This window comes from Mauremys reevesii, linkage group 2 (assembly GCF_016161935.1).
Source record: "Mauremys reevesii isolate NIE-2019 linkage group 2, ASM1616193v1, whole genome shotgun sequence".
Lineage (NCBI taxonomy): Eukaryota > Metazoa > Chordata > Testudines > Geoemydidae > Mauremys > Mauremys reevesii.
The window spans coordinates 175,857,992-176,002,170 of record NC_052624.1 but is presented as its reverse complement, the minus strand read 5'-3'; the positions used below and the strand labels follow the sequence as shown (position 1 = coordinate 176,002,170).

The window sequence follows — 144,179 nt, the reverse complement described above, 5'->3', positions numbered from 1 at the left end:
ATGTTTTGAGATTGTTGGTTTTAATGTCAACCAAACCTGTAAGAAATGTGCATGTGTTTTGTGCAAATAGGCATTGGCATATACAAATCAGCTCCTAAATATTTTGCAGTTGACATTAAGATTTAATTATGCTGCAATTTGCAATTATCTTTCTTTCTGGCTGCTCTAAATCCCTGTTCTGCCTTACAGTTCTCCTTGGCTTCAGTGCTCTATTATTAGGGATGGACTTACCAGTGCTGTAAATCAGCTCAGACAGGACAGGCTGTGGTATTCTTGTTATGCTTGCCCTTTGCCTGACCAGGGACCAGTAGAAGTGATATACATTTAGTACCTAGAAAAGCTGGTTACAAATGGTAGAAGGTAAGATATCACCTGTAGTGCACTATTTATGGTGCATGCACCATGATAAAATGGATCCCTATGGAGACAAAAGCAATCATATTCTGAGCTACTGTATCATTATCCATTGCAAGATATTGGAGTAAATACTGGTTACATTCTATTTGCTTATCTACATTGCTAAATTTATTTGATATTATATAGCAGGGTAGTTATAATTGCTTTCCTTTTTCTCCCTTTAACTTTGTACCATATTGAGCATTGCTCATTAATTTTCTTATACAACCAGACGGAGCAATTGTGGAAGCCCCTTTTCCTTGAAAAGGTTATGTGATTGTCCATGTTTATAAATACCTGGATTTATTTACGTGTCTGTAGACTGCAATAGAAAGCAGTGATTTTACTACCAGGGGGATGGGGAACAGTGAAATTTCATTAACTTTCTGTTGGAGATAAAGGAAGTTACATTCCATGATTTATTTAATCAGTTTTTATGAAACAGAAAGCATTCTGTTACATTGGCAGTCAGTCGCATAGTGATTCAGGGGGAAAGCAGCATGACTTTCATTTCCATTATGTCAGCACTGGGGCTGGTCGAACCCTTGAAAAAAATTCACTGAATAAATTATTCAACAAAAACAGGAATATTTGCTGAATAATGTATGAACCAGAAAGCACAGTTTACCTCCCCTTGACAATATTCATAGATATTTAGCAGACCAGAAACATCCTAGTGAACGGAATGAATTTTCAAAAGAAGAAGACTTAGAGTGGCGACAGCTAAACTGAGCACAAATGTTACCAAGTGGTAACTCTCTTGGGAATTTATTTAGCCATCACTGCTGTAAATTAAGGGAGGAAAGCATGTTTATACAAACACACATAATATTTGTATATCTACAACTGAAAGACAAAATAGTGGAATTCCAAATATTAGTAAATGGGAGATATGCTATTGATTTCAATGTGGACTGGCTCAGGCCCGTTCTGCTGTGTAGCTGTTCTAACTGTGCACATATTACAGACTGATTTTTTTAGTATACATGCACATACATACATGCACACAGAATGGGTGTACCTAACATTTTCTGTGACAATATTTACTCCATTATGAACACTGTTCAATGTCCCTTGCTCAATATGTGGTCTAAACAAAAGAAATGGAATAAGCGCCAATCTGTCAGTCATTCCAACTGTGTGCAGCAGGTGGCATTCCTTGAGTAGTCTCAGTTGTGCTGTGCATGCGCCTCTAGATGAGCCCATCCCAGGGACTCTCATCTTTTTACTGTGATAACATATTCCCGCAGATGGTGTGTGCGAGTTTAGGGATTGTGCTTAGGCGAAGTTGGTTACTGTTATTCTTTAAATACATCTCATCCTTTACTGCCTGGTATTCTGGTGCTTTTACAGTTGTGAATAATATTAATAGCTTATTATGTATATGTACAGGATAATTTACTGCTAGTAGAAGCCAACTGTCTCTCACGTTTTCCTGGTTCTGCAATTGTGGGTACACAGGAAAAACCCCAACAGCTACTTCTTCCTCTCAAGCCATGTTCAGCTTTTCCATCTCCTCTCATCCCCACTGGAGTGGCTGAGCTGTTCTGTACATTTCTTTTGTCTGTTTTTTGAACTGTGCTCAACCTGTGCTCAGCTACTGCTATACCCTCCCCTCCTGAGCTACATTCCACCTGCACCATGTGCCCCTCCATTTCTCCTATCAGGCTGGCTTCTGATTGGGGGAGAAATCAGTCACATGGAGTTTGAGTATTTTCTTGGTGTAATTGTTATGTACACCAGTTCTGCATCAGAGAGGGTCACAAATGACAACCAGTAAATTCCCTCTTGCGGAGATCTCAGCACAAACACCAATGTGTGGTTTCCAGGAAGCAACTCTGCTCCAAGAGTTGACTATAGTTAGGAAGATAAGGAAGACAGCAAATTCCCTTCCTGGTTGCAACAGCGCCCCCCTCCCCAAAAGAAACTATATTACAAAACTAACAACACAGCATTTCTTCAAAGACTGAGCTGAGCCAGCACACTAAAGAAAAGCATTTGTAAGATTATGTGTAGCAGCACCACCTGGTGATTCCTGCTTCTGTAGCAGATGATGAGAGGACAGCTAATGTGACACCAATTTTTAAATAAGGCTCCAGAGGCGGTCACAGAAATTACAGGCCAGTAAGTCTAACTTCAGTACCAGGCAAATTGGTTGAAACTATAGTAACAATCAGAATTATCAGACACATAGACTAACACAATATGCTGGGGAAGAGTCAACACAACTTTTGTAAAAGGAAAACATGCATCAGCAATCTATTAGAATTCTTTGAGGGATGTCAACAAACATATGGACAAGGGTGATCCAGTTGAGACAGTGTACTTGGATATTCAGAAAGCTTTTGACAAGGTCCTTCACCAAAGGCTCTTAAGCAAAGTATACAGTTGTGGGATAAGAGGGAAGGTCCTCTCATGGAGCAGTAACTGGTTAAAAGACAGGAAAAAAGGGTAGGACTAAATGGTCAGTTTTCAGAATGGAGAGAGGTAAATAGTGGTGTCCCCAAGGGATCTGTACTGGCTCCAGTGCTGTTCAACATATTAATAAATGATCTGGAGAAAGGGGGTGAACAGTGAGGTGGCAAAATTTGCAAATGATACAGAATCACTCAAGATAGTTAATTCCAAAGCAGACTGTGGTCCAAAGGGATCTCACAAAACTGGGTGATGGAGCAACAAAATGGCAGATGAAATTCAACTTTGATAATGCAAAGTAATGCACATTGGAAAACATAATTAGCTGTTACCACTCAGGAAAGAAATCTTGGATCATTGTGGATATTTCTCTGAGAACATCTGCTCAATGTGCAGCAGCAGTCAAAAAAAGCTAAGAATGTTACAAACCATTAGGAAAGGGATAGATAATAAGATAGAATATATCATAATACCACTATATAAATCAACGGTTTGTCCACACCATTAACACTGGGTGCAGTTCTGGTCACTCCATCTCAAAAAGATATATTAGAAATGGAAATGGTACAGAGAAGGGCAACAAAAATTATTAAGATGAAACAGCAGCAAAGAGTCCTGTGGCACCTTATAGACTAACAGATGTATTGGAGCATGAGCTTTTGTGGGTGAATACATGCATCTGATGAAGTGAGTATTCACCCACGAACGCTCATGCTCCAATACGTCTTTTAGTCTATAAGGTGCCACAGGACTCTTTGCTGCTTTTACAGATCCAGACTAACACGGCTACCCCTCCGATACTTGACACCATGTAAGATGGAACAGATTCCATATGAGGAGAGATTAAAAAGACTAGGACTTCTCAGCTTGGAAGAAAGCCAATATGATAGTGAAGGGATATGATAGAGGTCTATAAAATCATCATTGGTATAGAGAAAGTGAATAAGGAAGTGTTATTTACTCCTTCACGTAACAAGAACCAGGGGTCACCCAATGAAATTAATAGGCAGCAGGTTTAAAACAAACAAAGGGAAGTACTTCTTCACACAATGCAGAGTCAACCAGTGGAACTCATTACCAGTGGATGTTATGAAGGTCAAAACTATAACGGGGGTCAAAAAAGAATCAGATAAGTTCATGGAAGACAGGTCCATCAATGGCTATTAGCCAAGATGATCAGGGATGCAACCCCATGTTCTGGCATCCAGAGCCTCTGACTGTCAGAAACTGGGAATGGGAGACAGGGGATGGATCACTTGATGATTGCCTCTTCTGTTCATTCCCTTTGAAGCCCCTGGTATTGGCTACTGTCAGAAGATTAGATACTCAGCTAGATAGATCATTGATCTGACCCAGTATGGCCATTCTTATGTAATAATTATCTCTTGTCTTGCTTCAAGACAGTGGCATCTAACTTTTTCAGCCTGAGGGCTAAACTGGCTTTTTTGAAATAATTTGTCTAAGGGCCACAATCAATGCATTGAGGCAGATTCTCTGTCCTGTTCCACTCCCTTTGCACAATGTATATGGCATAAAAGGAGTAGAAACCACCCACAACCCTCCCCTGCCCTGCCGTGAGTTCCTAGCATGGGGAGAGCCCCTAAAGGGCTCAGAGCAGGCATAGTCAGTCCCTGTACCTCCTCCCTCCAGCCTCCAAGGAGGGGGAGTGGCTGGAGATCACTGTACTCTATCCCCAGCTAACAAATGGTTCCTTGGAGGCCACAGCTAACTGCTGCAAATTAGAGGAGCCGTGAGGCTGCTATAACCTGCATCTAGGCTGGGGCAGAAAATTAAGGAGTTATATATAGTGGTTGTTTCTCAACTTCTCTTTTTCACCTCTCCCCCCAGCTACCCTGTGAGTGTGTGTAGGGGCCTCCTTTTCTTTTTTAAATGTATATTTTATTTCCCTCCCCCCTCCAAAAAATAAGGGGAGAACAGAAAAAAAAGATGACACAATCACTAATGAGCAAAGGAATGGGAAGGGAGGGAAAGAAAAGGAAGAAAGAGACAGGCAGGGGAAAGGAGAGTGACATTTTGGTTTCCATTTGCTAGAATTTCCTCCTGGCTCAGATAAATCCAGCTAAAATCTTACCCTGCTCCTCTTTGGGCTCCCACTGATTGACTGGAAACAGGCAATGTCAGATCAGTCAGCAGGGCTGATTTACAAGGGAGGAGTTAGGGGAACATGTCACATAACACGTTGAGTCTTTACCTGAGTTGCTCTTCCTTTGGTGAGTTTCACCTTATTCCCTTGCATCCTCCTCCCACTGTTCATCTGGAAGCTTTCTGTCACCTCTGAAACGAGCTTTCTCCTTTCTGTCTGTGGTTGCCTTTTTTTCTCTTCTTCTTTGTCTGAAATGTGGGCACAGCAACTGCCATTGTCATACTCCTGAGTTCCCTGGAGAAGACAGTAAATTTTCATCATGTATTAGTGATGACATACTACTAGTACATCCTACTTACTGAGAACCAAACTAGGCAAAAAGGCAGCTCACAGACATGTTAATCTGCTAACGTGCTTCAGAACAGATATTGAACAAATGCAACAGGCAGGCCTTTATGCCAGGTTTATGAGATATTTCCAGCACTCTGACCTAATCTCTGTCAGTATCTTCTCTGGGATAGTTGTTATCCAGCATGATCTCAGCACCTCTCCTGGCATCTCCCTAGAGTTAGCTCAACATCACAACACCCATCAGAAGACTCCAAACTGGTGCTGTTACCATGTGGTGCTTCCCCACCACTTCCCCAGTGTTTAACATTCTGCACGGTTGTGTGAGACAATCTAATGTGATTGCATTATATTGTGACAAGGCACCGAGTTAGACTGGAATAGATTTCCCAAAGGCCCTTGTATCATTCATCTGCAGAGCTGTTCTACAGTAATCAGTCACTCTATATCATTATGTGTCACACTACATCACAGAATGTTAAACACTGAGACAGGGATGGGAAAGCATTTCAGTGTGAGTGTTTGTGTTTTGAGGACACTCCCATTGCTGCTCTCTATTTAGAGAAGTAACCAATACGCGCATTCCCCTCAATTCACACTGAAGTTAATAGGAGTTGAGAGCACTCAGAACAACTTTTAAAAGCAGGCCCCAAAGAGGTAAATCCAAGTAGTTAATAGGAGATGATGTTATTCACTCAGGGCCACTTTCCGTGCTGCACCTCATGAGAAACATAGCACAAAAGATGCAGCAAGGGGGCAAATGTGGCCATAAGCTACCATGGTGCTGCCCAAATGCTGGGCCACTCTGGGAGCCAGTGGAGCCCACAGCATAAATTAGAGCAGCTCTGGACTCTATTCTGAATTTGCTGCAACTTTCTTACTCCCCCACTGCTGGAATTGCTTAAGGGTATGGCTACACTTATGGTTTGCAGCGCTGGTAGTTGCAGCGCTGGTCATCCAGCTGTGCAGGGCCAGCGCTGGTGTGTGGCCACACTCACAGCTACCAGTGCTGGTGTGTGGCAGCATTTGCAGCGCTGTTGGGAGTGATGCATTATGGGCAGCTATCCCAGCGTTCAAGTGGCCGCAACGTGCTTTTCAAAAGAGGGGGGTGGAGTGGGGTCTAGTGTGACAGGGAGCGGGGGGAGAAAGAGAGGGGATTTTTGGAGCCAACACTGTGTGTTTAGCTTCCTGCCTTGAAAAATCAGAACATGTTTCTGACCCCTTAGTCTTAACTCTTAATTGCAAACAGCCTGCAGCCAACATGACTCCCTGCTGTTTCATTCACTGCCTGCCTGCAATCTCATTTGATTGTTTACAGCCAGGTACAGATGATCACAGCAAACAGGAGATCTGTTTGTTTTTTAGATAAGCAGCAGCGGCAACGGAGCTCTGCGCGGAGCTCGTTCATAACAAAACAAAGAGAGTAATTTATAAAAGCATTCTGGGATACATCCTTATACCCTGGAGGCCAATCACAGTGCTGGTGTGTGGCCACACTTGATGACCAGTGCTGCAGCACCAGCGCTGGAATCCTTATTCCCCATGCTGAGTGAGGTGTACGGCCAGCGCTGCAGCCAGGGAGTTGCAGCGCTGGAAGTGCCCTGCAGGTGTGGCCACTTACTAATTGCAGCACTGGTGGAGGCTTTCCAGCGCTGCAATTCGCCAGTGTAGCCATACCCTAAGTGCAGAATGGTCTGGCCCTTCCTCTGCCATCTCTGACACACACCTGTTCTGGGGTAACTACCCTGAGGCATACTCCATCTACATGCTGCATGGACCAGCACAAGGGGCTGGAATCCAGCCCTCAATCTCCACAAGCTAGTTACCACGGAAGTTCATTAGCCTATTTTCTGTTTTTTCAGTATGGTTGAGGGTATGTCTACACTACGGGATTATTCCGATTTTACAGAAACGGTTTTTTAAAACAGGTCCATAAAGACTTGTATAAAGTCGAGGTCATGCGGCCACACTAAGCACATTAATTCGGCGGTGTGCGTCCATGTACCGAGGCTAGCGTCGATTTCCGGAGCGTTGCACTGTGGGTAGTTATCCTGTAGCTATCCCATAGTTCCCGCAGTCTCCCCCGCCCATTGGAATTCTGGGTTGAGATCCCAATGCATGATGGTGCAAAAACAGTGTCGCGGGTGATTCTGGGTAAATGTCGTCACTCAATCCTTCCTCCATGAAAGCAACGGCAGACAATCATTTCGCGCCCATTTTCCCCTGGATTGCCCTGGCAGATGCCATAGCATGGCAACCATGGAGCCTGTTTTGCCTTTTGTCACTGTACTGGATGCTGCTGACAGAGGCTACACAGCAGCATTCATTTGCCTTTGCAAGGTAGCAGAGACGGTTACCATCCCTATTGCACTGTCTGCCATTGTAAATTGGTTATCAGTAATTTTGCACTGTTTGCAATTGGAAATTGGCGATGACAGTTATCAATCCTTTTGTACCGTCTGCTGCTATCATGGGTGCTCCTGGCTGGCCTCGCTGACAAAAATGGGAATGACTCCCTGGGTCATTCCCTTCTTTATGTTTTGTCTAAAAATAGTCAGTCTTGCCTAGAATATGGGGCAAGTGTACTAGAGAACCAGAGAGCACAGCCGCTCCATGTCAGAGCCCCAGACATCCCGCAGAAATGATGAGCTGCATGCCATTCTAGGGGGTGCCCCTGCAACAACCCCACCCGTTGCTTCCCTCCTCCCCCAACCCTCCTGGGCTACCGTGGCAGTGTCCCCCGCATTTATGTGATGAAGTAATAAAGAATGCAGGAATAAGAAACACTGACTTTTTAGCAAGATAAAATGAGGGGGAGGCAGCCTCCAGCTGCTATGATAGTCCAGGCAGGACATTAAAGGGTGGGGGTGGGGGAGAGGAGAGCAGCCTCCCACTGCTATGATAGTCCAGGCAGTACAGAATCTTTTCTTTAGACATGAAAGCGGGGGGAGGGGGGCTGATGGAGCTCAGCCTCCAGCTGCTATGATGAGGATGGTTACCAAGCCTTTTGTGCCATCTGCTGGGAATAACCAGGAGTCATTCCCATTTTTACCCAGGTGCCCCCAGCCGACCTCACCAAGGCCAGCCAGGAGCACTCACGGGATGATGAGGATGGTTTTCCACCATTTTGCACTGTCTACCATGAGGAAAGGAAGGGGAGGGGATGCTGCTGTTCAGCGCCGCAGCACCGCGTCTACCAGCAGCATGCAGTAGACATATGGTGACATTGAAAAAAGGCGAGAAATGATTTTTCCCCCCTTTCCTTTCACGGGGCGGGGGGGGGGGGGAGGAGGGGCAAATTGACGAGATATACCCTGAACCACCCTGGACAATGTTTTTGACCCTTCAGGCATTGGGAGCTCAGCCAAGAATGCAAATACTTTTCAGAGACTGCGGGGACTGTGGGATAGCTGGAGTCCTCGGTCCCCTCTCCCTCCTTCCATGAGCGTCCATTTGATTCTTTGGCTTTCCATTACGCTTGTCACGCAGCACTGTACTGAGTCCCTGCTGTGGCCTCTGTCTATCATAGCCTGGAGATTTTTTCAAATGCTTTGTCATTTTGTCTTTTGTAACGGAGCTGTGATAGAACAGATTTGCCTCCCCATACAGCGATCAGATCCAGTATCTCCCGTACGGTCCATGCTGGAGCTCTTTTTGGATTTGGGACTGCATCGCCACCCGTGCTGATCAAAGCTCCACGCTGGGCAAACAGGAAATGAAATTCAAAAGTTCACGGGGCTTTTCCTGTCAACCTGGCCAGTGCATCTGAGTTCAGATTGCTTTCCAGAGCGGTCACAATGGTGCACTGTGGGATACCGCCCGGAGGCCAATACCGTCGAATTGCGGCCACACTAACCCTAATCCGACATGGCAATACCGATTTCAGCGCTACTCCTCTCGTCGGGGAGGAGTACAGAAATCGGTTTAAAGAGCCCTTTATATCGATATAAAGGTCTTTGTTGTGTGGACGGGTGCAGGGTTAATTCGGTTTAACGCTGCTAAATTCGGTTTAAACGCGTAGCGTAGGCCAGGCCTGAGATGCTAGGGTTTGTGTTGTGTCAACAGCATTTGTTAGACCTCTAAGGAAATTAGGGCTTTGCAATGATCACGAAATAGAAAGTCTTTTGCCTTTTAATTAGTAATCCTAGCAAACTTTGAATTCAAAGCAAACTAATCACAGAGAGGCAAAGGCAAGGTATGTAAAGTGGATTTCTGCATGACTGGACAAGCCTTCTTAGGGTGCAATTGGCAAGGTCTGTACGCATTAATAAAACAGCAAATATTTGAAACATTTGGGAAAAGTTAATCAGGCAAAAATACAGGATTTTTTAAAAAAACCCAGCTCTCTAATTTGCTTATAGTTGCTCATTTAAGGCCAACTCTGGTCCCACTGAACTCAGAGAGATTTTGCCATTAACTTGAGGAAGATTAGGATTTGGTCCTATATGCATATTTCTGCTCCCTCCACTGACTACTAAAAGTTTGATTCCTACATTCAATGCCTTGAGGAGCCTTGAGGGACAGTTAGACTCACTCTCAATGGATATGAGCTGTGATTTTCTTCTGATCTACACACAGGCAAAAAATAATAATAGTTAAAAATGAACATTTCAAGAGATGCATTTCTGCAAAAGTAATTTTGCTATGGATACATCTTCCTGAGTAAATGCATCTCATCTTATTTCAGGTCACAGACTTCCTTATAGCCCTCTCATTTAAAAAATGGTCTCTGTCAAACTCATATGTTATTCACATCTGTATGCAGAAATCTGCACTCTTCTTCAATTCAGCACTTCCCTTTTCTTAGCAAGTCAATTCAGGAGTAACCTCTCCGAGCACTTTGCCTGATGTTGAAACCTCATGTGTTTTAATTTGTATGTACTGAAGATTATTTTTATTTGTCTTTTCAGGCCCATATATTGTTATTATTAAAAGAAAAATCTTAAGCATAAAAAAGTGTTTAGGAGTGGAGAAAGGGGTGGACAGCTATTTTTTTTAGTTCCTGAATGTCAACACTGGACTAGTTTCACTGACTTTACTGCTCAAGGGTATAAGTCTACTCTCCATGTGCATGGTTAGCGATCAGTAAGACAGTAAGATACGGTATTAATACGTATACATCGTAGGGTGAGTACCCGGTATATTCCCCTCTGAGGCCTAGAGCCTACACTGTGGCTCAGGAGCACACAGCACAGCTCAGAAGGGGGCAGGTAAAGGCGATCTCTGCTTTTCTCCAATCCTGAGGTGGAAGCGTGCCAGAAGAGTCCCCCTGCATAACTTTGAACAGCAAAAAGTTTCTTTTTAAGAAATCTCCTGAAGACTTTGGGAGCATTCGCTAAAGAAAACCTGCTGACCGCACAATGGGTACAAGAGAAGGCCTATAACAAGGGGGCCCGGCTGCAAGTATTCAAACCAGATAACCAGTCTCAGAGTCCAAATTATTGGCTTGATGGCAGGGATCCTTTGAGGCAGTCAGGCAGGTGGGCCCCCATCAGCTGCTATGAGATCAGGCATGGGGAGAAGAAAAAAAAGAGATTCAGCTCTATCATCTCAATCTATTAAAAGCATGGAAAGACCAAGAGGGGCTCCTCATCACCCCAAATCCCTTTTTTTTCCTTAAGATTTTTTCTTTGGACTCAGAATTAGGACCCCAGGTGCCCATAGCACAAATTGCTGGGCCCATGTAGATGGGATAAGGTCTGCAGACTGAACACAAGACCCAGGAACTTTTTGATTAATTTCCCATCATATTCTCACTCCTACCAGGGCAGACCTATCTAACATTCCACCATATTGAAACAGCCACAGGACCACAGGTCAGGGAAACTCTGCGGCTGCTCCCTTGTAAAATGTGGGATACTGTGTGGGATGAACCCTGAGTCCTGTTGGTCCTGGGAGTGGTTGAAGAAATCACATAGTCAAGGGAGCCATTGTACTAGTGCCAAAGCAGGACAGCATGACCCACTTCTGCACTGATTTCCAAAAGATCAACGCAACATCAAAATCCAATGCCTACCTGATGCCGAGAGTGAACTATTAAAATGGTCGGGAGCTGCCAGATATATATCCACTTAAGACCTCACAGAAGGTTACTGGCAAATACTGTTGATGCCAGACTCCTAGGAGAGGACAATCTTTTCCATGCCCTTCAGCTTGTATCAATTCAGGAGCATGCCTTCTGGTTTCCATGGGACAATGGAGACTTTCCAGAGGCTAATGGACTGGATACATCAACTGCATGGGCAGTATTCAGCCACTTACCTGGATGACATCATTATCTACAGTCCAGATTGGGAAAGCCACGTAAAGCAGCTTGCAGCAGTGCTCCAGGCCCTCACAGATGCCTGCCTAACACCTAATCTGGAGAAATATAAAATAGGGAAATGCAAAGTCACGTATTTGGGCTACATCAGAGGCCACTAGTCAATAAGATACAAGTACTGACAGACTGTCCAGCGCCCATGACGAAGAAACAAGTCTGGCACTTCTTGGGTCTGGCAAGATATTATCAGTGCTTCATGCCAGGATTTGCCACCATCACAGCCCCAGCTCACCCCCTCAGCTTCATAAATTGTGGACACCCAAGGAAGTTCCAGTGGTCAGAGGCTTGTGATAAAACCTTCAAGACATTGCAGGCGTGTTTATGTTGTCCTTTTAAATTTGGACTTGGCAAAAAAGATGCCTCAGATGCGGGAGTAGGGATGGTCCTTTCACAAGAGATTGACAAAGAAGAACACCCACTACACTTTGTATAAGCTGGAAGCCATTTCCTCAAGAAAAAATACGGTATACTCCATCATAGAGAAGGATGCACTGGTGGTAAAGTGAGCCATGGACGCACTACACTAGTATTGTTGGGAAAATCCCTTTTCTTTGGTCAGAGACCACAGTCCACTCAAGTGGCTGCATATGCTAAAAGGCACTAACCCATGGAAAATGTACTGGTACCTGTCATTGTAGTCTTATAGTTGCCAGGTGTTTCACCAGGTCTGCAGGAAACACCAGAACACTGATTTATTTACATCAGAAACTGGCACTCCCAATCCTAATGGATACATCCCTGTGCCAGTCCTGAGGGAGATGGTAGGAGATGGGGTATATAAACCCCACAGTAGCATGGAAGGGGGTAAGAAAAGCTGCTTTGGGTTGGAGTGATTCCACCCCTCTGCACCTGCAAATCATGCCAGCACTGGAGGAGGAATTCAAAGGAGAGAACTCCACTCAGGTGGGGACAACCCTGGGGAGGAAATAGGCTGTTGAAATCATCACCAGATTCTCTGGCTTCACAGAAGGAGACTGTGGATCCCCTGATCTAAAAAGGGGAAAGAGACAGACTTGCATTGGAGACCCAATGAACTCAGAAGTGGACTGTGATACTTCCAGAGCCCTCTGGGGTAAGAGAGGCCCATATCCTGACAGGAGCTGCCTACAGGGTCACCTCACCTTTTCTTTTTCCCTTCATACCTCTATTTCATTTGCTGATTGTGGGCTGTTTTGATATTTTACCTGGGATCCCAAGAGGGCAAGAAACAGCCAAGAGGCCTTGGCTGGATGGATTGAGCACCAGCCCACTAGAAAGACACCCCTCCTCCCCACAGTGCCTGCTGGGATGAGGGTAATTGGACTTCCCCTTAAAGGGGGCACCCTGCCATGGACAGATTTATGATAATAATGAACTCCAGAAAATGGCAGATAATAAATGCTGGACATATTTGAAATAATAAATGTAAATCTGCTGCTGTAAACATGCTTCTCAAATATAGTATTGATCTTAGCTTTACATTATTTAACAGAGCCACCCTCATCTCTATGAATATCACTGTTAAGTGTTGTTGGTTCTACAGAAGGTCCAAATGTTATTGAGATAAGTATTCTCCCACCCTTGACAGCAGAGAACCTATTTGCACAGTGATGACTCAGCCAGCCACTCCGGCTGGCATTTCAGAAGGGCTCACTACTCTTACAATTGCTGAGCACCCTTCTTGAGAAATGTAATCTTCAAATGTTAAACCATTAACTTTGCGTTAACTCATGTGTCAGACCTAAAACCTGTTGAATGGTTTTAGGTTAAACACAAGAAAATAATCTAGATTATTTGGGGGCTTTTCAAAAGTGAACGATAGATTCTGGAAGAGTCTGAAAAACCAAAATGTTTCCAGAAAGTCTTTTGGGTTTGTTTTGCTTTGTTTTATTCCGACTCGTGTTTGCTGTGCTTTGGATGGAGTTTTTAGTGCATTGGGTTTCCTGTAAAAGGAATCCTTCTTTCTTCTCCTCACACCCTGTTCCTTTATCTTTACATTTTCAAACAAAATACTAACCCTTAGCTTTGGTAAGAGTATTGTTTGGTCTTTTCAAGTGCATAATTTCATTTTCCATAGTCAAAGAATTTGTAACCAAGATGTTACACAAGTCTTGGCCTTTTAGTTACAACATTAATGCTCTCATACCTTTGATGGTATTTTATATACAGTAAATTGGTCTTTTGTGGACATAGCAAGGTGCATAGCAGAGCAAGACATCTAAACCCTTTGAGGGAAGGGCCTTTCAACTTCTTTCCTCTAAAAATATGCAGTAGTAAAGCTATTGCTGTCATACCTCAAAGATCGCTCTTCTTTTTTTTATGTCAATAGAAGAAATCTAAACCCCGAGAAGTCTTTTCCAAATGGTTTCTTAGCCACCACTTCTTGGGATGCTGCACCATTATTATATTTGATGAAACATACCAAAATATTGCTATAGAAACATGAACATTCAGGTTTTCCCTCACACTACCTAATGTTTAGATTTTGTTTCTAGGTGGCAGTGTGTACCCATCTTGTTAAAAATGGTGATTGCGTTAAAAGTAGAGCAGAAATATTCTTCATCTCCTGTTGTAACAACAACTATTTCTAATCCAAGGACAGCTCTTTAACTCCCATCAGGGCTCTATAGGGACCACTAGGAGACTCACCATTATTATTGATGATTATTATATGCATTGCAGTAAAGCCTAGAGGTCCAAACAGAGACTGAGGCCCTGCTATGTTAGGCACTGAGGCAGGGTCGGTGCAAGGATGTTTCGCACTCTAGGCGAAACTTCCACCTTGCGCCCTTCCCCCGTGGTAGCTTCCCTCCACCCTGAGGCACCCTTGCAGCAGCTCCCAGCCCCACCCTCTGCCCTGAGGCACCCCCGCCCCAGCTCACCCCTGCTCTGCGCACAAGCACGAGCACCCTGAGCACGCTGTGGCTGCTTCACTTCTCTCGCCTCCCAGGCTTGCGGCGCCGATCAGGTTAGGCGCTGCAAGCCTCGGAGGTGGGAGAAGTGAAGCGGCCACAGCGTGCTCGGGGAGGAGGCGGGGCAGGGGTGAGCTGGGATGGGGAGTTCCCCTGCGTGCTGCCCTCCCCCTTACTTGCGGCAGGTGGCCCTCCCCGCGCTCCCCTGCCCCAGCTCCCTCCACCTAAATGCTGGCGGCAACCGGGGCGGCAGAAGATCCGGCCTCCACGGTCACTGATGAAAAAAATGGTGCCCCCCAAATGCCAGTGCCCTAAATGGTTGCACCGGCCCTGCACTGAGGAAATATATAGTATGAGAGTCAGTCCCTGCCCCTGGGAGCTTAGGTCTGGAGTCACAAAAGGAGTTAGTCACCTAAGTCCCTTTTGTAGGCACCTAAGTCCCATTTTCAGGACCACTACAGTGCACAAAACCACTGCTGAACCCTATAGGCACCTAAATTCACTTGGTACCTAAGATTTGCAGTCAAAGTTCCCTAGGCACCTATGTTTCTGCCTCTGAGCATGCATACTGCTGCCTCCCTCTAGGCACCTAGCTCCCATCTAACGCAACTCCTGAACCAGGGATGATAGACGGGCACTCAGCAGCCTAAGCTAGGGCTGAGAGTCCACTGCTTACACACACATTTGTGCTAGCTCAATCAGAGCTAGCTCGAGTAGAAATCCCAGTGTAGCCATGTAGCAGTGAGTAGAAATCCCAGTGTAGCATGGGCAGCAGCAACAGAGGCACAACTGAGCTGAGCTGAGTATGTACTTATCATTTGTAGGATGATTTGTACTCAGTATGGCTCTGCTATTTGTCTGCTGCTGCTACTTGTTCTACCAGAGCTACACTGCTATTCATACTCACGCTAGCTCTCACACGGCTAGTGCAAGTATGTGGCTGTAAGCAGGGTCTGAATAAATGCTTCCCTGACAGCTAACTGGGAGGGGAAAGACTGCGGGTATGTTTATGTAAATACAGTTTGCTTCTGCTCTGTTTACATATTCATCATTTACAGCTGTGTCAAAGGAGCAACTTTGGCTGGTGTTGGATACAAATGACCTTAGCACTGAATGCAGGGGTAATGAAATATGATTACCAATGTTGTAATTATTGTAGGAATACAGGAAAGCAGGACTGTGCTTAACCTGTCCCAAATGAGGGGGGACACCCTCAGTTGAAAGAACGTCGTTAAGCAGGGGCTTGAATGTCAGCTCCCTGTGAAAGTAAGGGCGGTAGGGAGGTAGGGGACAGGACAGGACAGGACAGGACAGGACTCGACTCGACTCGACTCGACTCGAGTCCTGGGGTCAGGGTCAGGTGGCTGCACATTGTGCCCTGCCCCCCTCCTCTGTAGACCAGCTTAACCTGTTCTTCCCCACTATTCAAAGAATAGAGCTAAATAAGCTTCATTAGGAGGCTTTTTTTGTTATTTTAATTGCTCAATCAGAGCTGAAACCAGTTGTGGTAAGACTGTGTTTCTGCCCTGCCTGCTAAGAGCTAAAATCACTGAGAGCTGAAATCACTTGAGATGGAGCAGTGTTTCTGCCGAGCCTGCAAAAGAGCTGAAAATCATGGAGAGACTGATGTGCAGAGATCACAGCAGAGCGGCAGAAGGTGACTGACAGCTAGCAGGGTGGTGGTGAAGAGGCATCAGGGTGGCAGTGAAGAGGCATGATGAGTGGCCAGCAGGGTAACGGCAGAGAGGTGTGACGAGCCCAGCAGGGCGGCGGCAGAGAGGCATGATGAGTGACCAGCGGAGCGGTGGCTGTGGAGGGGCGCAGCAAGAGCGGTGAGCAGGTGGCCAGTGAGCTGCCAGTGGAGTGAGTAAGATGCCTCTTTACCCCCCACCCACCTGGGATGTGGGAGATGCAGGGTAAAGTCCCCTTGCTCCAATATCTCTATTTATTCACAGTGGAACGGCTTCAGCAGGAAAGACTGTGGGAGCCCCACATCAGAACAGCCCATGGCCAAATGATTAGAGCATTCACCTGAGAGGTGGCAGAGCCCTGTTCTCCCCCTCAGGGAACTTTAAACCAGGGGTCTCCCCTATTCCAGGTGAATACCCTAATCACTGGGCTAAAGAGTTATGAGGGAGGTCCTTGTCCTTTTCCTCTCCCCAGCTTCTTACTAAAATGGCACAGGTGCCTAACTCCAGGAGAGGGTTCAAAGGTGATAACTGCTAGCAGAAATAGGTGTCTCCCTGCAGCCTGAACCTAGATGCCTATCTCTGAGTGGGTGTGGGGCTTAGTACACACCCCTCTGTTCAGTATCTCCCATTAGCTACCTTAGGTGGCTCCCTGCCTAGCACTCTGGCTTCTGTGAATTGTAGTCTAAGGGTACACCACAGTTAGACATCTGTGGCTGGCCTGTGCCAGCTGACTCAGGCTCGTGGGTCTCAGGCTAAGGGGCTGTTCAATTGCAGTGTAGGCATTTGGGTTTGGGCTGTAGCCCGAGCTCTAGGACCTTTCCACCTCACAGGGTCCTGCAGCCTGAGCCCAAACATCTACACCACAATTAAATAGCTCCTTAGCCCCATGAGCCTGGGTCAGCTGGCACGGGCCAGGTGTGGGTTTTTAAATCACAGTGTAGACATACCCTCAAGGTGCCTGTCTCTCTCCATTCACAGTATAGGGAGCATAGGACCTAACTCAGGGCTTGTGAATTGCAGTGGTTTTCTAGGTATCTAACTCCGTTTGTGCAGTCAGGTCTCATAGATGCAGGGTGGAAGGGAAGGCAGAAGCTCAGGCTGGCAGAGAGACTTGTTCAAGATTACACAGCAGATCTGCGGCAGAACTGGGAAAAGAACCCCGGTTTTATTCCTCTCACATCAGTGCCCGATGTGCTAGACCTCACCCCGATACTAAAATGCTTCAAAGCCCAAGCTCCAGTCAGAGCCTCAACTTCAAGCTCTGTCTATGCAGCTGTTTGGAGATTGCTAATGCGAGTCCTGCTAGCCAGAGTCCGTAGACCCCGTTGAGGCTCGCTGCCAGAGGCTGTATAGACATACATGGTGGCTTCCCACTTAGGGTGACAGGTAGGTTTCACCAACCCTGCAGGGATCTTTCAGTGCCACAGCACCAAGTCAGACAAAGGAACAGAATGATGTATGGCTGACATCCATGTATGTGACACATCCAAGACAGAGCACAGTGCTAGGCTAGAGGAAGGGCTCCAAGGCAGAACCAGGTAAACACTTCAAAAACAAACAAACAAACAAAAAAACCCTGAGAAACTTCTTCATATTTTTAAACAAATTTGCTTTCCATGTTTATTCTAGAAAAGGAATGTACTAGCAGAACTGGTAGGTACTCTGTCTAGACAACCCAGGGAGTGCTCTATTGCCAATGACTTGGCTCTAGAATGACTTTACAATGCTAGTTGAGAAATGGGTCCAACCTTCTGCAATAGTTTATTCCCTTTTTTGTCTAAATTTTGATGAAAATTTTCATTAAAATTTTGAATTCTGAAATCTTTTGAACAGTTCCATAGTGGGTCAAAAATGGAATATAATTTTTGTCAAATATTTGGTTCATTCCCTGCCCCTCCCCAGCCTCATCAAATTTTGAAATTTGGACCCAAATAAAAATCACTGAATTTTTGAATTTCAAAATATATGGACCAGCTCAACCCTGCACTTATGCAGCCATTTACACCAGTGCAACATGATTGCAAAGTGGGTGACAAGATGATATGGAAAGCCCTATTCCTCATATATCACATGGTACTCAAAAAGATTGATGGGCTTCATCTGTAAAGCTCAAAGAAATCTGAGTTGCAGCAAGGGCTGGGAAGCAAACACAAACTACTTTTGCAGCTGATCAGTGGCAGGTAGCTAAACTGTCTACATCATATTCCAGCCCATGAGCTACATGCCAAGCAAGGCCATCTCTCTGAATTAAGTGGCCTGATTGTTTATGTTGACTGGATTTTTCACCCTCAAAGGGTTGTGAGCTGATAGCCTTCCTTGGATACTCATGGTCCATCAATGTCTAGCACGGTGGTGTGAGAGTCCAATTCTCAATAATGTAGCCTGGCACCAGTGCACACATAAAAGAGACTGGAAGACTATGATGAGGTATGCAGACCTAAGTACTGTTTTGCAAGTCATTTACTGCTAATTCATTTAGGACCAAAGCCTCTGGCCAAATAGGGACAGACGAAGACCCTGAACATAGTGGAGCTGGTATTATTTTGCGGTGCATAATGAGAGAAGATACGGAGACATCTTGAAATTATATTCTACAAATGCTCTAACTATGTGCCAGAAGGAGCATTCAGGAGCAGCCTGGGAGCACCAGAGCATTGCCAGTGGATTCATGGTTATGTAGATCCACGAGCTAATCTCCTCTCCCATTCATAGCAGACATACAGCTGTGCAGCCATGCTGTGGGCTGGCTTCATTCCTTTTCTGTGTGGTGTAGATTCTCATTCACCTGCCTACCACGGAGCCTCTCTGCAAAGCTTATTTACTTGGGCTGTGAGTCAGGGAGAAGATTTGGCCCTGACTGCGGGTTTTGAATTCTCCAAACAAGGCAGCTGCCTCCTTCCCCATTCTCTAATAGTTCTGCCTGCTGCACACCATCAGCGCTCAGAGCAGGGAGGAGGAGTGGAGTAGACATCTGAGAGCAAGGAGAAGGGAGGAATAGGAGGCACTTACATGTGTAGCAGCAACAGTTGAAAAGACTCTGGAGCCAGGGCTGGCTCCAGACCCCAGCGCACCAAGCGCGTGCTTGGGGCGGCATGCCGCGGGGGGCGCTCTGCCTGTCGCCGGGAGGGCGGCAGGCGGCTCCGGTGGACCTCCCGCAGGCGTGCCTGCGGATGCTCCACCAGAGCCGCAGGACCGGCGACCACCAGAACGCCCCCCGCGGTGTGCCGCCGTGCTTGGGGCGGCGAAATTCCTAGAGCCGCCCCTGTCTGGAGCGGAGATGTTGGATTGATGCTGACTACTGTGGACTGCTGACACACATTGTAGGGCCCCCAAACACCATGTGGATGGGATTTCTGCCCTGGAAGATGCCTTCTTATTTTGCCTAGATGAGGGTTAAAACCCCCATTGTTTTAGATAGCACCCAGATATGCACAGTAGACCACCTGGCTCCAGAGGCTTTGTAATCATCTACCACATAAATAAGATGTGCAGTGAGAGCCATATTATATTTAACCAAAAGACAATTATGGCTTCTAAAGGTTTATTGCTGTTTACTTTACACACTAACATGTACATTTATAAAAGCTTAAATTCAGTGCATGTTTTCTGAGACCAACTATGTTTTAAACTGATAGACTGCATCTGCTCTGACGTGCTGTTACTGTTTATCTCACAAATGCTAATCTAATATACTGCCATGAAAAGCTTTTAAAATCTCTCTCTTTTCCATGACTGTACCATAAAACAAGTTAATTTGCATTTAAAATAAATATAAAAACACTGCTGAAAAGGTAACTTGCCCTGCAAAAAGGAAAGACACTCTCAAGACTACTGCTCAGTGTACAACGTGGCCAAGGTTTTCAAAAGGACTAATGATTTTGGGTGTTTCCAGTTTTTGGATGCTTAATTTGAGACACCTTAAATGGTCCAGCAATTTCTGAAAATCTTTAAGCTTTCTCAAGTTGGACACCTAAAAGTGGAGGTACCCAAAAATCACTCTTCTTCTTATGAGGCATCTCCACTACTGGAGGTTTGCCACCATGGTAGAGCCTTCATTACAGTCTTCTACTAATCAATTTGTAGATGAACAGTCATTTTGATCCATCCAGGATACCACATTGTCCATCCAAGATCTTTTTCTGTCTCATGTTCTTCTGCTATCAACTTTCCCTGTCAGTGGCTGTAAACATGCATTGCCTGCTGAACCCTTTAAAATGTGCCCTGAAAATTTAATCTCTCTTTTCATCAGATCTCTGACTAGCATTTGCTGAATTCCAGTCATCTCCAAGACTTTTTTGTCAGTTACTCAGTTGAGCCATGAATTTTTCAGAATTCTTCAACACCACCATAATTCAAAGGATTGTAGTTTCTTATTAAAGATTGTTTGAATGTCCATGTTTCTCAGCAATGAACTTACATTTGGTCTGTGTTAAATTAAGAGTTGGAATTCAGTCTGCAGATTTATGTCCCTTTTCATCAGACGTTTATTTTCCAGAATGTTTCTTTTGCTCTGGCTATTTTGGTGCTGGAATTCTGTATCCAATCATCATCTTCTGTAATGATACTTCCGAAGTAGCAATAATTTCTCATTTACTGTATTGCTGTGTCATTTGCTGGAACCTTGCATGTTTTCCCAGGATCCTTGCATACCACCATAATTTTGATCTTGGCCACATTCAAGTCTAGACCATATTCTTTGGCATATTCATATATAATCTCCATTAACTTCATTAGACCTTCTTCTGAAACAGTTAGCAGTACTGTGACATCTGCATGGTGAATATTATTCACCCATTTTTCCATTCATCTTAATACTTTCTTCTGTTTCTTCAATTAATTTAATCAAACGCTTGATATAAATGTTGAATAAAGTCAGTGACATTATACAATCTTGTCTCATTCTTCTCTTGATCTCTATTCATTTTCATTTTCATCTGCCATTACAAGAGCCTTCTGATTCCAGTATAATTGTTTTGTCATTTGGTGTTCGTATCCATCAATTCCTACAGCTCTTAATATGTTGAGTAATTTGTACCTGCAGATTCCTTTAAATACTTTTTGGAAATCAATAAAACACAAACACTGTTTTCCTCAGTTCAACTGATCTTTCTAGTATAAACTTAAAGTTCATAATGGCATTTATCATGCCCTTTCCATGTTTGAAGTTATATTGTTTGTTTATTTTCTTATAAAAAACTTTACTTGTATTCAGTCTTGAACAACTTGCAGAAGTATCATAGAGGCATGCAATATTAGGCTGATAGTTCTGAAGTCTTTACGATGATAGATTAGTTTGATATTCAGTTTAATCAATACCAAAGAAGTTACAGAAAGTCAAACGCTATCTACAATGGAAACCTGAAGCTCTGAGGAATCATAAGATGCAAAATCACTATTAAGAAGAAGTGTCGTGGATCATTAGTGAAAAGCAACATCTGAAAGCAGCTGTCAAAGAAGCTGCAGATAAACATGTAGGGAAGAAGTTAACAGCTTTGAAATCATTGTTCTGATAAATGAAAGGAGAAAAGTTAAAGCACAAAGATTGACAACAGAAAAAGAGGAATACAGAAGACTAAATACAAATATAAGAATAAATGCAGATTAGTAAAGTCTGAATGACTGAATGAGAAATGCAAAGAAATTGAACAACTGGATACAGAGAACAAAGTGAGATATATCAAAAGATAAGACCCTTCAATTACAAAAGAAGATGACCAATACGACCCTTATGGACAATATTCAACACACCCTAAAGACAAGAATGAAAGATGGAGAGAATCCATCAAGGAACTATATGGTGATGATAGGCCTGAAAAAATTTCAGCTAGAGATTAATTTAGTAAACCTGCCTGTGATGGGGTGGACTAGACCCACAGGCTACCTTCTGGAGACCTCAGGGTTCTGCCACACCCATCCCAGGAAAGGAGCAGTGGAGAGGTCCTCCAAATGACCTGGAATGGTTGTGAGGAAGCAACCAATCAGAGAGGCTGCTGAAATGGCCAATCGGGCCAGTAGGGTCATATAAAAGTAGCTGCAGAAAACAGAGCAGCAGTTAGTTGCTGCTTGGTGCTGGAGAAGAAAAGACTGTGTGCCTGGCTGGAAGAGCAGCAGGACCAAAGATAGTCTGCTGGCAATGACCAGAGGAGTGAGAGGCTCCTGACTGGCTGCTGGTACTGAGTGAGGACTGAGCCCGGGGAGGGCCACAGGATGATAGTGTCTCCAGGGAGGAAGTGTTGGGGATATGGCCCCATACCAGGGCCAGGACTACTTAAAGGCTAACACCACCAGGGAGACACCACCAGAGGGGTACTGAGATAGGCCCTGGTGGACGTATACCCCAGAAGGGATCTGTTCTGGTTCACATGCAGACAGTGTGAGTGACCCAGCCAGAGGGCTGAGTCGCTGAAAAAAAACACTTGAGAACCACTGAAATGAGTCAGCAGAACTAAGAGAATGGAGACACACCCAATCAGAGGGGGCACTTACAAAAGGTGGGCGTGGACCCCGTTACACTGTCAATAATGGTTGAAGAAATCATGGTAGCAATAAAAAGACTTCTGAATGGAAAAGCACCAGGTTGTAATAGAATACTGGCTGAATTGTTAAAAAGCACAGGAGATGAAAGATTAAAAACCCTGTCAGAGATAATGAAGAATATGTTTGAGACAGAGAATTGCCAGAAGACTTTACAACCTCAGCATGTATCCAAATCCACCCAGGAGAACAATGCTATAGATTGTAAAGATTACAGAACAGATCAGCCTCATGTCACATGTCTGAAATCACAAGTCACTTGAAAATCCTAGGCCATTTGCTTTTGACCCCATTATTCCCTCCCAGGCCTCCATTTTTGTTTGTTTCATCTTACAGTTAAGTATCAGAGGGGTAGCCGTGTTAGTCTGGATCTGTAAAAGCAGCAAAGAGTCCTGTGTCACCTTATAGACTAACAGACGTATTGGAGCATGAGCTTTCGTGGGTGAATACCCACTTTTGCCACCCACAGAAGCTTATGCTCCAATACGTTTGTTAGTCTATAAGGTGCCACAGGACTTTTTGTCACATCTTACAGTTGTATCTTGGCATATTGTAAGTTCTATGGTGCAAGGACTAGGGTTTTTGCTTTAAAAGTGTGTTTAGTGCTGTGACCCAGGAACATCTTGATCGAGCTGGAAGAGAGCACAGGAGGTGAACAGAGTTTTACAGGAATCCCCTGGATTGGATGAATGCCTATTAAGTTTCCAAAAGGTGGCATGTGAGGTCTCTACCAAAAACCAAGAGCCCATTGGTCATAACCATTTCAAAATACATGTAGAGATAATGCTTAAGGAATTATGTGTCTGTACTGAAAATAATGTTCTTAAGGTATGTGAATTAAGACGCGTCACCAGAAGGTGATAAACATGCTCCTGTCGAATAGGAAGGAAGACACACTTCTATCTCTCTCTCCAGCTGGTTACATGTGTATTCTGAATTGTCTGCTTCACAATGGAGGCCTAGCTACAGTCTGAGTTCAATGCTAGCTAATCAAAAGATTGTGACATTGACCGGAAAGAGGCATATAAGGGGAAAAACAACCAACAGGGGGCATCCTGTTTATAGATAAAGACACTGGTTTAGGGGAGTAACTTGGGGCACAGAGAGAGAGAGACTCCCAAGATCTTTTCCACTGAGGAAGCAAGCTGACAGCATGACTCATCTCATGAACAGTAGATCACAGCCAAGTCTGGCTGTAAAATGCTTGGAGGACTTTAGGGGAGCATTGCTCTATAAGATATGAAAGTATCTAGTTAAGTAAGTCTGTGTTCCAGAGTGCAAGTTATGATTTTATTTTATATGTCATCACATGTTCCCAATATTTCTACTTGCAATGCTATCATTTGAAACTCTACTCTTTGCTAAATCAACTTTTGCTTGCATTTGCTATAAACAGATTTAAGTGTTATGTGTTAAGCAGAGCTGTGACTGGTGTAAGGTGTAACTGGTTTGCTGGGGGGTACCATTCCTTTGGGGGCAGCGAATCTGTTAAGTCTGCTTGCATCCGAAGAAGTGGGTATTCACCCACGAAAGCTCATGCTGCAAAACATCTGTTAGTCTATAAGGTGCCACAGGATTCTTTGCTGCTTCTGTTAAGTCTGTGAATGTCCAGTAGATCAGGGGCTGGACACTCAAGAGAGACACTCCTAGGTTGGAGTGTGCCTATCATTAGCCTACAGAGGGACAGTGGAGCCTGTGTAGGCTAAGAGGGGAATTCTTGTGGCTGGGGGGTGGGGGGAGAGGGGGCAAACGGTCTAGGGAGCTGATCCATGGCAGGCACAGACAAGGCTCCCTCATTTTAAGAGCAGGAGGTAGCGAGGCGCCTCAGAACCCAGGGTGCCTCTGGGAAGTGTCACAACTACTTCCTACAATGAGGCCCGGATCCCTCCTGCTGTAACTGCTACAGCTGCAACTAGTGTGCAGATGCTTAGACAGTAAGGGCTTCTCCACACATGAAAATTGTTTTGGACTATTCATATCTGCATTAAGTGATCCAGAACAACTGTTGTGTGAGCAGTAGGTCCACACTACCTTGTTATCCTGAGCTAAGCTACTTCCCTTTGGGACCATTGTGTCTACACAGCACTGCACTGTTTAGAAATAAGCACTCAGCATTACGTGCAGACATCGCCATGGTACAATGCTTCTCCACTAGGCTCTGTGCATTCTGGGATCTTTCTTGCTGCATATTGTGGGATAGCTGCCAGAAGGCACTGGAATTCTGAGACTGAGGAAGACTCATGGTGGCAGAAATTCAGGATGTCAAAGGCCATTTTCCCAGAAATCTGTGCAGAGCTGAGCCCAGAGCTGCAACAGCAGCCGGACAACCCACGTGAGAGCTCCCCTCAGCATGGAGAAGTGCATGGTCAATGCCACCTGGAAGCTCGCTACCCCTGAGTGCTGCTGGTCAGTAGTTAACGGGTTTGGTGTTGGTAGATCAACCACTGGAACTGTTGTCACGGAGGTGTGTGCTGCTATCAAGAAGGTGCTCTCTCTTTCTCTCTGGGTTGTAAGGCATGGCAACGAACAGGAGGTTATTGATGGATTTACATGGTTGGGATTCCTGAATTGCGTTGGGGCCACTGCCTCATGTGCCTGTTTTTGGCCCTCCACACCTGGCATCAAAGTTCACCAATGGAGAGGTATTTCTCTAGGGTTCTTCAAGGACTATTGATCACCATGGAAGGCTCTCCATTATTAATGTGTATTGGTCTGGAGAGGTCCATCCATTGTTTCCCAACTTTACACATGCAGTCACTTGTCACTATCACTTGTGTTGCAAATATTGGGGTAAGTTTATGTACACAAAGTTCTCCAAAAATTACACACACAAAAAATGATTTCATAAGCACAAATGAAGGCTACATAAAAGTAACTTTTTTTAAAAAAAAATTCATCCATCCAAACTCTTCCAAAATTCACAGGTGTTCTGATTCTGTGTTTTGGTTCAGACCCATCTCTAGTTTAAACTGATTTTTCATGGTGCAGTTTAAAACTAGAAAAGGGGCGGGGGAGGGGAAACCAGTGCATATGCCAAACTTATTACTGAATTGCTGAACTAAGATCCCTGGCAATACTGAGACAAAAAAAAAGACATTTTATTTCAAGCAGTAGCAGACATGATTCTCTATGCATCAAATAGAATTGCAGCTCTCCCTCTCCATTAGTCATTATACCACATCCCTCCCCATTGTCATGCATCATGCTCCTCTGCTGAGAAAATGAGGATGCCATTGGACTCCTATCTGCTCTTAACTGACAGCTTGGAAACATTTTTGTATGAGGTAATTGACTGTTATATTGAGCTACAGAAGAGTTTGGGGGTTAAAAATATGTGCAGCTTTACATTTATATAAAAATACTTTAAAAACCTGTGAGAACAAAGAACACTCTGCATTTAGCAGGGATCCAACTTTCATTCTGGCTTCAAAAGGCTCATTCAACTAGGCCTTGGAATACAGTGCAATTTCTCTCCTAAATAAAGTGCCTGCCCTGTACTCTCTTCAGCAGATCGTCAGTATTATAACATCTCTCAGGTCTCCAGTAGTTCATTTTAGAAGCACAAATACAAAAAACAGCTGATATCAGCAAGTACTTACTAATCACCTACTTCAACCTCTGCTCATCTCAGACCTACGGGGACCGACATCACATCCTGCTTTTTAACCCAAAGAACAAAATGTGCAGTACAAGGGCCAGAAGAACATACTGATGCCCTGGACTGACACCTGTGTTTGAGACTAAGCTGATTCCCTATTCTCCTGGTACTTGTTTGGGAAGAGAAGGCAGGGGAGGAGACAACAGTGTTTGAGGGAACGAGGCTAGTTCTATTTTATTTTTCTTTTGTGCTCCAGCTGGTGCTTCAGAAGGAGATGAAAGAGACTATGCTTCAGAAAACACTGCATTATTTTTTTCTGGACATTTCAATACAGTTTAGCCATGCTGCTAGATGTATAGTCAACCTTTCCCCCCTAATACTCTGATTATGTGAAATTCCAGCCATAGATAATGCGGCATTTCTGTCAGGGGAAAAAAACACTACTGTAATATGGTCCAAAACAGAAAGGTGGATCCACAACCCACCTTTTATTATCCTGGCACATTTAGTCATTAAGGGTCTGCCATCATTTCCTTTATAGATGCCCATTTTTCAGAAGTATCTCTGGCCGCGCTATTAACTTGGTTTCTAGCAGGCATTCAAGACTTCACCCTGGGAACAAATATTTTGTTCACAAGTTTTCTGTTAAACCAGTGGAGCTGATGTAAAGGTACTGGTGCAAATGATGATTCCTGGTTAAATAATCTTTTTCTTTGGTCTCTCAAAACTCCAGAATCAACTTTGTTTTTTAAAACGGAATGGTGACCATTGCTCCATAATAAGGATCAGAGGCTTTAGGAATGCTGGGGAAAACTTCTGTGACCCTCATTATATGACTTATAAACATGTATGGCCCTCATTATCACAGGATCTGAGCACCTCTCAGACTTTAATGGATTCATCTTCACAACATCCCTGTGAGGCTGTAATCAGGATGTTACAGATGGGAAGCTGGGGTACAGAGAGACTGACTTGCCCAAGGTCACAAAGGAAGTCCAGGGTGGAGAAACCCAGCTCTCTCTCAAGTCCCAGGCTGGGGCCCTAACCACTGGACCAGAATTCCTCTCCAGTATAAAGCCAACTCCAGAGTTCACTTTAGAAGCATTGTCTTCCTGTGTACGTGCAAGAAGGAGTTTCATTTACTTTAATAGTATGTCCACACTCAAGGCTGGATTAACCTTTTGTGGGCCCTGGTGCCCAGACTGTGACCCCAGCGCCTGGACCATGGCCCGGCCCCCGCTTTGCCCACACTCTGCCACGAGGCCCCACCCGCCGCTCACACAGGGAGGGGAGCAGAGAGGAGCAAACAGGGGGTGAGGGGGTGGAGATGAGCAAATGGTGGGTGGAGCCTCGAAGGGAGGCCCCACCCATTGTTCGGGTGAGGCCTCCTCGAGGGGAGGAGGCCTAGTGGGGATGGTGCCTTGGGCTGGAGAACGGGGCCATGGTCCAGGCACCAGGGCCCCTTCTGAGTGTGGGCCCAGTGCCACTGGCACCATTGTAAACCCAGTACTATCCACACTTATGGTGGCATGTAGAGTACAGACACTGCATGCCTGGCTAACACAGGTATCAAGAACAGTGTAGATGGGGGGCGTGGGTTAGGCAAATAGAAGGGAGTGCGCTACACAACTAAACCTTAGCGTATGCACCCTGCACAGTTCTCTACACGCCTAAGCAGTGTCTCCCATGTCAACATTTCTATTTTTAGCAGTGTAGTGTCCCCCCGACTCCCTGCTGCTGGAGCCTTTCCCCACCACAGTGAAAGTCTCCAGCAGCAGGGAAAGGCTGTGGCATGTGCCAGAGCCTGTCACTGCCCCTTGTAGCTACACACTGCAGTGAGTGTGGATGCAGCCTGCCTTTCACTAGTCTGTGGCATGTAGTTACACATACCCTACATGCTGCCGCAAGTGTAGGCAAGGTTTAAATCAGTCTTCTTCAACTCTCACCTAAGTCACTGGAAAGAATCCCATTGACTTTTATGGGAGCTGGATAGGTCCCATGGTGTGTAAAGAATGAACAACTCCTGTAATCCTTATCCAGGCAAAATTCATATTGATTTCTGTGGAGTTTTGCCCAAGAAAGGACTGCAGGATCCAACTAACATGTGAGTGGAATGACATTAATGTTAGCAGGATCACAGAAATTAGAGAGGAAAAAGACCTGTTAGACTCCTGGGCCCATCTCATGGTCTTTGCGGGATATAGCAAAGGAGAGATCAGATGTTTCACACTCTCAAGACAGCAATACCTCATGCTCAGCGCTATTAAAAAGAGCAGCAAATCTCTCTGTCACTCTCAGTATTGACAGTTATCACTTGGACAGGGTCTTCTTTTGCACATGCACCAGAGGCACTTGCCTGCTTTGTTGGGGCTTGAAATTGGATTGAACATTATGGGGGAGGGGGAAATCCCTTTATTCTCAGATATTCCTGAATTGCTCAGCCACCTTCTTGATCACTTATCTAAAAAAAAGGAGGATTATGAGTCTGAGTAATAGTTGGAGAAGTCATCATGGTCATTTCCAGAGCAGTGGTTAAAACTGAGCATTCTTTTAAGCCAGGTTAGGACTCTCCTCCATCAAGAGGAGAAATGACAGTACATCACAACCAACAGCATAGTGCTTCACCATTCCTTTTCATAAACAATGAGGTAGGGTCCTGCCCGCAGGTCATGGGCCTAAATCTTCACAGAATTCCATGTACATTATGGGACATTGTGAAACCACTTTAGGCACCCTCTTGTTCTTACCCCGTGGCCCTGCTGCAAGGGTGACTGGCTCTAATTCAACAGAGGAACACAAAAATTGTCAAACTGGATCAGACACAATGTCCATCTAGTCCAATATCCTGTCTCTGACAGCAGAGACAATGCTAGTGGGGGCTTGTGAAGGCTATAGCAACAACCTGAACTGGGGCAGTTAAGTCCTTGATCCAGCACCCATTCACTCACTGAAGAAAATGGAAAGACCCTCATTGACTTCAATGAGCTGGGGAGCAGGACCCTAGTTTGCAGCATCTGTAATGTACATACATGGGCTTTTTTAAAAAGCATACTGCAATGGGCTTCCCCTCCCTTTGGGCCCAGGTTGCAGGCAGGTATGGCATAAGAGAGAGGCTGGGGGAATGGGAAATTGAAACCAAATGTTCTTGTTTTGGGTCGGAGCCGCCTGTCATCAGCTCTATTGGCACAGCTGTGTCAGGGCTTTGACAGCATTAAAGTGTGTGGAATTTTTAGATAATGTGGTCTTCCCTCATTCTTTGGGATACTCCTGATGTTACACTATGTATTATTTGATTAAAGGGACAATGTATATTTTTAAATCATATGCTTTAAACAAGCTCATACTCATGTTAAAGATTGGAGGTTTTATTAGTGCAAGTGAAAGAATTGTTTAATGCATTTGGCTTGTCCCATTTATGCTCTTTGTTTACTCTGTGCATCTCTTTCAGCTTGGACAGTGAAGCCAATTCCACTTTTGTTTATAGTCAGTTTCAATGTAGGGCTCTACTCCCAACACCAGAGGGGAATGTGTTTTGAAGCAATTGTTTACATTTGAATTTAAAACAAATAGTGGAAACAGTTTGTTTTCAGTTTTCATTTCATAATTTGTTATGACAATTCATAACAAAATACAAACTGTTAAGGAAGAAAATTAGAAAAACTGGTATCAGCAATCACAACAGTCTGGCCGTGAGGGACACTGCTGGGAGAAGTAGGTCCAAGCTTCCCTTTGTAGAAACATTTCTATAGGGTTTAGATTTTATGAAAGTTTGCTTTTAAACACAAATTTGGGGTCAAGGTTAACTTGGTAGAGTCCCCTGAAATGCATGTTTTGGCACATGTACTGTGTGTATTGTTATTGCTACACGATGTATTAGATTGTTGCATAAAGACATAGTATCTGCAAGATGTGAATATCGGGCATTTTCACAAATGTTGAGTGTGCCAAAATATGCATTTCTCACTTACTCATGCAGTTTATACAGCAAGTAATACAAGTCCACAGTAAGTATAATACACTAACATTTGTTTACTTAACCCTCAAATTAAGGTGCTTTTAAAAAGTTTTCAGATTAGCCACACAATCACAGCAATATATGTCTTCGGGATCAAATTCCTCTGAGGTGCCAAGATTCACATGAGGTTCATTTAGGAGCAGCAATTTGTATGAGGTCTTCAAAGATGAAGTCATATTTATTAACAAATATATTTTCTACAAGGAAGGTTATTTTCTACACTGAAAAGGTTAGCCTACCAGCCACTGCCTCTGGTGGCAGGATATAAAACCCTCCCTCATCCACCAGACACCCGCCCCCAATCCAGCTCAGCTCTGAATTGCACAGCTGGGCACTGGGGTCAGTAACTTTAGAACATTCAGCCATATATGGACTTGTCTAGACTCTAGGTTCCCTGTATGATTCGCCTTGATCATCTAACACACATTAAAATACAACTTGTCCTGGCAGTACTAGGGGTTTAACTCATGTTAGCTAACACATTTTAGATATGCACTTTTTATCCTTAAGCTTGTCTAAATGAACACTTACTACCTGGCATACCAACTCTCTATATGGACTCTGCGGCTGTGCACTAAACGTTCTGTGGTGCGCGCAGACCTATTCATTAGTTAGAGGCTGAAGACTACATCTCTGACTATCAAAACTAGTAGTGGGTGAATAATTAACAATTTATTCAATCACATTTGTCCCTTTCTCTGTTTGCAAAGTGTCCATCCACCGATCACAACCTTCTCAGAAGTGTTGTTTCAAATAATTCATCAAATAATTTCTGTGAATGATTCTTGGTTTGTAGATTGAGTGCGAGCAGTTTGATGCAAGTATTTAATATTCAAAATTTAAGATGTGCTGGTTAGTTTTGATTGAACACAAACATCACATGGTATCTTTCTGTTCCCTCATTGGATGAATAACTCAGGTTTCTGGTGAAAATACTTGTTTATTATGAATTCAAGTTCTGTTGTTTTTGATTATTCTCTAACATTTGCTTGATGTTTTCTGATTCCATGACTCATGTGCCAGTAAACCCATTGGCAGAAAGCAAACACAAGAAGCAGGTGGAACAGTTCAACAAATTAATATAAAAATTGGAATTTACTTTCATCAAATATTATTTTGCATCATTTGCTTAGCTCTGATTTCTCTGCTGGTACAACCAATTAAAGCTGATCTGTAGTGGACAAGCTGCTGCAATTGGTGATGGAAATGTTTTGGAATTATGTTTTTGCCTCTGGCTATGTCTTTGTTGCCTGGAATCCTATCACACTGGGCATATGAATCCATAGCTTGTGATTTTATTTTATTTGTAAGATGTCTTGGAAACTGCCTTGTTTTTTCTGGCTAATGCAAATGCCTTTGGGCTGCACTGTCACATAAGTGTAGCCAATGTGGTGCACGTAGGGGAAGGACTCAAGGAGAAGATTCTCTAGTGCTGGACAGCAAGGATGCCTGGATGACTTTTTGTGTGTTTGTTTGTTTCCTCTTAATTCTATATGGCCTCTTCGGCCTTGGGGCATCATTGTCTTCTAAATCCCCTAACATGTCTAATCTATGTAAAAGAGTACTCTGGAAAAATCAGATACTAGATTGCAAGCAACGCTGTAAATCTTCCATTACAATATGCTTTATTATATTATTATGGCAAAAGGTGCTCATAAAGAGTCGATGTATAAGCACCTAGGGGGAAATGTCCCAAAAGGAAGACTAAAGATACCATGCAATAATTAAAGCTGATTAAAAATTAAAATAAAAGACAGAACTATTTTCTGTCAGAATATATAGTTCTGTCAAAATTGAAACACTTTGTGAAATCATGTAGATTTTGCTGAAGTTTCATGTAGGAAAAAACAAAAAAAATTGGAACAAATTTTGATTTTTCATTTTGAAACAATTTTCTTTCAAATTTTGATTTTGTACCATAATAAAATATACAATTGTAAAAGATCAACATTGAAATGTTTAGATTGAGCCAAAAGATTCTCCCTATCCCCTGAGTTTTCTTTTGTGAAGAATTTCTAAATTTGGGGGTTTCATTCCGAATCTGAACAAAAACAATTCTGAAACTTTGAAATCTTTCACAAGACAGAATTTCCAATCTCTGCCCAGCTGTTCAGGGTATTGTGGGATCAAAGCTCTCTCCTTTTGCCTGGCAGGTGAAGCTCTGAGGCTCCCTTGTGTCACAAAGGGAGGGTGGAAGGCCAGGCTCACCTTTCGAGACCATGTGGTCTCTCCATGAGCAATTTTGGACTAAAGGTTTTCAAGGTGTAAAAGTCAGAGGCCTGTGGCAAGAAGAGGAACACTGAAACCGCGAAAGAGTCAGAGGCACAAGACAGCTATTTCTGGGGACAGGGCAGAGGTGCCTTACCTGAGGTTTCTGCAAGGAGGGAGTTTCCTATTTGTTGTATGTTTGCAGAAACAGGACTCATGTACATTTTGTAAATGAACAAATTACACTAAGGAAATATGTGACTCCGCATCACCAATTTCTGCTCCACACGGGGAAACCAGCCTGGAAGGACCTGAATTGTGCTACTGCTCAGCAAAGGGGCAACAATAATATATACACATAAATATCCCTCCACACACACAGGTAGTAGAGTCACAGGGCCAGAGGATGTCTCCTATTACAAAGGGAAAAAGACTATGTTTGTTTCAAGAGGACAAGGAGATAAACTTAGCCTGGACATAAATTGGCACAGCCGTAGGCTCCTATATCAGAAATGAATTTGGCCAAGGTGTGTAGCTTTGGTGGAATCACAGCTTCAACGAAAGCCCTCTATTCCAAATGGGAATAAAGTATACAAATATAAGGAAAACAGTGTAGAAATGCACTCTCAGAAAAAAGGAACACCTGATATAGCAGGTGGGATCAACTCCATGCTCAGGCTTGCCAATGAATTTCTGTACACAATGCTGCTGCAATGTGGGTCTGTAAGCATGCACCATATGAAGTATTGTTTAAATACCACCTTGGGCAGCCCCGAGAGTACCCCAGGTATGGTATGATGACTAAATAAATACTGCACTTTAGCAGGATGAGTCACCAAATCAGTGGATTTTTCTAAAGACAAGGCTGTGCTGATTGCGCTGGAGTCTTCTCCCACGCTGATGTAACTCCATGGCTTCATTGGAGTTATCCATTATTTAGAGCAGTGTGGGCAAGGCCAGGATCAGGTCTATATAATCTCCTGCAGTATGTATTTTCTACATAACTGGGTGCACACAGAGAAGTCTCTTGCATTTATGTAAAAAGCAGGGTGCTGGGTAAGGTATTTGTCTGCTTTTGCATACACCAGGGAGTTGTGTGGCAATCACCTTTCTGCGCAGAAACCCTTTGTCTCTTGCTAACATGCAGAGGTTGCATCCTGTGGGTCACTGGCTAGTAGAGGGGAGTCTCATTTTCTCCCTCCTCCTCCTCTCTCTCTCCTCCCAGGACATCTCCCCTCCTCACATCTGTTTTTTCCCCATTCAGCTGCAGCAAACTCCCTTCTGAAGCTGCATTCACAGGTACAGAGGAGACGATTGGAACCACAATTACACATCCTTTGTGTTGGTAAAGAATTCTGTTTAATATCACTTAAGCACAAAGCATAATAGGCCAAATTCTGCTCAGTGATGCCCATGTAAACCTGGAGTATCTCCACCTGTGTAACTGCACAAGTATTATAGAGCAGGCTTTGGACCACCTAGCTGAAATCACTCTTGAAATGTGGGTGCAGTTATGGATCTGATTGTACGAAGTGCACTCCTTCAGTGGACAGGCCCAAGCATTTACCCTCTGTTTCATACATATTTTCATTCATACTGCCCTCCTCATCCCTGACTAAATCTGCCTGTCCTCCTGTCACAGGGTTCACTCACCACTCTGGCGCCTCCTGCTGGTTGTCTTGGGAATTAGTACTGCTCTCCAGGGTGCCCTCCTCTGGTGGTGCCTCGTCACCATCAATTTTTGTTCCAGGACCCGTGCCACTGCCCTCCGACTGTGCCACACTCTGTGTTTTCCCCGCTTCTGGGGGACCTGCAATTACTGTCCAGCCACTTCCCTCAGTGGCAACTGCCGTCCATTGTCCCAGGGTTGCTTCCCATGTGGCTCCAGCACCTTCTTCTGCTCTTACCCCAGGGCCTTAGCCTGCAGGCCCTACCAGCCACCCAGGAGCGATTTCTAGCTCCCCGGTCCCTGCTTGCAACACAACTGCACCTGGTGCTGGCGCTCCTTCCTCCTGCTAGGAGCCTGGTCTTCTCCCCTCAAGCTCCAGTCAGCTACTGAACTCTGCTTTGTCCTGCATCCCTTCTTATATGAGCCTGCTGGGCCATGATTGGCTGCTTCTCTCAGCCCCTTTCTAATTGGCTGCCTCTGACACAGCCTCTCTAGGGCTGCTTTTAACTCCTTTTCTACCAGTGAGGGGCAGCCACGCCATCACCGCCCCACCCTAAAGGGGAGCTGACAGAGTCTTCATTGAAATCACCCATCACAGTGACCCAACAACAGTAGATGCAAACCCAAAGTATGAAGTTTTTACATGGTCCTCCACACCTCAAGGAGGCAGCACAGCTCTATGGACAAGACACTGGATTGGGACACAGGAGACCTGGATTTCTTTACCAGCTCTGCCACCGACCTGCTCAATAGCCCAGGGCAAGTTACGTCCTCTCTCTGTTCCTGTTTCCCCTCCCACCTTTTTGTCTACCTATTTAGACTGTAAGTCCTTTGGGGCGGGGTCCATCTTTGGGCAGTACCTAGTACAATCGGGCCCTGATCATACATGGGGCATCTAGGCACTACTGTAATGCAAATAATAAATAAAGGTCATGAGTTCGTGAGTATGATGCTCACTCCCCACTTGGGCTCTGCTCTGTTCTCGAAACCAGGCAGGATATTTAAATACGAGGCTCCTGCTCCCATATATTTCTTGACAAGGCAGCAGAGTCCTTGAATATTACCATACCCTGACTATTCACAAGGAACAAAGCAGGCAAGAAGAGCCAGAGGGCCCACATCACGTGACCATGCACACCCACTCACCAAAACACAGCTGGTAGGTTTAACTTTAGTCCAGCTTTGACAGGGTCCCTTTAAATTTTACTGGCTTTTGTCAGTTTGCATCACAGAGCTAACAGTGTTTAAATGCAGCATATTATTTTTGGCTTGTGAATCACAGAACTCACTCCAAGTTCTCATCATGTAACCCACTGTAAGGGCTATAGCATATTACTGCATCTATTTTGATGGCAGGGGATTGCTGTTAGAGAACTATTCACCAAGAATGGGGATTTGCTTCACAGATTTGAAAATGAGGAGTACGCTATCAAATAGCCTCTCAGGGCTATAAACCACACAACTTCCATTGACTCATGGAGCTTGTGCTGCTAAATAATATCTGACACGCCTTTCATCTGGAGGATCACAAAGCTCTTTACTGACTTACAACCGTATACAAAATAAACAAACTTCACTTCATCCACTACAATATAATGCAGCAGAGCCAGTGCTGAGGAACATGCAAACAGTGAGGTCACACTTGGGAACTTCCCCTCTCCCCTTTGTTGGGGGCAGCCCTTTGGGAGCCAACGCCCCGGGAGCTGTAGCAATCAAGCATTTATTTATTTAGTTAGAAGTTGTTAGGGATGGGAGCAGGGGGAATGTAGTGAGGGAGGGGTGAGCAGCAAGAGACTCATAAGTGCGTAGAAGGGACTGAAAACAAACCAGGGCCCCTCTAGGCAATTCCTGCATGTCCTTTGAAAGTATATTAAGACTAGTACTTAAATGCTGCCATCTTTGAGGTTGGATGCAACAGCTGTTTTATACCACCCACAATAACACCACCCAAGACAGTTTAGGAGAATTAGGGAGGAGGAATACCATATCCAACTGAATTTACTGTAGCTATGCAGAATGTAATAATTACCCAACTTGGAATTTAGCCAGAACATGGGGGTTAACACCCTTACCCTTGCAAAATGTATCATGGATATCTTTAACCACCAGAATTGGTCAGGTCTTGATTTTGCGTGTCAGCCAAAAGACCCCAGACTATGTAATGCTTTGAAAATGTATCTCTTAGTTTTGTTTCTAGGAGAACCACTGTTCAATCATATCATATCCAACAGATTTACAGCATGAGTTGCAGCCGTAATAACAGACTCGTTGTCTTCTGCAGGCATCACCCACTTCAGATAGCTGGGAGGAGAAAAAGAAACTGAGAAGGATACAGATGGGTGAAACTGAGTTCTAACATTTTAACAGCCGCATTATCCCAGTTGTTGTTGGCTTTTTTCAAATTATGCACATTCAAGAATGTCTATCTTAGAGCCTTAGGAAACTCCAAATAATGACATGTGTGTTAAAATGCAAAGAATGCAAATATGGTTATTTATTATTTGGTCTGTGGCTTCTCCTCAACTCTAAAGAAAAATAAAATTGTGCGTAGCTTGTATTTCCCAGGTTGAACTAAAATAACACGTTTGGTATTTTACACTGGGGGATTCCAACGTGGTTTCCCCTTCAATAAGGAGGACCAATGTTGTGATACGATAGTGTTTTAGGACCCAGCTGGGGCTTTGCAACAAATCCTGAGCAAAGGGCTGTGCATCACTGGGTTGTCCCAGAAGCAGGGCAAGAACAAAATGCTGACCTCACCCCTGTGGGGTGTGTGACATGCTAAGAAAGGGTGGATGCACATATCCCCCACACAGCAGGTGCAGATTTAACATTCACCAATTGCTCTACTTCAGTATTTCTCAACCAAAGTGGGTTGCAATGCTATTTCCATGACAGGGGGACCAGAAAAAGGGGAAAATGAGAATCAAAGTATGTCTATACGTGGGACTGGTGGTATAATTTTCCATTCAAGGAGACATACCCATGCTAGCTCTGATTGAGAAAGCATGCTAAAAATAGAATGCAGTTATGGTGGTGCCAGCAGCAGGAGGGGCTAACTGACCCAAGTCCCTGTCTGATGAGATTCTAAGCATGTACTCAGGGCAGCTAGCACCTCCCACCGCTTGCACAGCCCTGGCTACGCTAGTTTTAGTGAGCTAGCTCCTTAAGAGCCTCCTCCAGCTGGAAACCACACCCTCCAGCTCCAAGTGCTGACATAGCCAAAAAGGAATAGGAAACAAGAAGATTGGAGAAACAAGTAGTTGCATAAAAGCCACTCAAGGAATGATAGCTTGTTAAAAAAAAATCAATCCCAAGTGAAAGAAAATTGGTTCATTTTTTAGAATCTAAGATTTCTTTTTTTTCCTAAGAAAAATGAAAAGTTGTTTCTACCCTCTTCTGGTTGCAAAGATCACTTTCCAAATGTAACAGCTACTGTAAGTTGGTTTTACTGAGTATACAACATTGCGGAATGTGCAATTAATGAACTATTGCAACCAAATGTATAAATCATACTTGCTTTCAATATCTTTTTAAATGTAAAATTGTCATTCAGGCCTACTGCATGCAAATGCTATCTTTGGCCATGTATAGCTCAATAATCTTTAAAAAATTAATAAAGTATATATTTGCAGTGCTCCTTTTGGTTTAAATGCCACAAAAAAATTCTGGAATTTGAGGGTTACAAGAAAACTAGTGGTTTGGGGGATTAGGAGTGAGAAAGTTTAAGCAATTTAATGGAAAGAAGAATGGTAATTGTGGTTAAGGCACTAACCTGATGCTCAAGACTTTTGGGTTCAAATCCCACCACTGTCACAAGCTACTTGTGGGACTTTTGGCAAGTTATTTAATTTCTCTCTTGCTGAATTCCCCATATAAAATGAAAATAGTACTGCCTTCTCTATAGTGGTGTTGAGGAGAAATACGTTGGAGATGCTCATGTGCTACACTAGCAGGATGTCTCCCAAGACAGTTGTATCCTCTTAGTGTACTTGGAACTGACAGTCAGAGTCGCTTTCATTTTATTCAGTTTCTGATGGTACTTTGCCCACTGCACATGTGCCTCTCTGCAACCTTTTGCAAAAATGTCATCAAAACATCCTTGGGGATTTGTGGATAAGTTGCTCCATTTTTTAAACAAAAGAAATGAATACTAAATAAAATGGTCACTCTAGTTTAATGTGAAAGGTGTCTTACAGAGAAAAAATATTGGAATTGTGACCTTTTGACGATATATAAAGAAAGCCTACAAAAAAAATTGAGGGGGGAGGAAAATATTTTCTGCTTGTTCTCCCCAAGGAATTCAGGTCTTGCCTATCCTAGAAGATTCTGTAGAAAGTGGAGAACAGCTAGATTATGGCATCAAGAGCAGCGAGGAAGTGAAACCTGATTTACTGAGAGGGGAAGTGATTTGTATGCAGACTGTTAACAACAAAGAGCTTCAAATGCCTACTTAACTTAAAATAACTGAAAAACAAGTAGAAAATAGACATTTTTGTTAGGATTCACTACCCTCCTACTACTTCAATTAAAGCTCACAATTCACATTTCTGAGGCTCCTAACAAGTCTCCTAGATTAAAGTAGGGAAGAGCACACTTTACATACTTGATTTCAGAAAGCAAGCAGAAACCAACCTTTATTGAGGCAGGGGAAATCACAACTTTTTAGGCCATTGTCATACATAATAAAGCAGCAATAAAGGTACAAAATCCATTTTTCCCCTTTGAAGCTACAACTGAATTACAAATATAACTGCATCGGGCATATTTTTTCCTCTCACAAACCACGGTCAGCTTCAGAGGCTGATGCTTCTTTTTGATCTTCCACAAAAGTTAGACGAAAACTCTGCATCTGAGATGGTCAGAAAGGAAACGACCAGATGCCCCATTACAAAGAATGTACTATGCACTGACAGAAACTGATCTTGTGAAGTTAGTGTAGTTCCTTAGAGCACATAGTTCCTGTGCGAATTACAGAACTACAAAAAGCAAATCTACAAAAGTAGCAATTAAGCTCCAAATAAATGACCCATAGCAGGTTCCTGTTTATCAAATGCAAAGTTTAAAAAAAACCAAATGGATGTGTGTTCACTAAGCATATCTTTGAAAAAGATGTTAAAAAAAAAGAGGGGGGGGGGAAATGGAGTCTTTTTCTTGAAAGAAAGCAAGGGCTGTGATCTGGGCTCCACTATAGCTGCTTTATGACAGCTTAGCTGCAGTCATGTGGCTGCACAAAGCTGGCTTAACCGGCCCTGTGGAATATCCACAGCATAGTGCAATTGCAGGTGTGACATACAGCTGGCTAACTGGCAATACCCCACTCCCATCCAGTCCCTGAAATAAGGGTGTGCGAGGAGAAGGATGAGATATGGCAGGGGGAGGAGTGCATGGCTACAGCTCTCTGCATTCCAGTTATTCTGGGTCTGTGGCGCAGTCCACAGAGAGTTGGTCTACACTACTGCACATTAGATCAGCCCTTGGGTCTGCTCTAACACATGCCAGGAACAGGGCACCAAATTCCACAGGTGCAACAGAGGCTTAAAGCCACATTTGCATCCGCAACATTACCCCAAAGCCACCATGGTTGCCTCTCCTGAGCTGCACAGTTCTGCATTAGAACTGAAGTCTGTACAGAGAAGAACTTCTAGCATAAATAATCATTCTGTACCTACTGTGACTGGAGTTGTAGCTCAACAGGGGAATATAAAGGAACAGGGAAATGAACTATAGCTGCTTGGGAGGACCAACTAGCAGAGAGCAATTTACAGGGAGCACAGTGTTTTCCACCTGGAGAAAGAAGTCTGTATTTTTAATTATCACATTTAATTAATACCAAGATTAATACCTAGATGAGAAGAAACTTTTGGCTCACCAGGGTGATTTTCAGCTGCTTTTGTATGAATCACATAGAAACCAAAACCAAAACTTCCAATAGCTGATCAGAGTGAGTTTTGTTTCTTTTTTTTGACAGGCCTGGGGCGTGGGGAGAGCCTACAGACACTGGAAGTATGTTTATGTGTCTACATAAACAGCTAAATAGTTAACCGTCCTGTGTGCTGGAAATGTACTGTAGCTAATTATGCGGTGTTTCTCCCACACCCATTCCTACTCCTTCAGATAAATGCCTAGTCACAGAAGAAGCATCCTATGAGCCAAATGTGACCCACATAGTTCTACTGAGTAAAGTGTGACTTCCCTCATTTTCCATACTGAGACACAGTCCAGGGAGACCACAATTCTCAGCATAAAGTTGCTCTGATCAAAATGAAGCATCACATGCCAGCACATTTAGACATATTTAAAACAATGGAGAAAGGAAATTAAGAGTGATCTGGGTTTCCCAGGTACGGACACAGAGACCCCTTGCAAAGAGTCCCCAGTTTTTGGAAACAACTCTTACCTCAGACCTGACAAACTCACTACACCAAACATGTCTTACAGGCTATTTATCCATAAAGAGTAACATGTAAGATATCTACAGAAAGTTTGTAATTTGTCAAGACTCAATCTTTGTGATTATATATGTACAGGTAAAATTTAAGGAATAATGTATTTATATTTTATGTATGCTAAACCCCATCCTGTTTAGCCAGTGAAGCAATGAAAAGCTCAATTGTTTAACCTTGCTCAATCCCAAGACTTTCAATGGAAAACTGTCAGAGGCAAATGCAAACAATGGGAACTACTTGAAGGTTAAAAAAAAAAAGAAAAAAAAAAAGAAAAAAAGAACTTTACAACAAGACAGGGGCTATGAATAGAAACAAAAAGCTATTTCAGTATAACACAGAGGAAGGAGAGACCCTCTGGATCCTTTCACTGAGGAGACATCTGGAGGAGCCAGGTTTTCTTATGAAAAATTGGACCTGGTTCCTGTGAAGCCAGCGAGCTCTGCAACAGACTGAACTTTTGGGGTGGGCTGGACAAACATACCTTATTACATAGGAAAGGTAACCATTAATAAGTATAGACACAAGTTTGCATTTTATGCTTTTGCTTTGTATTGTAACCATTTGTTTCCACCACACTCTCTTGTTTCTACTTAACTCTCCATTCTCTTGTAATAAAACTTCTCTTTCTTTTTTTAATTTAAAGTGCTGTGTGGTTTAAGGCAAAACTAGTAAACTGGGGCACACTAATCCTTTGGTGGGCAGAGGATCTGGCATTTCTGTGAGTAGCCAGTGTCAAGGGCTGGATATTACAGGTGAACGATTCAAAGGGACTCAGGGACTGGGGTACATCTCTTGTTAACCCATAAGGTAAAGACAGGGCTGGCATAACCCAGGGGAGCACATTTGAGTGGCTGACAGGCTGATGGAGTTAGGGAGCTGATACCCAGCCAGGCACAGGCAAGACACCCTCATGCTGGAGGCAAGGGGTAACAAGATGACTAATAGTTCTGGGTGCCCCAAGAACCATCAGCTGCTCATCAGAAGAATGACTTGCCAGTGGTAAGTTGAACTCTGTTTTTCAAAAAAAGTGGTCTGTAACCATAAGGCCCCAGACATAGTCATGTATTCCCCACAGACATGTATGAAGACAGCTATATAAAAATAGCAACCACAAATAAAATGATAACCACCAGTGAAATCCGCGGATCCTGTTGAAAGCAAACACAAAACACTTTTTTTACTCTAAATCAAAACCCTACAGACCCATCTTTAAAGTCATTTCTCTGCATAGCATCATACCTTCAGAAAATCGTGCAGACTTATTTTTGAACTTCAATAACTGGAAAACAGCTTTTTAAATAATAATAATAATACAAACTTGGTATGTATGTTGTCTTTGAAGAGAAACGCACATTTGTTAGGTTGGAAAAACAGTGACCAAAAGTAAAGAGATTCTATTTAAAAAGTAATGTTAAAAGATTATACAGGTCCACAGGAGCGATTCCTCATTCACTGTAGACTGTCATTGTGCTGTTAAGTTAGCCACACGTAAATGTACGTGAGCTTCCCTAGATGTGCACTTTACAAGCTGAGCAAAAAACACTGTGTGCAAGGTGTACTGAGCATGTGCAGAGTTACATTTTCAACAGATCTCAACTTGGCCAAGTCAAAATGAATGTTCATAGTGACGCTCAAAAGCACTTGGCATCAGTGAGGACTATTTCCAACCAAAATTTTCTTTTTTTATCCCTGTGTGGTTTGGTGTTATAGCTATTCAAATTAAGGCCACAAAATACTGTTATAAGGTGAAAAGTATATTTTGTCTCCCTACTTGTATTCATAAACAACAGAACTCTTTTTCCTGAAAGTTTTTTAAAAAGTTACTTTTGGGCAGGGACCGAGCCTGGAAATTTTCAGCCTTACAGGAGAAAATTTGGGGAAATTATAAGTGAGAATGGAAATGTTAATGCAACCTTAACTATAGCATTTGCTGCCACTTTTACTATAATAAGTGGCGCAAATGAAAATAGTATGGTGTACACATTAAATACACAGTTTTCCTTATCCAGGTGCATGTTAGGTGTGGTTACCCCAGTCACTCCAATTAAAATAAAATATAGATGGGCCCAACTCTCCACTGTCTTGCATCTGGTGTCATCACAGTTACCTGTTTGAGAAGGGCATAAAATTCTACCCCCTTCTATAATGTTTTACACCCATTTTGCAGAGGTGCTAATGACTCCACAAAGGTTGAGGCAATGAAGGATCAAGCCCATCTCATTTATTTCCAAGATCATACATTTAACTAGATGCAAGTGGGATTTTTAGTTATGTTTATTGTCTGAAATTTAGCAGTGCATTGCCTACAGTTACAGGGCTAATTCGATGCTTATGTACACCTGTGTAAGTCAAGGATAATTCCACCAAAGTCAAAGGAGTTACATTACGGTAAAACTGGTGTAAGTGAGAGGAGTGTTGGGCCCAAAGTGTAATTCCAATGTAGGATCATAGGATCAGCTACTTTATCTTCTCTTCTTGCATGTGTGCTAGGTTGAACTCACAGGATTAATTTACCACCCAGTGTGCAGCTTTGCAGAGAGAAGGGATCAAAGACTAACTCACCAAAATAAACTTGTCCCTAACTACCCAGAGCCCATCTTCCTTTCTGGAAAGCCCAGGGTGCTGGAACTCTTCCCTTTAAATCAGAACTGTTCTGCCAGAGGTGCTGCCTTACAGTCCATGGAACATTTTGTTATAGTGGGAGTGTCAGCACTGGCGTCCTAGCAAAATTTTAGTTTGGGTTATTAATTTCTCTTCACTCTACCAGCTTGGGAGCACTGTACCTTTTCTACTGACCAGGCCTATTTGCCAATGTATTTCTCTGACTGATTGCCAGTGCCAAAAGGAGTTACATGAGTGGTCAACTACTCCCTTACAGCAGGGTGTCATTTGCTATGGGTAAGAGGGCAGTTGCTGCGCCCCCCCCCCCCCACACACCTAGGTTTGCCCTGACACCGAGACTTTTCATAGGTCTATATGCTCTATTTTGCCTTCCACTTTTTGCCCCTCTACTTCATACCAGACTTTGCAGGATATAATATAATCACATATAATGCTCTATATGCTGGCACAACTTTGCCCCCCATCCCCCACATTTTTCTGAAATGATGCCCTGCTTTGCAAAAGCAACAAAGAATCCTGTGGCACCTTATAGACTAACAGACGTTCTGCAGCATGAGCTTTCGTGGGTGAATACCCACTTCTTCAGATGCAAGACTGCATCTGAAGAAGTGGGTATTCACCCACGAAAGCTCATGCTGCAGAACGTCTGTTAGTCTATAAGGTGCCACAGGATTCTTTGTTGCTTTTACAGATCCAGACTAACACGGCTACCCCTCTGATACTTGCCCTGCTTTGCAGTCTATCATAGCAAAGGGACCAATATCCAACGTATAGGTCAGCAATGAGTATGCTAAAGCCACTACCATGAACCACAAATAGAAACCTAAAGGATTTTGGCTTATTCACAAACCAGGTGGAGGCTGTTCCCTTCCAAAGCTCACTGAAGTCAATGGAAGTCTTTTGACTGACTTCAGAGGAATGGATCAGACCCTAGGCCTCCCATAACAACCTGTCTGAATCTTGGTTTCTCCACCACAAAACAGAGATAACAATACTTTCCTTTGTAAAGCATTTTGAGATCTTTGATGAAAAGCCTTACTATATAAGTGCTAAGTATTACTGTTAAATAAAGGAAATAAGATCTATGAAAACAAGTAAGCAATGCCATCCCAGAAGTTTGTGGTAATTTCAAGCTTGCTGCCAAGTACAGGCAGTAAACAGTGGGATAAGCTGATAGCAAGGAGCTTAAGTGGAAGTTTTGCTACGGCTGTTTTCATCAGAAATCAGGCATGCAGAAGAGAGTTCAACATGTTTGAAATAGGAGAATATTGACTGGATTGCAATGAACCTGCTTCCTCCTTTGATGATTAATTCAGGGAATAAAAATCTATATGAACAGTACATTTTCTGCTAAGAAGCTAAAGCATGTGACCAAGAAAGCTCAGAATCCTTGAATGCTGTACAGTATTTAGAGTGTGTGAAACATCACGTTTGTTAGAAAAGGAACAGAAACTCTTTGTGGTTATAGCCTAATTCCAACATTAAATATTTCACAAATATAGCTGATTATATGGCCAGCAATTATACAAAGTGTTGCAAATGCCTGAATGTGTTTTTTCTTAGACACTGAAATGGAATGTAAAGAAGCATTCATTTCTTGAATGGAATCGTGCAGAGCATTTTTCATATAGTAACACTAATTAAATTAACCCTCATGCCAGTTTTGTTAATAAATGGATGTAAAAATAATTATCTCTGTGTTTTTCCTCCCCAAACTTGTGGCATATTAGGATGACTTTACTTGTTAGCAAAAACATAAGTTTCATTTCATAGTGAGAGAATAACAAAAGCTAAAAGAATAAAATATGGGAATCTGAATCGAAGTGTGACTCATACCTGTTTAATGAGAATTCAGAATTGGAAAGGGAAGTGTATGGACAGGGAAAGTCACATGAAGGGTATGTGTGGTGGGTTATCTTAAAGTTTTGCAGTTAAAATGTCTTTTCATGTTATGTCAAACACATGGGTAGGTGCCCTTCTTATATGTTTACCAATTTAAATAAAAATTGGGAGGAAAACACAAAGAGGTAATTTACTTTTCATTACTTCTTTTCTCCTGTTGTTTAAAGCCCACCCTTATACCAACACAGGTCTGGACCACGTCAGCTTTGTAAATGAAGCAAGTCGGGAATGGTCAGTATTTAAAGGGTAATCCTATGATGCTGCAGAAAGTGGCAGTGATAATTCAATAGATGGGCCTCTTCATTCTGAGTAAGCACTGAACCAGTACCTCAAACAGGGAGGAAGGATGGTGCAGTGGCTAGGGTGCTAGCCTAGGCATCAGGAGACTGAAGACGAGTTTCCTGCTCCATTGCAGATTTTCAGTATGACCTTGGGCAAGTTGTTTAGTCTCTCTGGGCCTCCGTTCCCCATCTGTAAAATGGGGATAATAGCACTTCTCTACTTCACAGGGGTGATGTGAGGATAAATCCATTAAAATTGCAAGATGCTCAGAATCTACGGTAATGGAGGCCATATAAGATACATAGAACATGGGGCTTTGCTTCTGATCTCACTCACCCACTTGTAACTCCATCAACCTCTGAGGAGTCAATCCTGGTCTACATCAGTACAAGTGAAAGGAGAATCAGGCACTGTGCTGTTAGAGATACCAGGCCTGATTCTCTAATGCCTTGTACCCTGTGCAGTCATTTATACATGCACAAAGTGGGTGAAAAATGCCACGAAATCAGAATTCACCACTCCCTTATACTGGCAGTAGTATATTACATTCACTTTGCACAGGTATAAATGACTACACAAGCTGAAAGGCAGTGGAGAATTAGGCCCAGGGTCTTTCTGAATGAGATGAAAAAACCTGAGGTCTTGTCTTTTTGTACTCATTAAGTGATGACCTAGCTGGATTCCAGTTTGGGTGATCAAATTTTGTTACTTAAAATTCTCTCTAGAGCAGGGGTTCTCAACCAGAGGTACATGTACTCCTGGGGGCACGCAGAGGTCTTCCAGGGGGTACATTGACTCATCTAGAGATTTGCCTAGTTCTACAACAGGCTACATAAAAAGCACTAGCGAAGTCAGTACAAACTAAAATTGCATACGTCTTGTTTATACTGCTCTATACACTATACACTGAAATGTAAGAACAATATTTATATTCCAATTGATTTATTTTGTAATTATATGGTAAAGATGAGAAAGTCAGCAATTTTTCAGTCATAGTGTGCTGTGACCCTTTTGTATTTTTATGTCTGATTTTGTAAGCAAGTCGTTTTTAAGGGACGTGTAACTTGGGGTAGATAAGCCAAATCCAACTCTTGAAAGGGGTACAGTGGTCTGGAAAGGTTGAGAGCCACTGCACTAGTTCAGTGGTTCTCAAACTTTTGTACTGGTGACGCCTTTCACACAGCAAGCCTCTGAGTGTGATCCCCCTAACAAATTAAAAAACACTTTTAAAATATATTTAACATCATTATAAATGCTGGAGGCAAAGTGGGGTTTGGGGTGGAGGCTGACAGCTCGTGACCCCCCATGTAATAACCTCACAGCCCCCTGAAGGGTCCTGACCCCCAGTCTGAGAACCCCTGGTTTAGTTGGATAGAGTGGCGTTCTTCATTCCTGTCATAAACTTTTGAATAGTGTGGCTGTGAACCATTAAACAGTTGCTGTGTTCCATCCTAGAGATGGCCGCATTTCCAACAGCGGTGTTGTAACTCTTGTATAGTTTGTAAAGCACTCTGAGATGAAAGGTGCTATCTAAATGCAAGATATTTATAGTATTTACTTTTTTAGTCTGTTTTTTATTTTAATGAACACCCGAACTACAGTCACATATCATACAACAGTCTCCTCTCCTCCTGAAGGAGAGATAGAGGCAGGGTCCTATAACACAGCGTTTAGTTCACCTAACAGAATCAGTGAGCAGAAACCAACCTAAAAGTGGCACCTTCTTGACTTGAGATATCTAGCATATCTTGGGGCTGTATTTCCTTAGGTTCTACTTGCTTAGACTGTAAGCTCTTTAGGGAAGGGGCTGTCTTTTTGTTCTCTGTTTGTACAGAGCTTAACATAATGGAGTCCTAGTCCATGACTAGGGTTACTAGACACTATGGTAATACAAATAATAAATAATAATCAAATAATAATAATGTCCAGTGGTCCAAGGAATGCTTCACACAGAACACTGGATCTCACTTTCACTCTCTTCATAGAGTTCTGCAGAATCCACCAAATGGTCACATGTTGATTTTCCATCTCCGGTAGAAAGAAAGATAAAACAAATTGACAGCAATAGACCATTTGGGCCTGACCCTGTAAGATGCCCAAGAACTACTTGGGAGGTGCTGAGCACCTTCAGTTTCCATCAACTTCAACTGGATTTAAGGGCACTCGGCACTATATAGAAATACACCTTCTGTTTATAGGTGTCACTGAGTTCTCTTTCCCCCATGAAGATTTCTGATGCCCTGGACCTGTACAAAGTGGGTGGGAAATGCCACTATTCTAATTTATTAGTGGCCTTTTGCACCTACTTTGCACTCATGAAAATGACCCCACACAGTGTAGGGCACTGAATATGAGATCCTATACTCTCTCTCCCCGCCCCGCTCCCATCTGAACTAAAAGCCAACTAGACTGAAAGATACATATTTTGCTCTTTGTATGTGGGAAAACAAAACAGATGGTCTCAGTCTATGGGACAGGTGTCCACACCACAAAACTGTCACCACTTACAACACACTTGCTGGAAGTCTCAGCCATACTAGCCAAAAATCTTCTGAGAGGGAAAAATAAAAATAAAAGTACCTTGTATAGTTGCATAGATTTACATTCATTTTGCATAAATCCAGGTGCAAATAATTACAAGCACATGCCATCCTACTTTAAAGTTATGCTGTAAGGAACCCCTACTTGGAAAGATGCATTTTACAGAAACTGGAGTGTCTGGCAGATGTTATACGTTGTAGCATCCAATGTATAAATAAAAAAGAAAAGACCTGTCATGCCATATTTCCATTCTTGTTCCTACTCTCATTTGTAGTGACAAGTTTTAGGAAGACAGAGGAGGAGAAGATGTTCCTGCAAGCTTCATTACCAACGAGCCTCCACAACGTCATAGGCAAATGCAAAAAGCCAGGCCATTTAAAACAATTTTCCATTGGGGTTCTTCGAAGAACATATAATGATGTCTTTAGGAGCCAAAGCAACGGATTATCTTTTTTTTCTCCAGCAAAAGATTTTTTATCTTTGACCTCAGGCAATCCTAAGAAGGTCTCCTAATACATTTCAAACTGAAATAAGAGGCAATGAGAAATCTGAGACGTGTGACCGCTACAGGTTGGGGACTGACTGGTAAGCAGCAGTTCTGCAGAAAAGGACCTGGGAATTACAGTGGACGAGAAGCTGAATATGAATCAGCAGTGTGCCCTTGTTGCCAAGAAGGCTTACGGCATATTGGGCTGCATTAGTAGGAGCATTGCCAGCAGATCGAAGGAAGTGATTATTCCCCTCTATTCGGCACTGGTGAGGCCACACCTGGAGTATTGTGTCCAGTTTTGGTCCCCCCACTACAGTAGGGATGTGGACAAATTGGAGAGAGTCCAGTGAAGGGCAACAAAAATGATTAGGGGGCTGGGGCACGTGACTTACAAGGAGAGGCTGAGGGAACTGAGGTTATTTAGTCTGCAGAAGAGAAGAGTCAGGGGGGATTTGATAGCAGCCTTCAACTCCCTGAAGGGGGGTTCCAAAGAGGATAGAGCTAGGCTGTTCTCAGTGGTGGCAGATGACAGAACAAGAATCAATGGTCTCAAGTTGCAGTGGAGGAGGTCTAGGTTGTATATTAGGAAACACTATTTCATTAGGAGGGTGGTGAAGCACTGGAATGGGTTACTTAGAGAGGTGGTGGCATCTCCATCTTTAGAGGTTTTTAAGGCCCGGCTTGACAAAGCGCTGGCTGGGATGATTTAGTTGTTGGTGGTCCTGCTTTGAGCAGGGGGTTGGACTAGATGACCTCCTGAGGTCTCTTCCAACCCTAATATTCAATGTTTCTATGATTTAAAAGAGAGAGAAATTCACTTTGAATTATGTCTGTGGAACTTGGATGTGGATAATCTAAATTAGGAGAGAAGTCAAGGAAACAGAAAATGACTTCAGTGTTAGGGCTATTTCCTGACATGCATGTGAATTGCTTTCTGATTTTATATGAAATCATTCCACCCTGAGTCTTGAGCCCTGCATCAGACAAAAGAGTAGATTGCTCAGGTATCCCTGTAGACCACTACAAATGCCAAAAAAGAAGAGTAGCCTTAGCATAGTCTGCTCAGCAGAGAGTCAACCCTGTCCTGGAGGGACTGTCTCTACAGGACAGACGGTAGTTCAGTCTCTGGCTTCTCTGTTATGACTGCCAGTTGTGATGGTGGTAGTGTAGATTAACGCAGATCACCAACTCAATACCTAGATTATCGTAAAGCATTCATATGGTCATTACTGCAGACATGGAGCATCAGTGGTGCTGCCACACCCCTTGGCCTGAAGTAGAAATAACAAACACCAAATACATGGTTTCTATTGCCAGCACCCCCACTATAAAAATTGTTTCAGCACCTCTGTGGAGCATGACCCAAAGCTTGTGTATATAGGTGTTTGTAGTGAGTTGTGGACCCGCTCCTGCCCTGAGGGGTTTAAAAGCGGCCTGGCAGGGCTTGAGAGCTGCTGCTCTCAAAGCTGGGCTGATTGGGGAAGTGGCCGCGGCTGGGCCACACCCCAATCAGGCCACATCTGGCCCCTATAAAAGGCTGTGAACCAGGAGCCCAAACACTTTCCCTCTGCCTGTAGAGGGAAAAGGGCCTGGCTGCAGGGAGTAGACAAGGTACCTAGAGTGGAGCAGGGCTGGGGAAAGGCAGAGGAGCTGGGGAGCTCCTGCCTGGAAAGCCCCAGGCTGCAGCCTAGTGTTAGGCCAAGAGGTACTGGGGGTTGCAGGGGGCAACCCAGGGGTAGGCAAAGGCAGCAGGTCCAAACCCCTTTGCCTATGATGAGTGGCTGATACTGCAGTCTACCCCAGTGAACGGGGGCGAGATGGAGACTGGACAGTAGCCAATACTGAGGCAAAGTGGGGTCTGGGGAGAGTGGGGTGGGGGTTCCCCTGGGAGGGGGAGACCTAGTTAAAGGGTCACCGGGATCCTGGGAGGGACACGGGGGCCAGTAGCAGACAGGTGGATCACCGCCCTGCAGAGGGCGCTCTGGACACTGGACTGAGCTAATTCACGAGGCCGGCCTGCAGAAGGTGCCGCAGGGGTGAGTCCAACCTGTTACATTGGACTGTACCTTGATTTTCAAGGAACCTTTGATCAAGACCTCACTGCAAATAAAGATCAGAAACAACCTGATCAGCAAATTAACTGTGTCTATCTGTGCAGCCAATGAACAGACACTAAGAAACTCTGGGCTTGGCCTGTGTTAATCTGTAGCAGAGTATTACTTACTGGCATGGCTCAGCTCTACAGCAGCAGACAGCTGTATGAAACTACGCATTTAATAACAGGAATCATGGCACCAACCAACGTGGCCTGGCTGCTGATCCTGTCCAGCATTTTCCCTTCTGACATCACGTGACAAGTCATCTTGCAGAATCTGCTCCTTAAAGGTGCAAGGCATGCCACATCTATTCTAGTTTAAAGATGTGTTTAATCCACCATGTCAGCACAAGGTGCCCTGTTTGGACAATTCCCCTAAGGAACCTCAAAATCATCTCCAGGTGGAATATTAGATGGCAAGAACAAGCTTCAAACACAGCCAGTGCCTATCTCGTGGTGACAGATCCACCAGTCCAGCCCCCCTAGTTTTGACCTTCCATGCCATCTCTGAGTAAAGCTCAGTTGCTTCAAACATGGAGTGATAAGAGATGCTGCTAATGACTATAAGTGGGGCCTCTGACTCCTCTTTGCCGCTGTGGCCAGTTAGAAGATTCAGGCCACATACTTGCAGGCTGCACTTATCGGCAAGGGCTGCCTGGTTCCCTCATGGACTTGCATAACTTTCCCTAGGCTACTGAATGGTTAAGACACTTAGGCTGACATGCTTGACTTGATTGGCTGTGTAGCTGCAGTCGCTATATTATATATATTACTGCAGTGTCATACCAGGGAAGAACCATTATCTGGAGGTTAATGTGATTAAGCAAACAAGCAGGTAAGTAGCAGCTCAATAAAGAAACTACGTAGCTTACATTACCCCAGGCTGTTGCCCCTTCTCTCTGTCCCCTCCCAGACATTTAAAGTGACTTGAATTTTGTCAGACCAGCTGTGCACATTTGTAAATACTTAAGTAACATGGATTGACAGAATAACCTACTTCAGGCAGACTTTCTACAAAGAATGTCAAAGATGATTTTCAAAACTTACGAAACCAAAGAACCCTAACATTAGTGTATTAACCCCTTAGATCCTCCCTCTTTTACAACACTAACAAATGTATTCAGTTCCCCTTGGAAAGCCCTCTATTCTTTCCATCTTTTTTCATTGTTGAAACAAAAGTGACAAAAGTCTCCCCAAATTGATCCAGGCTCATGGCAACACCAATATCTCACCAGAAGGAAAAACAGGGATTTTTTCCTACTTGTCCAAAAAGAATGTGAAACTCAGTTATGCAAAACCAGCGACAACCTCCTCCCCTGGTGCAAAAACACCAAAACTTATGTAACTCTGCAACTAATCTTCAGTAATCTTGAGTGAGGCATTTAAATCCAGGAAATAAGCCTATTTTTTTCCCAAGCTTATCAATAGAACAAAAAAGAGAAGAAAAAATAAGCAAAGTCCAGCCAGTGTTGTAATATTTGTTTCATGTGAGCAGTGTCCTGACTTTCTTCAGACAGCAAACTCTCCTGCAGTGCAATTTCCTACCCAGGACTACTGAACGTTAAAAGAAAAGCTGCTTTAGGGCTTGAATAGCACTCACAGCAGAACCATGGCAATCGCTACACTGGCTCTGTACCATTCCCTTGTTTTTGTCTGGTATATTTTTGTTACCTATTCAATCTCACTTGTAAGAGCAGAAGACCGGCCATCTGAAGTGTTCCTTTACGGTAGGCAGTGGAAATATTTGACAGTTCTCAATCTGGTAAGCACGTAGTATACAGTGGTACCAATCTGTCTATTTGTCTGTCTACCATCTGTGCCTTAAAACATATGCAGCTGGTGTATTTGCTGCTGGTATACTGCTTTCTTTTATGGTTTATACCCCAAAGCAAACTAAATAGGTATCCACATTTGTGTTGTTTATGTATAAAGAATATTTGGCAGCAAATTGCAATACTTTCAAATTCTATATATACACTGTAGCTAGTTGCCTCATTGTTAAGAGACGAGTTAATCGTGAGAAGGAAAGAAATGTAGAATGTGTACAGGAAGGATGTACAGCTTTAAAGCATGTTATCTAATCCTAGGAATAGAATAGTTACCAATTAGTATTAGTATATGTATATTCAGCACTGAGTAGCATGCATGCAGTGAGAATTATAGTTCTTTGAATATGATTTTAACTATTACAAAATAGATAAGCAGTAAAACAAAATATGGTGAGGTAATAGCCAATCATTGCATGTACTTAATTAAAAAAAATTATTGGGGGGAGGGACATTGTAAGTCACAATGGGCAAAAAGAAATGTAGAAATATGTGCAATATTATCTCATGCATTTCAAAAAGTGTGATCAGTGACTTGCTGTGTTTCTTAGAATTACACTGTGATATACTGACAATAATATATTTCTGCATCACACATTAGTACTAATATCACACCATTACTAACCAAATGAAAACATATAACATATGCTGTCCATAGGACAAAACTTGGTCCGAGTAACTAGCCCAGGTAGCTGAGCTGTGCAAAGGGGATTTCTATGGGTGGAGATAGGGGACTGTGGATAGGATTCCTACTGAGCTGTTGTTCTGGCAATGGAGCCCTTCAGGAACACTAGTTAACCTCGAGGCTCCCTAGCCCTTGCATTCCCCTTGTGACCCAGTCAGCGGTGTATGGATTTATATAGCAGTGGAACCTCCAGCCCTGCCCGTGCCCATCCTTATCCGTAGCAGGCCACTGGATGATGCCACACTGGGAGTTACCACATAATAGAGGGCACGGCGGCACTCATCACAGCACTTTGTGAGTCTAAGCCCTGCAGGGTAGGGATTGGCTCTTCTCTGTCTGTGTAGCATATACAGTAGTAGTCAATATAAATATTTCCTGCTGCGGCTACTAACAACCAGCAACTCGAGCCACCTCATGGGCCCCTGACATCCTGTCTGAGCTTCCTCAAACCACACTTGTCCTGTCTTAGGCTGGGCCCTCCACACCCACAGAGTGAGGGGCAGGATTTGGGGCTATACCTTTGGGCATTCTTATGCTGTATTTTTAAAAACCGTTAATGAAACCCAGTGACAAAATAGATTACTCCCCAGTGTTTCCCAAGTAGTATATAAATTCCTCTCCTTGGGAGATACCTGTCAACATCCTAACCACCGAGGGCCAAAACATGAGCCTGCTGTTGAGCTGCTGCAGAGCCCGCCAACATCGCTGGCCCTTGGAATGGATTTGTGCCACCCAAACAGTAAAGAAAACCTGAGGCAAAATGGTCCCCCTCAGGCAGATCCACAATCAGCCCTCCCCATGGCCCTGCTGCAGGGCCACCCAGAGGGGGAGGCAAGTGGGGCAATTTGCCCCAGGCCCTGCAGGGGCCCCCACAAGAATATAATATTCTATAGTTTTGCAACTTTTTTTATGGAAGGGGCCCCCGAAATTGCTTTGCCCCAGGCCCCCTGAATCCTCTGGGCAGCCCTGCCCTGCTGTCCACAATTCTGGTCACCAGGGGAGTGACGCTGGGTGAAGCTACCCTTTTCCCAGTGTCTCGCTATGAGCATGGGCTAACAGAAAATGACTGTGCTGCTTTTCCTCCCCATCCTTTCAGAAGCAGAATTGACTATTCCAAAATGGAGCAGTCAGCAACAGGGGCGGCCACTGGGCTGAAGATACCACCCTCCAGTCACAGAGGAAAGGTGGTGAGATTCAGACAGGGGCAGGAAGTGGTGGAGAAAGCAGAAGCTCCTCTATGGTACAAAATCCCTCTTTCTCCAGAGACTTTTTCTGAGGAAGTGGGGAGGGTGTTACAGCAAGCACCTGATCCCCCATTCCTTCCCTCGCCTGCACAGGCTGCTCTGTGGAGTCTGCTAATATGTCTGGGTAGCAGTAACTTCCAGGGTCCCTATATGTGGCAGAAAAAGAGAGGGGAGAGGAAGGGGTTAGGATACCAGAGGCCTAATGGAGGGGGCGAGGAGCTAATGCTTGAGCTCGCTACCCCTTTTGAGGTAGAGCAGTTGCTTCATGACTCAGTTGCTCCATGTCCCATACTGAGGTGGCCTAACCTTACAATCAGAAAGACCACCACAGAGTTCCCCTTTAGGGAACAAAGGGCCTCCCTATGTCCCTTAGGATGTAGCTCCCAATGTGTAGTGGAGATTTTTCCAAAATACACCACAAAGAGTCAACGTGCATAGCCATGTATACATTACCATTGTGTGGTTGTGCCCCTGAAAATGATGCACACATTGCAATTTCCTTTTGGCAGTCGAACCTGCCACTTGGTCTTTCTCTAATTCTGTTTGTTTTCATGTCAATACATAGATCGCTCCTTGTTTTCACATCACTGTAAATTAGATCAAAGATGGGATCCCAGCTGAGCCTTCCTCTACTTGGCTGCTTCCCCTAGTCTCTCCCTCGCATCTATCTTTCACACTACCCAGTGCTCGTGTGTCCTGCAGAGGAGAAGCCCGCATATGCAACCACTTCACTGGATAGAAACAGGCTGCAGCCAACACCCTGGGGCTGGCTGGGCAGTGGTCAAAGGGCAGGAGAACATGGGGAGCAGAAAAACAGCACCTTAAAATTTCCTGCTCAGATGAGGGGCACTAGAGAGACCTGCTTTGAGTATGTGCACCAGCAAATAATAACTAGGAGACTGTTCAAAATTGTGAAGGCTTTGGAAACAGAACTGTGATGCTTCAGGGGATACTGGATCTGTCTCTTGGAAGTAAAGCTAGCTGAAAAATTTCAGACCAAACAGTTTTCTGTCAGAAAATGCTGATTTGATGGAACCAAAACATTCTGAGGGAACGTGTTGATTCCGCTGGAAGTTTAAACTGAACCCAAGCAGGCAGGCAGACAGGTCAGTGGGCCAACCTGGTTTCCTGCCTGTGTCCTACCTCCTCTTTCCACAGTCAACCTGCCAGCAGGTGAGCTCACCAGGCTGCCTGGGATCACTAGTAGTCCATCTGGTGGGGTTTTGGGGCTCCAGGTTGCCCAGGTTCCTAGTTGCCAGCTTGGAAAAATATCACCTTTCCTTTTAGTCCTTCCGAAGTTGATTTTTTTTTTTTGAAAATTTCCATTCCAATCTCTGACTTTTTGTTCTGATTTAGAATGAAAAGAATTTTAGAAATGCAAAGTTGCCCATGCCATGGAAATTCCAGGCCCTGCACAGCTCTGCTTGGAAGCACACACTTGCTTTCATGTATACTCCTCTTTTAGCAATTTCTCCACATTCACACCTGCTGTGTGAGCCTCCCAAGAGCCAGACTCTAGCTCTCATATGCCACTTCAACTCCACCTACCTACTTACACTATTTGTTGCAGTCAGAGCCTCCAAAAGGAGATAATGTAGGGTGGTGTTGCACAAGAGAAAAATAATAGCGCTACGTGTGTTTAGTATCAAAGGCTTTCATTGGTCAGTTCCTGAAGAGATAGAGGGGACTATTGGACAGATAAGAACAGTTTTACATCTATTTTGCGTAACATGAAACATACTTAGATTGTAAACTGTCTGGGGCAGGGATTGTTTTTTTGGTCTGTGTTTGTACAGTGCCTAGCTAGCACAATGGATCCTGGTCCATGACTAAGGTTCTTTTGTTGCTACATCAATACAACTAATAATGAAGCATCCAGAATAAGTTATTACCCAAAATCTTTCCATCTATCACATAAAATGATTTATTGCATATACACAAGTAGAATAGTGCATAAAGAACATCCCCAGACATCTGAAAACAGACATTTGCATCCACACTCCCTCTCCCAAATTTTGTTCATTACACTTGCATCCGAAGAAGTGGGTATTCACCCACGAAAGCTCATGCTGCAAAACGTCTGTTAGTCTATAAGGTGCCACAGGATTCTTTGTTGCTTTCATTACACTTGAATCTCTCATTATTAAAATGGTTTTGATTGTACTAAAGGTACTGTTTCCTATTTGTTTTCAAATAGAGCCAATATTTACTGCACATATTTTCTATAATTTTATAGTGTGAATATATATGTAGTAAAATTTGATTTCCATATCTAGCAGCCCACATGGAATATCAGATTTATACCCCATTAAACAAAATGCTGTGGGCTGTGTTTATGACTATCAATTTGGGAATTAGATACATTCAGGTAACCAGATGCTGTCTTTGAAAATGAATCACGGGAATAAATAAATGGAAATACTTGCTTTGATCAAATTAGGTGAGATTTGAGTTTTGCCACTGATGCCTCTTAGTTCAACCGATCTGTCTGGCCAAATTAAATAGGTACAGTTAACAAAACATGTCCTGTCTATAAGCATTTCTAAAGCCCTTATCACTGTGGCACTAAAATGGTTTATAGGAAACAGAGAGGTTTGTCCTGAAGGGCCAATCAATTCCCCATCCTTTTCTGCGGGTTAATCATTGGCGTCTCCCTTTCAGAATGTTTCTGTTCTTATTTCTCTTCCTGTTCTGGGGGGAACACTTTGGGGAATCCTTTTGAACTACATCTGGCAGATTTATATACTGAGAGCAGCTGCAGTTGCAAGTGCCAACATTGCTGCTTGGAAAGTCATAGGGACACCTGAAATAATTTCATCCTTTTGTATATTTTCTATTATACTTACATAATTGCAAAATGTGGATTCATGTCCAGGTATGAATTTTCCTGAGTTTGTGAGGGTTCAGCTCTGGTGTTCAAGCCCCTCTGTGTTTGATTGTACTGTGATATATTATGGGAGCACTTGTGTTGACTCCATAATTACGGTTGTGTTCAGTTTTCCATTTTTAAAGTGGGGTTTAAATTCTCTTGTTACACCTGAAAACACAGGCTGAGTATAAGCCAAATGAAACCAATTAACAGCAGGCACCTATGGAGGCACACAGCAGCAGAACGCCTCTCAGTGTTTACAGGATATCTGGGGGTATGTCTACACTGCAACTAAAAACCCATGGCTTGTCCAGGCCAGCTGATGGGGGCTTACAGGGCTCGGGCTAAGGGGCTGTTTAACTGCAATGTAAACATTTGGGCTCAGGCTGAAGTTTGGGCTTTAGGACCCCGTGAAGTGGGAGGCTCCCAGAGTTCAAGTTGCAGCCTGAGCCCAAATGTCTACACTGCATTTAAACAGCCCCTTAGCCCGAGCCCTGTGAGCCCCCGACAGCTGGCACAGGCCAGCCACTGTGTCTAGTTGCAGTGTAGACATACCCTGTGGTACCAGGGCTTCACTCCTGCACTTTTCTAAAGGTATGTCTACGCTTCCAGCTGGAGGCATAATTTCCAGCTTGAGACATACCTGTGCTAGCTCTGATCAGTCTAGAGCACTAAAAATAGAAGTGTAGCCACAGCAGCGCGAGTGGCGGCATAGGCTAGCCATCCCAAGTACATACCTAGTCTCTTGGCCTGGATCATAGACGGAGTGGCTAGCCCCTCCGCTGCTCATTTCATTGAGGCTACACTTCTATTTTTAGTGTACTCGTTTGATCAGAGCTAGCACAAGTATGTCTCCTCGAGCCAGAAATTATGCCCCCAGTTCAAAATGTAGATGTACCCTTAAGGGGTGAAATTCACCCTGTGCACTAATTAGTCCCACTTATACTCTCCAAATAAGGCTTAAGAGGGACTGAAGTGTTCATAAGCCTCAGGCAGGCCTTCTGCACGGAAGTGAGTTTCACCTAAAGTGAGCCGTAGTACCACAATTCCTTTCCTGACACAATAGTTAACTTTCCAAAGTCTATAGTCGCTCTTGCAACTTGTAATTTGAGTGTGCACACTAATTGTTAGCACTTCTCTATTTCTGTTAAACCATATCTGATATGGAATATTATTTCAGTTAGGTGGTTAATTTACTGAAACTGTTAATTTCCTAATTTTTTACCTTTTTTTTTTTTAAAAGTATAGTTATAGCAACATTGGGCTAAGATGTTCTTTCAGTTATACCAATGGAAATCCACTGAATTCAGTTCAGTTACTTTGGATTTCTATTACTGTAGCTGAGGGTAGAATGTTGGGTTTCTTAAAGGTATGCTCCTGAGATTAAATTCCAGGACTATTATTTTGGGGGGGGGGGGGAATAGGGGCCTATGGATACAGGTGTGTGAGTGTGCAAGTGCTCACACACAACTACCTAAGTAAAGAAAAATGAATGGAAAGTTTTCAATCTGGGAGATACTATTGACCTCTTCTGTAAGCTACAGAAAGAATGCTAGACTGAGAACTTGGATGCTTTGGGACCATCTGTTTCTTTTCCATCCAAATGTTTGTTTTAATTGATTTTAAGGGAGGGAAATGAAGTTTATTTCTGTCTCATGATTAATGTACGGCTCACCATAAAAGCAATAATCAGCCCTTTGTACGCTGGGAACCACGCTTCTCTCAAACAGGGAAAGCCTATGAGATGCTTTATTAACGATTAGTTACCCTGTGTCACCAGACTTTCACTGTCATCTTGTCACACAGGTCATTTCATTGCCATTTGTCATGCTGTTTAAAGTATAGGGAGAAAGTATTGAACTGAACATTGTAGCTTGCTGTACAGCCTGCAGTAGTTATAGCCAATGGCATACAAGAAAAAGAGCAATTCTTAAGCACCCATCTCCCATGTGTGTGCCTCAAGGAATGGGGCCCCAGGGTCTGATCCGGCAAAGCACTTAAACGTGTGCTTAACTTTAAGTATACGAGGAGTCCCGCTGAAGTTGAGCATGTGCTTAAGTGCTTTGCTGCTTTGGGTCCAGCACCTTGCAAGATCGAGCCCTTAGAGTCCAAAACTCTACCCACAGTTAGAGAGGCCAGTCTTGGTAAGGAAGATCTCAAAGTCAATGGTGAAAGACACACACACATATTTAAAGGGCTGTTTTTGTGTCAAAAACTGGAATGAGCTTGAACTATAAGTATTTGTGGTTCTGGCAGGGTTATTTTTAATGACAGTTGCATTATTCAGTCTATAAGCCTCCTGTCCAATTCAGGAGGAAGAATGGTGTTGGGGGTGAGCCACAGCACTATTTGTCAAGTGACCTGCATTCAACTCCCACCTCTGCCTCATATTTCCTGTGAGACCCTGGGCAAGTCACTTTGCCTTTCTGGGCTTCAGTTTCTCTATCTTTTGTTTAAAACTAATTACCTACCTCCTAGGGGTGTTGTGAGGCTTAAGTCATTAATATTTAAACACACCTTGACATCCTAAGAGGAACTACACTATAACAGCACAAAGTATTGCATTTTGAAATTATTTTTTTTGGTGGGCAGGGGGAGGCCATCCTGCTCCCCATCCTCTATTCTGCATCTAAAACTTTCTGATCAAGTGCTGTGCCAGTGCTGTCCCCTCCCAAGCCCCACCTCTCCAGGCTCCTGAAGAAGTAATCAGTCCAGCCTTAGATATCACACAAACTCAAAATAAAAATCTGAATCAGGGTGAGATCATGGCAAAAGAGACGTCATTCGGAATGCTTAACGGTATCTTTCCATCTCAGCAGTGCCAGCATTTGCAATAGACTGAGTTTCCCAGCACAAGAGTGAGAGAATCTAGCTTTAAAAATACCACCAGTAATCAAGAAAATTGAGCTCAGGTTCAAAGTTGAGCATAGATTAGCAGTCAAAGAGCAGCAAGTTCTTAATAGGCTTTATCTTTACTTTTCCCCATGTTTAGTGCATTACAGTCCATTGAGTAGCACTAGCAGAGGTGGTTGAAGAATAAGAAACATCGTTTTCAAATACAATTATTTGATGATCAGTGAAAGAGAATACAGATAATACATTATTTGCATAATATCATCAGACCATCTATGAAGTTAGCTAACTAAAAAAGAGCCAGAATTAATTGGTTACATTATTTGCAAAAAACATAATTCAACCAGCGCTCTCAATTCTAGTGCAATGAGGTCTTATTTCTAGTTACCAAGGCCCAGATCCTCAAAGGTATTGAGGTGGCTAACTCCTGCCTTAAAGTATTTTTGAGGATTTGAATGTGAAGTCCTGCTCTTGCATCCCCCTGAATTCAGCAGAAATAGGTTCAGGACCCAGTACAGGACAAATCTTTTTCTAGTGGCTTCTCTGTCTAACACAGCCCTTTTAGGGTGTTTTGTATTGGTTAATTGGTACAGTACGGGCATGAGCTCTAACGCATCACCACCAGCCAGAAGGCACCATCTTGGCAGGACCAGCTCCAGGTTTTCTGCCGCCCCAAGCAGTGAGGAAAAAAAAAAAAGCCAATCGGCGGTACTTGGGCGGCAGCTCAATCGCACCGCTCCATTCTTCGGCGGTGGGTCCTTCACTCCCTCTCTTCCTCTTCGGCGGCACTTTGGCAGCAGCTCAAAGAGGAAGAGAGGGACTGAGGGACCCGCCCCCGAATTCCCGCCAAAGACCTGGATGTGCTGCCCCAGTAGGGGACGGAGTGCCGCCCCTTTGTATTCACCGCCCCAAGCACCTGCTTCCTTAGCTGGTGCCTGGAGCCAGCCCTGCATCTTGGCTAACCTGTGAGAACACTTATAGGTTTTGCTTTGTGGGAAACATTAGAACTCTGAATAGCTACCGATTTGTCCCCTCCCGTCACTACTTTGTTGCCTTGAGGTTAACAATTAACATATTAATTGCAAAAAGACCTATCTTACAACACATCCTGCCACTTCCAGTCTGAATAAAGCTCACTCTTCACACCACACTGTTCTGCTCGCTCCATTAAGAAAGGTACTGTTAAAGTAAAGTAATCTCCTGAACTACTTTATTTAATCACTTTCAGTTAATAAGGAAAATTGAGCCAAAAGCTATTTCCCTGGTGCTGACTTGTAGTTCACCAACAAAACAGCTCCCTAAAGAGCAAGTATTGAGTTCATGCAGGAACATGCTAATCAAAGGTGGATGAAGATTCCCTCATTATCTGTAATTAATTTAGGTTTTGCAGGCTGTTTTCTATGGGATCTCCTTCCTGGCTGATGTGTTGAGACTAATTAAGAAACTGCCAAGTGTTAAGTACATAATTTCCTGCAGAGACCTTCTCTTCAGTGTCCTGGCTTTCCCTGTGTCCACAGTAAGTAACCAATGTCCATAATAATAATCATATATACACATGTACCAAATAGATACAGCTATTACTAGGGAGCTTCATTTTGTCTTTTGAAAACAGAACAAATCCATTTAAATGAGGAAACAATGCTTAAATCTAGCCCCAGATGTGAGGCTAGCTAGTCGTTTAATGTTGAACATGTTGCTCTGACATGGTGGTCTACAACCCAGCCATAGGCAAACAGACATCCACCAAAATCAAAGGGCAGAAAGAAGACATTCTGCTACCCTCATATATACAGAGCCACTGGAATTATCTACTGAAGTAGTTTCACCGAAAGGGTAACATGTGCCTTAAGAGTCGAGTAGGGTCCTTAAAAGGCAATAAATCCTCATATTGTCTTCCCTGACTGCAAAATGAATTTAAACAAACACAGAAGAGAAACAGACTTAAATGATATTACTTAGAATAATCTACAACGGATTCATTTTGGACTGTCTGCTCACATGTAGACAATTGTGTCCACCACATGGTTCTGCATATAATGGGCCAGAGACTGAAATAACTTTGTCAGTACAACTCAGTATGAAAGCGGCTTGCAGAAGCTGGCCTCAGGAGAGCTGAAACTCATCTTTAACTGGGTCCACAAGCATTTCAGCCAGGTGAATCAAGAGAGGCAATTCTTGCAACTGAGACTAAGCCATCTCAGCTACTAGTCATTCTTTGCAAACCAGTTTCTTGTAACACTGCTGTCACATCTCCCATGCATGCTTCTGGATATGTAACAGAAAAGGGCTGAACACCAGGATGTATCCGTCTGTAACCTGCATGCGCTATATTTAGTATTGACAATCCTCCTCACCTCTCATGCCCTCAGTTTCCATAATATGGACAACTTGTGCTCAAACGTAAAACCAGGCCAAGAAAGTACAAATGAGCTTTCGGATATCAGTAGCTGATACTGGGATTCATTTCTTACACTTAAATCCTCCCACTGTAAATCCTCCCCTATTCGATCAGATGGGCCCAAGATACAGCCTACTCCTGTACCTACAGCTTAGGAATGAAGCTTACGGACTTTACCGGCATGCCAAGATTTAGACAATCAGTCTTGCCACTATCTGCTTTTACTTTGTTATTGAGCAGAACAAATCCTTTGGCATGACAGCCAAGGCCTAGGAACCTTGGATTATCCAAGATCCCACTGGAAAAATAAGAAAGGTTCAAGGATAGTCATGTGTTCCCTGGAAATGTCAGTGTCAGCAGTTTATACAGTAGAGGAGGGGGTTTCTCATAGATATATGCCCCAGAATACTGAGAAGGCAAAGGCAACAAAGAATCCTGTGGCACCTTATAGACTAACAGACGTTCTGCAGCATGAGCTTTCGTGGGTGAATAACCACTTCTTCAGATGCAAGTCTTGCATCTGAAGAAGTGGGTATTCACCCACGAAAGCTCATGCTGCAGAACGTCTGTTAGTCTATAAGGTGCCACAGGATTCTTTGTTGCTTTTACAGATCCAGACTAACACGGCTACCCCTCTGAGACTTGAGAAGGCAAAGTGAGACTGACATGGCTTTAACAACAGCAGAGCACTGCATCTTGCATTAACTTCCCTTCTTTACTTTGTAATTTGTGTGATACATTGGTTGTTTTATCTCGCAAGCTCACATTTTTCCTACAGACTGCTTTGCCTTTTACAACAAAAATTCTTTTGTTGCAGTTTGTGTTTATGTCCTTTTGGGTATTGTATACGTACAACCGAGAACTGGTTTACCCCAAGAGCCTGGATGGGATCATTCCAATGTGGTTAAATCATGCTATGGTGAGTAAAAAGCCGGACTAGCGCCTGGAACACACAGACTTTTGCAATGAATGTTCCACTGTTGCATTATTTATCTTTCCAAAAGGGTTTCACAACTTTTCCCCCCCTGCTGTCTATTTAAAGCACACACTGAGCTGTATGTAATGAACGGATGTATGCGCTATAATTGCCCAAAGAAGCCCTTTTAGCACACAGGGAATGTCAGTGAATCATGGCACATCAAGCCTCTTAAAATCGATGAAAAGATGTGTAATCATAAAAAGAAAACCTTCAAGGTTACTGCAGTTCAAAAAAAGAAATTGTCTCCGTAAACAGAATGTCATGAAATACAAAATGGTTAGGAATACAGCTGAGCACTGGGTAATTTTTAAAAGAGGTGAAAGAATCAAAGAAAATCTGACAGCTCAACAGCTCATAAGCTAATGTGTGCACAGCACTGAATAGCTGAATTGAAATGATTGTTTACAGATTTCTATAAATATATTCCAGATCTCTCCTTCAATTGCCATAGCTGTTTTTATGATGTGTTGAATAATCACATACTTCTCATCAGTCAAGTGTAAGGATGCTGACAGTAACATGGAAACTGTGGGTGGTTATAAGGTCATGGCAGCCTCCTGGGGCTAAGGGAGGCAGGAAGGGGAGAGGTTCAGTGCTACACTGAATCAGAGGAGCCAAAAAGTATGAAATAATCATGCAGACGTCCCAGCTTTGTTTCTCTCAAGATTCCAGTTTTTTAAAGATTTTTTCCAACTCAATAACTTTGCAACACACTGCAATTCCTGATGCCTTTCAGGCTAAATGGAACGTCCCAGATATTTCTGACTGAGAACGTTTGTTAGATTTTTTTTAAACATCCACTTTATAAATGTATATTTACAAATACTTATGCTTGTGCAGCATGAACACATTATATATATGAACACATTATGTATGTGTGTGTATATATATATATATACACACACACACACACACACACACACACATACACACCCACACACCACTTTCCCATTAGTGATATCCATGTGATAAACTGAGTGATAAATGGCAGCCATGATGCACTTTTGACCCTATCACCTGCTCTCTGCCTACTAATCCAGCTTCACTGGTACTACTTCTACATTCCAAACCTCTGAACAGATGCAAACAACCACTATTTTTTAAAAGCTGTTAGTCATAGAAAATTATTCCTTTTCTTCTCAAAATTACATTGGTCTCAGGTTCAGGATTCTGGACCATCAATAGGGCTAGCTTAGTATCTAGTTCAGTGCTAGATTTTAGATTTTTATTTTTTTTTTAAATCTCAGTGCATCGCTGGGAATTTGCCCTTCCCAGTACGGCAACGTTTTGTAATGGCCTAGGCAGATTGAGAGAGGCTGGGGCTTCCAAGTGTAACATTATTACACATGGAAAAACTGTTCGCAGAAGTCTCTAAAATGTATTTGTTATAATTTCTCTCTCCTTCCCAGGCCTGTATAGATGGACAAACAGTACTAAGGGATCCTAACTTTACAATTGGAGGGGTACAAAAAAATAGTAAGAGTGAAATGTTTTCAAGCTCTCTGAGATATCTATATTCCCCTCCTTTTGTAAATGTTCAGCATATACAGAATACGACAATTTGATGTGGTATCAATTTTTTATTGACATGATTTGGGGATGATATGCATAACTCAGATCTGCATAACCAAATGAGATGACTTGCATCACCCTCTGCAAATAGCATGCTGGGAAACCTGTTTACAGCATCCCAGACTCAGTTTAAAAATGATCACATCCTGTAAGTGTAGATGGAATGGAACTGCAATTTAACTTACGTTCCCAAATCATGCCACATTCAGGGGCATGTTTAGATCCCACCTACATTACAAGATAGAACCATGTTTTCACTTTGTCAAGGCAGAACTGCACTGACTCTGGTTGCTGAGTCTGCAATAAATGTCATCTTCTAATTCATCTATGACAAGCTTCCTCCTGCTCCTCATTTAAGGAGTTCCTGAAAACACATATATTTTGGGAAGCATTCCAGCTCCTGCACAATGATCAACCAATCTCTCAGTGACTGACTGCAAACCAGCTGCCTGTAATGAAATGTAATAGGCCATGTTCACCTTACAGCACTATATAAATGAGTAATACTACTAGCAGTTCTGACAACTTGTGGGAGGGGTATGGGGGAAGTTTCCTTCCAGTAATTGTAGAATCCAAGATGTCTGCCAGAAGTGAATTCAGAACTTTGAAAAGATCATTGGGACTGACGGGGCAGGAGGAGAGCCCATGTGAGCATTCTAAATGCTATCATCATGTAAATAAGGCTTTTAATGCTTCAGAAATAGCCAAAGGCATTTCTTCCTTTTGATCCAAGATGTCCACTGTAAATACCATGGGGATTTGAGGAGCTGCCAGATATGTAAAGGGACAGCATATTAAATATCAATTGTCAGGGAAAAGATTTGCTGAGGGGTTCCCCCCCACACACACACCCCATGAACTCTGCTATATTTCAAAGCTCTGAGGTTAGCAAAAGTTCATATTCTGGCTGGGGGCGGGGGGAAGCTGTTAGTTTTGTTAGGTGTCTGTGTGTTTTGAATATATCAGTTATATATAAGGGATATATCATTTACAGCCCGAGTGTTTTTAAGTCAGTAGAAGAGTCTCAGAGGCCCAGATCCACAAAGGAATAGGGAAGAGATAGGTGCCTAAGCATGAGATCCACAAAAGACAGAACTCTAGGCAGGGAGCTGTTTAAACAAGGCAACCAATATTTCCTCTAATTTTTTCCATCCATGTGCAGAATAAATTGTTAGGTGTACCAAGGTATACATGGACGTGCGCCACCAGTAAAAACAAAAAAACCTAGATATAATATATATATATATATTTTTAAAGTCCAGATGGAAAACCAGCCAGGACAGGTTAGGCATTTTAGAACTCACTATTCGAGGAATTAAATTTAAGTGTAAGAGAAATAAAAATTATAAAATGCATATGAATTGACTGGTCAATAACACACTTTGAAAGAATTAAATTACAGAGAATATGTGTGCATTGCAGGAAGTACCAAGAAGTAACAACAACAGCAGCAACACAAGTATGTGCTGGGAGGTGAGTGTGACACAAAAACAGTGTGTGTGTGACACACTGTGTGTGTGATACAGAGACAATGTTTGTATGTGCGTGCGTGACACAGTTTGTGTGACACAGTGTGACAGACAGTGTGTGTGTGACAGTGTGACATAGAGACAATGTGTGTGACAGAGATTCTGTGTGTGTGTGAGAGTGTCACAGAGACTCTATGTGTGTGTGAGTGAGAGACATACACACACACACACACACACACACAGACAGCGTGTGTGCTGGCTGCTGAGAAAGTTTCTGAGAGACACCCTGCGCCAGGGGCGGCTCCAGGCCCCAACACGCAAAGCACGTGCTTGGGGCGGCAAGCCGCGGTGGGCGCTCTGCCGGTCGCTGCTAGGGCGGCAGGCAGGATGCCTTTGGCGGCTTGCCTGCGGGAGGTCCGCTGGTCCCGTGGCTTCTGGACCTCCCGCAGGCATGGCTGTGGGAGGTCCGCCGAAGCCGCGGGACCAGCGGACCTCCCGCAGGCAAGCCGCCGAACGCAGCCTGCCTGCCATGCTTGGGGCGGTGAAATGCCTAGAGCCGCCCCTGCCCTGCGCTGTCTCTTGAAGGCACTCACTGAAAGCTCTCCTGCTCTGTCCTGAGCCCTGTTGTCTCCCCTCCCCTGCTCTGCGGAGATGGGGTATATGGGCAGGTGGAGAGAGAGAGAGAGAGAGAGAGATACTGACTGTGTGAGCTGGCTGCTCGGGAAATCTCAGAAACAGTGCACTGTCTCTTTAAGAAAGGCACTCAGCCACTCACCCTTCCCCTCAGCAGCTCCAAATCCTGAGCCAGACTGTGTCCCCTCTGCCCTGTGAAAATGGGGTGCGGGGCTGCGGGGATGCCCTGACATCAGCACCCTCCTCACCCCCCAACCCCACTGCACAGCCAGCAGGACGGTCCCGGGAGCAGTTGTAGGACAGAGCCACGTAGTGGGAGGGGCACCTGAACACATGCTGCCAGCTGTGCGTGCTCTCCTAATCAGCTGGGCAGTGCTTGAATCTCTCCTGCGCAGCTGCTCAAGCGCACAGCTTACAGGGAACCCAGATTAGGCAATGGAAGCTGACAACAAGAGAAATGTAAACTAAGCCCTGCCCTTCTCTCAGAGTTAGATGCCTAAATCCAGGCTGCAGAGAGGCACTTAGTTCTGCTTGTGATCCACAACCAGGAACTTCTTTCCTGGAGTCAGGTGGCCTAGGCGCCTAAGTCATTTCTTGTGAAAAATGCATTTGGCGCTTGCCTTATTCCAGCCAAAATGGTTGGAGAAGAAAGAGGTGGTGCTCATCTTATAACTTTTAGCCCAGTTATTACAGCACTTACCTGGGGTGTGGAAAATGCAGGTTCAATTCCCCCTCTGGCAGAGAGGGAGACAGGATTTGAAGAGGGAATCTCCCACCTCTCAGGAGAGGGCTGTAATCACTGAGCTGTGGGATATTCTGATGTGGGGCTCCCTCAGACTCTCCTGCTGAAGCTGTTCCATTGTGGATTACGACGTACAGAGTTACTGGAGCACAGAGAAAGAGCATGACTCCATTGCCTGGTATTTCAGGCACCCAACCTGGGAGGTGGGAGACTGAGGGTCCATTCCTCTCTGCTCTAACGACTCTTTTAGGTATTTACAGCAGGGGGACTAGACCCTCAGGATTTAGTCACGTAAAACTGGGACTTAGGGATCTAAGTTACAGTGTGGATCTGGGCCAGAGATCTCCCTAACTATGTGAACCATTATGTTGTGTAACTAAACAGATTGTCTAGGTCATACAAGAAACATGCACAAATGCTCTGGGAACACAAAGCTTCTTGAGCTGGCAACCAAGCTTTATCTCTTCCTTGTGACAATCAACCAACCAACCCTGTATCTTTTCCCTGATGCTGGTACATCAAGGGGTTTTCTCTTTGCATAACTAGCCTAAGTGGGGGCTTTTGCTGCTTGTCACATGAATTTAGTCTCTGGGTGGAACAAGCTCATGCTGAATAGTTAGTTACTAAATGAGAAAAGGAGCCTGTGGGAAGATGTATCTCTCTCCTGTTTGTAGCAATCTGAGCAATGCATACTGGGAATGTTGAGACTTTGCTCTGACATTCAAACGGCTGGTTACAACTAGCAATGTAGCAAGGGTATTATGTTTTAGTCATGGTTTTGCAATGGCCCAAGTGGAAAATTTTCATTTTGAAAAAGGAAGAGTGGTTGGAAATCAAATTCTGTTATGAGGATTTAGGGAGGCAGTGAGGTCCAATGGAGAAGGTGCTACATTACGAGCCAGGAGATCAGAGTTCTAGTCTTGACTATCATATTGAGTCTTATGCAATTCATTTTACTTCTGTGCTTCATCAGTTTTCCCATCTGTAAAATGGGGGTTATTATGCTTGCCTATCTTTATAAAGAACTTTGAGATCTATGGATGAAAAACCACTACATACGTCCTAAATACTATTATTTTATCTGAACCAAAGATTTTAGGTGGAAGGTGACTCAGATAAAAGCCATTTTGGCCCATTCTCTCATTTAAATTGTTTATTTTGTTCCTGATGTTCTGTTTTTAACCTGTATCTGGATGCTCCCCAAAAAGCCACTACCTGACACGTACAGTTTGAATTGAATCAGGTGAATATATTATTCATTTTAATGGCAGTTGAGAAGAACACTGGATTTTTAAGGGGTTGACAGGACTGACAGTAAAACAAAAAGGAGAATTGTGGGTCATTAGTTTGTAGCACAAGAAAGAAAACATGCAACTATTCATTCAGTTGCATTCTCAACAACCATAAGCGTATGTTTTTCTTCATTATAAAATAGTTTTTTTTCTTTTGGTATGCAAAACATTATCTTTTTCAGTTTGATTTTGTATGTTACTTTCTTAGACTATAGGCAAGTTTTGGTTTAATATTATACTTGCCTAAATTATTAGTATTTATTTGTATTATGGAAACTCTTACAAGCCTCGACAAAGATCAGGACCTAATCGTGCTAGGCATTTTACAGACACACAGTAAGAGACAGTCTATGCCCTGAAGAGCTTACAATCAGTTAAGACAAAGGGGTGGTGGGAGAGATTAGAGGCACAGTGGAGAAGTGACCTGCCCATGGTCACACAGCACATTAATGGTAGAACTAGCAATTGAATCATGTCTCTGAGGGTATGGCTACACTTGCAGGTGTGCAGCGCTGGGAGTTACAGCTGTCTTCGTACAGCTGTGTAGGGAAAGTGCTGGTGTGTGGCCACACTCACAGCTACCAGCGCTGCAGTGTGGCCACATTTGCAGCATTTACAGCGCTGTTGGGAGTGATGCATTATGGGCAGCTATCCCAGCATTCAAGTGGCAGCAACATGCTTTTCAAAAGAGGGGGGTGGCGTGGAGTGTGACAGGGAGTGGGGGAGAAAGAGTGGATTTTTGGAGCCGACACTGTGTATCAGCTCCCTGCCTTGCAAAATCTGAAAATTTCCCTGACCCCTTACTCTTAACTGCAAACAGCCTGCAGACCAGATAAGCAGCTGCTCCAACAGACTCCCTTTCTCCGCCCTGCCCCCGCTGTTTCTCTCCTCAAGCAAACACTCATCCCCCTGCCTGGCTCATTCACAGCAAGGTAGTGGGTTATCTCAATTGATTGTTCACATTCAGTTACAGATTGATCACAGCAAACAGGAGCTGTGTTTGTTTTTTAGATAAGCAGCTCCCGGAGCCCCGAGTTCACAACAAAACAAAGAGAGGCATCATAACAAAACAAAGAGAGAAATTTAGTTAAAAGAATTCTGGGATATCTCCTAATACCCTGGAGGCCAATAACAGCGCTGGTGTGTGGCCACACTTGACGAGCAGCGCTGCAGCACCAGCGCTGCAATCGTTATACCCCAAGCAGACCCAGGTGTACAGCCAGCGCTGCAGCCAGGGAGTTGCAGCGCTGGATGTGTGGACAGTTACTAATTGCAGGTGTGGACAGTTACTAATTGCAGCGCTGGAAAGCCTCCACCAACGCTGCAACTCTCAAGTGTAGCCATACCCTGAGTGTCCATCAGATCAAACTGCCTCAATGCCTGACAGCTGAGGAGTATTTGGGCATACTGAGGGTAATGCAGAAAGCAAGGGAGGAGAACACGGGCGCACAAGATTCCTCACTTAAGTGAGCCATTATTGCTTTGACAGCATTACAAACATAGATAGCAAGAAGGATTCATAATACCCGTGAGGCTTCCCATGTTTCTCCTCATCTAAGGGCTTGTTTTCAGACAAAAGTTATACCTCTTGCTTTAACTATATTGGTATAGTGAAAGCACTACAACCCCATCCTAGTGTGGATGCAGTTATTCTAGCATAAGGGTGATTTATACTGGTATAGCTTATGCCTATATGGAAAGAAGAACTCTGCAATTCTGGTATAAGGCACCTTTATACAGATGATATCTGGGTGTTGTACTGGTATAACTTTAAAAGTAAAATATCACACCCCTATCCAACAGTTATAAAACTGGTATAAAGTCTGTGTGTAGTCAGGATCTTAGTTCAGTACACTCCATCCAGGACTGCTATTTTTCAAAAGAATATATTTACTCATAGGATATACACCTTGGCATTTTCAGCCACATCTCTGACCATCTCATATGATTTCTCCTGCACTTGTATTAAACATTTAATAGCTCTTTTAAATAGGCAAAGAGATAAACATTTTGATGTACTTGAATTTCCAGCTATCCTGGTTTTAAACCCTCCGGCAGCTATGGACGTTTATAGGCTCCCCCTTATATTCATTTGTTAGCGGAAAAGAAGAATATCTGTGTGAGGGTTATGGTGCATTAAACTAACTGCCACACACCCTTGGATGCTAAGATGCTTGGTTTTCCCCAGTGCTGTATGTAGTTTTCAGATGTTTCCATTTTTGTTGACATAACCCCATTTACTCAGAGAGAAAGTATTTATTTCATTGATGAATGTTAAGGCATTGAATCCTCCTTGACTTCTGTTATTTGAGAATGCACAAGTGCTAGCTTCCTAACCCATCCCCCTGGCTGGACAGCTGGAGACAAAATTCCACGTTGGAAGATTGTATCATTTCAGTCTCATGTCAGCTTCAAACTGCAATATGAACTTTACCCACTTACTTGTGTATTTAGTTTCAGAGCAAAATATTATTACAATTTTGGCACCAGAACTCACTCACACTGTATCATAATAAGCATTCAAATACTCAATAAGGTCCACATTTTCAAAGAAAGGCACGTGTGCACTATTGCTACAAATTCACTCAAACATCTAACCTGACATTTGCACTCACAACTGCGAAGATGCATGCTTTTCTGACAATGTGGGACTCACATAGCCCCCTCCACTTTTTCATGGTGAGCACCATTTGACCTGGAAAGGGAAGAAATAAGTTTGTTTTCTGACATATTAAAGGTTTGATTAAATTTGACAGCTGATAAGAGTAAACTTGAGCAATAGCTCCCCAATTGTATATATGCCTGGCTAAGATAGCGGAACTTTTTGTATCTCACAGAATACAATACATATGAAAATGTAGAAAAACATCCAAAATACTTAATACATTTCAATTGGTATTCTATTGTTTAACAGTGCAATTAATCATGATTCTTTTTTTTTTGAGTTAATCGCATGAGTTAACTGTGATTAATCAACAGCCCTAATATTATTATTAATATTAATATTAATAATTCTGAGAGAAAATCTGTTTAACAAAACCTTTTAACCAAGGCATTTTACTATTTAAAAAATAGAAAACAATAAAAATGAACTATGCAGTTTCATACTAATAAAAGAAGAGAATGGAAAGTAAGGACAGATTACAGAGCAGAACAGCAAGAGTGAAATTTGAGGGAAGACAAAACCATAGCAGAGTAAATCCAATGAGGAAGCTTGTGCCACCAAGGGGCCAAGAAGAGAGAAAGAGAGCAGTGATGGGGAAAAGCACTGGGAATAGTAAAACTACACAACAATGGTGGTGGCTGGGGGACTGTTTGGTACCATCACACAAGGATATTAAGAGGTAAACCTCTTTCTGAAAGCCACACACACATTGGTAAAATCCTTCAGACCTTGGCACTTTGCCTGAGTTTGGATTGAGTAAAAACTAGGTAAAGACCTCATAATTTGGCCTATGAATATTAGCCTTTGGGCAACTATCTTGTGTCCCCCAATCCAACATTGAAATTGAGGTTCACCCTTTGTTTTCAGTAACATTACTGATGAAGAAGACACAAATGTAAGTATCTACAAGTGATACAGAGTTGTTAAGCAGACAATCTGTTCTTAGGATTTGATTGGAAAGAAGAGAAATCAGGGAGGGATTTTCAAAAAACACTTACCATTGGCCTAATTCTACTCCCATTGAAGTCAAGTTAGGCCAATGCTAAGTGCTTATGAAAATCCCACCCTAAGGCTTGGTCTACACTTAAAAGTTAGGTTGCCATAGATACACTGGTCAGGTGTATGAAAAACCACACCCCTAATTGACATAGCTATGCTGACATAACCCCCAGTGTAGACACAGCTATATGAATGGAAGAATGCTTTTGTCAACATTTCTACTGTTGCTAGGTGAGGTGGTGTTCCTACCACAGTTGCCAACTTTCATGCGGTAAATAAGCTCCTTGACTTTCACAATAAGCCAAAAATCAAACTAATCCCATTTCAAAACAAGGCCAAAACAAGCCCATCCCTAAGAACCCCAACACACCATGTGACTAGATTCCCCCAGCGTGCAGTCTGGGACTGTGGTGGGCTTGCTGTGCACCCCTGACTCTCTCCCCCCATTACCCCTGCTTGCCTCCCACTCCTGCTTGCCGGGAGCCAATAAAAAACAAACAAAAAAAAATAGAGGCAACAAGCAACAAGCTACAAGCCAAACAAGCAACAAGCTATAAGACAAAAACTAGCCAACAAGCAACTCACAAGCCAATTAAGCCAAAAACTAGCTGAATTTCTGTTTTTTTTTTTTTTTTGTGGGTTTGGCATGTCTGGTTCCTACACTGACGGAAAAAACCCTTCTATCTGCAGAAACTGTCTTCCCACTTTGAGGGGTAAGCTGGCATATCTATAGCAACCTAGCTATGCTGATATAGTCTCCATAGTGCAGCCACACTCAGTTCTCCAATATTCATGGAAAACAAACATACAGGATGAGTAAATATGATTAAATGGAAATTCACTTTGGAAAACAAATATCCATAGACAGCTATTCCGCTCTTTGCTCTAATCTGGGGCACTGATCAAGCAGGATAACAAAACACATGCTTAACGTTGAACATATGTGAAATCCCAGTGATTTCAATTGGGCTGCTCATGTGCTTGAGCACATGCTTAAGTAGTTTGTTGGACTGAGGCCTGAGTTCCCATCCACCACTATTCAGTTTGCTCTATAAATCTGTATTTTCAAAAACAAAAAACTAACTAGCTAAACTAACTAATAATAATAAAAGAAGAAGGAAATATCAGATAAATATATTTGAAATTACATAATATATTTAGAAAGTAGACGTACTGCAAGTTCTTAATTCTTTGTGCAAAAGAGATGATTTGCCCTTGTTCAGTTCATGCATAGTAAATGCATCCCATGGAGTGACAAAGAATACAGAGAGGAAAAGATAAAATCATCATTTCTTGTTTTAACAGAATGTGAAAATGTCACATTACATTCTGGAGACCAGTCAGTATGCCAATATTTCAGATGAAGTTTGAGTCATACTGAAGAGAAAATGTCCTGGCATTAATAATTGAATTAATAATAATAATAATAATTAATAATAATAAATAACTGATACAAGATTTTGGAGAACATAATATTTTATCATCTTTATAACCTGAGCTGGATTTCCAAACACCTGACCATCTGATAAAACAGCTGCAAGAGCTTCATGAATGCTAGAGCTTTCATTTTTCCATTTGTCATTCTGCAAAAAATGCAAAAGCGTTAGTTTTCCCACTTAAAATTTTGCCATCCTAGCTGAAGAGGTAAACATACTTTTCTCAACACACAGATGTATTAAATAAAATATACATTAAATTAAAACAAAACAAAACAAAACAAAACAAAACAAAACAAAGTTTCCTGAAAAGGGATGAATAAGCTCATTCATTCATTCAGTTCATTGACAGAGAGATTGGAACACACCACTATTGTTTTAGACTGTGATTTTGGCTTTTTTAACCTCAGAATGAAATTTTCTCTCCCTCTGTGATAATTATTTTTGTCAGTTTCCCTGTTTGCAAGTAAAACTGAGAAACTGTTAATTGAAACATTGCTTCAACCCATTTTTGCCAACATCCTGATTTGTGCCAATCCAAGCCTAATTATTACATTTCCTTTTAAATCAAGAAGCATAACAGTATATATTTTTAAGTTTGCTTCCAAACAAAGATTGCACTGATTTAAATAAACGTCAGATTAACAACACAGTTTGGTTAAAATTTGGTTTATAATTGTCTTTAATGAATCGTGGTGTTTGGTGACTAAGACCAATATTAAAAATAGCTAGACTGAGAGCATACTTTTTCCCCATGAAAATGAAAAGCCTTTAAAGACCTTACAATTAGTATTAGCAACCATGGTATATGGGCCATCACTAATGTTCATCACTAAAGTCAGCTTTTTATCAACCATCCAAGGGAATTCATTTGGAAAGCTAATTGAATGTCACTGGCAAGGGCACACTTTGCAATAGGTGGCCAATCATGCATTCCTTTGGTATTTGCTGTATAAACGTGAATCACAGTGATCCCATTTACTCTTGTGAATGTACTCCATTATTCCATATGAATTCCATTGTAAATTACTACTAAAGGAGAAAACAAACTGTAGGTAGGGTTCATAAAATGTGTGAAAACACCAGCATGCTTTATGATACCAGTATGGTGATGAAAGGCTCTGTTTCTGTGTGTTTTTTTTTTCATTTAGAATTATTTTGTTGCATTTAATGTGTATCATAGGGATGTGCACATATGTTCACTATGGCAAGGACATGTGCAGTGTGCATTCAAGTTCGGGAATGAGAAAGACTAGAAAATGAAAATGTACAGACACCCATCCACTCACCCAGAGTGAGAAGCCAATATAAAAGAAGCCATTTGTACACTAATAAGTTTCACTAGAGAACATTCCTATAGCAAACACAAGGATCTCTCTTTATCTGCCTATGATTAAGGTGATCCTGTTTTCAAAATTAAAAAAACTGGAAGTCTTTTGTGGCAAAGTGTTTTTAGGGTCATGAATTATTCACACAGAACACAGAGTAGACTTTTTAATAAAACATGTGTTGGTGTCACTGCTGCCAGCTTCTGACTCAACATGTTTTTCAGAGTGAAGGATTTTTTCCCTCTGCATAACTTGGGGCTCTGCACGAGTTTATCATGAGCCGCTCAACAACCATTAACTTTCATTCTGAGCAAAATAACACCAAACAAACAAAATCAGCTTTGATAAGTATCTGCTGTAAATTCATCTGATTTTCTCTTGACTTCAAACACTGCTCTTCCCACTGAACGGCTAGGCCTAATAAACACAGAATACATTTTCCTCAGTGCAGCAATATGGCTTGAACAAATAATTTGTTGTTATTGAAAAAAATAAATGTTTCCACTGATGAAATGGAAAGCTAGGACATTGCGTGGCCCCAAAGGAATTTCCTGGGACACTGGGTGTTATGTGAAAAATTGGGACATATGGCCATTTTGCCTGCAAAGGGCAAGCATGAAGTGAAGACCTGAAACAAGTAAGAGTAATAAAGAATAAATAATAGTTTACCATCATTGCCTTACTCTCTGGGCAATATTTTGTTTTGAGACAAACTATTGACCTGGTACCTATCCATTGGCTAACACAGGGTTACATGACAGTGACAAATTCAAATAGGAGCTGTAACTCTAATTCTGTAGCACAGCTAAGGCCTGGTCTACACTGGGGGGGTGTTCGATCTAAGGTACGCAACTTCAGCTACGCGAATAGCGTAGCTGAAGTCAAAGTACCTTAGTTCGAATTACTTACCCGTCCTCATGGCGCGGGATCGACGTCTGCGGCTCCCCCGTCGACTCCGCCACCGCCGTTCGCGGTGGTGGAGTTCCAGAGTCGACGGGAGCGCGTTCGGAGTTCAATATATCACGTCTAGATGATATATCCGAGAAATTGATTGCTACCCGCCGATATGGCGGGTAGCGAAGACGTACCCTAAGAGTCCCTGTACCAGGTAGGGTGACCAGATGTCCCGATTTTATAGGGACAGTCCTGATTTTTGGGTCTTTTTCTTATATAGGCTCCTATTACCCCCCACTCCCTGTCCTGATTTTTCACACTTGCTGTCTGGTCACCCTAGTACCAGGTAACTGAGACATGTGAACTTATTCCATACTTAATGCAGCATTTGGGTGACAGTCTGCTGCTTTCTAGGCTAATTAGCGACATCAGGGAATACAATAGTGGGGAAATAAAGCAGACAATGACATCAAAATCAAATATATAATATAAACACTTAGGAGCACCCTAACATACCTAGCACATTTCTGAGTAAAAGACATAATTATAGGGACTGTGAGGAAATAAATTTGTACAAACTGAAGACCTTTTTCTACTTAAATGTATCCAAAAATCACTTGAACTTATACAGCTGGACCTCTGCTATTGACTGAGGGGGTCGTAGGACTCTAGAGTATGAGACAAAACAGAGCAGTCTCAGCAGCACTGTCAGGGAGATGAACTAGAACAATCAAATAAACCTTTGTTATCTCTAGCTTGTAGAATACAATAACTGAAACTGAAGGATATTTGGCAACAAGACACATGGGGCTGAATAATGGCTTCTGAGGCCTCGTGTGCCAGGGGTGTGTGAGGGGGATGCCAAGAACCACTTTTCTACTAAGTGCTCTCTTGCAGGATCAACCATAATGTGTCACACTCTTTTAGAGGCAGAATGTATCTCTCTCTCCAAAACATCTGCGAATAAAACGTACATTTCATACCACGCCATCATGTCCTCTGTACGGGCCTGATCCAAAATCCACTGATGTGAATGTAAAGATTGACTTCAATTGACTTTGGTCAGACCTTAAATGCAACATACTATATGACAGAAAAATTCATGTATTGTGTTTGCTGCTGCAGTTTTTCACAGTCTATCCGTAAAACCTTAGTTACTAGGAGCCCAATTGAGCAGGTCTTGCTGTGGTTGCCTGCTGTTGTGCATTGAACAACTGTTTTCACTGAGCTGTTGACAGTAACACTCAGGGCTTTTTCCTGAGTAGTTACAGTTAATTTAGAGCCGGAGCATCTCCTTTCATGTTGAAAACCAGAGAAGCAGACTTTCTATGTGAAAATCCCCACAAGAAAATCCTCCCTGAGACTGACCCAAGTTGACCCTGAATGAGGGAAGGGGAAAAAAATGCTTTGAAACTTGGAAGACCTCAAGACCCTTTGTGAGAGGCCAGTGACATCCAAGTGGAGACCCTGTACCCCAGCAGCAATTCTAGCCCACTGCACTCCCCAACTCCCTTGAGCATGCTCCGAAGGATTTGCAATCTGCTTCCTGCGGCTCCCCATGGTAACTCACAAAACAGTTAATACAATCTGGGGTTGTATCAGCTTCTCTGGTTAATTTCTGAGGGGTAGGATGGACTAAGATATGTCTCCTCCAAAACTCTGCCCTCAGCCCTACCACTCCTTCCCCAGTCTGCCCCAACTCCATCCTATACACAGGGCCTGGTTGTGGAGACAGTGCCACTCAGGTGCACAAACTCCCTTTCTGTACAGACAAATGGAGATCCACATGTAGATCTGAGGAGGTATTTATGATCTGAAAGGGCCTTAGAGCAAACACAGAAAGGTGCACAAGTAGTTCAAAGATCCCTTCCAATTTTCATGAATTTGCATTTGTCAATGCTGAATTTCACCTGCCCTCATGCTGCCCATTCACCGAGCTTTGTTAGGTCTCTTTGAAAATCCTCAGTCTTTTCTAATAATTATTAACCTAACTACATTTTGTGTACTCTGCAAATGTTGTCACCTCAACATCCACACCACTTTCCAGATCAATGATAAATATATTTAACCATCACCAGTCTGGGAATGGAACTCTGGGACACTGTTTGCAGTACTGGAAATTGATTCTTTACTTCTATTCTTCACATTTTTTTCCTCTTTGTAGCTTTCTAATCATAACAATACTTCACCTTTCATCTCATAACATTTCCTCCAAATTGGTTTTTATTTAAAGATAAGTTTAAGGTATTTGTTCCCACTCTCAGAAATGGCTAGAGAGATTTTCACCAAATTTACCTAAAAGAAAAAAAAATCACCCCTGGGCTTAAATTAAGCATGGAAAGTCTTTCAGAAAATGCCAAGGGGTTTTTCCTTTCCATCTCAAAGTAAACAACGATAGATTTCAAAATCTTTGTAAAACTGTATACACAGGGTTCACTCCAACTGTCCTTGCACATCTGATAATGCAGTAAATCCCTGCACTATCCATTAGAGATTACAATGCACAGCGGTACAGCATTCTATAGTAGCACCTAATTATCATACTTTTTACTGTGTAACAAGAAAATTTCAGTGCTTGCTGTATCATGGGAATTTACTCACTGGTAAAGTGGCATGCTTTTCTGTGGCATTCTATACTGTTAACCAATAATTGGTTTGCACATATGTACACATTGCCACAAGCATTTTGGTTAATTTGGTTACCCACAACACACTATTGCCACTCTCTGACATATCCCCTTTTCTTCCCAGCACACTATTGTATTGCCACTTGCTCTGCTAGAGGTCTTCGCTACCCCTCACCGTTATCCACCAAAGAAGAAAGGACTGATCCTATTAGGATTTGTTTCTATTGCCTATCTCAGCTGGTAAGAATTATGTATTATAACCCCCTTGGATTTTCTCAAATTGGCCTACTCTGGAAAAAGAGTTTAGAGGATTCTTTTCCCCTATGAAGAAAATGTTTAAATGGGAATAATCACATTATGGTTGGTTTTATGGAAAAGCCATTGGGGGAACCTATTTTTTTGTTTTAAGAATCAAATAATATTCCTTGAAAACAAGAGGCCAAGAGGACTGTTTCCAGCCACGTGTTCAGCATGCCTCTTCAAAAACAACAATGCACCTGAAGCCATTCAGAACATGACCTGCTACTCCAGAGCCTCTCTTAAAAGACAAGTTGTGTTGAATTGTAACAAACCATGAGGCGGCTTGGGATGTCTCCACTACAGCAGTCTTCTCAGTTTGTTTCCACCCATGCTTCCCTGCTGCAACCCACTAAATCCCAAAGGAGTGTGGTATGTGTGGTTGTGTGTGTGTGTGTGCGGGGGTGTTTGGTGCCAAATTGGGAAAACTCTGGTGAGTTAGAACCAGCATTATAGCACCCTCTCCATGGCTCCCCCCAGCATAGGGGAATGCCCAGGGAAAAGGAGGCATGGCCAGAGAGAACTCTGGCTGCTGAAACAGCTCCTTGGGACTATGGGCAGCTGCCAAAATTTAGAACAGCTTTGAAGCTGCTCTAACTTGAACCTCAGTCTCGGACTGGCATCTGGTGGCTTCAGGGTTTACTGCTGGTGGGGTGATAAAAATAACTTCCTGCAGAAGAGCCGGACCCAAGCATCTGGCCTCTGGAGTGGACGATTCAGAAGAGGGCAGGGTGACCAGACAGCAAGTGTAAAAAATCGGGAGAGGGGGTGGGGGGCAATAGAGCCTATATACAAAAAAGGCCCCCAAATCAGGACTGTCCCTATAAAATTGGGACATCTGGTCACCCTAGAAGAGAGTGATGAGGACAAAGTGGAGAATAAGCTTGTTTCTCATGCAGGTGAGGCATCTTTTGGAAAAGGAGGAAGCACTGGGGGAATTCTTTGTTTCTACTAGTTCTTACCTATGGCAGTGAACACATTAGTTTGAATGAACTTGCTTTTGTCATTAAATTATTTGCCTCAATCCCACTAAAATAAAACCCAGAATATAACGTAAAGTGTACAGACAAAATGCACTTATGATTTGAGATCCCTCTATAGTGCTTGGATTTTGCTACTACATTATTTGACTATGTGTTAGGAATGGTTTATCCTAATCTAATCTTAACCTTCATGGGATTAAGATCATTGCATCCCAAAGTACCATTTTGCTGCATTACTTAGTGTTGAGCCACATTTTGTTCTCTTCTGAGGCACTGTGACTTTTACTGTCTTCATGATCGAACTGTGCTTCTGGGACAGGAATAACGCCATGAGATGCATGCTTTTCGCATTTTCATTTCCTGCAGAGCCCTCTAGCCCACACAACTTCACCTCAACAGCAGCCACCTTTACCACAATGACCTAAGTAAACCAGAGAAGAAATCGCTTTTTTGTTTTGTAGCAACACAAGGATCTGACATGGAGCCTCCAGGCAGGGCCGGCTCCAGGCACCAGCTCAGCAAGCAGGTGCTTGGGGCAGCCAAGGAAAAGGGGCAGCTCATCAGGCTCTTTGGCGGCAATTCGGCGGCGGGTCCTTCAGTCCCTCTCGGAGCTGCCTCCAAAGTACCGCCGATCGCGACTTTTTTTTTTCCTCCTCCACCGCTTGGGGCGGCAAAAAGCTTGGAGCTGGCCCTGCCTCCAGGTTTCAGCTAGAGGCAGGACAGAGATTTATCATCCTGTCCCAAACCCAATTGTTTTAAGCCAATACTATCCAGACTTCTTGGTGGGGGTATGCTTTGATCACAACAACTTCAACTTGCCAAACCCCACAGCAAGTATCGTCTGATGTGAGAACATGGCCCTAAACCCATGTATGCTCCAGTGAGTGGAGGTCACAGTCTCAGATGTTGCACACTGAAAAGAAGGAGAGTGTTTTTCCATTCAGGGAGCGCCCACTGGAGGAAGACTCAGTCTCCTAGATAATCAGCAATCACAACCAGGCCAAGCACGGCCAAACCGAGTTCTAGTCACATCCTGCACTAGCGGTTTCTCCCAAAGTCTCCTTTGAGCTGATGTTGTCTTCAGCTTCTAGTACCTCACAGTCAGCGCTTCATTTGTAATGAAAGAGGTGCCAGGGCTCAAGCCATTTTTTTTTTAACTTTCATAACTGATGCAACAAGCCCAGAGGTGCTGGGGCTCAGCCCTGGCAGGTCCTGGCACAAATTAAGCACAGATCACAGTACTCGGTATCCTGGCTATTGGGCTCCCAAGCAGATGGCTATCTGTTACTTGTCCCTTGTGTCATCTTCTGTAGGGTCCTGCCCGTTGTGTTCCAGTTTCCTGCTGTTGCATGCACATTCATGCCAATCTCCATACTGGTGCTTTCTGTCTCCTAGAGATAGCACAGACCCTTTCATTTAACTCTCCTCACCTTGGTTCCCAGCAAAAAATGAGCTTAATGATCAGCTGGAGTTAGGTTCCTAATTTCCATTGATTTCAATGGAAATTAGGGGTCTAAACAGAAGTTAGGAGCCTAATTCCTTTTGAGCATTCAGCCCCAAAGTCTTTATACTAAAACATCGCTTTACATTTTAAATCTCTGCATCCAGCCTATAGGTGCCAACACTTCGCTGTTGCTGCCTTCACTGATGTGGCAGAACCATCAATAGTCCAATCATGTGGCCTTATGCTCCATAAGCAGCATCTTTACTACTCCCCTTTCCTCCATATCTATGGATTCAGGTGGTCCATTTGCCATATGAGGTGCTGGATTAGCCAGGAAAGCAAGGGAAGAGTCAAGCAGGGCAGCCAGAATGGCTTACCACTGCATGTGCCTTTCTTCAAGGTCCTGCTTCCACATGGGGTTTTATTACAGAAATTTATTTTTGCTGTACTCAAAAGTGGGGGTGGTTTCCAACCAGGGGAAGCTGCCAGGTCTGGTGAGAAACCTGGCAGACTTGTTAGTGAATTCCTTTAGTGACAGATTTTGATACTCCTTCTCATGCTGAGTAAGATGTTACTCTACAAGTAGTCCTCCTGAAATCAATTAAAAGTCTCAAAAACCTGGCCTTTAATCTTCTTCCCTGTCTTGGAATGCCAAAGCTTGTATCTCTGAACTCTTACGTTATCCAATTTTAGACCTTAAAAACAGCCTGCCCTTTTCCATTTCAATTGTAAAATCAATGTAACAGCAAAGAAGACAGTAATATAGGCGCCAATCATCAGAAATGTACCTTGGGCCATAAAGCGGAGGAGATCATACCACTTTTCTAAGCTCAGGAAATATAAATAATTATATAGTGCACACTGCATCTTAAGCCATAACTAAATAAAATAAGTAAATAAATGGAGGGACTCTACTCCATCACTTTCCAGTAATGTGTCCACTCCATCTTGATGATGAATTAAAACATTTCAATTATATTATGTGCTAGATACCTGTGCTCAGCTTCAGTTCGTGACCTTTTCATTTTGAAATAACACTATCTCAAATATCTAATTTGCACCAATACATTCTTTGCCTTTCCTGATCTTACATATCTCTTTGAATACCGCCACAGGGACTAGTTTTCTTCCTTCAGTGAGAGTATAGGACCCATTAAGATTAGTGGAAATGAGGCACACATAATGAAAGGACAAGAGAAACCCTAGATCTTCTTCCTTCTAGGTTATTATGGTACATCAAGTCTTACTGATTTATACATGCTGCCCCCAAACTCTATAGTGTTTTGATACACTTGCTACCCCTGTGCCATCATCTAAGTTGTACCCTTCCTATAATTCCTCAGAAATGCAAACATTACTTCAAGATTACTCTGAACTCTTTGTTGTCACTTGCTACTCTATTCTATTTCTTATCATAAAACTACTTTTTATTCCATTTCTAAATTGATACCTAAATTTTCAAAAAAAATAGGCATCTGACTGTTGTATGGGAGTTGAACTGATAATCACACATGCAACATGTGCAATTGTACAATGGGTGCAAAGTTTGATAGTGCATTTTTAGATGTCTGCTAAAAATTTGGTTCTCTCCATCCATTGTTTCTGCTCACTGTAGCCCAAATTTTCAAACTTAGGTACCTAAAGACAGGCAACCAAATACTATTTATGCACCAGAACAGCCTGCCAGATTACTCACAACTTCCATCAACTCAAGTGAGAGATGATGGTGCTTGGTGTCTCTGAAAATCAGGCTACTTATTTAAGTTCATTAAAAAATCGATTTAGGTGCCTGTCCTAAGGCACCCAAGTTTGAAAAATTTGATCGGCACAATCTAATCTCCTACTACCTAAGACTAGGATCGCTGCCTTTGTAATTGGCTGAGACGTGTATCATATTGAAAAAAATACATATAGGCTCCACATAATAATAAAAAAGTCAACGCCATCATTTTCCCCACTGAGACTCCAATTAGTGTCTTGTAGCTAATATTTCCTGTTATCATTATTGAGGCCTTTTTATAGGCTTTTTTATTTCCTCAATCATTTCACACCACAGTTGTTTCCTCTGATCAGAGGATCTATGATGGATCTATAAAACTAGTTTCTACTCTTAATGTTTCCAAGCCCAATAAAACTCCATTACCAGCAACACCAGTTTCTCCCACCAACTTTCTGACTGAGGGCTAACAAATCTTTCTTCACACACCTCTTCTTTTATGTCCTACCAGTGCCTTCTCTAAGTACTGTTGATCTGTTTTCCTGCTTTAAGGACACTTCTGCTGTTTTCTCTAGCATTTACCTGTTTCTCAGATTTGTGACATATCTTAATTCTGGTGGGGTGTCTATGTGACACACATATCCTGAGGCCTGGTCTACACTAGGCGTTTAAAATTTTTTTAGCGTAAAAAAACTTTATTTCACTAACCAACACACTACAGGGCACTTATATTATATTTTTTTGGCTCTTAAAAACGGTTTTCTTTCTCCCTCCTCGAGAGAGTAGAGTGCCAGTATATATTACATATCGGATTTTAGGGTGTGTGTGGGGGACGGACGATATTGGCCTCGGGGCTATCCCACAGTGCACCAGTGACCGCTCTGGGACGCGCTGAACGAACTCCGGATGCAGTCAGGTAGACAGGAAAAGCCCCCCGCACTTTTGAATTTTTTTTTTTTTGCCCAGCGTGGATCAGCATCGGTGCGGGTGGCAGCAGGAATCAAAAAAAAAAAAAGAAAAATGGACGGATGGGATGTGACTGGACGCAGCAGGCAAATAAGGGCTCAGGGCAATCCGTTCTAGAGAGCGCTCCGTAAAGAAAGATCTTTTAAAAGAATCCATTTTAAAATCTCAGCACAGGCATAGCGCACTGCTGCATGACAAGCAGCTGCTGCAGCCAAAATGGAAAATGGGAATCAAATGGATGCTCATGGACTGGACCCCTGAGTGGATGACTGAAGCTATCCCACAGTTCCTGATGCTTTGCATTCTAAATGCTCCTCAAATAGCTTCTCAAGTCAAACTTCCAGGCCCACACCATCACCCACCCACCCCCCACCCCCCCCAACCCCCCCCCCCCACCCCCCTCTGACTCTTTTACTCAAAACAATCCTCTGACTCTTTTACATGTCACCCACGATGCTGCTGCCCGTCACCACACACTGCATCCCCCCCCGATGGCTCCAACATGGGCGGCAATCTCCATGCATCATCCCATCATCCATCAATCAGCATCATCAAAATCATCAAATCATCTCTCATGATCAGCCTCAGCTCCTGGGTACAAGGATCAGTAAAAGGACAGGTAATGGTCCTGGTCCGGGATTAATTTTTCTGGTGGATGGATGGGGATGGTGGGCTTTTCTGGTGGGTGGATGGTAATCATCGGCTGGCTCCATCATATCAGCCCCCTTCCAAATGTTCAGAAAAGATTCAAAGCCCCTTGCTGGCTGTGGGATGCAATGCTGGGCTTCTCTCCTACACACTGCTTGTCCTGTCACACACTGTCTGGACACTGCAGCTGGCTCATTTCTCACTTCACAGTCAGTGTGCTCATTTCCTTGTGTCTTATTTTCCTAACTTATTTATTAATTCATCACACACATTCTTTAACAATGCATCACACAAAAAGGGGGGCTGGGGGAAGTAACCAACAGAGGATGCTGGGAAGAAACAGAGCACCCCTGTGGGGTTGTTACAGATAATATCTGCTGTCTGCTGCACAGGTGAGCTGTGGTTCAGGCTCTACAGATGCATAGGTTGATCTATAAATACTCTATTGATTAGTGGCAGCACTGATTCTTTTTTGGAGGTTGGGCTGATTTTTTTTTTCAGTTTTTTGCACTGGCAGCCCAATCCCATGCCAACGCCAATGGGCAGCACATGCTGAAGGGCAATAAGGCTATAGGGCTATGGCAGCATGGGCTAAATGCTGGCTGGCTGGCTCAATGTGGCCAGCAAATGGCAATCACTAAAATGGCTGGGCATGAATGAGGCATTTTCATCCTCAGTTGGTACAAATGGAAGGGTTTGGATGGTGCAATATGGCTCAATTATGGAAGCGCTGCAATGCTGCTGCATGCTAGCGCTGCATGCAGCTGCTGTGCATACATGTGCTGGCACTCTGGTGGCAAATCATGCCAGCGGCATGGCATCTCTGCATCACATGCAAGTAGCATGAGTGCCAAGGCAAAATCCAGGAAAAAGCGTTTGCCATGATGGTGCTTGCTTGCCCCAGCCAGGGAAAAGAACCGAATTTTTTCCCCACCACCCCAGAATGATTGAGGCCCCCCCAGGCGACCCCAACCCAGCCCGAAATTCCGGAGGCGGGAGGCTGCGGGAAGGCACTGGGATACAGGAAGGAAGGACGGGGGGGGACGGGACCAGATAGCTACCCCAGAATAAAATGGACCACACATGGTACCACCACACCATTTTATAAAATCTGTTTTACAAAACCGTTTTTACAAAAAATATTTAATCTGTATGGTTTATAATTTTTTATAAAAATGCCCTGAGACATGACTCACACAGCCAAGTGGCAGGCTAGTGTTTTCTCACAGAGTGACACACTCTCCCATGAAAACACTGGGGGTAGGGCGTAGGGGAATCACCAGAATATCTCCCTACTGGCAGTGCTGGGAAAAGTCTAAGGGGCAGTTTTACGGAGACAAAAGAGATGGCTCAGCTTCCCAATAGAATTATAACAGATCCATGGCCACAAAAATGAATACCATGATTACCAGTTAAATCCTACTGGACCTGGGGCTTGTTCAACTGTTTGAAACAGCACTAAATTAAGGCGCACTGGAGAACTTTTTGTGCACACCAGCAGGGTTTACATGGACCAATTCACATGCTACACAGTAATCTGCTTTAGAAACCACGTCCCCATGGGGCATGTTACCCTATCACATAGACAAGCCCTTGGGGATAGAACTCAGGACTTTGTGATCCAAATGCATGGGTTTCTTCCATTGCCAGAATATATTACAAGGGTGAGTGCCCCCACTACCGCAAAGGAGCTAAATGTAGCCTCAGCCCATCCTTCTGGCCTTATATAATGCAAATCTCCTAATTTTATGTTATCTGTCTTTTCAGTGAACTACCTTTGAGATTGTAATCCAATTTGGATGAATGAGGTGCCATTTGAATTACACTTATCCACAGATGTGTCGTATTATAAAAAAAAGTTCAAAAGTTTATCGATCAAGAAATTAACTTTTAAGGCTCTTTTGACCAATAAGAGTCATAGTATGCAAATAACTCAAGTTAACTGGTAGCCACAGCAAGCTGTAGATTCGGTTTGAGGGGAGAGGAAGCAGGACAGAATGAAGGGAATGAAGCCCTACAAACAGCCCAGGAAGGGAAAGGGGTGGACAGTACCACCACATTCTCTGCTACCTACCTACAATTGCTCTTCCTTCTCCTTCTCTGTGGGACAAAGGGACTCTTCGCCTCCTCCAGCCGCTCCCTGATGGACTGGTCACTGCTGAAGGGACAGAAAGATGAGCAATAGCATTTTCCTCTCCCCAGGTGTCTCTGATCTAGGTGGGTGCTGAAAAGCCAGGGCAACCAGTTGGAAAAAGAGGTGTCTAAAAGTTCATTTGCTGTTATACAATATAGTTAAGCACATTATAGTTAAATAGCCATATTTCTCAACTGAGGACACTTACTTCAGTTACTTAAATACCATTATACTCACTGAAGTTGGGTCACGATAGAACCAAGCTGGTCATGGTAGAACACTGCATGTGTTCTAATCCGTGTTGAATGACGTGTGCTTCACAGAAAAGAGTCCAGCTGTCTAACTGCCCAGTAGAGATGTTGCATATCAGTAGTTTAATGTAAGTTGATCTATTTATTCTTTACCATGATAGTTGTGATAACATATTCCTTCCTGGATGGGAAATCTTTAAATTCTTCTTCTAACTGAATGGTCCTAACCAAAAATCATTTCTCTCCTTGTCTAGGGTCCTGTGGATTTACTCTGTAACCGGAGAGTGGGTATATCCTCTCTTCACCTTTTTCAGCCCAGTGGGTCTAGCAGCCTTTTTCTGCAGTAGCATTGTCCTCATTGTCTGGATCTACAACATTGGAGAGTTTCTCAACCGTATGATTTGGGGTCAGTTCACTTTTTGTTTTTCACCTGTAGTCAAATGAAAAATTGAAATGTGCTTTGAGAGTGGCAGCTGAGCAAATAATGGAGTGGTGCTTTGTGTGCCTGTCTAAAGGGGAGTGAGGCACAAAGCAAGTGCTTCCGAGTTTTTTAAGTAATAACCCCCCCCCCCCAATGGGTGATACATCAGTTTTCCCTAATGTAACTTGAGAAGGGCCTTTTGCCAGCACAATAATTGGAATCTGATTCCTTCTCACACCATGATGCACAGAATCAAAATTCCCCTGGCCTAAACTTTTTGTACCCACATGTAGAATTTATTGAACTATGGACTGCTGCTCTTTAGGAAGGGTTTACAGATGAAAGAAAACTGACATTGATGGACCTGAGTGCAGGTATCAGAGCTTCTGTCAAGGGACCATGATAAATGGCATGTTTGTGGTCTTTAACCAACCATTCAATGTCTCCTTTCTGCTTCTGCAGCGACGAGTTGGTGGCATGAGCCAAGATATTTATTTAAAAAAATAACACCCCATTTAGAAACCCACCTAACAGAAAAAAATATTATTTTAGGTAGTTATGTTACACAGTGAAAAAAAAAAAGCTGGGTTTTTTCCCCTCTGGTTTTGCATCTCTTTCCCCACTCTCCAAAAATAGTTTCTGAGGTGAAAAGGTTTCTGTTGGGGGGGGAAACATATATATTTTACTCAGGACAAATGTGTGAAAACTTGTGATTTCTTCCAGGGTGGAATTTTGCAAGCTTTGAGAGGGAGGGGGGATCTTTTCACTGGAAATATTTTATCCTTGACCAAATTTGTGAAGTCTCATGAAAATCTCAGGCCAAAAGTTTTAAACCAGAATGCCTAAAATTAGGCTCTCAACATCCACCTAAATAGAAATGGACTGAATTTGACAGGTGATGAGTAACTCAGGATCCCACTGAGGAGCTGCAGGTGCTCCAAACCTTTGAAAATAGGATGACTGCTATAGGCAACCAGGTTTGAAAACTTGGCTATAGCCTTTTCTTGCTTAAAGTCTCCCCAGGTGAGGACTGGTGCAGGTAGCCAGAGAGAGGCCTAGAGACAAAAAAGATGAAGGGCCAGATCCTGCATTCAAACACAATTGTGGATTTTCATTGATTTAAGAGGGACTGCAGCGTTGTAACTGAGCAAAGAACTTGGATCCAAATCTGTGATCAAAGGCCAGAGTATCTCTGCTACAAGGAATAAAAATTGTTCTGAATTGCATGGCAAACACTGCAAGGTACAGTAGCTAGAGATCTGTTTGTAAACAAGCATGCCTCTGTTCCTCGGAAAGACATACAAACAGTGAACTGTGCCACCCTGTACTACAGATTACCAGGTCTCCCCAGGGATTCTCTTCTGGAGTAGCATGCAGAACAGTTGCGCCTGCTCTCACTCTCTCTCAAAGACAGCCTTTTGCTTCATTTATCTATTGTGATTGTTTGCTGTTCAGAGAAACAGGTGCAAGACAGGCTTATTTTTCATGTCATATGAATAAGTTTCACTACTTCATGGATGTTTCTCCATTATTTCCTAACCCAAACAGTCAGTTACAACAACTGGAGATTATCAATATAAGCAGCACAAGTGGAATACAAAAGATTTGATGCCCAAGATAACTGACTGAAGAAAAAGGAACATACCAGTCATCAAATTAAATTCAAATAAGTGTGTTTGGAACTGATGACTAAATATAATCAGCTAAAAAGGAGAAATCAATTTCACTAAGTTCTGTTGGTCGGAGATAAACCCAGTCCAGAACACCAGGTCCAACCCCTCACTATACCTTGAACTTCGGACAAGTTCAGTCTATGCATATTTTGAAGGTGCTGGTGGGTGTTTCAGAGAGCATGTACTTTACACACACAGCATGATCCTCAGCTGATGTAAACTAATGAAGAACTATTAAAGTGACCAGAACTCCACTGAATTACACCAGCTGACGACCTGACCCACACTGTATAGTTTATATTACTCAAAGCAGACATAAAATCATGACCTCTTGTGATAATTAATGAGCCTATGGCATTTTTCACACAAGTACAGGGCGTTAGTCCTGGGTTAATATTCCTACTGTTTGTTAAATTACATTCTTCCCAGCTCTTGTAATTTTAAATGCATGTTCAGTTCTTCACATCCAAAGCCTACAATATTGTCTAGCCTTGCCATGCACTGTTAAATGATTGTTAGTTCCACCCTATAGGTGGCTACATGATAGTGGCTGAGGGAAGCTATTCCTGTAGTAGAATAGAATATGCAAGATCAAAACCTTCCTCCATCCTTGCTCATTTTGGTCTGGGACAAAAATCCCACTAAAGTCTGAGGGAATTTTTCCCATGTGAAAAGACTGCTGGATTTGCCCCCAGATTAGTTTACTGAGCTTTCGCAGTGTTTTAGGATCCGCCTAGAAAAAATGCCCGACTCATTCTCATTGCAGAGCAAACCTAATGGTGTTAAATGAAGTTCTCAATGTCTGTGGACTAACGTTGTGGTGATTGCATACTTCTAGAGCAGGGGTGGCCAACCTGTGGCTCCAGAGCCGCATGCAGCTCTTCAGAAGTTAATATGTGGCTCCTTGTGTAGGCACCAACCCCGGGGCTGGAGTTACCAGGCACCAACTTTCCAATGTGCCAGGGGGCGGGGAGGGGGAGTGGTGTGCTCACTGCTCAACCCCGGACTCTGCCACAGGCCCTGCCCCTACCTCACCCCTTCCCCGAGCCTGCCACGTCCTCGCTCCTCCCCCTCTCCCCAGAGCCTCCCGCATGCCACAGGAGGCATGGGGAAGCAAGGGGGAGGTGCTGATCAGTAGGGCTGCTGGCAGGTGGTGGGGAGCTAATGGGGGGGCTGCTGAGGTATTACTGTGGCTCTTTGGCAATATACATAGGTAAATTCTGGCTCCTGCTCAGGTGCAAGTTGGCCCCCGTTCTAGAGACGAGGGTCAGACTGCAAAGGGGACTGGGAAGGGTGGAGAGAATGCAAAGCCATGGTGCCACCCTTCTCTGGGCTGGCCAACAGAAATGGTGTGCCACAAGGAAGAGTGAATGCTGCACAGAACTTAAGGGTGAAGTGGCAGGTCAGTCTGAGGTGCCATGCCTCTCTGAACTCCCAGGAGGGTGCTGTTTTGTTCTGCTCCCTCGGCAGGACAGTGACTTTATGCCACCATTTAAGCTTTGCTGTTATGGAAAAATATAATGGTATGCCTAGAATCCTATTGGCAAATATAGAAATAGCTTTTCATTATAATTATTGTGCCCTTCAGTCACTTATGCCTGTCACTACTGAAATTCCCCATGCTTCTCCCAAGCTCCTTACTGACTGTAGTTAGCATCTGCAGGGCACTCTGTAGGACTGGGCAGTCTTTTGCCCCGTGCCTTGGACTGAGGGCTCCAGGGCAGGTACTTTTTCCTCCCTCTTGCTTCTCGCCAGCAATGAGAAATTTGTTTCCTTGGCACCATGGTAAATGAAATAAGGCAAAGCTGATTAGAAGATCAAGAAAACCAAAGTAATTCAAAGATAAGCAGAATAAAATACATTAGGTCAAAGACTATACCCACCCTTTAAGCCTTGTAGGTACTACTGAGTGAAAACAGAATACTATATATGCTTATGTCCTTAGAGATTTGTGTCTGTCCTGCAGGCTGCCAGGGTTTCTCAGTTAGCATGTCGACTCCCCAGAGTCCAGTCTCTCTTTCCCTCTCCTTCTTTAACAACCATATCGAGCCTTGGTGCCAATGACAACAGGTTTCTGTCCCTTCCCAATCAGGTTACCCTTCTCCCGCTTGGTTTGCTTTCTCCTTACTATCACCCTCCATTACTGGCCATTAAACCTCATCTCTTTGTTTTATCTCTCTTCTTTGAAACAGACTTTCTCAGCCATTATCTTAACAACTACCGGTTACACTGGGCTCATCTTTTGTTCCTATCAGTAGCTCAGTCTGTCAGTAATAACTCATCTGTGCAGAGACTGAGCTCAGCTGTTCACCTAGCCAACATAAATATAAAATGTTACGTATAAGACTACTTAAAATTGCTTATAATTTCTCAATCAAATAGAGTTTATCTTGGATACTTATCTAATCCATTGAAACTATGTACACACATGTACCACATATGTGGGCATGATTACACCTGGTTAGAAAATGACATTTTCTTTGTGGACATTTTTTATTTTTTGTTGATTAACCCATCACCGCCTTACATGAGAATTTTCGTTTTGTGAAAAACCTAGTTTTCTGTCCAAAAACACTGCAATGTAACATTTTGATGATTCCTAGTCCTGATGCCCACAGCATGTGATGAACTGCATCTATTACAGACCTTTAATAGTCTCACCTGTACTCTGCCCACTTATCCATCTATCCCCGAACTACCTACGGTTCTCACCGGTGAGCAGCTTTAAGCAACCACAACTTTTCTTAAAATTAAAAACATTGGCCACAAAAATTTTTCCTCTTTCCTCACACCACATGCATGTTTCCCCCAAAATTATTCCAAAGTCCAGGACTGACAATGTTCAGCCCTGAACACATTATATTTTTAAGGTTCAATATTTTGTGCACCACAGCAGAGAAACAGGCTCGGTACCATTTTTGAGCCTGCATTCTGAGTTCTTTCTGATAATATAATAGCTTTTCTACATCTGGACAGCCAAGAGTTAGCAGACCTTAAATTTGTTTTATTTTTTCCAGACAAACTCTTTTATGTAGCATTTGAGGTCTTAAAAATATGTTATATTCTGTTTTGCTTTGGCTTGGACTCAGGGTAGCCTCTGCAATCCAAATGTACAGGCAGAGAGATACAAAAAATAGTACTAATAATTTTTTTAAATGCTAAAAGTTTCTAATATTGTTGGGTAATGTGGACATCCCAAACTGGGTAACCATTCACACCACCTGAGAACTTGACCCATTTGTGCATCCAAAAGTGAAGCTCGAGCCATTTCTGATAGGTAGAAAATATCAAAAGAACAACAGGTTTTACAATATTTCCACCATCAAACTGAAAGAGGAACCCCAAAATAGGACAAAATGGTCCTCTCCAGGGTTTTGTTCCCAACAGAACACAAAACCACCCAGAGCGGTTCAGATCAAAGTCCTTCAATGCAAACCTCCCCAAAAATAGTGAGGAGGGGGGTTATGATTTGAGGTTCTGGTGTAGGCCCCGCTCTAATGTCAATCTGAACATTTGGAGAAAGAGTTGATTCTTTTCTTTTTCCTTCAGCAGACCTGCAGACCCTTTTTTAGCTTCTTTACTTCTCTACTTTGAGCTGGATGTGAGTAGGATCTATCTGGGATGCCTGTTGCCTTACTGGCTATCACCAGATAGCTACTTTGCAAGAGATTTAAATGCATGTATTAGGGAGAAGCCATGCAAGACAGTGTCTGGTAAGTTCATACAAAACAGACAAGTGGCTTATATCTACCCTGAAAGAAATGAGCAAAACTTAACCTAGAAAACAAACACTAAGGAAAAAAGATCAAACACTCATTGGTTGCAGGAGAAGAAGCTGCAGCCTCTGGTAGTCAGCAGTAGTTGCTTGTAAAATGGCCTCCGTAGGCCTGCAGCTAACTGCGTCTCTCAAATGTAAAGGCCCAGATGCTAGATGGGGAACTTGCTCGGAAAGGAGGCATACAACGAAAGGTGTGAAGTTAGAACTAAAGTTGCTTCCAAAATGGTTTAATTATCCTGGCTTAGGGCATGACACTAAATGATATAAAATACTTTGTATGTGAACACAGGGCAATTTCTGATAGAAAAAGTAACATTTGTCAACTCCTTGTGTTTAACAATCTGTTCCACCTTTGTATTTCACTGTGACACTCTGAGTAGCTTTCCAGACCTGGAAGAAGAGCTCTGCATAGCTTGAGAGCTTGTCTCTCTCACCAACAGAAGTGGGTCCAGTAAAAGATATTACCTCACCCACTTTGTTTCTAGAAAAAGGAAAGTTATACTGGTGCAACCTCCCCATGTAGACAAGGACTAAGAGAGTTAGCTGTGATTAGCTAGCCTGCAAGCACACGGGTGTGGTGTATTCTGGGGCAAGGGACTAAACTGCTAACTACATGAGGTTTGAAGACTTGGAATAAAGTACCTTGGGCATGGATTGGGCAAAACAACTGTTTTTCTAACATACATAGGATATATATTTGCTTGTTAGTTGTCAATGTATGTTTATTTAGAGGGTGTGTTCAGTGCTATGTGAGTTCCTGCTATCCACTAGTCTCTTCAGACTCCTCCTGTAGTGGGAATTAAGTTGTCTTCACAGACTGTGGTACCCATTTGATTGTCACCTCCACCACGGCTTGCACCTCTGGAGCAAGGTGCACATGCAGCTGACAAACCAGCTCGTACTCTGAGATGGTCCTAGAGTTGGCAGACAGGTCTTTTTGATGGCACTGCTGTCCCATTCTTCCTTCTCCTCCTGATCCACTGCTCTCCTCTCCTTGGTTTAGTGCACCCTCTGCCCCTCAGCCTTCAGTTTCCCTTCTCTGCCACCTCCATCACTTCTAAACTAGAGCAGTGGCTCTCAACCTTTCCAGATGACTGTACCCCTTTCAGGAGACTGGTTTGTCTTGCGTACCCCCAAGTTTCACCTCTCTTAAAAAACGACTTGCTTACAAAATCAGACATAAAAATACAAAAGGGTCACAGCACACTATGACTGAAAAATTGCTGACTTTCTCATTTTTACCACATAATTATAAAATAAATCAATTAGAATATATGCATTGTACTTACCTTTCAGTGTATAGTATATAGAGCAGTATAAACAAATCATGGGCTGTATGAAATTTGAGTTTGTACTGACTTGGCTACTGCTTTTTATGTAGCTTGTTGTAAAACTAGGTAAATCGATAGATGAGTTAATGTCCCCCCTTGAAGACCTCTGTGTACCCCCAGACGTATGCATACCCTTGGATGAGAACTACTGGACTATAGTATAGCACAGCAATACCATAGTAAAACATACAGGTGATCCACCCTATAAGTAATTATACTGCACAAAGCTGCTCAAAGGACCATCTCCTCACAATAAAGTGTGTCACAGTATAAATGTATTGTTTTATTTCAAACTCCAGCCAGTTGGAGAAAATTATAAGTGCTTAAAAATCCCTTCTTTCTGCACATGCAGGAGTTTCTGTGAAGCTACAGAATCGAAGGCCTTCCAGCATGTCATTGGCAGTGCACATTTATGCCTGTAGAAACTGAGTGGAATTTTTAACTGAAATATGATTTGTGCATGAAAAAAGAAAGAAAGTTCAATAAATTTTAAGATGCTGGAGCTTATGGAACATGATCGTAATCTTAACTGTCTTTTGGTATAGTAGTGTTTGTGTGGTATGCATGCTATTTCATAGACAGGTATAAAAAGTTTAGGGACTGCACATTTTATGGGCGCTATGTTTGCATTCTTCAGCTTGTAAAGCCAGACTTCCTTAGTACAATGTGGTGAGCTATTAGGAAGCACAGCCACTGTGGCAAGGCATACCTCAGTGCAGTTAAAAAGTGGTATTTTAACCTAGGGGTGCAACCTTGAAGCTTTCTAGTGGCTGCATTTTCCCTTGAACTGCTGCTGAATTGAGAATGCAGTACCTACAATGATAAGCTGTAAGGATGTGAACCTCCCTGGAAGGAGGGAAGTGGCAAATTTTAGCATTATACGGGGGTGGGCCTCACCAGAAAGTAACATTTTACATAAACTATAAAATGGCTGTGTTCTCTGAGAAACTAACATGCTCGATCCAAGTTCCATTTTTCTTTATTACAGTTGAGATTTTCTACATAAGTTCGCTTTTAGTTTTCAGACAAAAAAAAAAAGACCCTTCTTTCTAGAAAATACCTTCATTTCTGCTCCCTGTACATTTGAAGAGTAAATGAGCAAGGTATCCTCATTACATTAGTAAAATAATTACTTTATTTATTTCCACAAGCTCCATACATCTGCAGTAGGGGAAAGGACTCAAGTTTCAGGAATTAAAAGGGTGTTATTAACATCTCAGCACTCATGAGCCAAACGCCTAGTCCGTCTTTGTCTCCTCTGTCAGCCATAGTTGTGTAACTAGTCTGTGGCTCTCTCTCTATAGATGCTTCATATTTGTCATTCAAACCACAAATGACCACTGGGGTTCAAGAGCCTGGATCTTCTATTCTTGAAAGACAGACCTGTATCTCTAGAAGATTTTCATCACCTGTCAGTGTTAAGAGGGCTTATCACCTCTTTATTTGCCATCCACTAGAGGGTGATATAATCGCAAACACTTGAGCGAGCAAGCAAGCATGATTCCATCAGGAGAGGCCAACCATATAAATACAAACACCAGCCAGCATGTAGAATCATAGAAACATAGAGGTGGAACATACCTCAAGAAGTCATCAACTCCAGCACCTTGCGCTGAGGCAGAGCCAAGTAAACCCATACCATCCCTGATAGGTGACTACCCATGAGAAGTGTACATGACCACTGTAGCATAAGTACCTCCTGTTTTTCCTATCCATGAGATACCCGTTTGCACTGGCCAGTCTAACATGGTTCTTCTGCTAGGATATTGTGCAAGGAATGTTGCTGTATGTCAGGATGCTTCCTGCATGCTGTGCAATCTGGTGTAATTCCACCAGGGAAGCTGAAAAAGGGGCAGCAGTGGAACCCAGTTCTGTTGCTGGAGGAAGAGCTTCAGAGCCTCCCCGCAAAGTATGCTCTTGGAGGTTAGGGCAGTGGGCCACTAAGCATCCTCTAAAATGTTCTCAGTAAGCAGGAGGACGGTTGTTAATAGTAAAGGATAAGGGGCAGAAAGAATGGGAAGATGAGTGGAGAGGCTTCTAAAGGTTTGGCCAGTTCAGACCACCATCTTAAGTGTGAAATGCCTTTGTGGTTAACCAATCATTCCAATGTCTCTCATTTCACTAAAGGGAAAAAACCAACAACCCTTTGCCACATTCTCGGCGTTCCCAGGAGAGTTATATTTTATTGGTCTTTGTTTCTGTCCATTTTGCAATACATGTTTAGTGGAACACAATTAATTCTTTCAGGGGCAGTAAGTATAAATCTGCCATTAATCTTCCACATGGCATCAGATTTGATTTAATGATATGCCAGGTGAAATAGCCCTGAGAAAATGTATACATTTTCTCCTCTTTTCTCACTATAATGTGACGCATTCACTTCATCTCCATCTGAAAAGGTGCAGAGCCTTTTGCCATACTGTAAGTAGGCTGCAAAAGCTTGCCAAGACCTACATTAATCATTGCCAGGTACTGGACATCCAGTGCAACTAGAAGGCCAACAGAATGATTTGCCAACTGGCTAACAGCAAGTGTCAGGCTGGGACATAGAAAATGGAGGGGAGAGAAGATAATGTCTGGTCTCCAAAATCCTTGCAGGAACTTTATTTTAAAATATTATTTTAGCCAGTTAATACAGGGCCAGATCCTTTCCTCACTGAAGTCCATGGTAGAACACCCATTATTTTCCCTTTTTTAAACTTTTATATTTTATAACACTCATTATTTTCCGTGGCACCAGGACTTGGCCCATGGTGCATTTCAAATTCTTCTTCAGTGGCTAATAATCTAACTTGTGCCAGGCAGTTTGTCTTCCCTCCTACCTTGAAAATAAAGATTGGTCCAAACTGCACAATTCAGCCCTCACCCCTGTGCCAACCCCACTCAACTTCAGGGGTGCTGAGACTCCAGGGACTGATTCTGGTCTATCACTATGCTAACATGCTTCACATATACATTAACTTTTCTATTTGTGCCTCTGATTAGCCATTTGTTCCCCTCTGTCTCTGAACAGGAGATACAGTAGTAATACTGGAATACAAGAGGAAGGGCAAATGAAGCTTTCTTTTCAAAGGAGTGCTCCCTCCATGAATTCTGAAGCCATGAAGTAGAGGGAAAGAAATACCACTGTGATAAACTCCTTCTCCAACGTACTGTGTCTTCTGATGAATCCATTTGATCATCATAACCATAGAAACTGGTGGAAAATGTTAAATGATAGTATTTTACAGGATGGTTATGAAACAAAGCAACTGCTACAAATAAGGAAATGCATGTATCTGTGTACAAGATTTCTCATCCCTTACACAATATACATTAGGATATGTCTGTGGTAAACTTGTAACTGGCAAATACATTACCTCATGATCTTGCAGTGGGACTGGCACCACATCTTTAAATGCCCCGTGAAAACAAGCACTTGTTACTCAGTACTTGTTTGGCTCACCCAATGTTTTTCTAGAAGTCCAGATGGAAAAATAAAAAAGAGTAATAATTTTAACATTGCCATGACTTCTAAAACTAGAAAGATAATAAAAGATAATAAAAACCACAATTTTTGCAACAGGCAACATTCTGGAATATTAATATGTATAACTTTTTCTTCTTAATTTCTAACAAGAACTCAATACTTTTTCTTTTTTGGTTTCAGGTAATCTTGAAGCAAAAGTAAGCTAAGTAATTTTACTGACTGCAGGATTGCTTTGACAGAAAGTATGTTAATTGAAAGTACTGTTTAACATAAAGCTGCCTGCCATAAAATTATATTATGTTCACATGTTTACTAACCTTACTTGATATACTTGATTTCTATTATTAGCCTCAACATTTTGTTAATACCTAGAGCACTGGAGAGATGCTTTGCAAATCCAAATAAACAAACAAAAACAGGTCCTGGAGTGAAAGTGTAATTGAATGGTCAGCGTAAAAAAATATCTCTGTATTGTTAGTGATGCATTTAGATGACAATTTAAAATTACTTGGGAGTACTTCACTGGGTAACTATTACTTCATTGCAATGCCGATAGCTCAGCACTATAACACATTCAATCCAGGAGGGTATTGTTTGCATCATTGAGTGCTGCTACTGCTTACCAAAAGATAAAAGAGAAACATGTATGGATTAGCTGTCTGGGAATACTACACAAAAGCAAAGTGGACATACAAACTTTGTTCTTCTCACATGTTGCGCACCTGCTAACACTCTGGATTGGGAATTTAACATACCAGTACTAAATTGCATACCATGTTATTCCTATGACCCAAGAGGAGATCCATGCATCCATAGCTATTTTCAGGTTACTGCACAATTCACTTCAAAGTTTAGTGAGGAGACTGTAGCACCTCCTTCTCTGGTTGAATTAGAGGGAGAGAGTGGAGGAGCACAACAGGGAGATTTAGCTAGAAGGGGCAAAGATGATCAGTGGAAAAACTGAAGGGAGAAGCAGGCAGAAGAAAAAAGCACAGTGAATTAATGGGAGAAAGAAAAGGAGAAAATTGAGACTTACTGTGGAAAGTAACAAAATAATATATTGAAAGTTCAGTGTCAAAATATTACAATGAAATAGATACTAATGTGTGACAGAAATATCAGGGGGTCGGCTCAACAAAACACAGGATCCCAGTATTCCTAAAGAGAAGATAATTTGATCTGGTTTCATATGGTGGGGCCCACTGGTTTTGGTGCACACTTGTTGATGTTTAATAGAATCCAGTACAGTTAATACTAAATCATTTTAGTTTCTCAAACTTTCTCTTCTTAAAGTGAAGTTCTCCCTGAAAACTGACTCTGTAAAAATGGCACCAGGAGGTTGTATATTCATTGTGTCTCAATGATTTCCATGTCATATTGGCTCTGTATTCAAGGAGATGTATTTTCCTAACTGCAAGTCCCTCAAATTCCCTCTGGGCTCTGAGAGTATAGACTGGTTCTTTCACTCTCATGCATCACCACCAGTCAGAGGTTCTTTATGGCAGATCATACCCTAAACTACACCTGTGCAGTCAGGCTGTCTTCAGAGTATTACTTCCATGACCTCGGTGCAAAACTACAGAAGGTGGAGGAGAATTCTATAGGTTGCTTTAAAAATCCTATAGAAAGGATAGCATTCCCTGCTCAGTTCTCTATGAGGGAGATATGGGACCTGCACTGTGAGGTTAAATTCAGGACGAAAAAAAGTTTGTCCCCATAGTTCCCGGTGATCAACCTCTGGGCTTGAGTTTGGGTCTCTCTCTGATGCAAACACAGCCAAAGAGGAGAAAAATTACATGATGCATCAGAGTCAACGAGTATAAACTGACATTGCTCCCTTGATTGCAATAGAGCTATGCTGATTTACACCAAAAGAGGAGCTGGCCTTACATTTCTTTTGCACAACATTTTAAAACAGCAAAGCCAAGATGATGTTTCTCTCTCTACTTTGAGTAGGCTTGCAAAGCCAGTCAGAACTGTTTATTTATAGCTGTAGATATTCATGGCTGTATAAATTAGAAGTTATTACTGAATGAGATGCCCGCCCACTCACACAGCACAGCTGTACATGAATCCTTTCACACTGCTTGGCTGAATACAGTATAGAATGGGAGGGAAAATGGCATGCTCCCAGTCAAATGATGGGATCGCTGCTTAACCTGCAGGCAAGAAGCCCAGCAATTAATTGTCTCCCCCAATGTACAATGTGCAGTGTACGACAGGTACAATTATCGAATATTGTTTAGCCCTGCCAGTTTGTGTGGTACAGAGACAAAATACAGGTGTAAATGCATTAGAGGAAAAAATAACTATCATTCCACTTCTTTTTCCAAAGATTAAGCTGTGTATTGTAAAGTAGAACTGGTGTTCATTAAAGGAAGGGATTAAGACCCACTCCACAAAAACCTGAGCACCCTGCCCACACGCACCCACCCACACCAGAATAAACAGCTAAAAACAAGTATTAGAAATTGGTAGGTCTGCAAATTGTTGGTCTTATCTCACAGCTTGACAATAGGTTAGCCACGAAAATCTCAGGACTTGTAAGCAAGTGCTTTTTCCATGTGAACCTCTCCATTTAGCTGCATCATCAGTTAGCTCCTCTACAGAGTTACAGGACCTGATTCTGACCTGAGTTACACCAGTGTAAGTCCAAGGTAACTCCACTGCCTTTGGTGAAGTTATTCCAGATTTACACTGGTGTACAAGAGACCAGAATCTGGTCCCCAGAGAAGATGTACAGTATAAGTAAGAATTCCACCAACCAAAGCCTTGACAAAGATAGTCCGGGGAGGCTGAGGTTCAATTTGAGGCCATGAGCTTGCATGCAATGTTTGCTCCTTTGGGTTTCCTTATCACTCAACGCGTTTTTTCCATAGACTGGCATGTCACAGTACTGACCTAAAACTGAATTAGAATACAAGGATGACTCTTATTCTCTGTGCAGGACTAAATTTGTTGGGACATTGAGGGTTGCACTGATAATACGAAGCCTTGATGTGTAGGTGCTGAGCCTGTAAATTATTCCATGTGGGTTGACACTGCACTTGTATAGTACCTGTCAGAGAAAAACATAGTTCTCACTCTCTGGTTGGGTGCAGCAAAGTCAGATACTTTATTCTCAAGCAATTACATAGAGGGAGAGAGTGCACTAGGACCCAGGGTTTCCCCCTCCTAGGCAGGTCTCTCTACAGGTAAACAATTACAGCAAGCATTTATACCTTTTGTTACATACAATAATAAGCAACAGCTGCATTTTGTTTATACATAGGCCATCTTGGTATCTTATTTTCCTCACTTATTTAGACTCTAGTCTGCATTCCATATTTATCTACACAAGGTCGCAATAACTTAACTCACACAGTTCTTTCCCACTCGCCTCACACACTCCTCGCTTCTACAAATCTCGTGTTATTAGGGTTACAGTTAGCCTGACTCTTGCTCACAGAAATCCCTTTCAACTCCCTGTCAGTTCTTGCTCTACTTCCACATACCTGATTGAAGTCAATAGGTTTCCATGTTGGCGCTGGTGTCCAATCATGTGGAATAACTTGCAGAATAAGGTCTTAATTACTATGGGACCAGTTATTCAAAACCTTGATTTGTATTATGCATGGGAAATTCTTCATTCATCACAATGTACACTTACAAATGATCATATTTGTACAAATTTGCATGCCCAGGTAAATCAAATGCCATGAGTGCTTATTCTATCATCTGCATACCCAGATGTACTGTGCACACATAACAGCTGGTGCGAATGACTGGATACACAGCACTGCATGCAAAAAGTGGAAACTGAACAGAGGTGGCTTAGCAAGTTTGGGGCATTATTTCTTTTTGCACAGATCAAATCACTGTAACATTAAATATAAAATAATTTTCATGAGGTACCATGGACTGGCACCTGAAGAAGAAAGTTAAAAATAAAAAAAATTCTTTAGGGGACCCTGCAGCCTCTAAGCTGTCCTATTGCTCCCTGGACCTCTCTGGATTGCAGCCTGTCCCACTGAATCATGCTGCCTTGGTGTCTGCCCAGGAATGACTTGACAAGTGTGACTACAACATCCATCATTCACAAGGGCAGGTGTCTCTCTAGCGATTTTTATTTGCACCAAACCTTTTCTAACCACTGTTTCATAAAGTTTGAGATGGAATAAGTACAGAAAAACTAGGAGAGAGAACAACAGCAAACCAACAAAGATCAGTAAGAATAGAAACATTTTAAAAAGAGCATTTCTTAACAACAGGCTTTGAAGGATTCGATTTTTATCAGTAAATGTTGGTAAACATCCATTTCACTGTACTCACAAACCAATGAAAATATTTCCAGCAATAATAACTGAAATGTACATAGAGGGAAAGTAGAAAAAATGCAACTTGAGAACTTATTAGAGTTTGATTTAGGAATATTTACTTTGTATATTTTGACGTGATGTTGATTATTTGAGTTTTAACAGATGTAAAGCTTTAACTTTTTGAATCTCAATATCTAGTCATTAAATAATTATTATCTGACCCCACAAATAATTTCCAGCCACTGTGAAAATTTAAATAAAGACAAATTTTAAAAGTTCTTTAAAAATCAGTGTCAAAATTATAAAAATAAAATAAAAATCAAACTCTGCCAAGCCTACTAATTACTATGCTGTCAGTTTCTAGTGGCCAGGCACCCAGGAAGTGAAATGTGATGTCACATGCTCTGAATGAGCAGCAACAAGTAGTGGAGTATGTACTTTAAAACACTCCGTATCACGAAGAAGCCAGATAGATATTCTCAGGAGGATGCCTGGAATTAACCATGAAAGCTGAGCAAATACAATTTGTCAGATGAATTATTCAATGAGTAATGGTAAAATTCATTGAATAATTTATTCATATCCTTTTTTTTATTAGTATTCATCCAGATCTACTACTCACAGTTGCTTCACAGAAAGACATTACTGTCCATGTTTATTGGCATTCATATTAATAATCTCCCTCCATAATAAGTTCAGTTCTTGAACTGAAGCCACGGCTTTATGTTAGGAATCATTCTTCTGCTGCTCTTTGTTTCTTGCAGTCAAGCAGTTGATTAAAATAATAATAGTCCAAATCCAGTAGTGTGTATTCAATTCTTCGTCAAAACTCCCAGGGTGAAATCCTGTCCACACTGACCTCCTTGGAACCAGGATATTGCCATCCAGGGAAATGAACAATTCTAAAATCTTGTCACATATTTAGATGCCTTAGTATGGATGGTCTGTATGTTCCTCAGTCCTAGGCACTCAGTTTTGACAATATTGGTGCGAGTAAAAAAACTTCAGGGTGTGGCCCAATAACTATAACAACACTAATAAATAGTACTGGGTGTTTCTGCAGCAGCTTTTGTCCAAGGATTTCAGTGCATTTTACAAACACTGCACCTTACTTTCTTTTGGAGTGACATTTTACTTCACTACCCTGACATCATTTAAAGGGCAAAGCAATCTCTCATGGTAAGAAAAATAATGTACCTTTATGCACCTAGACAAACAGAATTAGCTACGCTGGACAAATCTGTTTTTACTGTCAACTAAAGGCTAGGTTCCAAAAGGAAAAAGGGTTGCAGCATTTGAGGGCATTTTGTTTGCACATTAGTGAAGTAAGCCACCTGCTTTTCGCTGCTAATTCAGTTAAGCAGTGTTAGATGACAGTTTGTGGTCTGGCATCACCCAGCGAATATGCAATAGCCAAAAAGCAGGTGTGTGACATGCCTGTCACTTCATTAATTTTGCAGTTCACATGCCACAAAATGCCACACAGCCCCCTCCTCTCACATTCTGAACCAACAATTTTTGCTCGGCTGTCATCAAAAACTACTACCAGAAGCCCACCTCCCACCCCACCCTGCCTTCAAAGGGGCATTGTGAGGATCAATTCGTTATGTCTGTGAGTTGCCCAGACACTACAGTTATGAGGGCTAACCACCACTGAGTGTGGTTCTACATGTCTCAACATGTCCTCGGCCCATGAGTTGAGCCAATCAAAGATCAAGGGGGTGCCCCCCCACCCCTTCAAACTTTTAAGAATACAATTTTTAGGGTGGCAAAATATTCTAACAAAGGACAAAAATACACTTTAAAAAAATGTGCTGGTGTCACTTCTGCCTCAACAGCACTATAACCACATTTCGCAGAGTGGAAGAGATTTTCTAGTAACTTAGGCCTGTATTCAGCAAAGCATTTAAGTGAAAGGGAACTCTTGTCCCCTTACTAAAACTCAGTGGGGATGTTTTGGTTGCCTAGCTCCCAGTACCAGAGAAAGGGGAAGGGTCAATGGGAAATCAGGACCCTGAGACTGACAGTAGCCAGAGGCAATGGGGAGAGTCCAATGCTCCAGGTAAGCCTGATTGACAGGACGGCCAGGCTAATCAGGGAGTCAGGAGACCAGCAGCGGCCACTCTCCACCACCCAGCTCTGAAGGCAGCAGCGCAGAAGTAAAGGGTGGCATGGTATGGTATTGCCACCTTTACTTCCGCACTGCTGACTGCAGAGCTGAGTGCCTGGCCAACAGCCTCCACTCTCTAGCCACCCAGCTCTGAAGGCAACACAGAAGTAAAGATGGCAATACCACAACCCCTAAAATAACCTTGTGAGCCCCCTGCAACTCCCTTTTGGGTTAGGTACCCCAATTTGAGAAACACTGGTCTCCCCCATGAAATCTGTATCGTATAGGCAGGGTAAAAGCACACAAAAGACCAAATTTCATGGGGGAGACGAGATTTCATGGTCTGTGATGTGTTTTTCATGGCTGTGAATTTGATACGGCCCTATTCATTGATGTCTATGGAACTTAAGCATGTGCTTAAGTGTTTTGCTGAATCAGGGACTTATAAATTCTTGCAGAGCACCGATATTAACAATATGATATTAACACTCCCTTTGAGCAAAAGAACAGCTATGATAGCATCCACACTCATTTGAGTTTCCACTGCGTATGTTGTTTGTCACACTGAACAATTGTTCCCACGGGATTGTTTATTCTTAGTGAACACACAATAAATCCTACTCAGGACAGCAACACATTTTGAACAATCATCTTATAATTCTTTTAAAAAATCCGAATGTTTTGGTTAATGACATGAAAAAATGGGACTGATCAAAATCAGGAAGTGCAGAGCAGCACCAAAAGCTAACCAAGCTGCTTCAACCTTCCAAAAAGGCTCAGTCTGAAATTTTACAATTAATATTCCCAAAAGGATCAAAACTAACTGTTGCCAGCTACGTACATTTAAATGGTAAAATAATCTTTATAATATTTAGGAATAAATATTGTGGAGAAATTTTTTTTAAGGCAAATGTGAAATTATATAAACAAAGACTTGGAGGAATGGAAGAAACATGAAATTTCCTGGCTAGGTAGCATAGCCTCAGTAAAGATTAATGTCCTCCCAAAGTTATTATTTTTGTTTCACTTCACCTCTATTGATATCCTTGACATTCCATTAAAAACATGGCAGGATATGCTATTGAAATTCATATGGAAACATAAAATACAAAGGGTGAGATCTAAAGTTCTGTATAAGCCTGCAAAGTGGCGTGGACTATCTTTCCGTAATTTGGCTTACTATTCCTATGCATCACAATTAAAAGATGTGATCACCTGAATTGACATTAGACCATCTAGATTGGGTAAAACTCAAAACAGATTGGAGCAAATATAGCTATTTATAGTAACTGTTGCATTAAAAAGAACTTTGGGTCACCAGAAATAATAATAAAAAAAAATCACACATTTATCCACCTTAGCAGCTTTAAACAAACTTTTTAGAAGTCCTGTTGCTAAGATCCTTTCCCTTAGCTACTTTCATTAATAAGCAGGAATTTATCCCTAGGTGATATCAACATGACAATTCATTATGGTTAAGAGCAGAGCTTACTCAATTCAGACAGCTGTTCCCAGGTCCTGATCTGAAATCAAACCTAGAAATGTGTAATAATGTAAATAATACAAAGAGCTGGTGTTTTCAATACTTACAAATCAAACATTTTATTGTGAAATCTTGATAAAAGGTGGTTCTCTATCTAGATCTTTAATCACATTCGAGGAGCTCATTCAGAAGGAGGCTGGAACAAAAGGTTTAATTGCTAAAATATACACAATTTTGACTGAAACAGATGTTGATAAGTGTGACTCTGAGGCTCCTTGGCCAATGGTCCCCATTCTTTGCAAACAACTCTCACCTCAGACCAAACTTGCCTTACAGGACATCTATCCATAAAGAGTAATATGTAAAGTGTCTACGGAAGACTCATAACTTTTCAAGATTCATAATGAAGGTGAGATATATGTATGGGTAATATTTCAGGAATAATGCATTTATATTGAAAGTATGTTTTATGAACTTGGAGTAGAAATTAGTCACCAGGAGATGTCTCTCTGGGATAGCCATTCAAGCAAGAGGGAGTTGTCACTCCACCCTTGTCAGCTGGCGAAGTAATGCAAGGTTCTATTGTCTACCCTTGCCACATCCCAGAAAGGTCAATGGACAATGACTGAAACCACTTGGAGGTGGAAAGAAACATTTTGGTAGGCAGGAGATTGCTCTGGCTATGAATAAAGACAAAAGACTGTTTCAGTATAACAGAGTGTAGGGAAAGGCACTCTGGACCCATTCACTGAGAAAACCCCTTAAGGAACAGGGGGCTTTCATGAATATTTGGATCCTGGTTCTTGTGAAACCAGCTCTGCAAGAAGCTGAACTTTGGGGGGAAGCCTACTTTATTGTATAGGAAAGATAACTATTGGTAAGCATAGATCCAGGTTTGTGTTTTAGGGTTGTTTTGTGTTTGTAACCAGTTGTTTTCATCCCTTTCTCTCACTTCTAGTTAAATCCTTATTCTTTCGTAAATAAACCTACTTTTGTTTTATTGTAAGTGTTCACAAGTGCTGTGTGGTTTACAGGAGTGGTGGTTTAAAGTAAAACTGGTAAACTGGGGTCACTGTACCTCTGGATGCCAAGAATTTGGAATTTCTGTGAGTTGCCAGTGTCTGGGGCTGCATGTCACAAGGGAATGATTCAAAGGGATTCGGGGATTGAGGTGCACCTATCATTAATCTGCAAGACAAAGACAGGGCTGGCATAGCCCAGAAGAGAGTGCTTGAGTGGCTGAAATGCTGGGAACTGACACCCAGCTACCATAAGAAAGACTTCCTCTGACCGGGGAGAAGAGAAACAAGATGACTCACAGCTCTAGGTACTCTAAGAACTGTCACAATAAGAAAATGACCTTTGGACAAACATTTATCTGGATGAGCAGGTCTTTATATGCTCATCCAGATAAATGTTTGTCCAAATCCCTCTGCCTCTCAATTTGTATAGCTCATAAAGCAAATTTCTATAAGCTACTGTACAGATGGCATTTCACTTCTGTCAAGATCCATCATATTTTTGCTATTAGGAAGGTGCTCTGTTAGAGGAGCAGCAGGGAAAGGGGAACATACTTGCACATGTAACCAGGAATTAGACAGTTTTGGGAAGAAATTACTGGAGACAAAATGCCGGCATCCTAGAGATTCCCTGACCTGCTTCTTAATGCTCCAGTAAAGGATCTACATTTTAAACAGAATGACAAACTAATTTATTTTTTTATTGTAAGCAGCCAGACTTTGCATTGACCATTACTGGAAAATCTAACTCCTCTAGAATTGTGGTATAGTAAAATATGGACTGTCCTTCTAATGGAAATGCTTTCACGCCAAGTACGTACACAAGAGAAGCACCATAAAAGGATAAGCATTTAGAAATTTGGTCACTCTTTTCAGCCTACTCTGAGAAGGAGGGCTCCCCGTCAGCAAGCAAGAATTTTTAGGCAGGTTCTTCGAATATTATCCTGATCCTGAATAAGTAATAAGTAACGTACATGTAGTGTGGTAGCATTTTATGGTAACTTTGCTTTAATAAAAATGTTGGGGGGGGTTGTTTGTTTGTTTGTTTGAAGGCTCAGTCTCAGTTTGATTCAAGCCAGTTTTTATGCAAATAATATTCTGTTTCTTACTTTTCACCAGCAGACAGCAGTAGTACTTACATGGACTACACAGAATCCTAGAGACTAAATTCTAATCTTATTGATGCTGGTGTAACTGACTGCAGAATTCAATTCTGAGTAAGAACACAATTAAATACTTCTACTTGCTTTCTTTACCATACCTGTTACTGACCAAACTATTCTATAGAAACATTTCAGGGCAGACCATCTTCCAACAACTTCAAGCAGACCTTTGTCTCTTCCCATTTGGAATCTAGATTTTTATCCCCCAAATTATTTGCTCTCATATGCAAAATCTACTGTGTGGGGCTCTTAGGGGGTTAACTGCATTGAGATAGCTGCCTTACAAAATGATCGATAAACTGAAATAAATATAGAAGATAAAGAAAGATCCTTGTGCTTAAGAGAAGAAAATGCCCTACTGCAAATTAACCACTGAGTCAGTAACGTTATTAGTCACCTAGCATTTGGTTTCAGTAGCTTGTCATTTTGAGACCCACACTTCTCTGCAAACGGTGACGGCAGCAGCAGTTGAGAAGCCACCTACCCAGACCTCAGGCTTTCATTTAGTTCGTTCACCCCGAGCTATCCCCACACACTTTTTCTTCTTGACAGCACAGAGAGACTTACTCCTGCTCACCCACAGCGCCTGCAAAAAGGAGACTCACTAAAATAGCTGTTGGAATGTGACCAAGACATAGCAAAAGTCTGTTGGAAACAAAACAACAAAAAGTTTACATGGGCTTAAAAATAAGTGATGCCCTTCTCAACGCCTCTTCCCCATGTCACACTGCCACAGCTGCCGTCAGCAGGGGCACTTGAGCTGCATCCTCCCTCCTTACAAGAGAGGCAGAGTGTGCCTTGGGAGAGGTCCAGAACTTGCTCCTCTCCCTGGTCTGAAATAGCCCAGATTTGATGACCTTACAGACCGGCTGCAAAAGACACCTGTGTGACAGGTTTTTGGAGAGGGCTGAGGTTGTGTTTCTCATAATGATGAAGGGGTGGGGGGGACACACACAAGTATCTGTAGGTGCCTGTCTGACTGAGTTCCTGTTGAAATGATTTCTTTAATGCTTCAGGGATTTCACTGTATTTATTGTATTGTTAATGATTGGTTAGGGTGCCTAGAGCCTTCAATAAGTCTCTTTTGTCTTATTTTTATAGCTATATAAACAAATAATACACAAGTGAACAAACCTGTTTGGGGCCATCAGGGGTCGCTTTCAGGCTAGATTCTGCTCCGCTTTAGTATCTTACTCCCTGAGTAGCCCCTAGGCCTGGCTCAGGCCTTCCCATCAGATACTCGCACACAGCCATGCTTTCCATACGCATACTCTTGGAAGGGAGGGACCATCTCATTTTCCCTCTCCTCACTGCCCAGGAGACCAGAACCCATGATTTCCAATCCCCCAAGGCAAAGTTGTTGTTGTTTTAATTCTCTTCCAATCTCCACCCCTTTCCTTCCCATGGGAGGGTGGCAGGTGCTCAGGGGGGGCTGATATAGGTAGAAATTACTTCCAAGAGGTGGGGTGGGGAAAAGTTGAATTTTAGTCTTCCCTGAGAGGCAGGTGTTGAATTTTGTCTCCAGACATTGTGGGGATGGGTGGGGAAGGAGGCTGAATTTTGCCCCTGGTGTATGCATATGATTTTGTCTTTTCACCCTGGGAGAGGAAGGATGGGGCTAGCTGGCCAGGTGCAGATGCAGAGTCCATGAGCCAGCTAGCAGGGAGGATGGGGCAGTAGCTGGTCTTGCAGGCAGGAAGGAAGGGAAGAAGAGACCCAGCCCAGTGCAGCCAAAGAGGAGCTCAGCTGACCAGGGAGTCAGGCCTTGACCAAGGGGCACAGCAGTCCCTGAGTGCTACGGCCCTTTGTTACATTAGCTGGTTTACCAACTCTTACACTTTCGTGGCAAGTCTCGCAACACATGGTGATGTTCTTACAGCCCCAATGCCTGCAGTCATTCGGCTCCATGAGAATCTCAGCTTCATTTAGCCCTCGTAGCTGTGGAGAGAGGCTGGAAAGCAGAACCCCTTAAAGGCTCAAAACCCAGAAGGCATATAAAGAGAACCCAACACTTGCTGAAAATCTCATGATTGTTAAGCCAAATGATTTTGGAGTATTTGGGGTTGGCAGTACTGCATTAGGTGGGGAGTGGTGCCAAATCTGATGACATGAAAGCCAGTTCAACCCACCCTTGGAATTAAATGTAACAGAAGCAAGCCCAGAGTTAACTAATAATTACAGATCAATTGGTTAATGTTTGCATAGCACTTTGAACATGTAAAAAGGTACGTAAGTATTATTATTACTACCCTTCCTTGTATTATAAGCTGCTAAGAGAAAAAGTTTCTTTCCAGTATCTAGTGATTTACACAGGGAAGGAATTCTGAACCTGAAGGCAGGATTCATAGATTCCAAGGCCAGGAGGGACCACTGTGATCATCTAGTCTCACCACCTGTGTAAAGTAGACCAAAGAACTTCCCCCAAAATAATTCCTAGAGCAGATCTTTTAGAAAAGCATCTAGTCTTGATTTTTAAAATGCCAGTGATGTAGACTCCACTGTGACCCTTGGTAAATTGTTCCACTGTTAATTAGGCTCACTGTTAAAAGTGTACACCTTATTTCCAGTCTGAATTTGTCTAGCCTTAACTTCCAGCCATTAGATTGTATTATACCTTTCTCTGCTAGTTCAAAAGAACACATCATTAAATATTTGTTCCCTATGTAGGTACTTATAGACTAATCAAGTCACTCCTTAGCCTTCTCTTTGTCAAGCTAAATAGATTGAGCTCTTTGAGCCTGTCACCATAAGGCCTGTTTTCTAATCCTTTAGATAATAAAGGATTCTTCTCGTGGTTCTTCTCTGAACCCTCTCCCATTATTAATGTCCTTCTTGAACTGTGGACAACAGAACTGGACAGAGTACTCTAGCAGCAGTCCCACCAGTACCAAATACAGCGGGTAAAATGCCCTCTCTGTTCCTACTTGAGATTTCCCTGTTCATTCATCCAAGGACTGCATTACCCTTTTGTCCACAGAATCACAGTGGGTGCTCATGTTCAGCTGATTATCCACCACAACATACAAATCTTTTTCAGAGTCACTGCTTCCCAGGATAGAATCCCCCATTCTGTAAGTGTGGCCTACATTCTTTGTCCCTAGAAATACATTTAGCCATATTAAAATTCACATTTGCTTGCACCTAGCTTACCAAATCATCTAGTTCGCTCTATATTAGTGACCTGTTCTCTTCATTATTTACCACTCTCCCAATTTGTACGTCATCTATTAAAAAAAAATCACCGATAAAGTTATTTTCTTTCAGGTAATTAATAAAAATGTTAAATAGTGCAGGACCAAGAACCAACCGTGCAGGACCCCACTAGAAACACAGCCGTTCCCCGTTTACACTTACATTAAGACCTATCAATTAGCCAGTTTTTAATCCATTTAATGTATGTTGTGTTAATTTTATATTGTTGTAGGTTTTTTTTTAATGAAAATGACATTCAATACAAAGTCAAATACCTTACAGAAGTCTATACATTATGTCAACACTATTACCTTTATCAACCAAACTGTATCGTCAATAAAAGACATCAGGTTAGTTTGACAGGGTCTATTTCCCATAAACCCATGTTGATTGGCATTAATTATAGTACCCTTCTTTAGATCTTGATTAATCAAGTCCCATATCAGGCACTCTATTATCTTGCCCAGGATCGATGTCAGACTGACAGGCCTATACTTAACCTAGGTTATCCCCTTTATCCTTTTTAAATATTGGCACAACATTAGCATTCTTGCACTCTTGTGGAACATCCGTGGTGTTCCAAGACTGATGGAAAATCAGCATTAACAGACCAGGGAGCTCCTCGGCCAACTCTTGTGAAACTCTTGGATGTAAGTTATCTGGACCTGCTGATTTAAAAATGTCCAACTCTCCTAGCTGCTGTTTAACATCCTCCTGAGAGACCAGTAAAATGGAAACAATTTTATCATATAATATAGTATGACTACATGATTTTTTTTCTCCAAATATAGATCAGAAATATTTATTGAACACTTCTGCCTTTTGATGATAATTCTACCATTTCCATCTAGTACTGGACCAATATCATTGTCAGGATTCTATTTATTCCTAATACACTTTCAAAAAAATCCTCCTTCTTGTTCTTAACTCTGCTGAGCATAGATTTCTCACTGTGTGCCTTTGTTTTCCTTATCAATTTTTACAATCCCTAGCTTCTGATTTATATTCATTACTCTCAACTACCTCTTTCTTTCTCTTGTAAACAGGAACTAAGGCCATGTCTACATTATGGTGACTATACTAGCTTAGCTACCTCACCACAGGTAAATCGGCATAATCCCATAATATAGATACAGTCTATACTGGACTGAAGGGCTTTTTTCCCCCTGTTGATGTAGGAGCACCACCTCTCCTAGTGATGGTACATAGGTCAATGGAATCATTGACTTAGCTGTATCTACACTGACAGTTAGGTTGGCATAGCTATGTTGGTTATGGATGTGAAGCAATGTAGTTTTGTAGACTTAAAATTTAAGTGCAAACCAGGCCTAGCAGACTCTTCTAAGACAGCAGTCACAACATCATGATTATGAGTTAAGGACGTGGGTGAATGACTTGCTCATTACAAGACAAGAAGTATTTCACTCTTAGCTGTAAATTTCCACCTTGATATCATTTGGTCATTTATATCATACTGTTCATTTTTTGTAGTATAAAGATTGGTCGGTCTCTTTCCCGCCGTTATTAATTATTATCAGTAAACCCTGGCATCAGGGTCACTGTTCATCATGAATATCCTTTTACACCATGAAATCTGGATACAGAAACAGGTGAAAATTGGGGGAGGAGGGCTAACCAAGTAGCTTTGCAGTAATACAACCTGTTACCATGCAGGAGATCCCATTTCAAATCTTGTGAGGAAGGGTCAGAAAGGACATATCTAGTGTTACTTTGCAGTAACCCCTTCTCACCTTCTCTTCTTCAGAAAGAACACATTTGTGTCTGGGCCTCCTTTTAGCTGCAGGGACAGACACTGGAGGGGCTCTGAGAGGGAAATAAAGAGCAAAACTAGGAAACTACCTGGTGCTGGGGAGGATTCTGTGAACACCTTCCCTACTGAGGACAGTTTTAATCCAAGGTTATGGTCAGGTCTCACATGGTGTCTAGAGGATCAAGATTAACTTTGATGAGCTCAATTGTTTATACGTAATTGTTTTCCACTTGGGGGATTCCTAGAGCTGAGTGAAAAATGCGGGGGTTGAACGAAAACAACATTGTTTCTATTCAAAATGAAACCAGTTATTTTCAAACACTTGTGTTAAATTGAAAAACTTGAAAAAAAATATTGTTTTGAATTAACCAAAATGTTTTGGGCAGAGTCAAAACTAAATGTTTCACTTTTCTGATTCATTTCACATGGACCAAAATGCTTTGCAATGCTGAGTGGCGCAACACCTAGTACAGTGGTTCTCAAACTTTTGTACTGGTGACCTCTTTCACACAGCAAGCCTCTGAGTGCGACCCCTCTTATAAATTAAAAACACTTTTAAATATATTTGACGCCATTATAAATAATGGAGGCAAAGCGGGGCTTGGGGTGCAGGCTGAGAGCTTGAGACCCCCCATATAATAACCTCACGACCCCCCGAGGAGTCCTGACCCCCAGCTTGAGAACCACTGACCTTTCAGAACCTGGGCCCTACTGTTATTGTTAGATGAAATGCAATTTGAAGGGAATCATTTGCTACCTCAGTTCTACTGTTTGAAAGAAGGATGTTCACTCTAAGGGTTAAATAAACATAATAGACATCTTGAGCATATTCAGTTGTGTAGCAACATGGGTAATATAGAACATACTTAAATGAAATGGCCCAAGAGAAACCTTTCAGTGCCATCTGCTGGTGACACTCGCACATTGCCTCTCCACAGATGGTCTGTCTCTACAGCTTTATGAAGCTGCCACAGGAATCGTGACGTATACACAATGGCACAATCACACCAACTAATATAAATATGGAGTTGTGTCCTGGTTTGACTGGTGAAGATTTTTTTCTGATATACACCTTTAAGTTAAAAAAGAATAGTTTAGAAATCACAGAAGCTTTACTTTTTGGTGTGGGTAGTTTGAGAATTAACACACTGTATTATATACAGCATTAGGAGCCAATCATGCAAAGTGCTAAATGCTGTGTGTGAGGTTCTGAGTGTCTTCAATCCCCATTCAAGTGACTTAGGGTGGAGGCTGCAGAGAAGCTCACTGCAGACACCTATCACCTCCCAGGATGGGACACTCAGCAATTTGCATTTAATTCTCTTGACTGCAATTCCAACAAAAGTACAGCCCAAAAGGGGAACAAAATCAGTCCCATTGTGCCAGCTTGGAGTTCAGTGATGTTGTACTATTATATCCAAGTAATATAAAGACTAGATAAAAAGTTTGTCACATTTGTTGTTTTATTAGTACATGTAACAAAATAAATGTGCAGGGCAAAAGACACAAAGTTAACAGCATGGTATTTTTATCCCTGTTCTGAGACTTTTAAAGAGATGCTGCCAATTAGGTTAGGCTCCAAATCAGATTTACCTTAAGCCTCCTAGCCTTTTGAAGAACATCCTCCAGATTTGAGGCAGCTACATATCTAAAACAAATTTCTTTGTGCCAAAAAGCAAACAATAGCCATTGTTCATGTGATATCTAGCCAACAACAGTATTTTGTGCTACTGAGCTCCCTCTAATGGGTCTGCAACAGTTTCTAGAGCTCTGTGCTCTTTCTTGATGTTGCTAATATGCAAGGTGTGTAAGTAAACCCAAAAGGAGACAAGGGCAATTTTAAACTGGAGTTAGAAACATTGAGGGTGGTTGGGGGATGATTGAAATGGAGTGGGGGAAGGGAGGTTAAAGGAAGAAAGATGATAGGGATAAAATTCCTAGTAAAGGAATAAAATCTGTAGGAAATGAAAAAATTATATTAAAAATAGCAAAACAAACAAATCATATGATGAGTTCTGTTTTGTTTAAAGGAGAAGACAATGGAATCCATTCCCCAATGTTCGAGGCCACCCCTTCAGCAATGCATTCACAGCTCTAGTATATACATATTATTATTAAATATACCTGTTGCTCACTTTAAAATTAAAACAATTGCATGTCTGCTTTAAAGATTTTTTTATCATTTTATGGGGGAAAAAGAGCAGCAAAGGGAAACACACGGAGAGACAAGTTTGTTTGTATTTTTAGTTGTGCATTTACTTTCCTTTTCACCTTAATTATGATTTTAATGTGTTCCTATTTGAGACGTAAAATGCAGTTTGAATGACTTCTGAGAGATTTACAGAACAAAATTAGTTTTCACTGTGGGGGGAAAAGTGTAGTCTTAACTCAAGGTAGCTAACTTGAGTTGACAAATTCAAGGTAAAACCCTAGAGAAGGCAAGGCAGTCTGTAGCTTTTGCATGTTAGCAGGTCCCTTTTTTCCTAGCGAAGACAACAGCCCAAGAGAGAGCACATTGTGTTTTCTCTGATCATGTGCACAGAACTGAATATAAAATGGCTACCTTACTCTCTAGACAGTTCTTAACTGTTTAAAGGTGCAGTGTATAAAAAACAGAGGCAAAACAGTTAATTGGGACATCACAAAGTACACTTTGAGAAATCCCCCACTGCCATGGCCTGTGGCTCACTAGGGAACGAAGCTCCAGCTAAAACTTCACAGTGCTACATCATGAAGCCTGAGAGTACAGCAGAGCACAAGAGCAAAAGGGATGCTTTAGATGCTTAATCAGTAACAGAACTTGTTGCACATCTATTTCTCAATCATTTCCAGTGACTAATGAGTGCAGACTTGCTGCTGTTGGTGGTCCCTCCAGATCAGGATTGAAGCACACTGGAAGTGTGAAGGAAACTTGTACTGTTGTTGTCTGTACTATACCTGTTTTCTTATTAAACAGAGAGCTCAATTTTCAGGTCTCTCAATTCAGCATCTGCCAGCAGGAATAAATTTATGCCCACAGAATGAAGTCACTGAAAATGGTGACACACAGACACATAGACTGTAATGGGGTTTAAACTCTGAGTTCTAAATTCTCCTCTTCCCATCATTTCTACTTGCCATCAATCTGCTTATTCATCTCTTCCAGAGATGAGCCCAAATTCAGAGCTAGCTTTTAATCTGACTTGTCCTCGAGCACCGGAGGGATCATATTTGGGGTTTTAGTTCTAGCTAATGTAGAGATAAGCCAGAGCTAGGAAATTTGCTCAGGGGGTAATTTTTTTCAAAAACATCAGAGCCTGAAACCCTTTTTCAAAAGTGATTCAGGCACTTTGCCAACATTGTAAAGATTTCCCATCCCATTGGTGGGAGTTGGGCATCTAACCTGCTTAGCTTCATTTAAACATCCCACCAGGCACCTATCTGCATTTTTAGGCACCCAAATAGCTTTGTAAATCTGGCCCTTAGGAGCCTAAATTCCATTGACTTTCCTAAGTTACATAAGTGCTCTTGAAAATTTTACCCCCGGGATCTTGATCTGAACTTTACTAAAATTCAGGAGTGAGATGAGATTGGACGCAGGATTCTGGTTCACAGCCATTTTTTCCCCTAGTTATGTAGGGACCTATAAGGAAGCAGATGTACATACAGTACTTTCACGGGTTGTTCACATCTACACTCATGTATATTGATCACAATTCATAATTCCCCATTTCACCACAACGTTATTCTCCCACAAAGATGTATACATTCAGGATTTTACTGGCAACTTTGAAATAGGAGAATACTGTATACTTAAAATGACAAAAACTAGGCAAACCTCCAATGTTCATGAATCTGATTTGCTCCCAATCGGATCTGGATTTTTGGACTGCAAACCTTGCAATGCAACAGACTTTTTTATAGCATTTTGGCACTTCCAGTGCTGGCCACAGAAGTACATGAAAATGAAAAACAACAGGGCAGGGGGAAGAGATGTAACCCAAGCTATTTTAGGTTGGGGTGGGGGGAGGTTAGTTAGATTCAATTTGAGTTCTTGGCAAAGGCTCAAGTTGGTTCTCTTTTAATGAAAACTAGTTTATTTCTCCCTAATAACAAAAGCACCAGGAATGTCCAGCAGAAGTACTGTTGGCTAAACAGTATCAAGTACCTTATAAATGTCTTACTGATTTTGACAGTACGTAACAACACAAGTGGGAGATCAGCAACATAGTGATGAATAGTTGGAGAATGAGAAACCGGGGGCAAGCAAACCCTTACAGCAAGACTGGGTGATGTTTTCTCTTTAAATGGGATCATACCTTACAAGGAAAGCAATATTGTAACATTTAAAGGGAAGCAAAAGCCCTGAGTCATTCAAATTTAACTCCAAAGCTGTGTTTCCACTGGAATGTGTCTGTTCATCACAAAAATATGTCACACACAATATGCAAATACAACCGCTTCCTGTTTGGAGCAGTCAGTCTGAAGAAACACACACTCAGATTCAGTTCCAAACCACCTGAATTCACACAGGACAAGCTCCTTCCAGACCTAAAGGAAAGGAAGTGACCTTGAGGAAATGGACTGTACGTCATTCCTCGAATGCACAGCCATCAGCTGTGAAAACTAACCGTGACTGAAACAAGGCTGCCGCAAGGTTATGTCCATGAGCAGGGAAGTGGAGCATTTCCCTGAAGCCTTTTTTGGTGATGGTGTCTGTATTTTTGTTTTGTTTGGAGTTTTTTATTTATTGTCAGAGTATTTACAGAATACTGCCGCATTCTTTGATTTGTCTGCACAGGTGGATTCTGCCAATTATTTACATTTCAGAAAGGATTGATAACAATCTGATAGCAACTGTATGGGGGAAATTCCATGTTATCAGGCAAGAGAGCACATATCCTACTGTTGCATTACATGTTCACAGAGAAATGTGTTTATACTGTTTTTTATTTGGGTAAGCCTTGGAAATCCTCCTCCTCCTCATCTCAGGGTCAGGAGGAGACAGGGAAACCTCAGCCAAACTGCAGTGTGTTCACAGCTGCATTCATTACAGTAGATGTTACTGGTACTTCTTGAGTGAAGTATGATCCTTTTCTACACCTGTCTTAACTGATGACAGATTTCAACAGCGCATACAATACTGAAGTCCAAAAAGTGAAAGCAAACTCTCAGATCGAATTATAGTAACAAGTCCACCAATGTTGTGTAGTGTGTCTTTCTTGTGTCTCCTCTATATGTCAATGGGCAAATCACTGCAGGATAGGTAGCACAAACAGGGGGCTGGAGTATGAGAAGACCACGGTGATTTAAAACATTTCAGACCCAGGTTTGTGATACCTCTATTTACCAGGACACCTATTTCATTCCTGGGAGTTTGTTTCAAGTAGGCGAGGGGATTTTACCAAATGCCTGCTCACATTCCATGAAGTGAGGAAATCTACCTGATCCCTTAGGGCTAACGTGAAAATTGGTGGCCTGAACAAATAGTACACAGGGATACAATAATTTCATAATAAACTGAGGGGTTCCAGTAATTTTGCTCTGTTTGTCTTGAGCTGCAGATCCTCCATTGTGTTTGGAACAATCACAGCATTCCAAACAGAAAGAAATAGAAAGCAGCAGACGGCAGGCCAGATCTTTCAACAATCTATTACTAAAGACTTGCAGGCAACAGCCAACACACGGACCCCAGTTTCCTGCCATTGTTATCACAGCAAGGCTGGAATTCCATCCAAATGGATTTGACCCCTTTACTAAGCAGCTAGTGCATATTTCCCTGATTAGTATATTCCTGTGTGTGGAGAGGACAAGGTCGGGGGGAGGAGGGAGAAAAGCCATCTCACTGCATTCCAGCCAAAGTGATAATAGTATGCAAGACTCTGTGTCCAGGCAATTCTGGGTTCTCTCTTTCTCAGAAGAACAACAGCTCAGCCATCTGGTCTAGAAGTGAGCAGTTTGCCAGTGTATTTCATCGACACTTAGTGCAGAAGACCATTGCTACATTTTGTGATGCAAAGGAAATAATGGGCCTGATTCTGAGCTATTGCTGCCAATGGAGCTGCAATGATTTATAATACCTGAGGATCTGGCCCAGTGTGTGTCTCTGTCTGTGAGAATCCCTTCCCCTGGAATTCAGGTAGACCTTTTGCAGGAGATCATCTTTCCAGGTATTTTTCTGACCCTGGATGTCTTTGAAGGTATGTCTACACTGCAACATAAGCCCATGCTTGAGCCTGGGATTAAGTCTAACTCCCTTTGCGTCTACATTGCAATTACGCTGACCCAGGGTTTGGACCCAGGGTCCCAGGAACCTGCAGGGGTGGAGGGCCTGAGCTCAAGTTAAGTCAGGACCCAGGGTCTGAGCCCTATTGCTTTTGCAGTGTAACTGCAGCCCCACCTGACTTGGATCCTGGGAGTCAGTCAGAAAGTATCCCACAATTATGTGGGACAACTTCCTTAGTCCTCTGTATCTCAACAATCTGCAGTCCACTCTATTGAAAATGGAAGCCACTCCCCCTTTGCAAATGGCAGCAGCTCAGGTCTGCATTCACCCATTCTCTTCTGATTGCCAATCTGTAAGCATACTGTAAGAGAGCCTCCTGGGTTTGCAATGGATAGCAAACTGATCAAGCCTTTTGCAAAGTGAGCTGCTTCCTGGTAATGTGCAGAGTGGGCAGTAAATGTTTCCCACAATGCACCACAGTCCTAGGACTAGAGCGGCCGCATTTCATGGGGAGGGGCGCTAAGGACTTGGATATGGTTACTTTGACTCGGGCCTGCGCACTGATGTGTGGAAGCCTGAGCCCTAGGCTTGACCATGGGGTAGAAAAGTCTTAACACAGGGTTAAAATACAATGTAGACACTCAAGCCCAGGGTTCCCTAACACGGGTCAACTGACACAAGTCTCACTAATCCTGGTCTTACATTGCCATGTAGACATGCCCTTGGATTAGTTACCTTTTCACTGCTTCTAGGCCTCTGAGCAGCTAAGGCTGCCAGAAGTTGTTCCAGTAGGGGAAACAGTCCATTTCTCCCTCACCTGAGTTTATTAATCCATGTATTCTGCTTTGTCTTGGCAGCCATCCTTCTCTGGCTGCACTTACTGCTGCTTTGCCTCTTCCTTCCATACTATCCTTCTGCTGCTCATGCTCTCAAAAATCTTGATCCTGTCCAAATATCTGCTCTCTCAATCATCTCCCTTCTCTTTTCCCTCACCCTTGTCCCAGAACATGTTCCCCTACAATTCTCTCTTCCCTTCGGCTCTGAACTAGGCCTCAATATTGACCATCACTTCCCATGACACTGAATGGCTACCCTTAATGTTGCAACAAGCTCCTTGATGCATCTATTTTTTCCACTTGCTCTCTCTCCCCCACCACTTCCGCTAGGGAGAAATGGCATAATTCCTTCCATGAAAAGATGGCTTAAATCTAAAGAAATGTCACCTGGGCCAAGTCCACTTCTGTCAGTCTCCCTTCAAGTACCTCCCTCCTCTTTATTTTAAACTAGAGAATGTCCCAAACTGAAACCACACACACAAATTGGATCCAAAGTCTGACTTGGTGGTTGACCTCAGTCTCTGTGGTTGGCCAAACCAAAACCTGAGGGAAGTTAGAAAGCTTAGGACTGCCTCTATTCCCCTCCCATCCATGTCCCTGTTCTACTTCTTCCTTTCCACCAATAAAAAGCCCTCATTCCTCTTACCTGTTTCTGCTCACTTTCTCTCCCTCTGCATCCCGAACATTGCTCCCTATATCAAAGCAGTTATCAGCCACTTGCTGTCCAATGTTCTCATGCTCTCTTCTCAACATCCCCAATCAAGAGTCTGATTAGTCCGCAGTTCAATCCCATTCCTACCCTGCTGATTTGATGTAACTACTTTATTTATAAAAAAGCTATGTATAAAAGTAGCTTGCAAGCTGACTGGGGTAAGGACTGTGGATTATTACATGTTTATTGAATTCCTAGCGCAAAGGTGCCCTGACCTGCTTATGGCCTTAGGTGCTTCAGTAATATAAATATTGAATAACAACATTAACAAACTATGCAAAAAAATGTGTATTAAACAATACTATGAGTGAGAAGATCTCCCAGTACTGTGGGCAGAGTTTCAGCTCGTGTAAATCATTATGGAGTCATGCCATCTTATACCTTTCGAAATCTGACCTGGAGTATACCATGCTTTATAATGCAGCTCCTTCATCCAGACCTCAAAGTGGTTTACAAGTGTAAATTAAGTGTGTATTGTGAAGAAGGATGATGATACCAATTTTGTAGGTAGCTAAACTGAGTTACAGAGAGACCCAAACGTATAGAAATATCCCTTAATTGTGGATGCCCATCTTGAGATGACTAAGGCCTGATTTTCACTGGGGCCAAGCATGACAGAGCTGCAGGTGTGCCATACCTCTGATAATCAGGCTCTAGACATCTCAAATTGGGCACATCCAAAATCAGCATCCACTTTTGAAAACAGCTAACCTAAATGACTTGCCCAGAATCACACTGGAAGTTCATGGCAGAGCCAGGCCTGGATTCCAGATCTCCTGGCTCCCAACACTTTATCTTAAGCACAAACGCACCATTTGAATCCCATTGTCTTCACCAGGCTTTGGATCAGGCCCAAAGTGCACAGAATGCTTCCTTTGCACTGTGCTTTAACTTTGGCCATAGACTCAACTGTGCATACCCATAGAGTCATGTGCTGTTATATTTTTTTGGTAATTAGCAAAGCTTGCACAACTAAATCTATTGTTTTATTAAAGTTTTGACCACAAGGTTCACCAGATCAAGCTAAACACCCTGGTAGCTATTAAGTCTCTGTTTTTATTTTAGTCACATACACACACTGCCAGCCTGTCAGCCTGGTCCATTTATTGTTACTTTTCTTGGAACAGTAAGTCTGTGCTATATGGACAGCTGAATAAAGTCCTATTTCTGTAACAATCTAATCTGACATTTTGACAAGGGGGTTATGGGTGTGCCTTGGCAGAAATAAGGCGGTAAATGATGTTACAGAACAGACAACACATACACTGACAAAGTACATTGTTTGTGGCTGCACTGCATTGTGTTCAACTTCAATCCAAAAACTGCTCTTTGGCCAGAGAACTCAAATACCATAGCTGATTGAGAATTCATGCTGTGCCAGAATAATAATCAGAGATTAAGAAAAAGGACTGGGACCTCTTCCCCTTTCACCCTGGTCAAGGTTCCAAACATTATGCAACCAGAAGGGTTTTTTATATAGATACAGGCACAAAAATTTTGATATTTGAAACAAAGGGACCTAAGGTTAAAATTGTGGGGCAAATTTCTGCTCTTAGTCATGGCATTGGCCTCAGCAACATGTGCATACAACTTAAAGCAGACTTTGGAACCATACAGTTTTTAAAAATTGTTATCTCTGTTACTACTAACCTGTATGTTTATTAAACCAGAGAAAGTGCTTATAGCTTAGGTTACTCTTCACTCCATGTGACCATTTGTTTACACTTGGCATTTCAAAGAATTTGGGCACTGAAACTAAATTAGTCAGTTTTACTTTTGTTTCTATTCATTATCATTTTCCGGCTCTCATGGACTAGAATGCGGCTGTTGTGTTTGGATTTAGGGGGAGTGTTTCATTAAATAAGCCTGTCCACTTCTTTTTAAACTTTGGCCTTGTCTACGAAATTGCAATGGTTTAACTAAAATGGTTTTTAAATTGATTTAGTTAAACTTATGCAAACTCTCACATGGATGCTCTTATGTCAGGTTAAGTGACTTTATTTCACTTTAGCTTATATCAATTCCTAACCAATTTAAACTAATCTGAAAAAAGCCTGGTTCAAACTGAAATAAGAGTGTTCACACGGGAGTTTGCACCACTTTAAAATCACACTTTAAACTGGCACAATTTCTCATGTAGACAAGCCGTTTTGTTTAACTAAGGATATTATTACTTAAGATGTGGGAATAAACTGTTGGTGGAAGGTATAAACTTTCAAGCTACACAACTCTTATTCAGGTGTAGCTCAAAAGCTTGTAGTACCTTCCACCACCAGAAGTTGACTCAAAAAAAAAAGTTACCTCACCCACCTTGTCTCGCTCAAAATGAAATATTTCATTTTTTTTCAAAATTTCTTTATTTTTAAAGCTTTTTTTTTAATCAAGACAATTTGCCATAACTGACATGAATTTGAAAAACATTTTGGTGCTGCTGAATGTACATTTTCCACCAAAAATATTTTGGATGAAATTATTTTTCTGGTTCTAATGACTCTGCTTTTGTTGCCAAAACAAATGTTGGAAAATAATTGAAAGGGGGCAAATCATGCAGAAGGGATTCTATGCAGATTCACTGGTTAAAATCCCTGTGGAGGAAGAACACCACAGGGGCTGACAATTCTCCTGCAGTATCATCAAACCCAAGCACTAATAATTCATGAATCAATTTCCCCAGGCACCCTTGCCAAAAATTCATAAATAAAATAATCATGAAATTGGTTTAAAGTCATGAGATTTTAAATATATAAAACATTGGGTTCTTTTTATTTGTTTTCTTGGTTTGAGCCCTTACGACTTTTCTCTGCAACCATGAACGACAGAATCTTTCATTTATTTATTTTTTAAATGAAAGCTGAGATTCTCATGTAATCAATTGACTCTAGAAGCTGGAGCTTTGAGAAAAAAACTCCAAGTATCATGAGATTCACAATAAAAGAGTGAGTTAGCAACACTGCTATTGTTGCAGCAGTGGCTACTAAGTAGCTTGTTTTGTGCTTTCTAAACTGAGGGAAGAGGATTACATCCCTCTAGAGTCCATGCAGAGATCCCTTGTGCAAAGCCTGTTTACTCAAGCTTTTTTAAGGGCCACACTTTGGCCTGTTGTTAGCAGTATGTATCATGACTGTAACAGAATGTCCAACCTCTTTCTTTGTTGAGCATGGTGTGATGTACCTTTCCAGTAGAAAAGCTCACTGAAATCTGCAGGGACAGCCTTTAACTAAAGTTTCAGCTCTAGCCTTGTCTCAGAATTTCAGGGGATGCAGAATACGATTCCAGGCCCAGATGTTGTACATGGATCCTTTTCTCGTACCAGATCAAAGCAAAACTCTAGAGACAACTATTTTGGCTTCACAATATACCACTTAGGAAGTGAATTAAGATAAACTGAATTAAGGCCACTTTAATTCTGAGTGAGGGTGTTCACATAGGAGTTTAACTAATCCACTTCAAATACATGCAGTTAGTTAATTCAAATTAGATTAACTTTCCTGGATATCCCCATGCAGATAAACCCTAATACAATGGCTCTATGGCTGCTTCGAGTTTATATTGAAATGACAGGAATCAGATTTTGGGTTAGAGACCTGTCACTCGGTGTTTCATTGCTGCATTCTAAGAATTCTTGTGGTTAATGCTGAATGGCATAGGAAATTATCCCTAGCTGGTTAGTTTGACAGAGAGCTCTAGATCGCAGGAAGGTCAGAATACTTTATTTAACATGGGGCACTTTTGTTTCAACCTTCTTTTGTCCCCAGTGAATAGTGGTTGAAGTACATTACTATATAAATTTATTTACCAGCAATAAATCTAGATGATAATTCATCATGTTCTTAAAATGATACCTTTGATTATAACAAGGCTCTGCAATCTGGCTATGCCATTTCCTAAGAAGGCAGCTGGGTAAAAGATAGAGGAGAATACTCAAGCTTGAACCAAGTATTACCCTGGACCAAGGGGCAGGGTAGCATTTAGGTGGCCAAAGACCACTTTTGTTTCCTATCCTTTCCAGGTTTTATGCTGAGGACAGCTTGGCTGGATGACAAAACCTAGAATCATATTGAGACTGTTTTTCTCCCACTGATTTCATTGGGAGCCAGATCAGGCACTTTATAGGAGATTCAAAAGAGGGTAAGGAAAGCCAGTTCTACCTCCGTAAATAGCTTCCATCACTGATCTTCGAGGATTTTAGGATGGGTCACAAAACAATGTACTTTATCTCTACAATCCACCATTTTGTCAGTTCCTTTACATTTTTGGAGGCACTGGGAAGTGAGTGAGTAAGACATAAAAGAAACAACATTTGAGAGACTTTAAGGACTGAACCATAGAATTTGAGGTTGGGTTGATAAAGTGTAGGACTGATGGAGTTTCAGTAACTATCTAGTCAGCCATGCACATGGCTTTTGGGTTATATAGCTCTTGAGTGACTTAGGAACCTAAGTCCCATTTACAAAGTGGCTGTATTTTCAAAAGTATTTAGGTACCTAAAGATGCAGATAGGTATTTAGTGGGATTTTCAAAAGTGCCTAACTAGCTTAGGTGCCAAGTTGCCATTGAAATCAGTGGGGCCAGAATTTCACCCAACAGAATGAATGTAGAACCAGAATAAGTGAGAACAGAATCAGACTCTTGCATTTTAGGCCCAACCAGTAAAAAGTCAGAGAGCTGGGTGTGTGCCCAAATATGTGATTTCAAGTGTGTTATGAGCAAAAACCAGAGAAGAACTACAATGGTGAGGAAAGGACATGCTATCTCCATCCAACACACTTGACTTTAAACACAGATAACCTCAGGGGAGAAGATTTGCACAATAGGATACAAAACCTGAAGTGGCAACATAACATTCTGAGTTCTGAAATGAGTTAAGAGAGCTATGCCTTGCTTGACATTTGCCCAGGGAATGAGCTAATTCACAAACAGGAAGTTGCTGATGAGACACAACCTCAAGACTGGCTTATTCCTGGGATGTATCCTGAAATAAAAATTAAATTGAGCAAAGGAAAATGTAGGTAGACTATCTATCTGGAAACATTTCCTAACAGTGAAGTCTCTTAGGGTATGTCTACACTACGGGATTATTTCGATTTTACATAAACCGGTTTAGTAAAACAGATTGTATAAAATCGAGTGCGCGCGGCCACACTAAGCACATTAATTTGGTGGTGTGCGTCCACGGTGCGAGGCTAGCATAGATTTCTGGAGCGTTGCACTGTGGGTAGCTATTCCGTAGCTATCCCATAGTTCCTGAGGTCAGCCAGGGGCGCAAAAGACAAAAATGGGAATGACTCCCCGAGTCAATCCCTCCTTTATGGTATCTAAAAATAGAATCAGTCCTGCCTAGAGTATGGGGCAAGTGTACTAGAGAACCAGTGTATCAGAGAACCAGAAAGCACAGCTGCTCCGTGTCAGATCCCGCAGAAATGATGAGCTGCATGCCATTCACAGGGGATGCCCCTGCAACAACCCCACCTGTTGCTTCCCTCCTCCCCCAGCCTTCCTGGGCTACCGTTGCAGTGTTCCCCCATTTGTGTGATGAAGTAATAAAGAATGCAGGAATAAGAAACAGTGACTTGTTAATGAGATAAAATGAGGGGAAGGCAGCCTCCAGCTGCTATGATAGTCCAGAGAGGACATTAAGCAGTGTGGGGGAGAGGAACCCAGCATCCCACTGCTATGATAGTCCAGGCAGAACAGAATCTTTTCTTTACACATGAAGGGTGGTGGCTGATGGAGCTCAGCCCCCTGTTGCTATGATGAAGACGGTTACCAGCCGTTCTGTACCATCTACTGGGAAGTAGTAGCACTCATGGGCTGATGATGAGGACGGATACCAGTCCTTCTGTACTGCACCATCTGCCACAAGGCTGATGATGACGATGGATATCAGTCATATTGTACCATCAGCCACCAAGGAGGGGGGGCGAAGATGCTACAGTTCAGTGCCGCAGCATCGCGTCTACCAGCAGCATTCAGTAAACATAGGGTGACATTTAAAAGAGTCAAGAGACGATTTTTTTCCCTTTTCCTTCTGGGGGTGGGCGGGGGGGTAAATTGACGAGCTATGCCCTGAACCACCCCGGACAATGTGTTTGACCCTACAGGCATTGGGAGCTCAGCCAAGAATGCAAATGCTTTTCGGAGACTGCAGAAACTGTGGGATAGCTTGAGTCCTCAGTCCCCCCTCCCTCCCTCCATGAGCATCCATTTGATTCTTTGGCTTTCTGTTACACTTGTCACGCAGCAGTGTGCTGAGTCCCTGCTGTGGCCTCTGTCTGGAGATTTTTTAAAAATGCTTTGGAATTTCGTCTTCTGTAACAGAGTTCTGATAGAACAGATTTGTCTGCCCATACAGCGATCACATCCGTATGGTCCATGCTGGAGCTCTTTTTGGATTTGGGACTGCATCGCCACCCGTGCTGATTGGAGCTCCACGCTGGGCAAACAGGAAATGATATTCAAAAGTACGTGGGTCTCTTCCTGTCTACCTGGCCACTGCATCTGAGTTCAGATTGCTGTCCAGAGCGGTCACAGTGGTGCACTGTGGGATACCACCTGGAGGCCAATACCGTCGATTTGCAGCCACACTAACCCTAATCCGATATGGTAATACCGATATTAGCGCTAATCCTCTCGTTGGGGAGGAGTACAGAAACCGGTTTAAAGAGCCCTTTATATCGATATAATGGGCCTCTTAGTGTGGATGGGTGCGGCGTTAAATCGGTTTAACGCTCCTAAAATCGGTTTAAACGCATAGTGTAGACCAGGCCTTAGACTGAGGAATGATTTCTCCAGGGAGGAAGAGGTCACTTCATCTCACTTGAGACACTTCAAAATGGACTGATGAAAACTCTGGAAAATACCCATCCCGCCCCCCACCCCGAAAAACAAACAAACCTGCACTGGCAGGAGAATAGTCAAGATGATCTAAAAGATCTTTTTTATCTCCAATTACTATGACCTCAGCTGGACTTGCCCAAAACATTTTAGAGGGAGTGAGTGTTAACACTTGCATGAGGACATGGGTAATGGAGAACTGAATGAGCAATTGTTCAAGCAAGAGACCACTGTAAGTGGCCAAGAAAGAATATTGTACACTAAGCCAGAACTAGCTAGGTTAGACAATTTCCTCCCACCCCCAACTTTTCAAAGGCCAGCTTCTTCAACCTCAGAGTTTTATCCAGGCAACTGAATTTCAACCAGAGTTTCAGTAATATTTAACCAAGAATCTCACAAAAGTCACAAACTTCAAATTTCTTTAAACTCAGATAGTTTAGTTTAACAATATTTAAAAGTAAAATGTAGGAATACTGCTAACTAAAAGCAGTTGAGTCTGAAAATTAATTTGTTAAAGCAATTACTGTGTGTTTCAAATAATATTCCTCTTTTACTGAATATGTGAGTCATTAATAACAGTGATTATACAAAGAACTAGAGGTGGCTGAAATTTTCTTATCGATATGTTTTTCAATAAAAAATGGTTTTTCATACTAAATTAAAATTTTTACATAAAATATTCAGTTTCATCAGCATTTTCCAGTTTCTTCATTTAAAAACAGAAACCAACAATTTTTCAGAAACAAATAGTTCAATTTTTGCTTGTTTTTTTCTTTAAAACATTTCAGCTTTTGGTTTTAAAAAATGGAAAACTTTTATTAAACACCACAAATGTACACTAAAACTAATTTTCACTAAACATCACAGTTTTTTGTTCTCAGTTTTTCTTTCAAAAACTGAAAAAAATTACAGGAAATTTTAAGAAAAGCAAATAAACATTTCCTGTGAAAAGTGGGTGACATTTTTGACCAGTACTACTAAGAATCTACTTTTAAGCAACAAGCACTTTGCTTAAAAGATAAAACTGTATATGACATATCAGGGCAAACATTATTTGTTAGTAAAATGATGATGCGCTCAAGCACTGTAGTGGATGGTCATGCCTCTGAAGAACTCACTATCTGAGCAACAAAAAGCCACAACCCACATTGTTAAATCAAATGCTAAACAAAAGCCAGTACATAAACACATAGCAGCATTGGTCTTCAGGCACAATGGTCATTGGCCGTCACTCCCCAAAGGTGTCCCAGGAATAAAATGACTGTGATGCTGGAAATTAAAACTGAGGTGCACTGACAAAAATGTGGCTGGCAATCTCAGACTGTGGCCACTGGCATCAGTTTCTCTGTTTCATTAACACTGACAATACCTCAAATATCTAAAGAAAAATAAGTTCAGTTTCATTGAAATGATAAAGCTAGAAAACTTCCTTCTGATAACAACTGTGACATGGGCAGTTTTTTAGTCACTTGTTATGTTTCATGTTACATTAAAAACTCTGGTGGGGAAAGGTTGACATTTCGAAAGAATCAGGATGTGAACTTCTACACACTTTTGGAGTTTATATTTTTCATTTTGTTTTTGTCTTTAGATTAGCCTTAACAACCAGAGCTATTTTTGAAATTGAAACATGCATGAAAAAATGCTTGGGTATTAAGCCAGAATTTCCTATGGAACTTTTCCCTAGCTGACTCCTTGAATTCTAGAAAACACCGTGGAATTTTGTATTACACAAAGCCCAACATTAATAGTACCATCGTTATGAGCGTTGATTTTAAACACTAAATATCACCTCGGATAAGGGGACAAAATACAAAAGTGTTCTGATTGTCTCAACGTTTCAAAGCCACACTCAAATATGATGTGTTTACATGTTAATATAGATATCGATAACTGTACATAGAAGTATAACGTGTTAACAGCTATATCATACTGAAAGTGCAACCTTACATATACAAATATTGCAGTTATGAATGAAATGCACTATGAGCTACAATCAAAGACACAGCTGCACATGTAGGTTAACCTTAAACATATTGGGTGAAATCTTTGTCACCCATCTGATGCCAAGTCTGACTAAGGGTGCACGTACACTGCACACTCCTTACAGCAGCATGTAAAGCACATACACTGCATGTCCCCCCAGCACAGGTATATTATATAGCAGTATAGATGGTGAAGCACTGCTTAGGCAAATAAAGACACTCGTGAACCCTGTGGGTATGTACCCTACCTAGCTCTCTACATGCCCAAATTATGTCTCCCCCATCTACACTATTATTTTTAGCAGTGTGGTGTCCCGCTGCCTCCCTCTGCCAGAACTTTTCACTGATGTGTATAGCTATATGTACCCTATACGCCACTGCCAGTGGCATGTAATGTAGACATACCTTAAATGAGCTTTGTACAGGTGACCTACATGGTGGGGTGGAATCCTCTCACAAGCCACAGGGCACCTCAGCAGCTACTCCAGTCCTTTTCTAGGTGGTGGTTATATGTACTATGTTCTTCCGACACTGGGAGTTTGGTCAGTGGCCGGCATACATGGCAGACCCCACTGCCTTTCATCCTCACAAATTGCCATGGAAAAGACAACAGACCACTCATGGCCCCTCTCCAAACCCCACTAGAATCAAGATAAATCTGACGAGTTTCAGGCCTTGCAGTGACAATTTATGTCTCTCTGGGGGCTGAGCCGTGACAAGGAGGGGAAGTGGTATACTGCATTTTGCCTTGGGAAGCACCAGCTGGAGAGCACAGTGACAGCCTCCCCTTACTACACCTTAGAAAAGATGTGGCCATCCTTGCATGCAAAGGGGTAAGAATGCAATGCGCTATCACCCCATCTTGATATGCTATTTGTCTAGGATCACTAGCATACTTGGCAGTGTTAGCCAGCCTGTCTTCATCCATTCCTCCAGATCTGCAGCCAAATGATGGGTGTCCCCTGTGTGGGTACAGCAGAGGAAGGAAAAACCTCCTGAGCCCCCTCTCCCCACAAAGAGCCCTCTGCTAGCTACATGGCTATACTTTGATCTGCAGTATATGTTAACTTATACCCACTGAAAGAATAATTTTAAGAAAGCCACTATGCTTTCCAGCTTCCATCCCGGGCACACCACACGATCCATTGTCTACAGCCAAGCACTGAGGTACAACCACATCTGCTCTAACCCCTCAGACAGAGACCAACACCTACAAAATCTCCACCAAGCATTCTCAAAACTACAATACCCACACGAGGAAATAAGGAAACAGATCAACAGAGCCAGACGTGTACCCAGAAGCCTCCTACTGCAAGACAAACCCAAGAAAGAAACCAACAGGACTCCACTGGCCATCACATACAGTCCCCAGCTAAAACCCCTCCAACGCATCATCAGGGATCTACAACCCATCCTGGACAATGATCCCACACTTTCACAGGCCTTGGGTGGTAGGCCAGTCCTCGCCCACAGACAACCTGTCAACCTGAAGCATATTCTCACCAGTAACTGCACACCGCACCATAGTAACTCTAGCTCAGGAACCAACCTCGATGCCAACTCTGCCCACATATCTACACCAGCGACACCATCACAGGACCTAACTAGATCAGCCACACCATCACTGGTTCATTCACCTGCACGTCCACCAATGTAATATACGCCATCATATGCCAGCAATGCCCCTCTGCTATGTACATCGGCCAAACTGGACAGTCTCTAAGGAAAAGGATAAATGGACACAAATCAGATATTAGGAATGGCAATATACAAAAACCTGTAGGAGAACACTTCAACCTCCCTGGCCACACAATAGCAGATCTTAAGGTGGCCATCCTCCAGCAAAAAAACTTCAGGACTAGACTTCAGAGAGAAACTGCTGAGCTTCAGGTTCATCTGCAAATTTGACACCATCAGCTCAGGATTAAACAAAGACTGTGAATGGTTTGCCAACTACAGAACCAGTTTCTCCTCCCTTGGTTTTCACACCTCAACTGCTAGAACAGGGCCTCATCCTCCCTGATTGAACTAACCTCGTTATCTCTAGCTTGCTTCTTGCTTGCTTATATATACCTGACCCTGGAAATTTCCACTACTTGCATCCGACGAAGCGGGTATTCACCCACGAAAGCTCATGCTCCAAAACGTCTGTTAGTCTATAAGGTGCCACAGGATTCTTTGCTGCTTTTAAGAAAGCCACTATAGACTCTATTTGTACCTGCTTCCCAGAGACCTCTCATATCTTTCACACATATTGAATGTGTATTTCATACACGATGCATCATACATCTAGAATACAATTTTGACAAAAATCACACAGAAAGCAATATTTGCACAATATGATCCCAGTTCAGTGAGGTATTTAAGCATTCATCTAACTTTAACTTCAACCCACTGAAGTCAAGTTTAAGTATCTTGCTGAATCAGGAACGATAAGATCTGCAAGTCCCAGGTACACAAGCTAGCAGGAAGTAGTACTGTATTCATTCAGTTCCCTTCCCTCTAAAATGTGTCTGAGTGGGACGGGAAAGGTTGGAGGGACAATCAAAAAGAAATGTAGTTTTATCCACATTATTAAGAATTAGGCCAAGGGACAAAACATTTGATATATATTGTGTGAAATTACTAAGAAATCAAGAACCCTCCCCAAGCATGGACTGCAATGTGTGGCTTTTGAGGGTCAATTCTGCCACATACGTTCTTGATAACTCACGCATGACTCCATGATGTAACAGACAACTTTATGTTCTTCAATGAAGATTTTAAGTGCACACTGGAATAAAAATATTTATATATAGGAACCCTGCCTATTTTACAAATGTCAAGTCAATTTCTACTGTTCAGGAATGCTAAGAGACCCTAATATCTTTGGACCATATTCCCAATAAGAAAACGTATACGGTTTTTATTTTTCCTCTCAAAACTGGAGTTTGTTTTGGATTTTTTTCCCCTTCCCCCAATATACAAGCTTGGCTTCTGCCCAAAATTCTGGGGAAACAAAGCCCGAAGTTTACACTTTGCAATGACTGCAGCTGGTGTTTTGAAAGCTGGGTTTGTGTGTTGCCTATTATGTACAGCTGTGCTCTTTTACACCTGTTTCATACTGTACATATCTGGAATTTTTGCGTATTCTTAATCATTTCAAAGACAGGAACACAAACACCTCTGCTTTTCCTTAGATGGTTTGGAGGTGTGTGTATATATATATATATATAAAATGTGTGTGTGTGTGTATATATATATATCTCACTGAAACTTCCTAGAAACCAGTGCTGTTTTCTCTTGCCAGGCGCCAGAGAGAGTCTTCCTGAGCAGCAGGCATTTTTCAATAGAGACTTGGAATTAATAAGGAAGAACAGAAGGCCATTCTCTAAGACAGGATGCCAAGAGGACAAGAACTGAATTGGCCAGCCAGCACCAGAGACGCCATGCAAATCAAGAATGCGGCATAGTCTCCGGGGAAATTATTGCTGAGCCTGGAGCATATGATAAACCTGCAACCAAAGCCTTCCTTAAGCAACTGCAATAACAATGTGTCACATTCCAGAACAGCCAAAAACAAAGACAGCAAAAGCACTTGCAACTTAGTGCTTCTTTAGACATCTGCGCTTTCAAGAAAAATAAAAGCTTTCACAAGGTTCATCATTTCTGAGCGTTGGCTGAAAACAAACCAAAAAGGGTTCAAAGGCAGCCAGAGTTAGTTCATGTAAGCTAATAATGGCAGAAAATATTTGCAGTACTCACTCAGCTTTGATTTCTAGCAGGCAAATGGCATCACTTCCCAGAACAGGTAACCCAGCAGTCTGAAAATAATGCAATGTAAACATGAAAATAACATAATGTAAGTATTAGAGAGACAAGCTGGGTGAGATATCATCTTTTATTGGACCAATGAAAACTGAAAAGGTAACACTTCACCCACCTTGTCTCACTAATAGCCTGAGACCAACATGTCTACAACAAACACTGCAAATAATAATATAATTATGTACTCTAATGTAAATAACAATGTAAATATGCTAAAATAAACAGATGTTAAACAAATACAAGACATTACAAATAACTACATTTCTTAATGCAACAATTTCCATCTTCTAGGACTAGAAGGGACATAATGAACACATCAAGACTCATTGCATGCTCTCTTTAGTCATCAACTGCAATGTGTTTCACAAGTATAGAGCTCTTTCTTTTTTATTTTTGAACTAACTGTGAACAGGCTGTAGCGGATTCAGAGATTATAAAGCCAGAAGGGGTCACTGTGATCGTATTTCTAGTCTGACCTCCTGTATAACACAGGCCACAGAACTTCCCTGAGTTAATTCCTGTTTGAACTAGAGCAGATCTTTCAGAAAAAAATCCAATCTAGATTTCAAAACTGCCAATGATGGAGCATCAATTTACTAATTTCTTCATTATGGGTAATTGTTCACTGAATAGTTTGTAAGCAAATGTTAGTCTCAGGATTTGTCATGAAATGGTTGGAATGAATATTTGCTATTCAGTGTTTGCTATTTGTGCCATGTGATTGGTCAGTCATCTTCAATCATAAAAACTCACTAGGACCACTACAGAAATGAAATTGCTGCTAACTGTGGCATCCTGTACAAAGGACATTGTCTAATGATGTCACACAGCATAAGGTCTGAAATGCTAAGCAAAACCCACTGAGCCCACCTGGGGAGGGAGAAAGATAAAATTAAAGATAGTAGCCTTAAAGTCACAAGCGACTCTTTTAGCCCTTCTGTTTGATACATCAATTCAAGCACACCATGTCAACCCTTAACATGCATTGACAAAGAGATTAGTGGAAATGTCAGTACAAATAGCAAAGATCTTGATTTTTAAAAAGGCTCTGGCATATTTAAAGCTCTCCACTTCACTTGACTAGAATATCTCAGGCTTTATTAGCATCACTAGGCTTTATTAGCATCACCAGTTCAGAAACCGATGAACAGAAGGTTTAAAACTTTAATGGCAGGATCTAAAGTCAAAGACAATTAGCTCTTAAATTGTTATAAAATAATTATCTATCAGGAAACTAGAACAGAAGAAATACTACCAAAAGAATGCTGAACCGTTACCCCTATTCCAGAAAGTGGCTGGCAAACTGTACCATGTGTGTCAAAATTGTATGTTATAGCCACTCTGGGAGTTAGTTCCACAAGACAATCAGATGACATGTAAACAAATCCAAAGATGACACTGGATCTCTGTTTCTTGAGGATATCCAGAAATGCCACCAACAGTATTCCTGTGCTGACAGAAGACACACACACACTCTCACTCACAAATAAAAGCAAATACAGACTCCAGCTGGTAGATCCACTCAGCAGGCAAACAGGCCACCAGAGAAGGAACAGTTGTGAGCAGGTTAAGAATAAAGCTGTGGGATCAATAATTCCTTGAGGTTCAGCAACTCTAGATACTAACAAATGTCCAATATACTGACCTCCGTCTTTGACCTCTCTTCATGTGACTTTTATTATTTGGCTGTAATGTTTGTGGGTATTGTTTTTCCATTCGTATGTTTTATTTTGTTCTATTTTCTTATCAAAACAAGTTAGATGTAACAGTAGCCATTGGAGTCCATGTGGGAGGGTATCATGTTTTCTAACCCGGAACAGTATCATGTGATTGGGGGCAGAAAATAGAATGAAGATCTGTGTTTTCCTGATCCTTATGGCAGCTGGAACTGAAAGTTTTCAGCCAACTGCTTTGCTCAGTGGCAGACACTAAATGACTTGGTGGTCTGGCTCTTAATGGACAAGTGGTTGTATCACAAAAATGACCACAATGATTGGTTCTCTGTAAGGCCCTTCGTTTTTAATTTTTTACAAAATTTCCCCCCAAAAAAATTGGGTTTGGAAAAGCCACTATTCAGTTTTTACTGATTTTCACCTGAGTTTTGGAAGTACTGGAGCTCCCCAGACCTGGCCACTTGCTTTGTAAAGAGAGATGGCTGTTACTCGGACTCTGAGGAGGTCCCACCTTGCAGAGTCCTCATCGACTGGCACAGCACACCTGAACAGAGGAAGGGTCACTGCCAGTTGGTGGCTGCTACTCCATAATAGGGGAGCGGGATAAGCAGGGATCCAGGGCTAGGCAGCCGAGACCCCCCAGCTGCCGCATCACAGGTCTGCAGGGAGCAGCAGGTACCAGGCATGGCCATGTCTGCATTTAGCATCAGCCTGGGCTTCCACAGCTGATACATTGTGGTGGTGCAGAGGAGTGGCATCGAGACCATCATTAATGAGTACAGCAACTGCTGCCCCCATGAGTACCAGGCACCCCTCAGCCCTACTCCCACTGCCTACCCATGCGTACCAGGCACCCCTCTTCCCATCCCCTGTGAGTACCGGGCTCCCACCAGGAACTGCCTACTCTACCCCATGAGTATCAGGCACCCCCCACACTCAACAGCTCCCACACCACATGGTCTGCTGCACCCTGTGAGTACTGAGCCCTGCAATAGCCTCAGTGAGTAGCTGGGCCCTTCAGTCTGGCTTTGGGGAAGGACATGACACCTACCCAAAGAGGAACTCTAGGACACAGAGCCCAATCCACTTCCTCTGATGGACAGAACCCCCTCCTGATCTCGGCTCTTCTGCCATCGGGCCAGGAAGAGGTTGCTCTAATTCCCCCTGCAGCCCTGGGGAGAGGAGCTGAGGAACACACGGCATGGGGAGGGCAGCAGTTGTGTCCTAGTGGGATCTACAGGGATGTCAGGATGATTTCCTGTTCATTCATCCCCCTGCTCTTCATAGCTCCCACCTTTCTGCTCTTCCTCTGCCCTGCTTTCCCCAGTCTCTCCTGAATCCCAGCCCATGAGTGACAGGGCAGATGTTGCTTTTTTCCTGTCCTCCCATCCTCCAATTTTAATGCGATATTTACCCAGAAAACTGTTACGTTCATTTTTGCACCAATTTTTTTCCCCCAAAAAGCACTGATGGATTCCTGGGAAATTATGAACAAAATAAAACGAAGGGCCTCAGTTCTCTGTCAGAAGTGTCAGCAGAGACACCAAGGACCAAATGGGTTGTGAGACTGCACAGGGATGACCCCTTTCTGGAGCTAGGCTGAGGTAGCGAGGATAAATTTGCTCTGTCACTTCCCATGATGTTCCACCTCCTCTGGATAAAGAATGAACTCCACTCTGGAGGACTGTCAGTTCATCTGGTGGTTTTTGAGTCCTAAATTTCCATTAAAAATAATTGTACTGAGGAAGTGTTTCCTCTGCGAATGGAGCAGTAATGCAGAGCTTCCTGTCAGTACCTATACATACTGAAGCTAATACCATAGATAGGACTGTGTCTTTTAAAGGAAAGGTAAACACACACTGAAAATCAAGAATAATGCAAGCAATGGCCTTCTGGGGATGAAACTTTCTCTAGAAATGATCTGAAGCAATAGTCAGAAAATACTGTTTTCCTGCACCAGAGTCTTGTGAAGAAAGGCAAAATGTTGCCATTAACTTTGTTTTTGTTCCCTATTTTAAGCACATACTTATGATTTGTTCCACTTATAGCCCACCTGCTGACAAAGCATCCTTCCTCTGTTTAAACTGTCTGTCTATTTATCTCTGCAGGAATGCAGATCCACAGAAGTAAAAGAAAATTATAACATTTGTGTTGTTTACATCTGTAGAAAATGTTCCCTTCCCTCCCTCCTGAAACAAAACAAAACAAAACAATTTTGTTCTTTCTAACATGCTTCCTAAGAAAAATATCTATCCAATTATTAGCTAATAGCACTGGGACATGCCGGGAACTTAGGACATTTTATTTTTTCCATTGTTCAAGAACAAATGGTCCTTACAAATGCCTGAACTGTACTGAAACAACAAAGCAAGCCTGCTAGCAGTACATCTCCCCGTTCTTTACAATACTGAAACAGTCAGAAGAGATTAGAGATTTGATTTTTATGTCCTACAGATATTCAAAGCTCCAAATGACCCTCTCTCCCTCAGTTTCACATATGTTGGAGAAGAGCTTGAGCCCAAATTGAAACTTGGATCTGAACTCAATTTCTCCAATGCTCGGAATGGTCCAGATCTGGTATTCCAGGTCAGACCCATCTCTGATTCTTGACATAGGAGTGAAAAACAAGAATTTAACATAAAAGGAGTGATAAAAGCCATGCAAACAAGAATTAACCTGCTATATCAGATATAGTTTGCTGCGTAGCATATATGTTCATCTCCAGCCCTGACTCTCAGTTACCACTCCGCCACTACATTAAGAAACCTCCCACACAATTAGTTCTTATAGAACTCTTCTCCCCACACCCTCTACTGGACATGTGCCAGTTGTTTCTAAAACCCCAGGGAAAAACTAGCTAACCCAGGAACTTAAATTACCACATGACGACTGACACTTGACAATGTTCAGCATAAAATGCTTCATTAAAAAGAGAGAGAGAGAGAGACTGGTGCAGCAGATCTCAAACTGTGGCCTGTGGACCACTGGGGCTACACAGAGAGCTGGCTGGCTCATCCTGGTTCCAGCTGCTTCACTGTAAAAAGCCGGAAGGCATGTAAATACTGCACACTTGTCACATTAAAAACAGCTACAGATACACACTTTCCTATTATTGCTTTCCCTTGGAAGCAATTGCAGTAGTTGCTAGGGGGAGATATCTGATGGTGAACAGAAAGAGAGATGGTCCAGTCCACTATGAATGGGAATGAAGGTGACCCAAGTAATCTCTCTATTAAGACATTTATGGAGAAATTTAAGGTTTAGTGGTTTGACCACGTTGCTAGATCCACGGGGCAGATTATCAGCTTGTGTAAATTGTCACAGCTCCCTTGATTGAAGATAATGGAGCTACGACAATTTATACCAGCTGAGGTTCAGCCCTCAGGGGTGTATAACTAATACTGCAAATTGTCAACATTTCACACTCCCCTCTCCAGCACGCAAAATCAATAGCCATGAAACAAACAGCTGGCATGTAGAACTGAAAGTGCTTTAGTCCAAAATTTGTTTCTCAACTTGTTTGATTTTCATGCAGTGATATCAATGTTTATAATCAGAGGATGACAGACAGTGATTTTATCTATGAGGTCTGGCTCTGCTGCTTAGATTTAATTAACTGATTATTAAACTTCCCATTTCTTTAGTGCAGATAAATTCTGTTACTTAAGTGATGTGCATTCAAACATGTTTTCCAGGGAAAGCAGAAAACATTTGTATTCATTCTGATTTTCCAGGAAGTAAACACAGACCCAGTGGTTTACAGTTAATTAGTTTGAAATAGCTAATTGCTCACCACCAGAGCTGACCTGTAACATCTCTGTTTAAACCACCAGCCTTGTCTTTTCTTCCTTTCACAGTCATACATCACCGGGCTGCCTTATCCAAAGGACATTTCCCCTTACCCATTGTTTATTTGCCTGTAACAAAGAATATCCTGGTGGATACCTTGCAGGAGTGCATTCTGCAAACATATGAGCCCCGTGCCATTGCTGACTGCCGAGTCAGTGCTGTAGGATGCAAGGGTTTTGTTCTGTGTGGCTGGGGGCACTGAAATCTCTTGTGCTACAGACCCTCATGGTGAAAAACCTGGAGCAAAAAGTAAATAAATAGAAAATTAAATGGACAATAATTCTGTATAAGGGATTTAGTTTTAAGGGGAAGGATTAGCCTGTGGGAGAGCATACCAACAGTGAATTTTAGGGCTTTTTATTTAAGTTTCTCATCAAAAGCCTGGTCAGCAATGCATGTAATTATACATTTCTTTGTATGCTTTGTAGGCCTGTAGATCATATCAGTCATCACCATATTAGCCCCATCAATGAATTCTGACATATATTTATCTATCTTACTTATTTCTAAGATACCAATCACCTAAGGACTTGTCTACATGAGTTATTCTATGTATAGACACTCTTATTCCAGAATAAGACTGCCTGTTTCTGAACTAGCTTAATCGACTTGGGAAACGGAATAAACTAAACCAGAAAAAGGCACTCATTCTGGAATAAGAGTGTCCACACGTGGAGTTAGTTGGGAATAACTATTGTGCTTTAAATGGCACCAGAGGAGGAAGGAGAACAGGCTGCTCTATGGGGTGGAGATTGGCTCCTTGCCACCTTGGGCAGTAAGTGCTACACACACCCCCGCACCCAGGTCCCCTGTTTATTAAGGTGAAGACCCAGTATGCTGTACAGGCAACGGGAGGTGAGGAACAGACCGCAGTGGCTAAGGAAGAAACGGAGCCTACAGCAGCTGCCAAGGCTGGGATGCTGTGACACAGAGGCCTTTTGTGGTTCACTACTCTGTGTCAGCAACTCTTCTCCGGCCTGACATATTCACTACACCCAATACATTGTTTCCATGATATATACCCCAAAGGTGGCGTGTAATATCTCTGGAAAACTAATAACCCACTGATCGTTAATATTCTTGCACATACAAAGAGCTATGGTATGTGCTAGAATTATGTTCTTAAAATGTGTTTACAAGCAATGTATAAGTGCAGTCTCTCCTAAACAAAGGAATATGTATTTGCTTGTCATCAGGCAGAAACAATTAATCGAATATTTACATAAAAGGTACACAAAGTCATCAACCTAGTGCCTGGGGGATATAGCCTCTTGCAGGGGTCTGAACCTCAAATGATAATTAACTGAATCAACCGATTGTATACAATATTACTGTATTATAAACATGTATAAATAAAAGTAAGGGGTTTTAGGAATGCTAATCATGCACTGGTGATGAATATCATTGTAAAATGGATGTATTAACACTATATGAGAAATTACGAATATCCACTGATATTATGCTTTAAAATATGTGACCCGACAAAGGGCGGGGGGAACAGGTTCTCTCCCAGATAGGAGGGAAAGGCAGCTATGTCACCAATGAAATTAAGCAAGGTGTGACCACAAACAATGGAAGACCTATTTACATCTGAATCAGCAGGGGGGTGGGACATCAACAATGAGGGAAGATCAGCAGGATGTCATCCTGAGTCTGGGGACAAAACAGTGAGTTTGAGAAGATGGAAGGAGAGAGAAGAAGCCATCTTGGCATCCATCACTGGGCAGACACAAGGGACAAAAAGTTGGGTCCTTCAACCAAGGGGATACAACTCTCTGAACTGAATACAAGTGAAAAAACTGCTTAGGAAAAGATCTTTCTTCTAGGAAGACCAGGGATACCAGCACCTTGTACTTCTGCATAAGGTTCTGACTGAGAGAAAGTCAGCCATGCCTGGAAAGACAAGGTAAGAAATCCACCTGGAACCAAGGCTGTAGCTTCTTGAGTTGAGTCTTAGCCACTTTAAAGCATATTTTACTTTTTTTGCTTTTAACCATTTGATCTTTTTCCTTGTACTTGGACTCACCTAAAACCTGTCTTTTTCATTAAATAAACTTGTTTTACATTTAATCTAAACCAACCCAATGCTCTGTTTGACTTGAAGTGATTATTAACTCCAGTTAATGCAACAAGCTGCTATGCTTTTGTCTCTCTACAGGAGCAATGGACTTTATTACTCCTCTGAATGTTCCCGGAGAGGGCTGGACATTTCAGGGCAGCACTGAGGACTGGGGGCTTGTGTAGGATCACTTGGCTCTAACCAAGGCTGGTAGAGCCCAACGTGTGGCTGTAACAAGCAGGCTGCTGGAGTCAGGGCTGCTCAACATAGACACACTCGGGCATACTGGTATGTTGGCTGGGACTGTTCAGACAGGGAGCTACAGCGTTTTAAGGCCTCAGGTCAGGGTCACAGAAAAAGAGTTGCAAAGAGAGTTGAGACAAGCTCTCACTGGTCTGGGTTGAACTCCAATATGTGGGAAAGGCTCATGGCCAACCCCACACCCAAGAGGAGACGATGTGGGGTACTCTGATCAGGGACTCCCTTCTGAGGGGGACAGAGACATCCTTCTGCCAACCTGACCTGATGTCCTGGGAGGTGTGAAGGGGCTGAGGTTGTGTTCTTGGCCATCCTCCCAGTTGAGAGCAAGGGCCCAGGCAGAGAGACATACATTCTGGAGATGAAGACATGGCTGCACAAATAAGGCCAATAGGAGGGCTTCAGTTTCCTTGCCCATAGGATGCTGTTTTGGGAAGAAGGACTGCTGGGAAGAGATTGGATTCACTTCACCAAGAAGGGGAAGAGCATTTTGGCACACTGACATGTCAACCTACCGAGGAGAGCTATAAACTAGAACAAAAGCCAACAGATAAGCATAAAAAGGTGACCTTAACTTCAGGCTAGATGTTGGGGGGCCATGGAAAATTACAATAGGGTCATAGGAGCAACAAGAGGGAAATCAGTGGGCGAATCTGCTCAATATCATGATTCTAAGGAAAGGAAGGAATGAGGAAATAGACAATAGACTTCAAAAAAACAGATTTTAACAGACTCAGAACTTGTAGATAAGGTCCCTAGGAACAAAATAAATATAAAGGGATAAAAGAGTTTGGGAAAGCTGGCAGTTTCTCAAGGAAACAATATTGAAAGCATGACTGCAAACTATCTTGATGCAAAGGAAAGATAGGAAGAATAATAAGGGGCCAGTATGGCTCTATCAGGAATTCTTTAATGCCCTGAAAATCCCAAAGGAATCCTACAAGAAATAGAAACATGGATGAACTGCTAATAAGAAATGCAAAAGAATAGCACAAGCATGTAGGGACAAAATTAGAAAGGCTAAGGCACAAAACGATTTACACCTAGCAAGAGATATAAAAGGCAGTAAGAGGAAGATCTTTAAATACATTAGGAGCAAGAGGAAGACAAAGGAAAGTGTAGGTCCTGTACTTAGCAGCAGAGGAGCGCTAATAACCAATTACATTAACCAGACTGAGATGTTTAATGCCTATTTTGCTTCAGTCTTCACTGAAAAGGTTAATGGTGACCAGGTATACAACAGAATTAATATTAAGAGGTAAGTTAGATTTATTCAAGTCATCAGAGCCTGATTAAATTCATCCTAGGGTACTTAAGGAACTATCTGAAGCAGTGTCCAAACTGTTGGCAATTGTCTTTGAGAACTCATGAAGGATTGCAATCAGGAAAGATTTCAGGTCAAAGTTTCATTGAATAGCAAAGCAGCAACTTGTGCATGTTCAGAATAACAGAGCTCCTCCTGAGATTAAAAATATGATTTAGTATTCTAAATCTACTGGCAAACTGAGAATGCAACCCTGGTTTCCTGCTGGTTACTGTAAAAGTAATCAAACTCTGAGAAAAAGCAATAGTCTAAATAGAATTGAAAAGCAGACTGCTAAAGGCAAGATGCAGTTCAGGAATTAAATTTTACAATATATGTTACTTTCATTTGCTACAGATTAATATTTTGAGGAATTGGAATATCAATGATGGCTTCAAATACAAGCTCTACAATTATTTGTACTGTTTAATCTGTTTTCCAAATAATAGACAAAACTTTCTCAGAGCAGGCAACATTTTAAGTAAAATCAGGTATTGAATTTACATTCTTGGAGAAAGAAGCTCTCTGTTTGCCCATAGAACAAGTATAGCCCCAACTTCCTCATACTCCCTCTCAAATGTGTCACCAACCTGACTATGGAGTGCCCACCTCTAGCGGGAGAAGAAAATGCAGTCTCTATGCCCATTCAATTCTGGGCCTCTCTCCAGAAAGTGCTGGTTGTAATGGTGAATATGATATGGAAAAATCACCTGCAAGGAACAGAATCATCAACTTATTTCAGACATAGGCCATAGATAAGCCTTCAAATGGCATAAATGACAGTTTCCATTGATCTGGGCGGGATTAGAAAAAGGGATCTAGAGATTGCAGGCTCTATAGCTCATCGCCAATGCAGTGAACCAGAGAAGAAAACTTTAAACGTCCCTTACCTGAAACTATTCTTATCTGGCTCCATATTATTGGCAGTTAATGATACTCTGAAGTGGTTGCTGCTGTCTAAGCCTGCGCTAAATCTCAGAATAAGAGATCAGACTAAATCAAGATACACCCAACTCCCTGTCTCCACACTAGTTCCAACAAAGATTTCTTTCTGCAGGAAACCATATAAATATATAATATATTGTAATGTAGATATCCTGGGCAAAATCTCACCAGCCTTCCCCGCCCAAGTATCTCATTTTTGCTTCCCAGAATATTAAAATATTCTATATTTTAAGGAAAACATAGATGGGAGGGGAGCTTTTATCATTTTATCCTTTCAATAATTTATGTTTTTCCCCACAAGTACAAGATCCGCATTCTATGTACAGATGCTACTTGCTTGGCATAAGAAAGTCAATCCACTGCCTACCCCTAGAGAGTCAAAGAGCCTGTCCCACAAATGAGCAATCCTTCCCTTCCTTCCACCCACTGGATTCTTTCCCAGCTGCACTTTCTACCAGCATCCAAAGGTTAATTTTCTTACC

At 42.4% G+C, this 144,179-nt stretch overlaps 1 protein-coding gene across 1 annotated transcript; it reads left to right on the top strand.

Moving 5' to 3' along the window:
- The first annotated feature begins 52,085 nt into the window (after positions 1-52,085).
- LOC120396953 (androgen dependent TFPI regulating protein) lies at positions 52,086-98,288 on the top strand. Its single transcript, XM_039522237.1, has 6 exons — positions 52,086-52,334; positions 61,431-61,565; positions 63,265-63,366; positions 79,208-79,323; positions 87,778-87,929; positions 97,740-98,288. The coding sequence occupies exons 1-6, from the start codon at positions 52,182-52,184 to the stop codon at positions 97,781-97,783; spliced, it is 702 nt and encodes a 233-aa protein (XP_039378171.1). The 5' UTR covers positions 52,086-52,181; the 3' UTR covers positions 97,784-98,288.
- The last annotated feature ends 45,891 nt before the right edge of the window (positions 98,289-144,179 follow it).

Bases quoted from the DNA above. Each gene is read 5' to 3' on its own strand.
- LOC120396953 (XM_039522237.1), top strand. From the start codon at position 52,182: ATGGCAATCGCTACACTGGCTCTGTACCATTCCCTTGTTTTTGTCTGG. The intron at 52,335-61,430 runs GTAAGCACGTAG...TAATTAATTTAG, and splicing joins ATTTGACAGTTCTCAATCTG to GTTTTGCAGGCTGTTTTCTA. The intron at 79,324-87,777 runs GTAAGAATTATG...CTCCTTGTCTAG, and splicing joins TCTATTGCCTATCTCAGCTG to GGTCCTGTGGATTTACTCTG.